This window comes from Diadema antillarum, unplaced genomic scaffold (assembly GCF_040938485.1).
Source record: "Diadema antillarum isolate AM-2024a unplaced genomic scaffold, OU_Dant_1.0 scf00000164, whole genome shotgun sequence".
Classification (NCBI taxonomy): domain Eukaryota; kingdom Metazoa; phylum Echinodermata; class Echinoidea; order Diadematoida; family Diadematidae; genus Diadema; species Diadema antillarum.
Genome location: NW_027271053.1, coordinates 411,035 through 555,213, shown reverse-complemented (window position 1 = coordinate 555,213; position 144,179 = coordinate 411,035). Strand labels below are relative to the sequence as shown.

General features: G+C 38.2%; 2 protein-coding genes across 2 annotated transcripts; one reads left to right on the top strand and one right to left on the bottom strand.

Annotated features, from left to right (window-relative positions):
- Positions 1-67,378: 67,378 nt before the first annotated feature.
- On the bottom strand, positions 67,379-86,249 carry LOC139722365 (FGGY carbohydrate kinase domain-containing protein-like). The gene is made up of 13 exons (XM_071633672.1): positions 86,109-86,249; positions 85,008-85,116; positions 84,166-84,317; positions 83,336-83,424; positions 82,015-82,142; positions 81,085-81,213; positions 78,274-78,377; positions 76,746-76,915; positions 75,827-75,983; positions 74,368-74,442; positions 73,348-73,468; positions 68,927-69,018; positions 67,379-67,531 (listed from the first exon to the last, which is right to left on the bottom strand). Exons 1-13 carry the CDS (start codon positions 86,232-86,234, stop codon positions 67,379-67,381), a joined length of 1,605 nt encoding a protein of 534 aa, XP_071489773.1. The 5' UTR covers positions 86,235-86,249.
- Positions 86,250-88,519: 2,270 nt separating this feature from the next.
- On the top strand, positions 88,520-138,078 carry LOC139722384 (ankyrin repeat domain-containing protein 13C-B-like). Its single transcript, XM_071633692.1, has 11 exons — positions 88,520-88,762; positions 90,546-90,587; positions 91,791-91,895; positions 115,047-115,178; positions 131,060-131,271; positions 132,131-132,330; positions 132,996-133,086; positions 134,097-134,176; positions 135,536-135,608; positions 136,770-136,899; positions 137,932-138,078. The coding sequence occupies exons 1-11, from the start codon at positions 88,648-88,650 to the stop codon at positions 138,063-138,065; spliced, it is 1,314 nt and encodes a 437-aa protein (XP_071489793.1). The 5' UTR covers positions 88,520-88,647; the 3' UTR covers positions 138,066-138,078.
- Positions 138,079-144,179: the final 6,101 nt, after the last annotated feature.

The window sequence follows — 144,179 nt, the reverse complement described above, 5'->3', positions numbered from 1 at the left end:
AACTAAACACTGATCGATGGGCTCGCCCTCGAGAACCGGATGGTTGGAAGACCATGACATCGGCAGTCACGATTTTCGTGCGAGATAATCATATTTCACCACCATTAGTACATTATCCAAACTAACGTGAATATGGGGAGAGAGAGAGAGAGAGAGGGAGAGGGAGCGCGCTGGGGAAGCAACCTGCCTGTCGCGATAGCTGACCCATTTATTTCTGAACCCTATCAGCCAGCGTAGATTACTAGTTACGGCTCGCGATCCAAGTTCAAGCTCGCGGACTGTTTGTAGCTTACTGTTGACACAGTGAAGCATTGGTGCGTTTATTAATAGCACTTTTTATATACTCTCTTTTCTCTCACCTCGTTACGAAGCTCTGAAATGTGAAACTACAACGTATTTGTTTGTTTGTTTGTTTTTCATCAATCTTATATGCATCTATAATAATTGGTATATGAAGAGTTTGTTCGCAAAAACCATTTTTGAAGATTTTGAAGTACGGTCTCTGTCATAAAGTACAAAATAATACCTTTTAAAGGATATATTGGTCACTACATAGGAACATTTTTGAAGTTATGGTCAAAAGAAGCCAATAATTTTCTTATTATTCTCTTTATTTTTCTAGACCTTTAATCGCAAATATCTCCATTTAGCAAATATGGACTTATCGGTTTTTGCGAACAAACTCTTCATATACACATTTAGGAATATGATTTTAAAGTGATCAACGCATCTATGAATTCTTACATAGAATCATGCACCGGATGCTGAAATATCACATTACATGGATAAAACTGTGGAATTTCCCACTTATAGGTGAATATGTGCAGGGGATCAACTTCCTGATATGTTTGACAATAGAAACATTGATATTTCAAGCAGCCGAAGCCATCAGGATGTACAGGGATGATAATTGAATGAAGGTTCAAAAATGTTCTATCTTTAGCATTCTTAAGCCCCAAATGCCATTAGAAATAGAATCGTTGCAAATATTTCTTTTTTTTAATTATATGTTTTATTTCAAAATCACATAAAATCACAATATTTACAAATAATCATCAATCAGCAAAAACGAGGAAAAAAAAGAAGAAGGAAAAAAGTGACAAGAGCAATTGACTTTGAGTTTCACTCATTGTACAAATCTAAATGGTGCGACGAACATATAAAAAATGTCCCTTTCGCTGCAATGTTTTGTTTATGCATAAAAATTATATTGACTGATGATTTCAGATAAGGACCCCCCCCCCCAAAAAAAAAAAAAAAATGCGAAGGAAACAGGACATTGCTGTGATGGCAGAGAATATTATTTTTGTTTACAACCCCCAAATCTGCGAAACGCAAGAGAGATACCAAAGCAAGCCCATTGCGGCGAAGCTCGGATCACCGCCTTTTGAATAAGCATGAGGTTGCGAAACGAATCGCTCTGCCTTGGTCATGAATAAACATGAGGTTACGTGTCCCCATGTCCTTTTTGTTATGACGGGTCCTCGTGATCCATTATGTCAATAAGATTGGCTCTCCGCCAACGCACAGACACGCTCCCCTTATTGTAGTCTACACGCACCCCAAGATCTTTGTTGATAAAGGACGGTGCATGCCCCATAGCCCACCGGAAACCAAATAGTGAAGGATCGATACTTTCACCTCGTACGTGAATCCCGTTCAACCTCTGTACGTTCAGGGAGGTGGAAAGGTACGTTTAAAAATGGTTGTAACACGGGCCTTGGTTTGTGGAAGCTGTGTAAAAGCAGGGAGGTGGGGACGTAAAAGGTTTGACCTTTATTTCAATGAAGAGAATGAGCTGCAACATGGCAAGAGAGAAAAAGATAGATTGAGACAAGCACATACAATGTCATACAATGGAGCTACTCTCATGTTGTAAAAAGAAAAACAGAATGATTTCATGAACGATATCTGAAGCAGTGAGAGAGAGAGATGGAAGAAACCACTGAATTGTACAAGTATATACTAGATACACCATGCAAACAGTAATAACAAGCGCTGAAGGTAGAAATAGTGTATATTTCTGGTAGAATAGGCGGGGTATGGTGGGGCATATGACAGACCCATCAAACAGGTAGAAACTAGAGGTATATGCCCTTTACTTTTCTCATGCCTGTATGACTAGTGCATGTTACTAGCATAAATGCCATCATGCATCACTAAATCACTTGTATGTTGATTTCAGAACTTGTGAAGATATTGACCTTATATAAAGCAAGAAATGGAAACATAGAAACACACCTCTCCACGCGTACACATACGCACACACACACACACACACACACATAATATTCATATGTGTATATTTTTCACTTTGTATTTTGTATATGCAACATATAATTCTAGACATGACACGACCGATTAATGGAGATGATCTCATCGTGTTGGCCTAAAATACAGACCAACGGGATTTAATGAAATATCGACGTTACCTTACACCATTTCCACACGTTATTGAAAGAAAAAAAAAAAACCAAATAGGTGTTTACATTGAACTTGAAGAAATTGCCTAAGAGTGTCCAGTGGCGAGACTATCCTTTGGTTCAATGCCAAGTCGACACACGCACTCTCTTCGGTATATTTTCGGCAGCCGGTGTACAGTAAAGGGAGAGTGCATTCGAGATGACGTCACAAACGAATTTCTCGCGATCGCCTTCCGTCATAACACTGGCGTGTCCGTACGGCGGATGACGACATCGCAGCGTCTTGTGACTTGCATTCGTAGAAAATGCCAGATACATAAATCACGTGAGCTACAGTCGTTTTGTGTTGACTTGTTGTATGATGACAATGCGTGTGTCGTTACATAATCCAAACAATGTAGTGTGGCGATGTTTAATATTATGGTTTCAGGAAAATATACTCACGGGCGCGACTGTGGAACGATTGGTCATATGCGAAAAATATCTTCTTGTTTCTTTTCTACACCCTAGTAGAATGTGGTTTGTATTTGACTTCAATTTCCCTTGACATTTATTTTATTTCTTGATATAGGAAAAACAAGAATATCTGAAATAGATGACAGAAAAGAAAACATCTAACATGAAAGAGCGGTCGTACAATCGGGGAAAAAAAAAAGCATATCCGAAAAATGCTGGAACGTGTAAATCCCTAACTTCTTGGCATCTGGTATAATGTGGATGCAACCAACACGTAGTACGCATTGCTAATTACCGTTGGAAGGTTTTTATTTCAGTGGACAATGGAAAGGCTGACAGCTCTGAAAATCTATATATATATTTATCTATCCTTTCTGTCTATCTGTACGTCTGTCTATCACTGTACAGTATGGATGGATTTATTACATGTATAGGATTTATTATGCCATGTATGTATATCTTATATCTTTTATTGATAGTGGTCTTATTCAAACGCTGATAACGTACCGTTGGCTTTTGTCATCTTTTGTACTACTACTAGTTGATGAATGATGACAAAGGGTTTACAAGGAGGCCAGATTTCTTTAGATATACCATACCTTTCGACATGTTTATCTGTACAAACAGATGGATTTCTTTATCATTTCATTAGCACATGTTTGCACGGACAAATAAAGCTATCTATACATATGAAGAAAATATCAAAGCCACTATTTACCATTTGCAGCTGAAAAAAACAGCTTTATAAATAGGGCTTGAAAATAGTTCTAAAATGTGAGTTAGGAATAGAAACAACAATGTAAAAATGTTATCAGTACAATCAAAATTAAGTATTGTTAAATATATAAAATGTGAACAATAGTTTTATTAAAATCATTTCTAGAATAAACCGCCTACAGTTATGGTTTAATTTAGAAAATTAGCGATATCTCCTTATATTTGTGGCTTGCGAATTCTTTATGGCAGGTAGGATGTTTTGTGATACAAATAATTATGCATTAAAAAAAAAATTCATCACCACTCCCAATGGTAGCCCTACATGGTGACATTATTAAATGTCGAAAGATCATCGAAAAATCTGACCTATACTGCGACACCCGTTATCACCATTTATCACACACACAGCACACACACACACACACACACAAACACACAAACACACACACACGCATCTGTCTATACTCTGTACAAAGATAATACTCAGAGAATGATTATATACATGATCGTTACTTTATTTCTTTATTTTGTTTGAATGCACAATGCAAGTACGTACAGTGCACCAGAAGGTGGACTGTACTTCACAACAAGAAAGGGAGGGGCTACTACTGAGTATATAACTTTTAACATAGGTGGAATCGCATTGTGCAGGAAAACAATCGCCAATGAAACGAGATACGCTTTGCTATTTTACTCTTGACTGAACATGGTCCATTAAGGTTTTTCCTGTGGCTTTGTTCTCTGATTGGATTAGATTAGCGCAGATGTCTAGCAGCTGATTGTCGATGAAAAGAGATTGCTATTGTGTCACTAAAGTCTGGTTTCGCCGACTGGGTTACTATTGCTGCATCCAAGATTGTCTCCAAACTTTATAACTAGCTCAAGTTTGCGTGGATTACTGAACTGAAGAAAAAGCTTGCCGGGGCGTTAACCCTATAAACGACACGCCTGCGAGGAAGCTCACTGTAAGACAACGGAAAGGGGTGGACGAGCCAAAATAAAAGGGCATTATAATGATATTGTAAGAGGATGAATTCAATCATGGTATCGATTCGCGCCATTTTGGAGGCAACGACTTATTCAAGCGAATTCAAGGGAGTCCCTATTGTATGATGACATTCGGGGCTTCTTGACATGATCGAGACAAAACTAAACCCAGTCCAGGCTCGCCTTTTATCTCTCTGGTCCAGTGAATCAGGGGTACAGTGTTGCATAAGAGGCGAATGGCTGCCCTCTTGCATAACGACGACATTGAACGAGAAGTCGGAGAGTTCTCTCCAGTTAAATTGTCCATTGATCTTGATTACCGCCAAGCTTTCTCTTTTGAAGAAGAATGCGTGCATGCAGTGGTCTTTGAAATTTACAATTATCTCTTATAGATCACTATGGTAAGCAATAATAAACCCAGCGTTTCGCTTGAAGGAATTCTTCTTCACTTATCATTAAAGGGATTGGTTGACGTGTGGATTCAGTTTTTAGCTTTTTTGCAAAATACTTAGAAACCACTGTATGAAACGTTAAAGAGCATACAATTCTAAGAGGAATTCAAAGTTTATTTGATACAAATCGGTTTCGAAACGGATGATATCCAAAAACAGAGTAAAACAAAGAGATCTTAATAAAAGGACGATCCAAACCATTATCATAGGATTATTTTTTGTATGTCAGCTATTTCAAAACCAATTTTCATCAAATAAACTCTGCATTCCTCTTTGAACTATCCTCTTCTCTATTTCATTAGAAGTTTCTCATTATCTTGAAAAAATCATCACCAGAAAGGTTGGAAACCTGAATCCCCATCTCAACCGAAACTCTACCATTCCCTAAGCATTTTCGTAACTTGCAAACTACGTTTCGAGGCGATAAGGATCTCTTCTGTTCAAGCAGACATTTTGTGTGTGTTTTCCTCTTCTTCTTCTCCTCCTCCTCGAATGCATAACGGAAGTAACATGCGATCATAACAGCAGGAGAAGTTGGCGCTCAGATTGAATGGAGTCCACGCAGGGGACGAGTGATTATCGATTTTTGTCTCGATAATACCTGTGACAACGCCTACCACCGTCAGGTCAGACTAAAGAATTGATGCTAATTATAGCCCAACGTTATGCTCTCGGACTATGTTCCGTCAATTTTGTGATGGCGTCCATTCGTGTTTGCGCGCCTTTTTACACAGCAACACCCTGATTGCGTGACCAGCAGTATTTACACTATTTAAACATTTCGTGAGAGCTACAGGCCGTCATCACTATTAAACATATTTCCACTTCTTCTTATCTTTTTTTTTTTCATGGTGAGAATGTCTAATCGCCTCATTCATAAACCATGTTACTAATAACTTTCTGCATACCTTTAGTACAATGGTTGTCCCTGACAATTTGCAGCATGTCTGAGACTTGGCCCAAGAAAGCAGCATCCAACGAATGTAAATTTGCTTCTAGTTCTAAAGGCCCTATCACACCTCGCGGTCACACTGGCAAAAGATCTAGAAGTTTGGAGGGGGTGGGGAAAAAATCCCTGCTTGATGTGGGAGGTTTTGTGACAAGTTTCGAGGGAAGTTTCGCGGGAAGTTTGCGGTCACACTGGCAAAACCTCGGGATCTTAAAGATCGCGATCTCGTAAAGTTTTGGTTGAGACCTAATTTCAGGTTTCTAACATTTTTTGGTGAGATAATGAGAAACCTCTCGTAAAATAAGAAAGAGCATGTAGTTCTATGAGGAATTCAACGTTTATTTGATGAAAATTGGTTTTGAAATGGCTGAGATATCAAAAAAGAATGATTCTAATAAAGTGTGGGACCCACACTTTATTACGATTGCTTTGTTTTACTTCGTTTTTGGATGTTTTAGTCATTCCAAACCCAATTTTCATCAAATAAACTTTGAATTCCTCTTAAAATGGTATGCGCTGTACTATATCATGCGTGGTTTTTCTTGGTATCTCACAAAAAGTTAAAAGCCCAATTCTCATCTCCACCGATACTGTACCATTCCTTTAAACTTCTCGATACTTTTGCCAGTCTGATCGCGCCTAAGGAGTATTTTGGAGTATGTTTCTACCTAGTACCAAGTGCCAACACAATGAATTATGATACAGAAAGAACAGGGACTCAAACAGGCGCGGTCAGACTGGCAAAATATCGAGAAGTTCGAGAACTCGAAGTTTTGCCAGTGTGACCGTAAACTTCCTACGAAACTTCCAGCGAAACTTCTCGCGAAACTTCCCACTCGCAAAAACCCTCGCAACCCCGCCAAACTTTTCAATCTTTTGCCGGCCAGTCTGGTCTGACCGATCTTCGGTTGAACAATGGGAAGACAAGCAGACAACAAAGAGAAACGGTGCAGTTGTTTTGGCTTGATAAAGTCCACAGGGCTGGATTGGATGAAAGCTCAACCATAATATTGCTAAAGGTTAGAAACCGTGTATAACCTCCTCTATGAATATCATGTGTAATGATCCACAGAGACACTTAAAAGCGCTGACTGTTGGCTAGATTTCTGAGGACGTAGCGTGAACTTCATTCTGATCTGCAGAGTCCTGACTGCGTTAATGAGTCTTTCTTCCTCTTTTCGCCATGCTTGGAATGTAACATAATTTTGACAAAACATATCATAGACAGCATGAATGTACATTGTACTTCTGACCCTCCTAAAGGTCATCAAACTTTGGCATGAAGCAGCACGAAAATGATACCCTTACCGCCCTGCCACAAATCCCATTTGAATCCCTGTTCACACAGTTCATTCATCTGCATTTTCTAACTACTGCAATTAGCATTCATTAACAAAAATATCCAAATAGATTATAGCGATTAAGTTACAGATCATGTTGCCATTTGATCGCATTTCGCTGAGAGGGATATTTCACATTTTAAAGGGATTCCTAACACTGAAAATACAGTATTTCTATTGACAGATGCGGAGAATAATTGAAGGTTTCATGTAGTAATATTATTCAATTTATTCCAAAATTCTTCCCAAAATATACATAAATACATACCCTCTGACTGTCTGAACAGGGATGTGACTTCCCACCCCTCCCTGCGCTTACTGAAAATTTGCAATGTGCAGCAAATTAAGTCTTCGTCTGATGTTTTAGGTTATGTTCTTGTTCTTTTAATCGAAATTTCCCTTCATTTTTTTTACCAATGTCATAGTGGGAGAGAGGAGTTATAATAGACAGCGCTTCTTTGTAAAGAACCTTCGATCTCCCCTCTCCGCAAGTAAACTGGTCCACGGGGTTTGAAGCACGGGAAGTGAGTCAAGGAGCGAAGCCTTCCTGGGCCTCTGTCATCAGACGCTGAATCGACCAATCAGAGCTCTTCTCCTTGCCCTGACCCCCACACACCCTCGACACACCTCTTCTTGTAGCCATCAAGGGAACACTGGTCCATCGGTTTCTTTGGGTGCCGCTGACCTATGAAAAGCATTCTATTCAAATGCGCCCATTGTTATGTTGTGCAACCCACTTGTTTGCCGAAATGTAGCCAATCCGTCTCGAAGAAGAGAAGAATAGGGGATGGTTGTCAGATGGTGTGATACCCGATAGCCTCGGATGTAGGGAACTGTACAGACTTGTGGGTTATAATATTTTCACCCATTTGCGATCTGCAATAAAAAAATAATAAGATAACTGCTCTCGTTTGCTGCAAATCAGATACGATAATATTATCAACACATGAATAAAACAGTCTCAAAGTAAGTGTCAAAACCTCGTCTTCAAGTAGTGGGATCGAGTTATATTTGGTTATAAGTGTGCATTGGGATGTTGAGTGAAGAACTGGCAGGTCAATAAGCCAGTTTACTGAAATATTCAACATGTATGTAGGCCTATGTTTTTAACACACAGGCTCATCCTGAATACCAGAAAGTTTGCCCGAGGCATACCTGAGACTTACCAGGCATAGCGACTATCAGTGCATGCAAAGTTCTTGTATACTGAGGTTTTTAGAAGAAAAACGTGTATACATTTGAAAACACAAGTAACTTTACTACTGTACTTTTTTACTGTACAGGATGAGGGGTATGGATGGGCAAAATACTTTTTTTGTTCTTTCTTTTTCGTGAGCTGGCTCTCAACTCGTCGCCTGCGCATTATCTTTGGTTGCATAACCATTACCCATTACCACCGTGGAAGGTACGTTATATGCAAATATCCTCCCCCCCCCCCCCCCCCCCCCCCTCCAATAGGCTCCATGGACTTTATGCGGTGCTCAGCGCGGAATTTTGTCTAGCGTTTAATCAGAAGTCCCTGGCAAAAAAAAAAAAAAAAAAAAGAATGACATGAGCTTTTGGATTTGAATAAACCTTTCATACATAACACACCCGTCAGTGATACATTTACCGCAGATTTATCACATGTTTCACATTCAAACACATATATGTACTTTTATCGGCGTCATCCAGTCTCCCCTCAGCGATGTAATCAAGTTTCTTTTGCTTTCTGAATATGTTTTAAGACATGTTTAACAATAGGACAATGAAGGGGTTACATTATGATCAATAAGAGGCATTTTGTTAATGTATGTATTATGTATTATGTATGTATGTATGTATGTATGTATGTATGTATTTATTTATTTATTTATTCATTTATTTATCTATTTATTCATTTATCTATTAATCTGTTTATCCATCTATCTGTTTATCTATCTATCTATCTATCTTTCTATCTATTTATCTATCTATCTATCTATCTATCTATCTATCTATTTATTTTTTGGTAAACGAGTAAATATTACAGAGGAAAACCTGTTAGTTCTTTCCCGCAAAAAAAAATATAACCACACTACAACTTGTGAAACGATAAAGGCCTACTAATGCTTTTAACAAACGCAACCAAGATTTTTGTTTGTTTGTTTGTTTGTTTGTTTGGCTGGCTGGCTGGCTGGGAGCAATCATTTAGTGCATATTATTCTCCACGATTCACTCGCATAAAAGCAGTTTCTCTCAACAAGAACCATGCACTGAGAACAAAAAGCATCTGGAATATTTGTATCATTTTTTTTTTTGTTGCAATCTGATTATTGTACGGACGTGAGAAAGGGTCGAGGGCTGTCTTGATTTCCGTTTGTTTGTTTTGGATTGTCTGTTACTTGGCGAGTCTTTATTACATATGAATATTTCTGTTTTTGCCTTCGAAATCGGAAAGTGCACACAGTTGAAGGTATATGTTCTTTGTTTCACTGTATAAACCAACAATTTTACTGCGTGAGGCCTGCGTGAACAGTCGTATATTATTGTCTGAATGACTGAGAAATGATAATTTACATTCATACATATTTACACAAACACTCACAACACACACACGCACACACTCCCACACACACTCCCTCTGTATAATTGTCTTCCTATATACATGCAGTAGTTCTAAGTTAGGCCTATAGCTATCAACACTGCTTTACAAACTATCACATCATCAATTATGATCTGTGTAACGATTATGGAGATTATGTACTCAGGTATATGCCTATATATCGTAAACTCTATCTAGCCCTGACTGGGCAATCAAACGGACCAAAACTGACTTGTGTGGGAATATCACATTCCATTGCAGGGTCTCTTTTTTATGACAAAGGGCAAAATAACTGTGTCGGTTTAAATCCACGTTGCCAAATTCTGGGAACGAATCTGACAATAGCCGCACAATGGTAAAGAACCAGTAAAATCCGGATTGCTGCGAGTCCACTCTTCCGAGTTCCTAATATAGGCTGTGAGTGTGATCGATACTGTCGTATCGTTATACCGAAAGTCTATTGTAAACAAGGTAGTCCAACATAGTATGATGTGTGTCGGGTTAAAGGATTGGTATAGTATTGGTGGAGGTGAGGATTTAACGTTTTGCGAGATATTCAAAAACCACTCTATGAGATGTCAAAGAGCATGCAATTGTAAGAGGTATCAAAAGTTTATTTGACCAAAATTGGTTTTGAAATGGCTGAGGTATCCTAAAACAAAGTGAAACAAAGAGATCCTAAATAAGGCGTGGCCTGTCGCCCTTCATCAATATCACTTTTTTATATCTCAGCCACTTGAAAAACAATTTTCATCAAATAAACGTTGAATCCTTCTTAAAATTACATGCTCTTTCATATTTCATATGAAGTTTCTCATTATCTTACTTGGGAATATTTTCAACCTGAAACCCCAGCTCAACCAGTACTGTACAGTCCCTTTAGTACTCTCTAAAAAAATCGAGTGAAAATTTTCACTCTAAAAAGAGTGAATACAAAAAAGAGTGAATTTCGAGTGAAATTGGAGTGAATTTTGAGTGAAAATGCTCATTTTCACTCATTTTGGAGTGACGTCAGGGATCACTCGAAGATTTTGGAGTGATCCCTGACGTCACTCCAAAATGAGTGAAAATGGGCATTTTCACTCAAAATTCACTCCAATTTCACTCGAAATTCACTCTTTTTTGTATTCACTCTTTTTAGAGTGAAAATTTTCACTCGATTTTTTTTTAGAGAGTAACCGCTGGCGCTTCGTTGCGACATAGACCGTCAGAACTATGTACAGCTGTAGGGCCTACATTTTATTTTTGGACATGACAGTTTCCTCGGTCAATATACATGTTCCTCCAATGTAACGTAGAGGGATTCTCGGTGGCGTGGATAGAGTAGCAGTGATATCAGCCTGGGGTGTTTCACAAAGAATTTAAGTCAAACTTAAAAATCAAGATTGACTTCAGATTATATATCGTCGCTGGTTTCTCTTTTCAGTTTTAACTAAAGTTTTGAGAATCGTCTTCAAATTATTATCAAAATTGAGAGAAAAAAAAACCTTTGCACCCTATTTTGTTAATTAATGCCTGTATGAAAAAGTCTACAAAATTTTCATTCTTACATGAATGATAATTATTGAAGTCATACACAGCCTACCATAATATCAAATTGAACTTAAAATTTACGTTCGACGTAAATTCTTCGTAAAACAACCCTTAGAGATATTCAGGAGAAATATGGTGTGGAGAGAATTTTAAAAAAAGAAAAGAAAATAGGCTCCTTTCATTTTCAGAATTGCTAGTTATTTCCTTTGTAATATTATGTTGCTGTTCTTTAAGATTTTTGAATCCGTGAAAAGAAGATGCAAGTACATACAACAAAGAACATGCAGAAAACTTTCATCAGTTGGGAAGATCATACAATACTGGAGATTCAGGCTTCTACCAACCTTTAGTGATTTTCTGGCCATCTTTCGTCCTCTCCTATGGACTTCTTCGGGCCAAGTGATTGCACAGTTTCTCTAACATGGGTGATGTAAAAATATTAGCGTTTGAGAGGAATTTTTGGCTAAGAAATGTGAAAGAATCTATCTGAATAAAAAGAAACAAACGAAGAGTTTGTTCGCAAAAACCGATAAGTCCATTTTTGAAGATTTTGAAGTACGGTCTCTGTCATAAAGTACAAAATGATACTTTTTAAATGACATATTTGTCACTACATATCAAGATACATTTTTGAAGTTATGGTCAAAAGAAGCAAATATTTTCTTATTATTCTCTTTATTTTGCTTGACCTTTAATCGCAAATATCTCCATATGGCAAATATGGACTTATCGGTTTTTGCGAACAAACTCTTCAAACTCACTATCACAAATCTTCGGTCCAATATAAAAAAAAACAAGCAGGATAAACGGTCCAATCACTTGGCCCGAAGAAGTCCACAGGAGGGGACAAAATATATAGCCATGCAAATCACGAAAAGGTTCATATTGGAGCCTGAATCTCCTATTGAACAAACAATCTGTTGTAAGATTTAATGTAAGTTGCTCTGCATATAGCATATAGCAATGGTGTATTGGAGGAAACAGCTGAGTTATATCATCAACCAAATGCATGGTTTTCAGGAAGTCTGTGTAAAAATCAAAAGTAGAATCATGAGTTAATGACATTCCCACAGCCGCAGTAAATAATGTGGCTACTACAGATGCTGCGATTCTGCGAAAACATGGTGAAACTTTGTCATTCTTCATCTGTTTGACTTCATGCTTAAAACAATAGCATCTTGTTAATATTTTCTCGTCTTACCTTTCCTTTTCTTTTTCCATTTGTTCAAAAATATTCCTCTTTGCACACGATATTATCTGATTTTCTAATAAATGGAGCACTTTAGTTAGGAAAAAGACACGATGATGACTACCCATTTTCTTTGCTCAATTTTCCACTGTATTTGCTGTATACAGAACCTAGCATCAAACTTTTTTTTTGTGGTCATGTTTCTTCTTTTGTGTTTTTTTTTTGTCTTTTTTGATCTCTGACTACTATTGCAGAATTTCTCAAAGTGGATAATGAGAATGTTTTCATTAAGTATTCTTTTTTTATGTTTTGTGGATACAGGGTATTATAATAGTGTTGGAAATGTGGGACCTGTGAAAGTTTATTGTACAATGTATTTTGCAATGTGACCGAATAGGCAACCTCCCGTTATGTATTTTTCTTGCAGACTTTGGATCTGAATAGGAAATACTAGTAATTAACAACAGCATATCAAAAACAATCAATCAAACAAGAAAGAAACAAGCAAGCAAGCAAACAAACAAACAAACAAACAAACAAAAAACAAAAAACAAACAAACAAACAAAGCCAAACAGCTTCCTTTGAACTACGAGGCCATGTCCCTGAAACAGACACGGGAAATTGCGCTGTCGGCTGCATCAGGGAGGTGAGACACCTCCCTGGCTGCATGTAGTGCCGGGCGCAAAGCGAGCGGACGGGTAACCAATACCGAACATACAATCGATATTGATCACATGTCCTTCGGCGTGGTGCCTGGCGTTGCCAGCGCCGTTCGCAGTTCGGTTGACCCGATTTCGATGACCTTAAAGATGTTGGTGCCGGCTTGGTAGCTTTTATCCCCGGTTTCATTTTCCCAATTGCAACGTAAAATACTACCATTGCCATGGCAACGAGTTGGTAACAGCTAATTTACAGTTTTTGACTAGGATATCGATGAGACGGATGAAATTATTGTTGCGTGTCACCCCTTCTGGTTCATAGACTAGTCCAGGTGCCGTGTGCAAAATGGGGCGTGGCTAAACTACTGCTCACATGGCCTTCGGCATGGACCCTGGTATAAAGCAAAGGACGAACATACCTGCAGTTCGATCCCACAATCGAGCTGTAATAATCCAACCCTATGGATCCCACCAAGGATCTCCTGCTGCGAATAGCGTACCGGTATAATAGTCGTGTACTAAGTTTTTTCCGCGGCGTACCCAGATGTTGTTATCCTTTTGATTTTCATTGATGTGTCATTTTCAAATGGTATTAGTTTTGGGCCCTGCTATTCCGAATGATTCACTTGGATCCTACACTCCATGCCTCAAAGTCAAACTCGCTTACTGATGTGTGTCAAAATGTCTTGCTGAGAAGGATCATGCGCGTATCGTCATGATAAACATCTCACATGAAATGCAGAAATGGCAATAAATATAAACTAGTTGCATCTTTTCGACTAATTCCGTATTTGTAATTCACTTCAAGATGACAATATGACATAGTGAAAAGGACTGCGGTAATATTATGTTCAAGCTCTAAGTTCCATGGCTAGTACTGTATACGCCATAATTGTATAAAGATAACATGCATACTGGATAAACTGTGCATGTCTTTAGGTCCTATAGTCACCACGACAAATTTAATATATCTGAAGGTGACTATAGACATGTATTACTCCGCTCAATTTGAGTACCACTTAGTTCTATATGAACGAAGCGCAACAAAAATATGCCTATTAAAATCTCATAATAAGTATATTTTTCAATACAGGATAGGCTGCTAAATTTGAATTTGAGTTTGTGCAATGAAACAAAGCTCTTTTTATCATAAGGTTACAGAATAATAATTGTACGACAAAGGTTTCAGTTTTTAATTCCTGGTATTTACACACTTAGGTATCACTTTGCTATCATTCGTGAAGTGAAACCTCCTCGATGTCTGATCTTCATAAATAGTCTCCCTTTCCTTTCTTCCTGCAATCCTTGCCCTTTTGTATTCGTGTTAATTTCCCTCCTCTCTCTCCTCCTCCCTTCATTTCTCTATCCATACCAATTACCTTCCCCTTTCCATGGGTCATTCTCATGATTCCGGGATCATTGGGAAAACAACAGCGATAACAACAGCAACAGCAACAACAACAATAACACCATCAACAGCAGCAACAATAACAGCAGCAACAGCAACAACAACAAAAACAACATACAGCGGAAGAAGAAGGCTTTTTTTCTATGGCTGCCTGATATACATTTGCCAAACCGACAGAACCGTTTTCTCAAAATGGTCGCCAGTTTGTTTCTTTTTTTTTTTTTTTTTTTTTCTCTTCTTCTTCTTCTTCTTCTTCTTCTTCTTCTTCTTCTTCTTCTTCTTCTTCTTTTCTTTCTGGGTCCCCAACATGGAAAAGTTAATGATGGAGACTAGAATATGTCATGCGATCTTTCTAAATTCATAAATGAAATCTTTTTCTCAGAAAAAAAAAAGAAACATTTTTGGAACATGACAGCAATTTGTTTTGTTTCGTTTCTTATAGTTAAAAAAGCAGGTGACCTTAAAAATAGGAAGCGGGAGGAACGATAAACATTTATTATCACTATTACTCTTTTTTTACTTCGCCTTACTACCAGCAGGTCGCTCGTGGATTGCCGGTACGATGCAGTGTACGGCCAAATCAGTATAAGGTATCATATTAGGCTGCAATGCTGTAATAAATTATACTATACTCCATACAATAAAACATGATACCGTATGACAAGATCTTCATAAACACTAATAGTCTTGTGTGTGTGTGATTTTCCCTCAGGGCTTCGTGAAAACCCCATCTCTGTCGGGAGAAATAGAACTCCCGCAGAAATATTTAGTATTGTAATGCACCTATAGTTAAGGAGATGACATTACTCTCATCTGAAAACAATATGATTCGAAGGAAAAACTTCATACAACGTTCATGTATTTATTTCTGCAGTAAGACACCAAGTTTGCCTGATGCTTGACAGGCATTGCCGTATGAAATGCGACCGAACAGGTTCAGAAAGCAAGTGCTACCCTTAAAACAAAAATTGGAAGATCACGAAATAAGGGGGTCAAAGTTAAGTTTCGGAGGTCATGATGAAATTCTAAATTGATTTCATGTTTTGTTGTGTTTTAAATGAAAACAGACCATGCCTCCTTGATTCGATATGTTGGCAAGTGTTCCTAACGTCAGACATTTTTCGTTCAGCTTTCAGAAAGTAAGTGCAAGTTGGTGCGATCCTCCAAACAAAGTTTAGAAGTTCAAGAAAAGGGGACTGAAAACTACGTTTCGGGGTCACGAAAAAGGGGTCTCTGAATAGGACTTCAGTGAGCAACAGTTGATGTTTGCAAAATGTTCCCAACGTCAGGTGTTTATCTCTGGCATACAACCCCCTCCTCCTTCTCTCTCTCCCCCCCCCCCCCCCCCCCCCCCCCCCAAACCCGGCACCCAGGTACCCGGGAATAGTCCTGTGTTGTTAGCAATCTATTCTTTCCTGTTGGACATGTACTGCAAACATTCTGCGGATCTGAGCAGACGCGTCGAAGTGGGCGTGGCAGAGGCGTACTAATTCTTTGCGTTCTTCTATTATCTAACATGGACAATGATGGAGGATCCCTGTATCTGGGCTACTGTCTCCTATTGTTTGGTAGTAGGATTAGAGTTTCTCTATGTTGTTTTTCATCATGTTTTGGCGTATCTTGTCTCTTCGGGGAGGATAAGAGCTCCATGGTAAGATGGATGAGAAACGCTCGAACGGTTGGAATGTGTGAATGAATGGAAAGAGGTATTTGCGGAGGTTCCAGTTTACTTGATTCAGCTATTACTGCAGAGGTCTCTTTCGTGAAGTATACATAACTCCATTAATTTCATGAAATGGGGAGGGTGAGGTAGAAAGGGGTTAGGTTGGGGGTTGAGAATATTCGATCCAACTCGGAACTCTTTACAACACAGTCATAATCTCATAGAGTCAGTAGCTTCCATGACAGGAATACATATAGATGAAATGTTTATAAACGTTTAAATGTAGATTACTGTGTTCTCTATCTAAACTCATGAAGAAAATTGATAAATGAAAGCACTTATACAAACTTGATGTAAGTTTGATATGAAGAGTTTGTTTGTAAAAACCGATAAGTCCATATTTGCCAAAGGGAGATATTTGCGATTAAAGGTCAAGAAAAATAAAGAGAATAATAAGAACATTTTTGCTTCTTTTGACCATAACTTCAAAAATGTACTTTTATATGTAGTGAACAAAATATCATTTAAAAGGTATTATTTTGTACTTTATTACAGAAACCATACTTCAAAATCTTCAAAAATGGACTTATCAGTTTTTGCAAACAAACTCTTCATATAATAAGTACTAGTAATACAGAAAGATGTTACACTAGATATTCCATTTGGGTCATACCATTAGAATGTGTTCCCTGTTGTTTGTATTTATCAATACAGTGTATAGTTTATACATCAAGCAATAAGTACAATGGTAACACTCAGATTTGGTATTAAAGGGACTGTACAGTACTGGTTGAGGTGAGGGATTCGTGTTTTGAACATTCCTAAGTGAGATAATGAGAAACCTCTTATTAAATATGAAAGAGCATGTAATCTTAAGAATTATTCAACTTTTCTTTGACGAAAATTGTTTTTCAAATATCTGAGACATCCAAAAAAGTGATAATAATAAAAGGCGACAGGCCACAACTTTATCATGATCTCTTTGTTTCACCTTGCATTTGGATATCTCAGCCATTTCAAAACCGATTTTCATCCAATAAACTTTTAATACCCCTTAACTAGAATTGCATGCTCTTTGACATCTCATAGAGTGATTTCTGAATATCTTGCAAAACATTAAAAGCTGTTAATCCTTGAGTGAACCAGAACTGTACAACCCTTTAAAAATACGCATATCAACCTATGACCTTCTGTAACTATCACATAAACAAAAATATTATGAACTAGAGAGGGGCCGTCAAAGGCGGCAGACCCACGCCTAAGTACAAAGTCGGGGTAAACATAATGTGCATTCGGTCATCTACCAGAATTCGGCCACTTAATTGCCAGTGTGCTTTATCACCAGCCAGTGAGTTCTACAAAAGATCGTACACTGAAGTGTACGATCTTTGGTTCTACAGTCACATCACACGCAAATCACATCATTACACATACGGTATTAACACTCATTCACGTACAGGAAAGTCCTTAAGTCTCCTCCAAAAATCCATCGAAAATCCCAAATTCCACCGTCAAAAGTGCAGAATCGGAACTTTTCCAAGCGCGCGCGAATTAAGTCCAGTTTTAAGAGTATTGTCTACACGACGGGTCGCGGAAAAAGCGCTAAAAATCGAGAAATACGCCGTTTTCTTACGGGATATTTTGATTATAGCAAGCCGAGAGTGTGATGATATCAAAGGTCGTATGAGTGTACGATCTTTGATGGTATCCACAAAAGCAAAAAAGAAAAACAAAATTTACGTACCCCCTAGGCAATTACCCCTATGATTAGTGTCTACGGGAATTATTCAATGCAAGGGTTGAATGCAAATGTCTACTGCACCAGTATTCGGCCACCAACGAGCGCCGCAACGTCCCCGGTGCAATTTTGCACCAACAGTGTAGAGCGCGATGCATTTTCAGCGGCCTTGCACACGCATTGACATTGAGCACGCATATCGTGCAGTGTGACTGCGACCGAGCAAAATGCTCCTCTAACGAAAAAAACAATCAATGTTAATTTGAAAAATCATCAAATATCAAAGGTAGTATGAGTGTACGATCTTTGATGGTATCCACAAAAGCAAAAAAGAAAAACAAAATTTACGTACCCCCTAGGCAATTACCCCTATGAAATAGTGTCTACGGGAATTATTCAATGCAAGGGTTGAATGCAAATGTCTACTGCACCAGTATTCGGCCACCAACGAGCGCCGCAACGTCCCCGGTGCAATTTTGCACCAACAGTGTAGAGCGCGATGCATTTTCAGCGGCCTTGCACACGCATTGACATTGAGCACGCATATCGTGCAGTGTGACTGCGACCGAGCAAAATGCTCCTCCAACGAAAAAAACAATCAATGTTAATTTGAAAAATCATCAAATATCAAAGGTCGTATGAGTGTACGATCTTTGATGGTATCCACAAAAGCAAAAAAGAAAAACAAAATTTACGTACCCCCTAGGCAATTACCCCTATGATTAGTGTCTACGGGAATTATTCAATGCAAGGGTTGAATGCAAATGTCTACTGCACCAGTATTCGGCTACCAACGAGCGCCGCAACGTCCCCGGTGCAATTTTGCACCAACAGTGTAGAGCGCGATGCATTTTCAGCGGCCTTGCACACGCATTGACATTGAGCACGCATATCGTGCAGTGTGACTGCGACCGAGCAAAATGCTCCTCTAACGAAAAAAACAATCAATGTTAATTTGAAAAATCATCAAAATACGGGCCAGTTTGTGATGACGGAGAACGAACTTTCATAAATCTAGAAGGACATAGTCCCTCAAATAGGCCTAAACGTAAATTTCGGAATTCTTACGAACATTTGAGCAGCGAAGTCGGATCGTTAGGGAGTTTATGTGTTCGTATGGTAGCGGAAAATCGCAAAGTGAGAAACGGGAAATTTTCGGAATGGTCACTATACCATGGGGTCAAAACTTCAAGGTCACACAGAATTTGCAAGGGTCAACCGATTATCACCAAAATCTAATCGATTCTTTCCTGTCATTATCCAAACATTCCCTGAACATTTCGTGCAAATCCGTTTACCCGTTCTCTTGTTATCTTGTACACAAACAAACAAACAAACAAACAAACAAACAAACAAACATACAAACAAACAAACAAACAAACAAACAAACAAAAAAAAACAAAAAAACAAACAAACAAACAAACAAACAAACAAACATACGGAACCCTTTACATAACCCCCTGCCGATTTTCATCGGCGTGGGTAACAAAACAACATGAGAACAAAACAATCTGTATGGTCCAGCGATTTTCTATAGGAGCAACCCACCATGTGATATGGGCCAAGGATCAAGGAGTTCAACGAAATCACTGATGTAAGTAGAAAAAGAAGAGGAGGGCACAGCACACAGCCACTGCCAAAACAATCACACACTACATGTATATACACAATACCTGCACCCCATTAACTCTCTTAGGACACATTTCTAATGTCTTCTAGTTCTTAACCAAGCCTTGCTGGCTGTGCGATGAATGGGACAAAAAACAGGAAGTAAACCATTGGAGTAACAACAATGAAGAGATTATCAGATTAAACTGAAATTGAGCATGCCTCATTAACACATTCTGTCAATAATCAATGCCAACTTTCAAAGCAGTAGCATTATCTGTTCAAAAGTTATTTGGGTTGAAAGTGAAGAGTGTGTACAAGCTTTTTCAAAAATGAAAAGGGAACTCCTAATCACACTATTTTACACCTAATCACACCTAATCACACTATTTTACCAAAAATGTTCGAGATAAACTGCAAAAGAAACACACTTTCCTGCCCGTTTCATGATCACAAATTTTAGTATAATGTAAAAGAAGACTTGCTCTTCCAGAAAATATGAAAAAGTCAAGAATGGCTGGGTTGACCCATTTCACCTATTTTCATTCCTCGTGCAAAATCAGTGTGTGCGACTTTTTGTTCGTTTTGTGATGCACGGTCACATATAATATATACAGTATGTTGCCCATAGAACTATATGAAGTTGAATAGAAAACTTAGGACCTCTGTAAGGAATCCAGTGGATTTTTTTTTTTTTTTTTTTTTGGGGGGGGGAGGTAATGGAACACATAAAAACAGTTGTGAATTATAAGGTTATAGAGAGTGAGGCAAATTGGCAACTCTCTGTGATCTAGGTGTTGAGCACCTCTCTATTTGTTTTGTGCACCCTTTGTGCACAAAATTTCACTTGTATTAGTCTTTCTCAAATATTTTAGTTCAATCTGCAGGACTCATCCGATGAGGAATGACAAGTAAATATGTATGGCTCTTAGGCCAAGTACAAGTCTAAAAATTGCTTTTTTTTTCTCTCTCTCTCTGTGGAGAGAAATGGAAATTGGTGATTTTTTGTCTGCAAACCAACGAGGTGCTCAACACCTAGAATAGCTAGATCAGAGTTACTATAATTTTGTCTTACTGGCATAACTTTAACAGTGTATGTGTGCGTGTGTGTGTGTGTCTGATTTTTCCTGTAAATTTTCACTGATCTACCCCTCTGTTTTTCTGTTTACATACAACTCAACATATTACAGGATGAAATATCCCTTTAATGACATCCTGTTGTGAATTTTATGCACAGAGTAATTATGGCTGCTGATGTGTACGCCAAGGTGAAGGTCAAAATTTATGATACGGCAACACCCACTGTCAACCCCTTTTTAACTCTGCAACAGAAAGGAACCTGGAAAAGAACTGTATCGAAATCTGCCAGTGCAGCAAAAACAACAACAAAACAACAACAACAACAACAACAACAACAACAACAACAACAACAACAACGAACAAAAAAAAAGGGGGAAAAGTAAAATGTCAATGATATACAGATTTGCATGATTGGCATGGCAACAAACAAATATTGACATCATTATGCAGCATTGAGGTAGGCAGTGTAAGAATGTCTGATTTATTGCATGATTTCTGGCATTACATATATTTTTTTCCTTACAAAGCTCTGAAAGAATTGATCAGTAATTATCCATTTTATAAAGATGGTAATTTATTTTAACAAATGCACAGTATGTTACAAAGTCCCATTGAATCATCATAAGTATGCAATTTCTTCTTCACTGGGTTACAAGAGCAGATGAATCAGCCTTAACAAGTTCAAACACTGTTAGTCATGACTTCACATTACCTGACAAATGTGTTCTGATCTACCAATTACGGAAGTACATTAGTATTCTGTCCTACATAGCTGTGGTTCTCTGTTCAGTCTAATCACTGCAACTGATTGACAAATTGCCCTACATCGACGTAAATCACTGTTAAACTTGGCATGTAAACCAATGAACCAAACAGAAAATTGCTCAATGGCAGAAATATTCATTATCATGTTTGAGGTTGGCAACCTGTATGCTCTATTTAATCAATGTGTTGGGGACTCATCATGTTCTGTATTTTATTTGGTTTGGTTTCATTTTTCTACACTCCACATTTTGCAAGAATATCACAGACATATCAAAAATAAAATGTGCAAATTGTCAAAATTCCACAAAATGTTGAATTTTCATTCTCACACAAAATCAAACTCATGGTCTGCATGACCAACGTTGATAGCAAATGTGATACCGCACTGATACTTGCTGTACACTACAATAGATGGATATCCTTTGGCTGGAAAGCTTTTGTACCGACAGACTGGTGTCTACATGATACACAATAAATCAACAAATATTGGTGTTAAGAGTTGAAACAAATCAATCATATTATACACATGAAGCAAAGATGAAATGGCAAGCTAACATTCTTCCTTTCATATTAAAGAAGTAGGTGGGTTTGATAGTACATGTACAATGTATACTCAATCTATACATACTTTCTTTTCATACCATTTCTTCATTGTCATTAATAACAACCAAACAAACATATGTAAAATACCACAAATAATTGGCAAATATATAATGAAATCAACTGCCCATAGAATCTTACAATGATAAACATATAAATATCTTTTTACTGTCAAGACTTGGTCACAGCAATTTAGTTCATCCCTTCCTATAAAATATATTTCAGTTTGTGAAATCTCACTTAAGGCCCGGTCACACTACAGCGAATGCCCAACGTATGTCCAATAAATTTGAAAATTTGAAGATATGTTAACATCCATTAGTAATACTAGAAAAGTTCGCATCATGCTTGGCGTTCTTTGTATTCATTAGCTATTCGTCGGGATTCGCAGAGATACGCTGGAGCAGATTTAATTTTTTAAACATGTCCAAAATCTCCAGCGTATCTCTGCGAATCCCTATGAATAGTTAATGAATTCAAAGAACGTCAGACATGCAGACTGTCTTCACATTTTCGAATTTGTTGGGCTTTCGCTTGGCATTCGTTGGGCATTCGCTGTAGTGTGACGGGGCCTTTACACACATTAGATGTTGCCACCTGGGACAAAAACCATTTGCAAGCTTCTGGACAAGTAGGAATAGCTCTCAATTAAAACACTTTTAGAGCTTACACTGTACTGACACTGATTAGGCACTTGCGCAACACAGTGGACTCCCATTATAATGAAGTCCTCGGGACCAGCAGTTTTCCTTTGTTATATCGAAATTTAATTATAATCAGACAAGTAAACAATAAAAAACACAAAGCAGATAATGTTGGGGCCTGAAATTTTACTTCGTTGTGACTGCAATTTTCGTTATATAAGAGTGCACTGTAAATAATTTGCTTGATGAATTAATTACTGTCCTGCTTGCAACAACAAACTCTGGTGTCCACGCAGTCCCCTGTTCCTGAGTATAAAATCATGGAAGACACCAAGAGAAATCCAGGCAGTAATAGAATGCTGGGACGGTGACAGCACCCAGAGAATTATAACATGTTACTAAACTTCATTAATAATCATTAAAACACACATATCACTTTATAAATCATACTCCGACAAATTCTGATTCTGAACTCATTAATCGCTCAGCTTGCTTCAGTCAATATCTACCTGCTATCTGTATTCATAAGACAGCCATATCTATCTGGACCTGTAAAGTATGTCCCCAAAAAATTACAATCAGATTTTCGCATTGATAACACCCAATGTGATTAACTGTCTAAATGCTACTTCAGGGTCTTAAAATATAACATCGTAGCTCTATTTTGCAGAAAACCCCATTCAATTTGGTTAAGCGATCACAGAGAAATGAGGATTGCTGTAAAGCATGTCATGAGTCGGATTCTTCCAAGTTTAGCACTTGGGAGCTCTTGTGTGTGAACACAATACACAGAACTTGGAGGGAAGAGATTTCTGACATGCTCTACAAAATTCCTTGTTTCTCTTTGACCACTGAAGCAAATCGAATGGGGTTTTCTGTAAGATGTGGACAATGAGTTATAGTTTCGTACCTTGAAATTGTATTTGGATTGATTCCCCATTTTCAAAGTTATCACTGCGGAGGGTTCCGTTGTAATTTTTTTGTGGGGGGACACACGGTACTTAACAATGTGGGTATTTCCTTCTGTGAGTGAACATCATACAGACACACGGTATTGCCTTTCTGGAGGTGTAGTATAACACTTGAAATCCCACATGGGAGTTATGTTTTCCCTCGGCACTGCACACTTCAGGAATATAATAGTTACGTTCAGACGGCAGGCCCTAACCTCGAGGTTAGGAAACCTCGAGGTTTAGCTCTTGCCCCCTAACTACGACGTGTGTCCACACGACGAATCTTAACCTCGAGGTTAAGCTTCTGCCCCCCGTAACTATGAGTGGGTCCCACTCGATGTTAAAATCACAAAACCGGAAGTTTCAGCCCACACTGCTAACAAGGCGTCTATTTATTCTTTAGTCCAACCCTGTCGGACTCGCTTACAGGTACTCTTTTTCTCTGTCATGGTATGCAGAGATAGCACTGCACTGATGACTTTATGCCTTTATGAAGATATTCGTCAAAAATGTTTTTTAGCGTCGGAGAAGAATATAGAATACAGTAGCGAGTTCGACGTGTTCAGTTTCAGAGATCAAGCGCATGGGAAGAAAAGATGTTGTTGTGTCGTGCGTCATAGGTTTTTCACGTGTAGCGTATTTGTGGCGTACGTTTGGGAGGTTGACCCGGAAGCAGAGGGAAATTGTGGGGGCTGGAGTTTACGGCGAGGTCACTCTTAACTTCGAGTTCGTTGTTTTTTGTGTCCACACGGTGCTTAACTACGAGTGGGGACCCCCCGCAGCTCGTGGTTAGAGCGCTAACCATAAGATTTCTCGTGGCTCGAAACATCGAGCAAACCTCGAGGTTTGCTAACTACGAGTGCGTCTTCACGGTCCCTAACTACAAGCTCTAACCTCGAAGTTTCCTAACTTCGAGGTTAAGGGCTCCCGTCTGAACGTAACTAATGTTTTTGAGGGGAAAATATAATTTCCCTGGGGACTTTAAAGGGTGTGTAGAGTTCTGGTTGAGGTGAGGATTTAGCTTTTAACGTTTTGCAAGATATTCAGAAACCACTCTATGAGATGTCAAAGAGCATGCACTTGAGCAAGTCCAAGCTATTTTGCACCAGTAACGCGTGGGACATCACAAGAAGATTTAGCCCTATATTGCACTGTTAAGATTGAAACTTCATATGTTGGGCTGCTTTTGATAGCTAGTAGGTATCTTCGTTCAAAACAATAGAAATAATGAGAATCACGTGTTCAGTATTTAATTTATGCAAATTTATTCTCCAGTAACGCGTGGGACCAGAAAGATTGTCCTTTTTTTCTTCTTTTACTTTTTATCTCAATTATTGTGAAAATACTTGGTTTAATATGAAATCATTACAAACATCTTTTTCTACAACAATAACTGCACCTGATACAAAATATTTCAGAAAAAATCATGAAACTGTTTTCTCTCAAGGTCAATTATAGAAAGATAGGTTTAGTAACGCGTGGGACAAGTAACGCGTGGGACATTTTTGTCACGATGAATATTGCGATGTGAATTGCACATTTACTCAGAGAAACTTTAATATGTGGTATCAATTATTTAAATAGATGTATATCTAATAAATTCTTGCAAATTTCAATGATTTAGACCCACCAGAACAATAGATATAATAAAAAATATGAAATGCCAGTGTTATCCTTTATTTTTTGACATTTGACTTTGAATGTGACCTTGAAAATAGCATGTAATGATCTTTTGTGAATTATTTATCCAAAGTGGAACTTTTCACCAAATTTCAAGTCAGAATTCAGAAAATTACAAAAAATCCCTCAATAATGTACACATTTCCCATAGACGACTAAGATTTAGTACACTTCCACCGACTTGTACACAAATCGTCCCACGCGTTACTGAAATGTCCCAAGCGTTACTAAATTTAATTAAAAATTGCAAGTATGAGATTTATCAGACTAACTTTTCATCTCTTGGATATGATTAGGTCCATTGTGAATTTGGTCTTTTGAAAGTTTCAAGTCAATTAAATCATTAACTTTCATGCAAATGAGAAATAGTGACCTAAAAAAGTAACGTGTGGGACATGCTAATTTTGGCCCATCCCTCATTTGCATATTTAATCAGTTGAGAAACTGAAAATCACAGTCATGATAACTTGTTATTCAGACTTAAGGTCACTATACTTATTTTCATAAAAACTTGTAAAAATTAAAAGATATATTTTAAAATGCAGAATTTTTTAATGTCCCACGCGTTACTCTAAATTTTAATTTATGCAGATTAATTAATTTATTGCTGGTTATGCAGAAGGATTCTTACTTTTTCTTTTAGAAATTCATGTCTTTTAACTTCTTAGCTTTAAAATGATACCAAGTTTTATGTAGATTGACCCATTTTGAATTTTCAGTCTTGTGTGATCAAATAGCTTGGACTTGCCCAATTCTAAGGGGTATCAAAAGTTTATTTGATGAAAATCGGTTTGGAAATGGCTGAAATATCCAAAAACAAGGTGAAATAAAAAGATCCTAATAAAAGGCGTGGCCTGTCGCCTTTTATTTTTATCACTTTTTGGATATCTCAGCCATTTGAAAACCAATTTTCATCAAATAAACGTCGAATAATTCTTTAAATGACATGCTCTTTCATATTTTATAAGAGGTTTCTCATTATCTCACTTAGGAATGTTCAAAACATGAGTCCCCATCTCAACCAGTACTGTACAGTCCCTTTAAGTGTTATATCACTCAACAAAAGACAAGCCAGAAGTTGTTATACTAATAGTCTAATTGGATACACATCATATCATTCTAGTCCTATTGGCAGACATTCAAATTCTTGAATTATATAACTGGGTACCCTATTGTGATATCACTGCTTGCAATACAACAATTTTGATTCATGCTGCATTAGTCACAAGACTGCACTATGACCAATCAACAACCAGTATATGTAGACCATATAATATTACTTTATATTGCCTGTCTATGCATCTGTTTGTTTATTCAATTGCACCGCAATATTAAAGCAATGTTTTTACATTGCAAACATTTAATGAATTATGCGAAAAAACAAACAAAAAACAACAACAAACAAACAAACAAATCCTCATTTGCATGAAAAAGATAATATCAAATGTTAATCTAATGTATTACTGCTACATAATGGTCAAATTTTATCACTAGTATTTCAGTGCATATGGATAAACTCATTCTCGATTCTAATAAAAGACTCTGATAAAATGCAGATTGTAGATAATTGTAGATGAATCATAAGCCAATATGCAACAGTATATTGGTAACAGGTACAAATAATCTTCACTTACTATGAAATCCAGTTCAATGATTTTTTTTTTATCATGGCTACCACTAAAACACTGATCAATTCAATGCTTATTTATGTCGATGTAGGGCAATTTGTCAATCAGTTGCAATGAAATCCAGTTGTTATTCGTCTGTTGAGAATGAAAAGGGCGTTAAGTGGTCTTGAACACTATGGGTTTTGTGGCAACTTAAGGCCCTTATCATTCTCAACCGACGTATTGTTGTTTGGGGCAGGGGAGGGGTTGTGGATTTCCTTTTTACATTTCCCTTTCCTTTACCTAGGTATGAGGCTAACCACATAGAACAGCATCACACAAAAGAAAACAAAAATGTTTTTCAATTTCTATCAAACCCTTTCAATCATCATGCAAGAGAGAAAGAGAGAGAGAGAGAGAGAGAGAGAGAGAGAGAGAGAGAGAGAGAGAGAGGGAGTAGGTCAGAAGTTCATTGAATATTTTAACAACAAAAATCATATATCCAGACACATATCTTTCTATGATATTCTCGTTGGCAGCGCGGTATGAAAGATGCAGCTGCTGATCTCATTGAGAGGCACAAAGGGTGTGATTAACGTCATATCCTATTATATGTTGCGATTGACTGATGTTGACAGGAAACATGAATCCAACTTCAAAGTACTGTAACTTATGGCAGCCATAACTGGGGGCCTTCCAAAGGAGATGAAAAAAAGCACTTTCGATGGGTTATGCAATGAGCCAAGTGCGCTGCTATTCTTTTGTTAGGCATTCATGAAACCCCAACAGGTACAAATTACCATAAAAAAACAGAACCCAAACTCAATGGCCCAAATTCACGAAGGTGGTACAAATGAAACCATGGTTTAAACCATGGACAAAAACCATGGAGCGCCAAGTGTCGCACGGAATATTTCGCTTCGAAATTGGTTATTGCGTTGATGAAAAATGATTATTTTGTAACGAACTGACAACATTTTGTAACTAAATGAACATTTCATCCACAAAATGATAATTTCGTTAACGAAACGGTCATTTCGTCAACGAAATTACCAATTTCGTAACAAAATATTCCGTGCGACACTTGGCGCTCCATGGTTTTTGTCCATGGTTTAAACCATGGTTTCATTTGTACCACCTTTGTGAATTCAGGCCAATTGGTCTATTGCCAATGCTCGCAATGCTGCACTGATGAATGCATAAATTTGCATATAATTGGTACATATCTTGGTATCTTCTCTTGCCATAGATCCTTTATCACATGTTGTGAGCAGCAATGATCTGTCCACCTTGAAAAGCCTGTGAGGAGAAAAAACAGCACAAGAGAGAATAGAAAAAATATGTGTGAAAACAAGTATGTAAATACATATCACTAGAAGACACAACTCTTGCATACAATGAAGAAATGGGATTTCACAATTGAAGATTAATAAACTAATCGAGACACTAGATGCAACAAAAGACCTTGTATGCATTGATGGTAACTCTTCTACACACACACACACACACACACACATACAAAATGACACCGTGTCAGGAAAGACAAAGGGTGTGTTTACCAACTCACTTCTCATGTAGAATTAAGGCTTTCAAGGGACTTTCAGGAAGATTATGATACATGCAAAGTTGTTTCGATGATCAGGTTGGGAAATGCTTTTCTCCAATACCAATTAAGTGTGATCTGAAACGCATTGCAACAAGAATGCATTTCTGAAGAGATGATAAATGCAAAGTTGTTTGAAATGTGTTAATAGCTCAGACCTACCCACACCAACTACACGATTTCTGTTCCTTGGGTCAAACAGCGCAATGGAGCTGTCCTCTCGACCCGCGATAGAAATGATATACTACAACTCGAGAAATGCAATCTGAAAGGCCCTTGTAAAAGCGTTTTGATATTGGGTATTAAAAGATGTTTCAAACACGGGAAAGATGATAAACTCACCCAAAGTGAGACAAAAGTAAAAAGAAATAAAACCAGACAGACACAAACTAGAATGTTTCAGTTCTGCTTAACTTTACTTTGTTTTACATTTACTCAAGGCAAAGTAAAACTATAACCCTGTGTCACCTAACATTCTTAAGGTTTGACACGAAATGAATGTTTTTCTCATGATCCTGAAATAAAACTGCCCCTGAAATACACAAACAAACAGACAAAAGAATTGTGTTTGCAACCATGTGACCTGGGTTAATGTTACCACAATTGTAACACAGTCAAGCAAGTCAGATCAGACCTTGCTTCAGGATTATTCGGGATAAAAACAAAGGAAATGGAATACACTGTCTATACCGCAAAACAAACAAACAAACAAAAAACTGTGAGGTTTTCTGAGCACCCAGACTTATCCTATGTATACTCTGAGAGCTATGACAGACTTTACCTGAAACCAAATTAATTGCTGAATATCAACAATCAACCATGACTTCAATAATGTTCACCCTCAAGCAGCATTAGCACTGCAAATATCAACTCCTTGCCATGCTTAGTTTTTTAAAGGCTTCTGGCTAATGGTGAAGGGGGGGGGGGGAGGGAGGGGAGAGGGTGTAGGAAGGTGGAAGAGTTTGAACAATGAATGCTTCTACACCATCTCAAGTAAAGGCCAGCGACTTGCTGCAAGATGTCAGTGAGATGGAAGTCTGTCATGTCATTTGCGCATTGCACTCTGCGATTATTTCACAACAATTGCAACGCACGACAATTGCAATGCTTATGGGCTATATGTCTTTGACATCACTACTTCTATTGAGATACTTTTGCAGAAGTGTGGATCCACGCAAACTAAACATACCGGTAGGTTTCATAAGTATGCGCTGGCACTGCCTAATGAAACCCACAGACATCAAAAACAGAGGTTGTCAGGGCCAACATGGGGGTGTGCAGCTCATAAAGTCCCATTGTTCATTCAGATTCTACATGTTTCATCTAACACTGAGGGTTTGGGTCTATTAACTTCTGCCAGCGCATTGGAATCTTCGGCAAACTGATGGAGCCATTTAACATCCGTGCGACACGCCGACACCAGGAAGTTTCACGCAGTAAGACGATATGTGACCCTGCACCTCAAAACAAACAAAAAGTCGCCAGACATAAACTTTTAGTTAAGACCATATTCTGAAAGAGCAGACTTTAAGCTTTAAAATGATGTATGACTCAATTCAAATGGACTCTTCTAACCTATCTAAATATTGGAAAGAAAGCACAAACTCAGGAAAAGTGTAAACTGAGAAAAGAGGCTCTGAAGTACAGTGTCTATTCAAGCGCTTAATCTTTACCAAACCGTGCTGGCTGTGCGATGAATGGGACAAAAAACAGGAAGTAAACCACCAGAGTAACAACAATGAAGGGATTATCAAATTAAACTGAAATTAAGCATGCCTCATTAACACATTCCGTCCATAATTAATGCCAACTTTCAAAGCAGTAGCACTATCCTTTCAAAAGTTATTAGAGTTGAAAGTGAAGAGTGTGTACAAGGTTTTTCAGAAATGAAAAAGGGATTCTAAAGACACACCTAATCACACTATTCTACCAAAAATGTCCGAGATAAACTGCTAAAAAAACACACTTTCCTGCCCGTTTTATGATACCAAATTTTAGCATAATGTAAAAGAAGACCCGCTCTTTCAGAAAATATGAAAAAGTCAAGTTTGGCGCGGTTGACCCATTTCACTTATTTTGAGTCCTTACGCAAAATCAGTGTGTGCGACTTTATGTTCGTTTTGAGGTGCACGGTCACATATACAACCATTCACAGTATCTATAAAGTCTAATTGTTAGACCCCCTGGTTGGCACGCACATGTACACTTTTGTCAGTGGGCGTATTGACTCTCTCTCATGGGAGTTTGTGTAAAACAGGAAAACAGGCTGAGCAGACACACCATCTACATGGCAACAACAATATCACTAAACTTCATGCTTAGCTTCTTGAATAAGACTATAAACTGCAACTGGATGCAAAGTTTCCACTTTACTCAACCGTGACGACAACAACAACAACAACAGCAACAACAACAACAGCAGCAGCAACAAAGACGACGACGACGATGGCGACGACGACAAAAACAACAACAACAACAACAACAACAACAACAACAACCAATAGACAACACTTTGAAGTACAGGAATCACTGAAATGTTGCTTTAATCAGACCCAGAGTGTGTGACTTGATCTTACCATGTTCTCCTCCACACACATCCTTGCCTGCATTTTGTTGCTTTTATTCCAACCTAAAATTGTTCTCAGCCAGAGTTTGTGGTCTTTTTTACTTCCGACATTCACATTCAGATTCAGAGTCTTTCACAGTCCATCATGCAGAAATATTATTCAGTTTCAACCGCTTTAAATGGAATGCAACATATTACAGCATGATGAATACGCTGAAAACAAAGACACACAAAAAAAGCCGCAAGGACAAGTATAAAAGATGGTGATGTTATGACAATAACATGCATGTTTCCACATCATTGTGTCATACCATTTGTTGATTGTTGGACAAAAATTAAAAACTCAGGTGTGCGGCTGTTGGCAAGAAATGCAGTGATGCATGTTTTCAGGGCGGATCCAGGAACTCTGTAAAGGGGAGGCACCTTTGCAAAATTAAGAGGGGTGCACGCACTCCCCTCTCTCCCCATTTTTTCTTTTCATTTCTTTTATTTTAACAAAAAATAAAGAGGAGGACCATGCCAAGTGTGCCCCCCTCTGGATCCACCACAGTGTTTTAAAGGCTGAAAAGTTGTCTGTCATGCTGGAACCCACAAATCACATTTCAAGTGTGGCCATGGCAAGTACCAGCACCAACAATGGACCTGCATGGACATACAATGGACCTTGCCATCAATAATCTAGTATCAGGACCAAATCATAAGACAAACTTTACTTCGAGACGTACAAGTACAGTTGAACCTCTCTTATCCGGCCTCCCTTTATCCGGATCTCTCTATTATACGGACGCAATCTCGCCATGATTTTTTTAAAAATAATTACGGGAGGAAAGGGGGATTCCCAACTCCTTGACAACTCCTACCCAAACACACATGATTAACATACATTACATCAAATTTCCTTCCAAATTGCTTACCTTCAGACATTTCAACATCCCCAAACATCCCCAAATGTAACAATGAAAAGGTTGCAGTATACACATTACTACATGTGGTAATACAATGGGCTACATCAGTACATGTGTATATGTACATGTATAAAGCATTGAGTCTCCCGTATCCAGCCAAATCCCTTATCCGGATGAGCCCCGGTCCCGACTTGTCCGGATACGAGAGGTTCAACTGTAACTGGTTTCGTACAGGAACCTGGTGGCCTGCGTACTAAGTCTATGGCCATTTCATAATTCAGTATGGGACAGCCTATGAAGCTTTTACAATGAGGATTCTCACTGCAAACTACTCTGACAATTCATGCTGTTGAATTTAACGAGATAAAAATAAAATGGCAACTCTGCGTGACATAGTTGTTAAGCAGCCCTCCCTTCAGTTTGCACAAAGAAATTCTCCAATTTCATTTTCTCACAGACAAGACTTATCCCTTGATAAGGACACTCAAAGACATATTACTCTCATTATTATATACCAAGGACAGGTCTGATGAAAAACTTTCTAGGGACAAAAATGAAAACTGGTGAATTTTTGTGGTTACAGCTTGTTATTCTGAAGGCTCTTCAGTCCGAAGATTTGTTATTCCGAAGGTTCGTTATTCTGAATTTCATTTTCGGATTAACAAATCTTCGGAATAACGAACCTTTGACATAACGCCACAAATGTTCGCATTAACGAACCTCTAGGTAAAGGGAAATTGTGTGTTTCAGAATAACGAACCTTCGACATAACGCCACAAGTGTTCGGATTAACGAACCCGTTTTCATTTTCGGATTAACGAACCTCTAGGTATAGGGAATTTGTGTGTTTCGGATTAACGAACCTTCGGAATAACGAACAGCACCCATTTTTGTGTATAAACAAATTGGAGGGCTGCACACTTCAGCATTACACTGAGTTGCCAATTTCCCTTACTCTCTAAACTTGAACAACTCATAACTTTCTTTGTGCATCTCATTCCCCCCCCCCCATGATTTTACTTATCTATTTTCTGATGTTTTTCTGCTTTCATTCAAAGCAACAGAGTATCACAATGGAATTTCCCTTTAAGAGTTGACTTTTCTGTGATGTGATTCAGCAAACAGGGCATTTTACTTTATGACCTTCAAAACATGTGGCACATTGAGCTTCCTGCCAAATATTTGACATTGACATTTTGTTTACTGAGATTTTCCTTTTCAGTGATAAATAGCAAAACAGGTCAGTGATAAATAGCATAACAGGTTGACAGCGCCATTCTGACAGCATGCTCTACTGCCATGTTGGATTGTGAGCCAAGGGGTTCAACATTGATGCTACTCACCAGTGAAATATCTAGATTAACCCTTTAGCAACTGAAGGTTCTGTATGTAACAGCCTATTTCACAACACTTTCAAGTAGAGGTTGATAAACAGAGTAAAATCTGACAAACACGTTGCTAGAAATGCAATCCAAATTAGACATAACAGTTAAAAATATGAAATTCCTTTTTTTTTAAAACATTCTTTCATACTCCAGGTCGGACCATGATGCATCCACTCCTACTGCGTTTGAGTTTTTGCTCTGTTTATAAGAGATAACATGAACATGGTATGATATGGCTTCTTGAATTTGTTATTTTCATTCAAGCAGCAGTTTCTACCATGATCACAACAGGTGCGGAGCCAGGAATTCCGTAAAGAGGGGACGCCTTTAAAAAATTAAAGGGGGGGGGGCGCATGAACCCTTCCCCCAATTTTCTTTTTTGTCTATCTATTTCATTTGTTTCAGCAGAGAAAATAGAGGGGGGCGCATGCCTGGTGCGCTCCCCCCTGGATCTGCCACTGCACAATGTCATGGCTCCCCGCAGCGAACGAACACCCACGAAGGAATGATCTGCCTGTTTATTCACTACTAGGTACAATTATGTATATTTTTTACGGGCTGGGGGCAGCCCCACCTCATAGTGCACCAACAGGCTGGGGGCAGTCCCCGACAATTTACAATGTGTGTGAATGAAAAGATGTTCCAGCGATATGAGCTTTATTGTTAGTGAACTACAAAAAACATTTTTTTTTTTTTTTAGATAATCAAGGGGTGTATTTCCCTTCCTAATCCAAATATTCTGAATCTTTACAGGCAAAATGTCTTCCCTAGTATGAAACATGCCACTCTAGATATCATATGAGTTACCAGTATTTCTCACTGAACTCATGGCTCAATAGTTTGAACGATTCATCAGCTGCCTGAAAAAAAAAGTTGGGGACATTTATCAACCATTTCTTGGTATAAAAGAGTGCATGCTGCAAAGATGCTGATTTCTAAATTGCACAAATTCATGAAATCGTATTCTAAATTGTATTTGATTACGGTGCTTTGTTCCCCGATTGGCATGGGGAGTGCCTTCTTCACCGTATCAGGGCAATCCCCCCCCCCCCCCCCCCCCCCGCTAATTACTGGTTAGTGTTAAGGTTAGAGTAAAGATTAGGGTTAGGGCTAGGTTTAGGGTTTGGAGTTTGGATCACGGTTAGGATTAGGTTCCGAATTAGGATTAGAGTTAGGGTCAGGGGAAGGGTCCAGGGTAACTGCCCAAGGGGTAAATGCCCTAGACCCTTCTTCAAAGACTGGCCCACATGTCTGCCACCTTATTAGTTACGTTCAGACGGCAAGCCGTAACCACGAGGTTAGGAAACCTTGAGGTTAGAGCTTGTAGTTAGGGACCGTGAAGACACACTTGTAGTTAGCTAACCTCGCAGTTTGCTCTATGTTAAGAGCCACAAGAAATCTTATGGTTAGCGCTCTAACCACGAGCTGCGGGGGGGGTCCCCACTCGTAGTTAAGCACCGTGTGAGCTTGTAGTTAGGACCGTGAAGACACACTTGTAGTTAGCTAACCTCGCAGTTTGCTCTATGTTAAGAGCCACAAGAAATCTTATGGTTAGCGCTCTAACCACGAGCTGCGGGGGGGGGGGGGGGGGGGGGGGGGAGGGGGGAGGGGGGAGGGGGGTCCCCACTCGTAGTTAAGCACCGTGTGGACACAAAAATCAACGCACTCAAAGGAGCGGGAATTTGACCTCGAGGTTAAGATTCGTCGTGTGGACACACGTCGTAGTTAGAGGGCAAGAGCTTAACCTCGAGGTTAGAGTTTGTCGTCTGAACATAACTATTGTCAATGAATAGAGATTAATTGAGATTACGTAATCCCTATAGTGTCACCATGGTCTTCCTGTTGGCAGGAGGCTCATTCTACACCTGAGTGAGCTTTTGCTTACATAAAAACAAGACAGGTGACTGAATGCTGATAAAAAGAGCTTTGTGGTTTAGCTAAAATGTCTGGATGTATGAAAGTGTAAACAATTCCTTCAAATTCTATACTAGTTACGTTCAGACGACAAGCCTTAACCTCGAGGTTAGAGCTTGTAATTAGGGACTGTGAAGACGCACTCCTAGTTTAGCTAACCTCGAGGATAGCCCGATGTTAAGAGCCACGAGAAATCTTATGGTTAGCGATCTAACCACGAGCCGCAGGGGGTCCCCACTCGTAGTTAAGCACCGTGTGGACACAAAAATCAACGCTCTCAAAGGGGCAGGAATTTAACCTTGAGGTTTCGTAACCTCGAGGTTAAGATTCGTTGTGTGGACACACGTCGTGGGGGGCAAGAGCTTAACCTCGAGGTTTCCTAACCTCGAGGTTAAGGCCTGTCGTCTGAACATAACTACTGAAAGAAAAAATGTATGGATATCCCTAATTCTGGGTTGTTGTTTTTTTTTTTGTAGGTAGCCAACATATTTCAAGTGGTGGTAGTGTCGCTGCCCGGAAAGCAGCAGATGACAGGTTCGAGTCCCACTGGTTCCTTTTTTCCGACATGTTTGTTAATTTACAGATCAGCAGTTGCGATCTTAACAAATTTTCATTTGTAGAGGGAGACAAACCGAAGAAACTCAAACCTGATATTTCAAGTTGTATGTAAACTCAAGTATACTTTATCACTCCCTACAAACTGTGAGTCAGGTAATGTCCAAAGTGAATCAAATGTTATGCAGAACCGTCACAACATGCCCGACACTTCAGAGCAATGTGTGAGCATGACAGATGTATATTCTGCATTCAAATGGGATTATTCTAGACAAGCTGTGTGTATTTTCCATCTCACAACATATATGTATTCACAACCATAAGGGGAACAAAATTGTGGTTGCATACACAATGGGTCACATTGAACAAACAGTAAAGCTTTGATTAGTCGAGGGAGAATACAGTGTATATTGCTATTACCCTGTGGGCCATATTTATATGTCATGTAATTCATTAATTGTGACTTCAAAAATAATTTCACAAGTGGTTGAATTCATGAGTCAGAACTGCAATGGTAACAGAGTGAGAAATAAGTACTACACCCTTTCACTAGTCTCAGTGGAAACTAGAATATCACTTAAGGTGATTAATACTCCCGCCCCGTGACGACAGTCTTACCCAAGGAATGATCTTTCCTTGATCTTCTGCCATTTAAATGCCGTTACCATGGTAACGCAGCTTCCGACACGTCCGAAAAATATGTCTTGCACATCTTCCCACCAAGACTATTGTGTGTGCCACATTTCATAAGCTTTTGTCAAAAACTGAGGAAGTAGTTCAATCCACAAGATCTTTCCTTGATCTTCCGCCATTAATATGCCGTTACCATGGCAACGCAGCTTCCGACACGTCCAAAAAATATGTCTTGCACATCTTCATACCAAGACCAATGTGTGTGCCACATTTCATGTGCTTCAGTCGAATACAGAGGAAGTAGTTCAATCTGCAAGATCTTTCCTTGATCTTCTGCCATTTATATGCCGTTACCATGGCAACGCAGCTTCCGACACATCCGAAAAATATGTCTTGCACATCTTCCCACCAAGATCAAGGTGTGTGCCACATTTCATAAGCTTTGGTCAAACAAGAGACCCGCGGGTCTAGCGCTCACCTGAGTATCGCAAGTTCACCTTTCACGCAGTCACTAATCTAAATTATTCACAGCTCTACCAAAATTTGACGAGGCATTCTCAAGTGGAAGATGAAAATGTACAATAAGGGCCCAATTTTTTCAAGATTCCTTAATTTGGGGGAATTGGGGCCCCCTGGGGCCCTCTGGGTGGGGCATGGTGCCCAGTTTGATAAATTGAGATCCTGACCACCTAGGGATGCTACCTGCCAAGTTTGACAAAAATCCATCATGAGGTTTTCAGGAAGAAGATGAAAATGTACAATTCAGGCCTCCATTTGGACCCTTCCAACCACCCCCCCCCCCCCCCCCCACCCCCAAGAGGGGCACCCCTGGATCTCCTATGAACAAACTTGAAACTACAGTCATTACTGTACTCACTCATAGTATTATCTCAGCTCTATAACTTCTGATTCTAGAGAAGATTTTTAAAGATTCCTTCATTTGGGGGGTTTGGGCCCCCTGGGGGCCCCCTGGGCGGGGCATGGTGCCCATTTTAACAAATTGAGATCCTAACCCCCTAGGGATGCTACCTGCCAAGTTTGGTGAAAATGGGTCATGGGGTTCTCAAGAAGAAGATAAAAATGTACAATTTAGGCCCCATTAGGACCCCTCCTCACCCCCCCCCCCCCCCCCCCCCCCCCCCCCCGGGTCCAAAGGGGGGCACCCCTGATTCTGCCATGAACAAACTTGAAACTACAGTCATCAATGTGCTAACTCATAGTATTAACCTAGCTCTATCACTTCTGGTTCTAGAGAAGAAGATTTTTGCGGATTCCTTAATTTTGGGGGGTTTGGGCCCCCTGGGGGCCCCCTGGGTGGGTCATGGTGCCCATTTTAACAAATGGAGTTCCTAACCCCCTAGGGATGCTACTTGCCAAGTTTGGTGAAAATGGGTCATGGAGTTCTCAAGAAGAAGATGAAAATGTACAATTTAGGCCCCATTAGAACCCTTCCCCACCCCCCTCCCCTGGGTCCCAAGGGGGGCACCCCTGACTCTGCCATGAACAAACTTGAAACTACAGTCATCAATGTGCTAACTCATATTATTAACCTAGCTCTATCACTTCTGGTTCTAGAGAAGAAGATTTTTACAGATTCCTTAATTTTGGGGGTTTGGGCCCCCCTGGGGGCCCCCTGGGTGGGGCATGGTGCCCATTTTAACAAATTGAGTTCCTAACCCCCTAGGGATGCTACCTGCCAAGTTTGATGAAAATCGGTCTTGGGGTTTTCAAGAAGAAGATGAAAATGTAAAAAGTTTACGCACGACGCACGACGGACGACGCACGACGGACGACGGACGACGGACGACGGACGACGCACGACGCACGACGCACGACGCACGACGGACGCCGGACGAAGGGCGATCGCAATAGCTCACTTGAGCCTTTGGCTCAGGTGAGCTAAAAACTGAGGAAGTAGTTCAATCCGCAAGATCTTTCCTTGATCTTCTGCCATTAATATGCCGTTACCATGGCAACGTACTTTCGGGTACTGTAAAAAAATGCGTCTTGCACATCTACAACCAAAGGCACACATCTGTACCAAGTTTCATGGAAATTGGGCAAAAACTGAGGAAGTAGTTTGCAACACAAAATTTTCCATCATTTTGGCCCATAATATGTGAGCTGTTACCATGGCAACATACTTTTTGTCACTGTAAAGAAATGTGTCATGCTGACCTATATCCTAAGACAAACATTCAATATGAATTCCATGAGAATTGGAAGAACACTGATGAAGCAGTTTTGCCATGAAGCATTTTGCCCTATAATTTACCAATAACATGCCGTTACCATGGCAACACACTTTTTGCCACTGCGGAAATATGTGTCTTGCACATTAACATATTCAGATGAACATCTGTACCTAATTTCATAAAAATTGATCAAAAACTGTGGGAGGAGTTCGCGACGCAAGATTTGTACCCATTTTTGCCCATAATATGCCGTTACCATGGCAACGTACTTTTGGGTACTGTCAAAAAATACGTCTTGCACATCTACAACCCAAGGCACACATCTGTGCCAAGTTTTATGGGAATCGGTTGAAAACTGAGGAAGTAGTTCGCGACGCAAGATTTGCAACGGACCGACCGCCCGACCGACCGCCCGACCGCCCGACCGCCCGACCGACCGTCCGCTGATTCCTATATACCCCCTTCAAACTTCGTTTGGCGGGGGTATAAAAAATACTGATATCCAACCTTGGAGATGATATATAGGCACAGTCGTGCAACAGGAGGCAATATTTTTGTGAGCTGCTTATTTCTTAAACAGCAGTAGACTCCTATAATGTGGAAAAACTGTGAAATACACTATGTATACACTAAACATAATTGTCCTGTGCGCATGATCTACAACATTCTTATATAATCATAATGTAAAAAAAAAATGTTATATCCTCGGCAGACTGAATTGAAGTTTTGGGCATTATACTGTACAAGCTGAAATTTTTGCGTACAGATATTTTCGCGAATTGCTACTTAGATATTTTCGCGAATTGCTACTTGGAAGACATTTTCGCGTGTTGTTAATTTTGCGGTTGCAAGGGTCTAACTGAACTTAGTTATTCGAGCATTGTTATTTTTGCGTGTTGTTATTTTCGCGGTTCAAAGGCGATTCGCAAAATTCGCGAAAATAAAACCACCACGAAAATTTCAGCTCGTCCAGTTCTTGTATCTTTTTCAGCAATTCATGGGTTACTAATTTCAATTAGTTATGTATTTCATGCTTCTGTCATTTGGGCATGCTGCGTAATGTCAGGAAATCCATAAAATATATGACAATGCCCTACTTTCATTCAAGTAATGTGAATGCATTATGCATATACCAGTGTCTTAATATGAAACATACACATAAACTGCCACAAGGGATTGTTATATATACATATATGCACAATGTATACCCACACCTATACCCGTACCGGTTATGTCAATATATTTGATGAATTTCCTTTGGATTGCTATGGTTGTTGTTATTGAAATTTACTTCTTTGCTTCTCAATCATAATTTTGATGTGGCAGTTAATACTTACTACCTCATTAAAATTTAATGCAAATTTGAGGCGGATCCCTCTAGGAAATCGGGATGCTACACAAGGTCTTCATGAGCTTCTTGCCTTGGGGTGCATAGGGATATGTTCTTTGTCATTCTAAAGGACAAAGTCACAAAAATATATGCATGGAATGAGTGAATGCCACAATATTAGTAGAACACATCAGTGAAAGTTTGAGGAAACTTGTACAATCCATTAAAAAATTATGAATTTTTAAATCTTCAGTGCCGCCATCGCTGGGTGAAAAGACTACAACATATTGTGACGTCACATCAATGATATAAAGAAAATAAACTGTATGAACAGAATTCAACATATTTACTATTGTATTGGAAATGCGTTTAAGGGTTACTGAGTGATAACTATGTCTATTGGCTTGACGGAGTCACAGTGTATTCTATACATTCACACTGTGTTACATGCAAATACAGTGAATAAACATTAGTGTAGAAAAGGGATCCATTTTCACAGAAGTTTGGCAGAAGTGATTTGCCGAACATTTTATGCTGAGTACACTGTACAGTGTTTGTGGTCAATTTAAATGACAAGAAGGATGTTTTGCATTATTGAAAAACATTTTGAAGTCAGACACGCATTAATGACAAAACAGCGTATGATTTTCAAAACATCTCAATGCAATTTATTTGATGTAGTCTCTATAGGCAAGCATGTCATTGCATCACTGGAACATTTCAATGTGAAACTGAACATCTTGTATTCTGCGCATCTTTTGTACGCTTTCACAAACCAGGCCATTGTATGAGTGAAACCTACTTTCGAATCTGCAACACCATGCCATTGAACTTGGTATCATTGCATTGAAGGCAGCTATATAACTACCACGATCTGGATCGCTCTGAGATCGAAATACCTCCGGCATACCTTTGTAGGTAATATTTGACATTTTCTGAGAAAACCATTGTATATGTATAGTTTCTCAATACGTATGCTGTGATGATCATGAGTGATCAGGTGTAAGGTCACTTTTTGTGCGCAATCCCATTAAGCCCTGCCCAGTTTTACCGTTCCATGGTCGCCATACATTCAGATGCATAATGGACATGATGGAATGCTAATTCGTTATTGAGTTGTAGTTCAAAACGATGCTCTGACCATCATTTCGTTATACATCGTTTCGTTAGTCAGTGTTCAGACGTATTTATTCATCTTATATAGCTATACCATTATACCATTCTAGTATAATTTTTTTTTTCATCTAAACACCCTGTATGTTACTCAAGCCCACTGCCCATTGACCTTAACAGACCAATAGGAAGCTGGCAACCTGAGAAGTGCTAGCTGGTCGTGTCAGGTTGGTGGTTAATTTTATGTTATATATCAAGCTATCTTCATCATTAATTGTGAAAGACATCACATGCTCAGCTAATGTACACATGTGAATGCATGAAGTACCTAACAAATGTTGGTGATTGTCTTACCACAAAAATAAAAGAATGCAGATATGCTGTTTCTCTTTTAGTTTCATATACTCATGAACAATCATTTGGTGTCCTTGAAAATACAGCTTATCATATAATTAAATGTACAAAACAGTGTTTGTAGGTTTTAGTTTCATCTCCATAATTGTGAAAATGATTTGGCTGTCCATACAAAAGGCTTACCCGTATCATAGAAATAAAAGAGTGCAAAACATATGTTATGAAAGTATGTAAATGGATCGATAGATAAAGGCCGAGATACAGTGTATATGCAATTTTATTATAATAATCCTATCTGGCCCCAAAAGATGTACACGCAACCATGCACATGTTCACGCAACTGCTACGTGTAAGCAGACAGTTGTCCGCCATGGACTTCACTGCACTTCATGAATCCAGGAATTCCCATACTCCTGTCCCTTCAACCCCCTTCTACCCCCCCCCCCCCCCACTTCCTCCCTTCCATCTCTCCCAAATCATAATGTAACCATGGCTTCAGATGTGCTGATAAGCTACCCTGGCTTATAATAAAAGGTTGCAGCTCTGTCCAGCCCATGGGCCAAGGACTCAACCTTGAGTGTGGAGATGATCAAACTTCAATTCTATTATTCAAGTAAATAGCTATTTTGGACGTATAGTTTGTCTTTATTAAAGGACAAGTTCACCTTCATAAACATAAGGATTGAGAAAATGCAACAATATTAGTAGAACACATCAGTGAAAGTTTGAGGAAAATTGGACTATCGATGCAAAAGTTATGAATTTTTGAAGTTTTTGTGCAGTACCCGCTGGATGAGAAGACTACTGCAGTGTATGAATAACTTAGATGTCACATGCGTACAACAATATAAGGAAAACATAAAGAGAATTTCACAAAATTCCATCTTTTGAAAAAAGGACACACTCCCCCGACTCGTTACCGACAAATGTTATGGGTAATATTATTCCCCCTACCTTTAGAAAGAGGCAAGTCAAGTGCTCTTTTATTATGCGAAAAAAGTGAAAATATGTTGAAATTTCTTTTACATTTTCTTTATACTGTTGTACGCATATGACTCACAAGCTGTAGTAGTCTCCTCACCCAGCGGTTCCAACACAAAAATTTAAAAAATTCATAACTTTTGCATCGATTGTCCAATTTTCCTCAAACTTTCACTGATGTGTTCTACTAATATTGTTGCATTTTCTCAATCCTTATGTTTATGAAGGTGAACTTGTCCTTTAACCCATTGAGGATGGGCTGATTTTGCTACAACACACATTTTCCCATAGACACCTGCCCGAGTATATACTCAGGACTCATCCTCAACGGGTTAAAGCAGCCCTATCATAAATAATAGCCCTTATGTTGCCAATTTGTGGTGATCATGGAAGGTTTCAAGGCCTTGTGGTAGTAGAATGATTAAAGTGCTGGTATTACAAGTACCTCTGTCATGTATACACTTGCACAAGAGCAAGTCCCATCACAGTGTCCTTCATATATAACTGTCAGTCTCATCCATAGGGATTCATTATGGACACCAGCTCATGACCAGCTTGTCATTTTGCTGATGGTATTTGCTTATGAAATCGATTTGTACATTATATTACTATATTGGTCTTTATTATGAGAGGAGAGATTATTAGTAGAAGGCTTTCAGTTTGGTGGGTAACTGATATCTCGCTACCTATGACCATTTTTTTTTTTTAAGCAATCCTGGCACTTGTACAAATTTGACTTTTGCACTGCCCCTGCATTATGGTGTGCCAGTGCATGCTATTTAGTGGCACATAGTCTTTTTGGTCATGGCAAATTTATGAATAGTTTACCAAATGCATAATCTTCAGGACACACATCGTTAAAAAAGGATATGTCAGTAAACCCACATAAAGATTGGCTCTCTGGCTTGCCAGACATTTTGCCGTGGCCATAATTTTCAATGAGTGCTGTAAAATTCCACATTACACAAAATGCAAAGTCATGAACTCAATAGACATTATGAGAAGAATACTTGAAGTTAACTCAGCTTGGAAGATACAATCCATAGTACTCAATGAGTAATGATGGTAATGAAAATGCTAGCTACTTTTGTACATGTTCTTCATGGCATGACATGGTGCTAAAAGCACTTCAACCACGGTGATATTCAACACCACGCTCATGTCAGTTTTTTAATCATTTTTTTTTTTTAAATATAAAAAGCAAACAATCAGAATGAAGACTTGGTTGAATCATTGAAATTGGACATGAAATCAGACATTTATGCAATGTTAACATTTAAGGGTAAAAAAAAAGAATGGTTGCATTGGAGTGGCAGGTTAATGAAAAGTAGGGTAGGTAGGTTGTTTTTGTTTTTTTTGGGGGGGGGGGGGGGAGAGGGGGTTGTTTTTAATAGAACATGCATGCACTACTGTAAAGCAAGATAACCAGAGAAAGTCAGGTAACTAGAGAAAAACAAGAACTTTTTAATTTTCGAAATTTTGGCTCGCGCAAAATTAAACTGCATGAAACCTTTCAGGTTTTACAGTACTCATGGCTTTCATTATGCAGCAATATGGGCGTGAACATCACCCCAAAAAGTGGGATTGGGTGCGCTCACAAAAAGACAAAGGTAAACTGTCACCAACACAACTCAAAGCAGATTTCTTTCTTTTTTTTTATAGCAGGGAAACAGCTTCTCCCTCTGCAACACTCCCATGTTTTCTGTAAAGCAACTCTGATTGCTACAGCAGCATGATTACACGCACACGCATTTTCACGACAGGAGTAAAAACAAAACAACCAACGGTCCAGGATATGTTATATCAATATTTTGTTGTTGTTGTTGTTGTTGTTGTTGTTGTTGTTTTGTTGTTGGGAAGGGGGGGGGGCTCATGGCACACACAAGCTACAGCAAATGTTACACTTCAATATTCTGTTTCCTCCCAGGTACCCATTCACATCCGGGCAGAACGCAGCTGTGTGGAAAAAGTGTCAAGATCACGGACAAGAAGGGTGGTGAGGTGGCTCATCATGATAAGTCGGGAGGTTATCTGGATTTCAATCAAGAGGCACAAGTTCGGGCATGGGTTTGAACCAAGTGAGCCATACTCAGCAATGTTGTGTGCTATCATGCCTTCCCCTTTGTGGAGACAAAACACTCTGCGCCTCAGCTAGGACAGAAAATGGAACTCCTGTGTGTGAGAGAGTCACACTCCATACAGGTAAAAGTAGGCATACTCACAACTTAACCCAACCGAAGGTCACCTAGTGCAGCTCAATAAGAGTTACCCAGCCATCTAGACTAGATGGAAAATGAAAACAAACAAACAAACAAATATGGATCATGGCTTAAACCCTGGATCCTCTCTTTAAAAGTGCAGCATGCAGTCCACTGTCTAGACCATAACATATGGCGCATCACAAATGCCTACATGCAATCATAACATATCTCCCTCCTATTGCAGCCAACTTTCTCACAACACATGCTATTTCAACCCATCACTCTTGCATCAACAGCCAACACAAGTTCTGCGAGGTTTCATGCAACATGACGCCTGACAGATGATGTATCACTCTTCACACATCTTCCTGAGACATGAGAGTGAGTGATGACGGAGTACAACAGGAAATGGGAGACAGCAGGCACCAGGGCAATGCATCATGGTCTATCTTTAGCTGCCTGATCACTCTTCACATAACACTCACCTCCACAATACTGTCATGAACAGCCAAAGCTTTCATAATTTCAATTGAAAAAGGAATACTGTATATGCCAAATATTTCGCAAGGGTTTTATTTTTCGCAAATTTTGCAAGTCAGGTGCTAATCGCGAAATTAAAGACACCCAAAAATAATGACTTTGATCCCAATATGAGCAGGAGGCACACATGTATACATTTCTCCGTTCAGTACAGTACTCCATTATCGCGAATTTCACCACTAGCGAAATCGTCGGGAGTCCCGATTCGCAAAAATTTAGACTCGCTAATTATATGGCGTATAAAGTACCTCCCTACCAGATTCTAATAAAAGTCGCTCCTGTCGTAAACAGTAAAGTGCTACGATAACTGATGGTTTCTTGATTTCATGTCATCTCTAAGCTAACTTACAAAATTTTATGCTGACTTAGCACTGTATAAATGAGTCAAGAAATGACGAAACTCTGGCTGTATTTATTGTATTTACACACAGGATTTATCAGTTTCGGCATTGCACTAGATGAAAAAAAAATCCATTCTATTTGCCATCATTCACAAACAGCAAAAAAACACAATCACTCAGGTGCAAATGAAGCATTTTGAATCTCCGGACTACACATGCCTATAAACAGCATGAGATCAAGTGTGGCGAGTTCCACTATGGCATTATATTTAACTGACAATCTTTGTGCCCCATTCACACATGCCACACAGGGCAAATAGTTGCAAGAGTTTCCAAAAGAATCTCAAGCTAGTTGTAGCGTGATTTTTACATCACAGTGCATATCATGAGGGTTAAAATATTTTTGTGTGTATCCATACACGAGAATTGACAGTTTTCACGATATCACACGGCAAAGATTGATTAAAAAAAAACTACAACTGCTGATTTTAGGTGGGTGGGTGTGAACGGGTCTAATATCAGACTCCACAACATACAGACTTCTTTACCCCCCCCCCCCCCCCCACAGCACACACTGTGTATGGTACATGTATGCACTCCTGCACAATGTATGTGTAGTTGCTCAGTTTAAGAGGTGTCCACAATACAATAACAAGACACACATACATACAAAATACACCAATTTGTCATGATGATCAATGAAATTAATTGGGTTTTTCTTCACGAACTCTGCAAATCGAAATGCATGTGATCTCTTGTGAATGCATGAAATGCACAAAAGACAACGAAAAAAGGCAAAAACAAAACAGAATTAAAAACTTGACAATCAACTCGCCTGTACTTCCTGGTTTATGCTGAGTATTAAAGTGATGTGGACTTCACAATAACCAAAGAACAAAGGGAAATCTTTTCTATAGATCTGTCAATTGATGCTGTTTATTGTTGACATATCTCAGTATTTCATATCACTGCTGAGTTGAATGATATTTTTCTTCTTCTTTCAGGAGGTTAGATGCACTTTGTCTGCATAGCCACCTTTGACAACTTTCAATCTACTTCTGATTTTTATCGTCTGCATTCAACTTGGGGGTGTGAGAGTGTTCATCAACTACTATCAAAACATTTTAGGTATTTGCTCTATAGGGATGAAATATCACGCCTCCTACTTAAAACTGGCTTAAATACCAGCTTTGGCCTTGAATGATCCATTACATTATTCTATTATATGAGAACATAGCGTCAACAGAACCTTTCGCTGTACTTTTGTAAGAAGACACTTTACACGGCCAGCAGGAAGAAAGATGACATAGAATTGACCTGGGAATACGTTTAAAGGTCCTATCTACCTTTGGGAGCAGTGATTTAAGAAATGTTCAAGATATCACATTTGACGCATATATATACACTAGGTCAGCTGTATAGCAAAACATCCTACCATATAAAATTTTCGCAATAAAGCCTAAAATTCAAGGAGATATCACTATTTTTTCTTGATAAACCATAACTGTATACGCTTTAGTCTGGAAACATTGTTATTATAACTATTGTTCTCATTTTGTATATTCAACAATATTCAACATCGATTATACTGGTTCAAAATTTTACATTGGTTGTTTCTATCTCTAACTCACATTTTAGAACTATTTTGAAGCACTAACACTGGGTTTTTGTTTCATCTGCAAATGGTAAATTATGCCTTTAAGAGGCATTTCCCTCTAATCATAACAATATTTATTTCAAAATATCAAGATTCTCATCACAACATTTCAGTGATTCTCTCTCTCAAACATTCCTGCATGACTCTACTTCCAGAAACAACCCAACATGAAGTCTTTTGTTCATCATCACATGCATTGTTACTCCAAACACCCAAAATAATACATGGATGGGGGATTAAATGTGCTTCTTTTTTTTCAGTCACAGGATCAAAACTTTGGTATAAACAACCTATTCAATTCCATCAACTTTTATTAAAGGCATAATTTACCATTTGCAGATGAAACAAAAACCCGTCATTAGTGCTTTAAAATAGGTCTAAAATGTGAGCTAGGGATAGAAACAATCACTGTAAAATTTGAATCCGTATAATCGATGTTAAGGATTGTTAAATACACAAAATGTGAACAATAGTTATAATAAGAATGCTTCCAGATTAAACCGTATACAGTTATGGTTTATTGAGAAAAATACTCATATCTCCATATATTTTAGGCTTCACTGCGAAAATTTTATATGGTAGGATGTTTTGTGATACAACAGATAAACACATATGCATCAAATGTGATATCTTGAACATTTTTAAAATCACTGCTCCCAAAGGTAAACTAGACCGTTAACAGAAACATTCATACCCAAACTAAGAACTTATTATGTTCCTCTCACTTGGAGGATTACATAGCTGAAATCTATTGTGTCTTTGAGAATAACGTGTTTCTCACAAGGTATGTGCTTAATAGTTTATTATTTTATTCCCTTTCTCATGTTTTGTACATGTTTTCATTTTTTTGAAGTGCCATGAGCAGGAAAAGGTGGACTTTTGTGCTATGCTAGCAGTCACTGTTATTATTTCTATCGTGATTTCTTTAAAGGGAAAGGCTAGTAACTGATCAGTGGGAATCAGTGCGAATGCTGGAGGATGATTGTTCCAATTCATGTGGGATTCATTTAAGAGTACATTATATATCTATTGTTGTGTGAAAATTATTTGCTTCAGAACGGTCTCATATTCAAGTAATGTGCAGCTTAATGCCCCGTCATTGACCAGGCATGCTAACCTGGAAACATTAAACTGCACATTACTTGAATATGAGACCATTCTGAAGCAAATAATTTTCACACAACAATAGATATATAACGTACTCTTGAATGAATCCCGTAAGGATAGGAACAATCACCTCCCAGCATTTCCACTGATTCCCACTGATCAGTTACTAGCCTTCCCCTTTAATACACCATCAAGTATGGGAAACAACATTACAAAGACAGGTGTACTCAGCAATAGTAGCACATGCAGTAAATAAAGCATAGGACTAAGATGAGTATCATCTCGATGAAAACCTGATAAAAAGCAGTACACATACACAATTGAGAATTCATGTACAACTTACATGTACATGCATTCATATAATTGTTCAGGTTATATCAGGGGGGCATTTCATGAAGCGTTTTGTCAGATATTTCGCCTGACAAACTGTTAAAAGCTACAGAAATCCTTACATTTGATTGGCTGATGACAAATTTGTCCGACAAAGTTGTCGGACAAAATGCTTTGTGAAATGCCTCTCCCCAAGGTCCTATGATAAGCATATCAATACATGCCAAAGTATGCAAGTTTAGAAAGGAAAGGAAGTATCAGTGTAACATAAAAAGAACAAAGACATTTGATGAGGTGGAAGAGACAGCAACGCTTCGGTGATTTCTTTTTTTCTGTGTTCATGCTCTGTGATCTTATCAGGCTCATGTGCAAATAGGTCAGAATTATAATGTTTGCTGTGTACACATGTCTGCCCACTGCCTGTAGTCTGAACAATGTGATTCTACACAGCCGAGACAATGGGAGAGAACCAGAATACACAGATTCAATGACTCAGTGGTCATAAAATGTCTGCCAGATTAGAGTTTAACACCATCAAAAGTCTACTTTATGACTTCTAACACACACTAGCTACCGGTATGCCTTTCAGTGCAGAAAAATATGACCCTAACCTGACATGAGTTCAAGTCATGTCTCTATTATCTATCAAATAGTGTATAACACCTGAGGAGATTCTTGCTACCTGATTGGTCAACTGCTAATCACATGATACTCGCTCAAAAGTACCATTGTATTCACATAGAACACAAGAATGTCATTGGACAGTGCTTGACAATGTTACCAACCACATACCGTACATTACTCCTATAGAGGCTCTCTAACAAACATGCATTTTTGCCATTCACCTTGCCCTACAATGATTACTGTCATATTCAGGCCTTGGCATGGACTATAGGCCTAACTGTTAAGTAGAAAATATTATATAAAACAGATAATGAATAGTCTTTTATGCATGCAAAAACACAAGATTTTGCATTGGATGAAAAAAATGAGATGCTTTGGTCAGCTCTGCATTGCTGCTTTGAATTAAAAGGAAGCAGTCCTGAGATTTTCACTGTACTGATAATTAAGAAGAGTAAAAAATATAACCTTTCACCAATTTATACGCGTGGACATCAAAAATTGTCTCCGTACGCTATTTTAAAAAAATAATTCCTGCAAGCGATCGTGTAAGAGCCTGCCAAAAGGTGCAACGTCATTGATGCCCTACTCTCAAGTTGACAGCCGTGCCTCAGAAAACCAATTTAAATGTTCAAAATGATATCTGATTTTTTCATAAAATGTGACAATATGTGGTTTTATTATTTCAAACAAAATATTTCAAGCTTATTTATATATACAATTAATATAAAAATAAATAGTAAACATGTATTTATAAATAACTAGGGATGACGAGTAGAACACCGCTGGAAAGAGTTGTGCATTGATGACGTATGACTCTCCGCCAAGTCTTGCTCATTTGCAGAGTCACATTTTTTTAACCGAAATGTACGAGCTTATTTGGTGATTTGAAAGTTTGTTTTTGATGAAAGTAGTTCATGGGAGGTACCAACAACAACATATTTTTTTAAATTTCGTGAGGACTGCATCCCTTTAATCATCTCATCTTTTCCCTCAGGTAAAGCTTTGTATAAGACCATCGCACAAGACTATTCACTATTTGCATGGCAGTTATCTAGTTAAGTGCCTATTGTTTCTCAGTGTCCTTCAGTCTGCGTTAAGGTGCCATATAGGAGCAACACTAGATGACCTTTGATATAGCTGGAAAAGCTGACAGTTCTTATAAATAGGTGAAAAAAGCAAAAAGGGCCAATCAAATATGTTTAATGCTCTCTAAAGACCCCCTCCCCCTCTAAAAAACAGAATAATTTGTAGGTGGTTCACTCATGACAGGACAGGAAAAAAAGAAATCTGTAAAGTGTATAATTGAGTCAATGTTTTTCATGACTGTTTATATCTTAGAAATTAAGATTTTTCTCTTTAAATCTTGCTATTATCATTATTACAATTATTTGAGATTTTTTTTTTTTTTTTGGGGGGGGGGGGGTGTGGGGTGTGGGGTGGGGGGGGGGGGTGTGGGAGGGGTGGTTCTGATTGAACTTCACCTAGAGGACCTTCAAAGGAAGACTATAGTTTTTACCACTTACTAACTGCACCTCTTTTGCATATCAAATTTTATACACACATAAAGTGCCTCCAAGCTCAAAATGAAAAAAAAAAGAAAGAAAAAGAAAGAAAGAAAGAAGAAGCTTATCAAGCCTCCGAAAAAAGTGCATGAAGGAATTCACCCATGTCAACCAGATATGATGGGCCCCCGTCAGTCTGGCATATTCCATTGTCTTTATCAAAGTTGTTTGCCATTAATTTCATTTCAGTGTCTCTGGAATGGCAAGTTGGCAAATCAGCGGGGCTTGGAAAAGTCAATATTAACTTTACCCGGTGTGAGGGTTGACAGAAAATGGTACAACTCATGACAGAAGAAAGAGCACATATCTTTTGTTTGAACCACCTCATTCTTTGGCATTTTACCACTTAAGTTAATAATCGAATCATCCTCAAAGGGGAAATCCACCCACAAAATAAATAAACTCTAAAAGAAAGAGGAAAATTCCCTACAGAACATTTCAAAAATCAACCCCCCCCCCAAAAAAAAAAATGGATAGGAAATAAGGAGGACATGACATTTTGAAATTTCAAATTTCTGTGAAAAACATTTTTTGACCAGTCCTTATGACTATTCAAATAAGTGAGTTGATGATGTCATGCTCTCACAATTTTTCATGCATTTTATATATGAAATTTTGAAAATTGTTACTTTCATTTATTACAGGTAAAAACATATATTCCCATACCAAAATATATTAAATCCTGTAATATTTGGGTTTTTATTTCTATTTTGGGTGGTTTTAAGGAAAGTTTATATTTATACAGCAGAAATATAAGATTTTGTGGGGGGTCATTTCGGTATAAGAAATGAATAAGAAATTGTGAGAGCACGACATCATCAATTTGCTGATTTGAATATTCATAATGACTGGTCAAGAAGTGTTTTCTGAAAAACTTCGAAATTTCAAAGTGTCACAACTTCCTTATTTCTCATCCAATTTTGATCATTTTTGCGCTATTCAGAGAATTCTTTTCTCTCTCTTATAGAATTTTGGAGTGGATTTCTTCTTTAAATTTGCAACTCTGAATCATACGGTACAAACTTGTATCTCCTGTGCTGGGGAAGCTTGATTAGATGAAAGTGGTAAAATTTATGAAATCTGCACAAAATTAGAACACAAAATTGCAACAATTTGCCACTATTCTGTACCACTTAAAGGGTTGGTATAGTTTTGGTTGAGATGGGGTTTCAGGTTTCCGTTGTCCTTTTTCTTTATGATAAATTTTTGAGGTAATAAGAATCGTCATATGAAATATGGAAAAGCATATAATTCTGAGAGGAATTAAAAGGAAAACAAAGCGATCCTACTAAAAGGTAGGACCCACTTTTTATTAGGATCATTTTCTTTTTATGGGGGGGGGGGGGGGGACACCTCAGCCAAACTTTGAATTTCTCATAGAATTGTATGCTCTTAAATATTTCATAAAGTTTTCAAATATTTTGCACAAACGTTAAAAGCTGATTCCTCATCTCAACCAATACTTTACCATCCCTTTAATCTTATAAAATTTGTGTCAAGTTCAGGGATTAGAAATGAATTGGAACAGAGATTGTAGAGGTCTTTGATAATTCCGCAAATGAAATAAACTGTGGCATAACAGCATTCCATGCAATGGCTGAGTTGGCCATTTCATGGCCTGCCAATCATCCGTACATGATTTAGGACACAGTAAACTCAAGCTAGAACTCAGTTTCACCTCTTCACACACAACTGAGATGTAAGGCTGTTCAGACGGCATATGTCCTCCAAAAGTTGTATAAAACTCAAGTAGGAAAATACACAGGAGGACCGGCCATAAAGTCATAGGTCAAACATGATTTTTGCAACATGATTACAGAACAAGGATTCTAGTTTGCTTTCAGATGAACAGTATTCCTTGATTGGCAGAAAACCTGTTGCTAAACACATTAACAATCATAAGACAATCTGCCATTTAAAAGAGCATATTGCTGAGAACAGTAACATCTCACTCATAGAAAGTGGGAAGCTGGGTCAGTGGGCAGTGTATGAGCCTCTTGCTCAAGAGGTTCCTGGTTCAAGCCCCAGTGAGGCCAACTGTTTCAGTGTTGTGTGAAGGCATGCCCTCACCTCCGATAAGAGGCAATATCTGCAGTTCCCCACACAGAATACAAAATGGAGGTTGTGTGCGTAGAGGAGTCCAAGTCCACGCTTGATAGAGCCCCCCGCCCCTCCATCCCTCCCCCCTCCCTAATCTGTTACTTGCAAAAGCGAGCAAAGGCAGGGTGGAACTCTGGTTGAGTGGTTCATTTCATGCACCTTTTGAGAGACGCATAATGACCTCGACCCCTCGTTACTTACTCCAGTAATAGCTAAGTATTCATAAAGTGACACCAACCATGAACATGAACTGTCATTCCAGAAATACAGTGTAGTTCTTCTGAGAGTTAACAACGTACTACGTTAAAAGCTTGGAGAAATCGGTAAAGCTGGTCACCGTTCATGACATATGTCAGCCCTGACAAGTTGTCAATCTCTGAAAATTCCAGTAAAATCCTTGAGAAGCTCTGGTCAAGGACTGTTACCATGGTGATTGCCAGAGACTGACATGAAATGGTGATCAGGTCAGAGAGAATATAGGGCTTTTTACACTTGTGTTTCTTAACCCCGGACTTTCTCTGACCCAGGACTATCGTTAGTCCCGTACCAATTTTTTCAGCTTTTTACACTCGCCAATTAGTCCCGTACTATCTCTTGTCCGGGGCTAAGGAGAAAACTGACCTTTTTACACTCGTATTTCTTAGCCCCGGACTTTCCAAACCACATGAATATTCATAATTACGCTGTGTACTGTACACGTACACGCACGCACCGGCAGCACTTGATTACCTCGTTTCTGATTGGTCAGTGAGGGTCGGACTTCGTCTCCGTCTCTTAGCCCAGGATTATTTTTTCGTTCTGTTTACACTCACTTGCTTGGCACCGCAATTGCGGTGCTAACCCCTGCTATTTTGCAGGGCCAGATAGTACCGTACTATCGGTGGGGCTAGCCCACTTTGGCAAAAACGAGTGTAAACAGAAAGTGGGCTAAGGATAGTCCCGTACCAATGGTGGGGCTAAGGCCCCCCCTTAGCCCCACCGTTGGTCCGGGGCTAAGCAAAAATTTACAAGTGTAAAAAGCCCTCAAATAGCCCTTTTTACACTTGTGTTTCTTAACCCCGGACTTTCTCTGACCCAGGACTATCGTTAGTCCCGTAACAATTTTTTCAGCTTTTTACACTCGCCAATTAGTCCCGTACTATCTCTTGTCTGGGGCTAAGGAGAAAACTGACCTTTTTACACTCGTATTTCTTAGCCTCGGACTTTCCAAACCACATGAATATTTATGATTACGCTGTGTACTGTACACGTATACGCACGCACCGGCAGCACTTGATTACCTCGTTTCTGATTGGTCAGTGAGGGTCGGACTTTGTCTCCGTCGCTTAGCCCAAGATTATTTTTTCGTTCTGTTTACACTCACTTGCTTGGCACCGCAATTGCGGTGCTAACCCTGCTATTTTGCAGGGCCAGATAGTATGGGATTATCGGTGGGGCTAGCCCACTTTGGCAAAAACGAGTGTAAACAGAAAGTGGGCTAAGGATAGTCCCGTACCAATGGTGGGGCTAAGGCCCCCCCTTAGCCCCACCGTTGGTACGGGACTAAGCAAAAATTTACAAGTGCAAAAAGTCCTTATGAGTACATGATATATAACCAGACAAACTTCAAATTTTCATGATACTGTACTAAAATCTCAATTGCCCAGCCTTTTCCTATCAGATAAACAAAGATAAAAGAAAATCAGTTGATTTGGGGGAAGATACCTCATGAAAGTGTAAACCAGCAATGAACATAATGTAATGTCGTGTTAACGTCGTGTTAATGATTATCATATATGTCATGTGAGAACAAATATTTCTAAGAATACAGTCTTTTACATAGGTCCATTAATATGGACCGAAATACCATTTGATTTGAAAATGAGACTGTCTTTGAATAGTTTTGAAAGGAATTATAAATTTTTACTCCTGAATTCATATTCTCATTTAGAATGATTATTTTAATTGCACTTATATATATGTCTTTTGATTTGTACTTCTGTCCTGTCCTTTTCTTTTCCTCTTTAGTTTCTTTTCTATACTCCCAATATATTTTACTAAGTATTTATGTTTTCTAAGGGTCAGCGATTTACAAGGCTTATTGCTCTTCTCTGCTGACCCCCCATTCACATGAATTTACGCATCGGCTTTTGTTCTTGTTGTTGTTTTGTGTATGTGTGTGTATTTCTTTTGAAATTCATATGTTTGTATCTATGTGTTTTCATTGTATGAATTGTTTGATGATTTTATGTCGAACAGAAATAAACTTGAACTTGAACTTGAATGATAGAGAGAAGATGGACAATGGATAACCAATGACTAACCCTGCCTTTAAACTCAGATATATTTGCAAGCAATCAACCATGGACCTGACCAACTCAAGCCGTGACACTATGGATTGGTTATGGCAGCTTTGTAAAACAGTGCAGCAGCAGTACCTTTTAAACAAATAGAAGATCTACCAGGTGCATAACATACAAATATACGTACCAGGCCAGGTCTCATTTTATCAAAAGATATAATCGATTATAAATTTCCTTACCACACAGGCTGCCATAGACTTGTGATAGAAATCAACTATATAATCAATTTTAACCTTTCATAAAATAGGGCCTCGATGAGAGGTTAAAACTATGTGCATGAGGTGACTTCAATAGAACTTATTTTCTGAAGGGCACAGCCCCCCCCCCCCCCCCCCAAAAAAAAGAGGTGCTGCCAAAGTCACCCAAGGCACTTACCGGGTAGTTTTTAATTGGTGCATTGAACAATAGCCTGGCATATTTGTTTTATATCCCTCACAAATTATTTCAAGAGCTAGTAGGATTTGCTCGCTGTTTACAGTTTGCGGTTGACTGACCATCCAAGTAAATTTCCTCTGCGCACAAAATTAGGCATATAAGGATATGCACGGTCTGTGGTGCATGATACTCATTCATTTGTATCTGAAAACCTAACCTGTCTTCTTGTGTAGTAAAGACGCAATGTAGGTGGAAAAAGCGTACTGTATTAGTGTATTTGTGTCTATGCAATGAGTGGGATGCGATATCATCTTATACACTAAGATACCCTGTTTTGATATACTGGTGGTATGTTTAGCAAATCGCCAGTGGGTATTTTTTTTTTCTTAACCATTTCCCTATGGAAATAGTTGGACTCTGATGGGATGAAGATTTTCATAGTATTATCGTCTGTTGAGAATGAGAAGGGCTTTAAGTCTTCTCGAACACTATGGGTTTTGTGGTCACTTAACGCCCTTATCATTCTCAACCGACGATATGTTTTGTCATTTCCACTGTCCTTGACCAATCACATAACAAGTAATAATCATGAGGGATAAAATATTTGTTATTGATGCAAGTAGTTCTACCAAAGGGCTTTTTACACTTGTGTTTCTTAACCCCGGACTTTCTCTGACCCAGGACTATCGTTAGTCCCGTACCAATTTTTTCAGCTTTTTACACTGGCCAATTAGTCCCGTACTATCTCTTGTCCGGGGCTAAGGTGAAAACTGACCTTTTTACACTCGTATTTCTTAGCCCCGGACTTTCCAAACCACATGAATATTCATAATTACGCTGTGTACTGTACATGTACACGCACGCACCGGCAGCACTTGATTACCTCGTTTCTGATTGGTCAGTGAGGGTCGGACTTCGTCTCCGTCGCTTAGCCCAGGATTATTTTTTCGTTCTGTTTACACTCACTTGCTTGGCACCGCAATTGCGGTGCTAACCCCTGCTATTTTGCAGGGCCAGATAGTACCGTACTATCGGTGGGGCTAGCCCACTTTGGCAAAAACGAGTGTAAACAGAAAGTGGGCTAAGGATAGTCCCGTACCAACGGTGGGGCTAAGGCCCCCCCTTAGCCCCACCGTTGGTCCGGGGCTAAGCAAAATTTTACAAGTGTAAAAAGCCCTTAACTGTATGCTTGAATACACTTTCTATTTGATTTTTCAGAAAAGAAAAGTTTAGTTGAAAACATTCCTTGGAAGAACTACAATGCACAGTCAAACACTCAATCTGTGTTTTGCTAACAGTGAGCCAAGACATGCAGTAATCAAAAAGAGAAATTGATTAATTGAACAAAGATGGAAATAAAGAGATAAAGAGGACTAAAGGAAGCCAAAACTCAAAGAGAAATGTAGATTGAGTGAAAGAGCAACATTAGTAGGACACATCAGTGAAAGTTTGAGGAAAACCGCACAATAGATGCAAAAGGTATGAATTTTTACAGTGTTTTTGTTGGAATCGCTGGATAAGGAGACTACTAGAGGCTATGATGTCATATGTAGATAACAATATAACGAAAATATAAAGGGAATGCCACAAAAGATTAACTTCTCATGAAAGTTACACATTTCATCAACTTGATACTAACATCCATTAAGGGTAGTAACTATTCCCCCTGCTATTTGAAAGCAGTTAGTGAAGTGCTCTTTCATTATGCTAAAAAAGTGAAAGCAGGATAAATCTTCTTTATATTTTTGTTATAACTGTTGTCCACACATGACGTCATTACCTCAAGTAGTGTTCTCATTCAGCTGTTTGAACACAAAACTTTAGAATCTCCTGACTTTTGCATCAATTGTCTGATTTTCCTTAAACTTTCATTAATGTTTTTTACTAATGTTGCTGCTTTCACTCAATCAACACATCTCTTTGAATTGGGTTTGGGTTTCCTTGAACAATGCGAACATCAGAACAATGCTGAGGAAATTCAATATGACCACTTTAATCATAGACCTCCACAATAGGGAAGTTGGTGAGGAAGATTATCTCTCATAACTGGACTATGGAGATTGGCTGTCATTCAGGAAACCCATCGCTAGATTAAACCCATCTATTGCTAGTGATAGGCATTCACCTGTTCAAGGCCTGGACTTCGTGAGGTCAATGAACGTGCAAATCAAAGACAATTGGGCTTTATAATCTCCTCAAGTGGCCACTTTTTGAGCAGCATGTGACCAACATATCAAGGCCCTTCCCATGGTTAACTCATCTTTTTTGTATTGTTTGTTCTAAACAGATTTACCACTTCAATGCAATGGTGGTGAGACATGGTCAGAAACAGTGACAAAACTGAAAACATGCACAATTGTGCGTATACAAACAGTGCATGTCTACAGAAATCCAGCGTGACTGACATCATTGTTAACCCTTTAGCCACTAAGATTCTGTAATAAAATAATGGCCTATGGCTCACTGAAAGGTACAGCGATACTGCTCTCATTTTGACAAAATTCTATTATGATATGAAGTACGTAGCTCACTACATGTTCATTTTTGTCAATTTTGTAAGTTATGCTTATTCGAAAGCCGAAGACTTAACGAAGAAAAAGGTGTGTCACAGAACTAGGTAATTCTGACAAACATTTTTGACCTTTGACCTTTTCCAAATTACACAATCATAATTATAATCTATATGAAAACAAAATATTGTAAAGCATCAAATTATCTGAGAAATAAACTCGAAAGGGTGGTTTCGACATTTTTAGGGAGTAATAGAATGCATAGTTTTGGGCATTTCAGTGACTATTGGGTTGAAGAAGTGGAGGTGCAGAGGGAAGTACAGCTGTACGTGATACTTTTATTCTGGGGCATGTTTTGTATTGAAATTTTAGTGTAATAATCTGATTCTCTACAAAAGACAAACAACCACCAATTGTTAGGACAATAAGGCATTCAAATGGAAGTGTAGGTGTCACAATTTACCAACAAACATCCGCACGTGTTTTGTAATCTCGTGTTTGCTTGCCACTGCTGTCACGTGATTCTTTCCACTTGCATATTTTCCTTCCTGGCAGCAGCTTATTCGAGAATTGAAATCCCTGAACCGCCAATGTCACTGCGGTGAGTGGTATTGTCTATGCAATTGTGATAAGAATCGCACTTGTCTTCAGTAATCACTATACCATGCCAAAGGAAGACACAGTGTACATGCACTGATGAGCAGTGAATTGATTGAAACAGTTGCTTTGTTTGAGTTCAATTGGCATGGCATACATCTGGGCTTGTAGCTGTCCCATGTTCATCTTCCTCCATACAGAAATGGCATACTGGGTGATTTCGAGTCAAGTTGACAATGGAGACGACAGTCACATCTCATACAAATTACTGTAAAACATGATATATTCGCGGCATGAAATTTTCGCGAATTGGAGCTGACAGCCTTTTTCGTGGCATGAAATTTTCGCGAATTGCTACTGGCATTCAATGCATGTAATGTAGACAAAAGCTTTCGCGTGCATTTTAATTTCGTGAATTTTGGCGCTCGCGAAATTCGCGAAATTAAAGTGCACACGAAAATTCCTGGTTTTACAGTATGCTGAAATTAGCCTTCACACTGGATCCCTTTTCCAAATGAGACCAGCTAGAGTCTTCTGCTTCTTCTTCTTCTTCTGAATGATTATTTACGATAATAGCAACGTAGTAAGGATTGCATATGGCTACCAGAGCAAAGAAATGCAAAATTCAGAAAAGATCATGCATGCTAGTTATAAACTCGGCAGAGATATGGATGGTAGAAGTATAGAATGACAACAATAATATGGTCTTATTAATCCCGGGTAATCTCTTTTGTGTTGTTTCTGTTCAACCAGAGGGCCCTATCATTATCCCCCCCCCCCCTCCCCAGCATTGCAAGGTACCCAGTCATACACCTGGGTTGAGAGGGACATAATTTGTGGGTTAAGACATCTTGTCCAAGGACAAAGGCACTTGACGGGATTCACACTTGGCACATATGTGTATGTGATTGAAAGTCAAGAGTCTTATCCATTATGCCACAGTGCGCAACAAAATGAGTATGAGTATGCTCTTGATTTGTTATTACTAAGAAAGGGAAAAAAAAAGAAGAATTTGACGTACATGTAAAATTAGAAAACTGCTTCCACTGAGAGCTGTTCTTGCAAAAGCTTCACTCAGATAAACACTATTCTCGGTGATTCTCGGAGAAAAATGAAGTACTTGGTACTAAGACATTCAATATACACTGTAGGTGGGTTTTTTCCCCCTGCAAAATTTGTGGTACGGTACACAGAGCTAATATGCAACATGCATCTTGAGCATGTGGCAAGTGATCATGACATGCCATCATTGCTTCTGGCATAACCAAATATATCCTGTGATGATTTTGCTACAGAAATCATCACGATCACACACTCATCAAAAACTTTGTCTCTGCACCTTCAACATACTACTGCTCAGAAGTTCACTGATGCATGGTACTGATTTCTTGGCTAATGCTCAAATCATCTTTTTCTTTCTTTCTTTCTTTTTTTGCGGGGATCACTTCCTCTTCAGACATACATGTATTTTGTATTTTCAGGATTACAAAAGTGACTATCAGACTAAGGAGGCAACAAATGTTTTTGTTTTGCTTTCTACTCTTCCTAAACCAATATCTAAATTTGTTGTTGTTGTTGTTGTTGTTACCCTTGTTGTTATCCAAGCTTTACCACACATGATTACAATGTTTCACATTGACTTCCACTGTGCAATTCTTTCAAACACACACATGCAAACATGCACATTTTCATAAGATGCTTTATTCAAATTGGCAACTCTGAATTTTACTGCGTATCTTAATATTGGAGAAAGGTCAGATGGGATTGGTTAATTTCACTAAATTGACACAAATTCAGAAGAAAAAAAATCTTAGTACTTTGAAACAAAACATCTACTAAATTCTTCCAAAATTTGTTGCCAGTTTAAGGATGAATTATGAATATTGCAACTAGGAGCATTAAAAACAAAAGAGTACCACCTCCACCCCCCGTGGGCCCCCTCCCCGGGCCAATAATATGAAAATAACTAAAGAGAACATGAGCATTCTACAAAAAGTGTGTGGGGATGGAATTTCCAAAATCTTGGTGTAGCATGATTTTCCCGAAGCATACCTGAGCAGGAGGTGTGAAGGAAATATATGTCCTGCCAGAAAATTTGAAGTTGATGACAGTTCACGCCCAGAACTGTTGAGATGTGCCAGCAAAGAAACATCAAAATCATGTGATCAAATTTATTCCCTCAATGCAGATGACCCATGGCATTTGATTTATTTCACTGTGTTCATACGAGGTAAATCTGTCTGAAAAATATTCTCTTTAATCACCTTTTTGAACTTCGTCTCTGCACCTTCAACATACTACTGCTCAGAAGTTCACTGATGCACGGTACTGAATTCTTGGCTAATGTTCAAATCATCTTTTCTTTCTCTTTTTCTTTTTTTTGTGGTGATCACTTCCTCTTCAGACATATTTTGTATTTTCAGGATTACGAAAGTGACTATCGGAAACCATTCGAGGTGTAGAGATTCAATATCAACAGTAATAATGATAACAATAACAATAACATTTATTCTGCATAAGTGCAAATTAGCTCAGAAAGTCTCTGAAATGTCATAAGTCCTTTTGAAGGATAGAATTACACAAGTGGCCCCTAGCTGAACTCAATCGTGGGCGACGCTGTTTTCACATCGAAAGCGACAACAAACAACCTTTAATTAGTGGGCAGTAATTCAATGACAGAAGGAGATGTCGGCAACGAGGTGTCCTCGAAGCACTCAGCTAGTAACGGCATTGCTTCGAGAGGTCAATATTGTCTTTCTCAATGCCTTGTCAATGGTGTGGAATGCCATCTTCATTTCTCACTTCTCATTTCTATTTCCAGGGTAGTCTGCCGCCATTCCAGTATGACAGCGAGTGATGCGTCTATGTTCTCCTCAAGGTCATTCCAAGGTGCCCTCGCCGCCGCTCATTCTGTGCTTTATGCGAGCCAGAGTAATGCCATTTGGCAGCAAACGCTAACTGTTTGTTTTGAAACTATTCAATGACAGCTAGGGTTCATATGCACTATCATCGTCAGATCAGCTTCAAGGTCTTTGCATGACAATCAGCTCTTAATGCATTATGAACATGAACATTATGGCCAAACCTTAAAACGTGCATGTCGTACAGAGCAAATATGAATATTGTAGGGATGCCAACCTTGAGAACAGCACTGCAATATTTTGAGGGTTTAAAACAAGCATTTTCAGTTAAAAAAACAACATATTTCTTCCTCTCCTGCAATATGCATAAATATGTGTGTGCATGTGTACATATAAAATTTTGGAAAACAACATTTTCAATCATGCTTGTAGTATTTCTGACAAAAGATGGTATAAACTATTACAAAAAATAATAGTTGGCATCTTGGATACAAATCTGTTCATGTGTACGTATCAAATTTGGGAAAAACAACATTTTCAATCATGCTTGTAGTATTTCTGACAAAAGATGGTACAAAATATTATAAAAAATAATAGTTGGCATCTTGGATACAAATCTGTTCATGTGTACATATCAAATTTTGGAAAAACAACATTTTCAATCATGCTTGTAGTATTTCTGACAAAAGATGGTATAAACTATTATAAAAAATAATAGTTGGCATCTTGGAAACAAATCTGTTCATGTGTACATCAGAGACTCCAACCCAAAGCACCTTCTGATCTGGAGATTCTCCCGCCTGAAACCCCTAGCAAAAGGTAGACTCCAAATTCATGTGTGCGAAGCGCGAAGTTCCTAGGGTTCTACAATGCTCTCTGGTGCTATCTAAGGCTTATTTTTTTCAACATACGATAGAAATAAGCAAGAAATCCTTTCCAACGGGAGACAAAGAGCCAGGGCGGGAGAAATTAAATCTCAAACGGGAGAACGGGAGATTTTGCAAAAATGGGTTTTCGGCGGGAGAAGTTAAATCTCAAACGGGAGAACGGGAGATTTTGCAAAAATGGGTTTTTGGCGGGAGATCTCCCGTCGAAAAAGGGAAAGTTGGAGTCTCTGGTACATATCAAATTTTGGAAAAACAACATTTTCAATCATGCTTGTAGTATTTCTGACAAAAGATGGTACAAAATATTATGAAAAATAATAGTTGGCATCTTGGATACAAATCTGTTCTAAGGATAGCTCATTCTTCTTTCATTTCCCTTCTGCATAATCATGTACCTGGAAGTCCAAAATGGACTGTATAAAAATGTGTGGAAAAGGGAAAAGTAATTGTAAAATCATGTAACATAACAAAAGTGACAAAAGTGCACAAGGAAGACTTTTTTTGGGGAAAAAAAGTTTGCATAAAATTAAAATCAAGCAATCACTGAAAAGTGTATGAGAAGGAGATGACCCTCATCTAAGAATAATTTGACAGAAATACAGTTTAACCCATTGAGGATGGGCTGATTTTGCTACAACACACATTTTCCATAGACACTTGCCCGAGTACACACGGGACTAGTCCTCAACAGGTTAATTAGCTATATTGAAGGATGACATAACCATATCTTTCATTGGCATGCACACATTACGCATACATGATGAACACACATTGTGATAGCATTGTCGTATGCATCTTTTTATGCAATAGTCACATTCACACAGCTGTTATGTATATATATCGGTTTCTGCATCAAGATACAAAAATCGATCGATTACACACAAAAGCAAGCCCTTTAAAAAAAATCAATCAGGGTCAATTTTCACATTGTGATACATATCGCAAGATTTTACATTTGTGTGTGGGTGTGTTTGTGTGTGTGTGCACACAAGAATGAATGATTTCCGCATTGTGTTGCAAAGATTCATTTTCAGAACCACTAATTTTGGGTGTGTTTGTGAACAGGCAATGGCATACATTGTACCTGTTGTGTTCTATTCATTGAAGTGAAGAAGCAAAGCAAAGGTTCTACTCCTACAGTCCCACATTGATTGACTCTTATAGGCCCAAATTCACAAAGATGGTATAATTGAAACCATGGTCTAAACCATGGACAATATGTATGGAGCGCCAAGTGTCGCATGGCTAATTTTGTTACAAAATCAGTCATTTCATCGACGAAATGACTGATTTCGTAATGAAATAGGCCATGTGACACTAGGAGATCCATACAAATTGTCCGCGGTTTAAACCATGTTTTCAGAATTCCGGCCTTTGTAATCTAAATTTCACCCTGAACTTCTCATTCTTTTTATGTACAATGAACATGTGGATGTACAAAATCAGAATGCGTTAGTTTCAGGCCTCTCAAACGTTATAGATCAGACAACAGATCTCAGATTTCAACAGATCGTGAAAGGACAACATGGAATAACATATCATTGAGTCAGCTCTAAGAATGGAACGCCTAGACCTTGGAAAACATGCTGCCGACAGCACAAAGTACCGGTAGACATTACAAAATAGAGTCAAGGTTTGTTTACTGTCATTGCGTGCACAGTACGACATATTGTTTACACCCATTCTGCCTGAGTTTGTCTCAAACTTACAAAAAAACAAATTCCACTCATAGCAAAGGAAATGATGCGAGTAGATGAAATAAAGACTTAACCACTAAGCGAGACTGAAGGTGGAAGAACAGCAACAAGTCCATTCAAAACGCAACACATAAATGCTTCATTTGGAAAAAGAAAAGTGATACCTCGCATTTTAAAACACGTCCATATTTTGAAATTCTGTAAGGAATTAGCTCAGATATCAAACTTTCAACTTTTGAGCAAATGTCAGATTTCTTTTTTTTTCAGCCAAATCACCCAGTTTGCTGTTTCAGGGGTTTGCAATTCACTTTAGGAGCCCTGCAAAATTTACTTATGCAAAAATATCCATTTTTGCAATATATTATATATAAGAAGCTGAGTACTACTGTTGTTAACAGAATTTTGACCATCATGGTAATTGGTCAGTATTATGACAGCAAATTCACCCAATCAATTTTTAAAAATGCAAACAATAAGTGAAATATTCCATGCGAAAGTGGCACACATTCATCAATAAGTTTTGGTAGGATTGCACATTTGAGCAAAATATGCAAACCTGGGAAGCCGTTGACTGAGTTGGGTGCGCAAACCTGGCACATTAAGAGTTTAAAGGGTGTGTACTGTTCTGGTCGAGGTGGGGATTTAGCTTTTAACGTTTTTTGCGAGCTATTCAGAAACCACTCTATGAGATGTCAAAGAGCATGCAATTCTAAGGGGTATCAAAAGTTTATTTGATGAAAATCGGTATTGAAATGGCCGAGATATCCAAAAACAAGGTGAAACAAAGATATTGTAATAAAAGGCGTTGCCTGTCGCCTTTTATTATTGCCACTTTTTTGGATTTCTCGGCCATTTGAAAACCAATTTTCATCAAATACAGTGTAATTGTTGATTCATTCTTAAAATTACATGCTTTTTCATATTTCATAAGAGGTTTCTCATTATCTCACTTAGGAATGTTCAAAACATGAATCCCCACCTCAACCAGTACTGTACAGTCCCTTTAAGAATGCCACATATTCTTTTCAATATCCTCAACAATAATGTTGAAGCAAAAATTCGGTTTCATAATTATTTCTTATGTATTTTATTGTTTACATAATCGGGCTAAAATAAATCATTATCAGCCATTGAAAGTAAAAATATTTATTTTTATATGTATCAATTGCAAAAACTCAATTTACATTGGACTTGTACACAAAATCATGTTTTTGAGCAATTTTTGGGTCGACAAATTTTTTTTCAAAAGGGCGTAGTTTCAAAACGTTATGCCCGGGAGTTACAAATTTGGTCTCAAAAGTTGCGCGATACTTGAAAGAAAAAAAGTCATAAAATGTCGTGGTGAGAGCATCACGCGTTGCAGAATAATCATGCAAAACGTTGAGGGGGGGGGGGGCCAAAATGCCCCCCCATAGGGTTAATAGTTGCTACAAAAGATAAGCAGGAGACATCTGCTTAGATTCCAGCCATCTTCTCAAGGTCTGCAGACACAACAAATCACCATGCCTGGATGACTTTTGAACGCATGCTGCAACAGGTGACAGACACATGGCAAAACACGCCACATTCACATAACCCATTCAAGGTTGCCACTTTGAGGATACCATGCATATCTCACACTGCATAAGCTGCTATTTTCATGTACAGGTATTCTTAATAACAAACAAGGAGGTCGCAGAAATTTTTGCGAGCTGTAGTTTTCACAATTTTGATATCCAGGCATAAGTGCACCAATGGCTATCTGATTGAGACATTTTTGCATGCTGTTAAAGTCACGGTCCAAGAGTGATTTGCGAAATTTGCAAAAATTAAACCTTCATGGAAATAACAGCTTTTTCAGTATTGCTTAGTTTCCAGTGAGTGTGACAGAGTTTATACAATGTTTGAAGAGATATTTACATCATTCTAGGAAGTATGTGGCTGGAAGATTTCTCTCCTCTTTGCGAATATTCACTGACATCTGATGTACCAGTATCAGATTCAAAAAGAAACCTAGAATAGCACTCTGAGAGTGCAGACCTCCGCCAAGTAGCTCATTTCAACCAACTGATCTTGTTCTTCCAAAGAGATCTTCCACTCATACACGTATCGATGCATGCTGAAAATCTCCCGGTTTCCTGATACTCAGAGCATTTTGTTTTGTCATCAACTTCCAGCTGCGTGGCATCTCACCCGAGCAGAGCACACACATTAGTACACAAAGGCAAACCTCAAATACACGCAGCTTGAACCCCCACCTTCACTGACCCTTCCTGAAGAAATATTTAAAAAATCCTTCAAATTATATGAAAATTCCCCGATCACTTTAAAAATTGAATCATCTGTTCCTTGCATCATCATCAACCTTTCCTGTACGTTTCATCCAAATCCATTCACAACTTTTTGAGCTATTTTGCCCACCGACAGACAGACAGACAGACAGACAGACAGACAGACAGACAGACAGACAAACAAACAAACACTGGCAAAAACATAACCTCCTTGGCGGAGGTAATAATGAATCCCGAAATATACAAGATCTGGGGCCCGTTGCATAAAAGTTACACTTATGGTAACTTTGCCATCCAATGGTAACTTCCATGGAATTCTTGATTTTGATTGGCTGTTGAGTATTGTTACTATGGTAGTTACCATTGGACGGCAAAGTTACCATAATTGTAACTTTTATGCAACGGGCCCCTGTGTGTCAAATATTTCGAGGACTCACTGCTAGTAAATAAAATCCCTTTTGTATCTCTATGATTGGAGTATATCACAAATGACATTCAGGGTCATAAACAGTTCTCTGAAAAGGTTGTTGCCATAAACTGCTGGCAATGAAAAACCTCTAAGGGAAAGAGGGAGAAAGGAACCAAAAAAAAAATTAAATCAAAATTGAAAATGTAACTAAACCTCACAAAGTCACATTGTATTCAGCTATTGTGCTGGGGGACAAATTCCTTCTTTCTTTGCATATTAGTATGAGGGATGGCAGCTTTTACGATCAGAAACAATGAAAATGGCGTCTTGCTTGGGTAGCCACATGCAAAGCATACAACAAAGCACACAGCTCACCTGGGTGGTTCCAAGGGGGGCTGAGTGTTTTTTTTTAATTCTGCTCAGGCTGTTACTGGCTCTTCCATGATCCGCCGATACTCCCTCTGATGGTCCACCAGCTTCGAGAACACGGCATGCTTTCTGCTGTAGTATGGCCTCTGCTGCTCGTCGGGTTGGACAACCCTGCCAACGCATCCCATGCGGCGCATTGCACCCTACAAGAGCCAAAAATATTGGCATTGAAGAGAGCGACTACAAATGCAACAGGTTTTGAGGTGCATTCTGATTTATACACTCATATCATTTTAGTGAAATGAATACAAATATGTATCTCAGCATAGTGCATCATTCTGCCAAACAACCACAAATATGGAACATTTGTGGCAAGCTCTTGCATACAATTTTACAATCTTGTTGTTTTTTTCATGCAAGATGGCCTAGCTTTTCCATTCATCAATGACCCATCATTCCTGAATACGTTTTAATAAGTTGAGGCAGTTAACACAGGGCCTGTCTTCAAATTTATTCTGTCCTTCTACAAATCCATACACTAATAAAGGTGAGAAACCAATCTTGATGTATGTACATACAGTGTAAAAGATCAATCAAATGACTATATCAAAAGCAGAAGCTGTAATACTTTTCGTATACATATTTTGCTGGTTTAATGCATTAAAACAAATAACAATAATACACACACATATGGAGAGAAAAGGCAGCCCTTCATCAAGTTCTGAACAATGTTATCTTGAATCTATAGACTCTATTCCCACATCCAAATGGCCACTAGTGCACACTATTAATGGAGTCTCAGCCAAAACCTAAAAAATCCACCGGGCATATGTAACATAAATCTACTGTGTGTGCATGATTGTGCTTATCTACTGTTGTATCTGTCTATCTTTGTATGTACATTGTATATGTGTATCTACCTATCTATCTATCTATCTATCTATCTATCTATCTATCTTTGTACTTATGTATGTGTGTATGTATCTATCTTTCTATTTATTGATCTACTGCATCTACCTATCTATCTGTCTATCTATCTATCTATCTATCGATCTACATGTGTATCTACCTATCTATCTATCTATCTATCTTTGTACTTACCACGTGTGTATGTATCTATCTTTCTATTTATAGATCTACTGCATCTACCTATCTATCTGTCTATCTATCTATCTACATGTATCTATCGATCTACATGTGTATCTAATGTATCTGTCTGTCTGTCTATCTATCTATCTTTGTACTTATGTATGTATGTGTGTATGTATCTATCTTTCTATTTATTTATCTACTGCACCTACCTACATGTATCAATCTATCTGTCTATCTACATGTATCTATCTATCTATCTATCTATCTATCTATCTATCTATCTATCTATCTATCTATTTGTCTATCTATCTACAGGATACTATATAAGCATGATGGATGCAAACAACGAAGCAATGAACAGGACACAAAAATGCTTTGAAACCATGTTGTGCAGTTTTTCTTGAGGAAAATCCACGAGAATCGTCGATTCCAAGCTTCGTTGAGAGCCACTGCCTGCACTCATTATAATTACTAACTCGCTGTGACTGGGAAGTTGCTATTCTTACCTGAAGGTCGAACTTGCCAGAGGCACAAGCCCCCAAAATGGCTGCTCCTATCAGCACCGACTCTGGCTCTTTTGGCAGGACTATAGGCAAACCTGAAATGATCATGGACAGCACAGATTGATATGATAATGGCAGATTATAACAGGACAGCATTGTCATATAGGAACAGTTAGAGCGAAAACAACAACAATAGCAACAGGCATAATGATGATGATTAACCTGCCGAGGACAGTGTGATTTTGCTACAACATGGATTTCCCACAGACATCCACCCAAGTATACTCGGAACTTGTCTTCAACGGATTAAAAAAAAAAGAAACCAATACAGTAGATTGCTTCTCATGTTATGAAGGTTTTTCCACAACATTATCACTTCAGTATTGATCGAAAGACAGCACTTAGCAAATTCTATAATATTTATATTATAAACTATGCATAAATTAGTTCTAACATGATTTACACATGAACTTCTCTTAAATCAATTGATAAGGATACACATACACACAGGGATATTACCATTCTACAGTGTAATTGTATTCAGAAGACATGTTCTCTACTCATTAGAGGACACAACGGCTATAAGCCTAAATTGAGAATGCTGGGACCAAATACTCTGTGAGTATTTAAGCAGCTGATCTGTTGAAAAAACAAGCAAACAAACAAACAAACAAACAAACAAACAAAAACACAAACAAACAAATCTCTGACCATCAACAGGAATGATTGTTCAAACAGTGTTCTGTCCTGCTCTTATATGAAAAAAGGAAAGAACAACAACAATCGCAACAGCCACTCCCACCAGGCACTGAACTGCAGCTTACACAAGAGTCCTGCCTTGCATAACACATGAGGGCGCTATTGCACACAGGCCTACAAGCCTTGCCATCATAGAGTTGCAGCTTCATGGCGACTCATTTTGCTACACCATTCGTACCAATGCCTTGCAAAGTAAAACAGATTTCTCCATATGTCTGAATAGCTCAGAATATCAGATGAATGGTGCATTTATATTCCCAACCCAGTCATCTGACAATGGCTCAATTCTCTAGCCTTTATTTTTTTTCTTCTCTTTGTTTTTTCTCACCACCACGTAACAGTCACTATTCAAGTGGCTAAAGTGCTTGGTGTATCAGGGCAATTACCCCCCCCCCCCCCCCCCCCCCACCTAAATACTGGTGAGTGATAAGGCTAGAGAGTAAAGATTAGGATTAGGTTTTTGGTTAGAGTTTGGGTTAGGGTTAGGATTTGGTTCAGGATTAGGATTATGGTTAGGGTCAGCTAGGGACGGGTACTGGGGTAAGGGGGTAATTGCCCTCGACATGTGCCTGGAGCTATGTTGGATTGAAATTCAAGTCCACCTAGCATCCCCAGTATAATGGAAATACATCTGTCTTTTCATCTGTTATGCAACTCTAGTGAATGAGTTCAAGGTACACTAACTTCCTTCAAGGCATATATCGTAAATTGTCGAAAGTCCTTCTTTTAAGGAACCACTTAGTGCTTCCAGTTTGGAAAATCTGAGCGCTACAGTCATACATATTACCCCAAGTCTCTGTTATGTAAATATGATGCTATGAAAAATCTAGGGTTTGAAACAAACTCCAGATGCTTAAAAAAAAAGAAGAAATCTGTGAGATACCTGATTTACAATCCTGTATGAGCTGAAATGTTTGCAGTGATCTTATTTTTGTGCATTTAACAAATCTCCTTTGAACTACGGAAAAAAAAAGTAACAATGTGCTGATACAAAAAACATGTGAAAGCAACAATGCACGAAAATACCATTAAAAAAAAGGAAAATTACAAAATCAAGCCATATATCAGCACTTATTTGCACGCAACTAGCGACCAATGTAGGTCACACATGCTGTGTTGGCCATAACATAGCAATCACATCTGCTAGGGTATAACAACATGCTAGTGCACAGTACCTTGAATGCAGAACACATTACTTGTTTATGTAGTGGAAATCACAGAGTAAAGATAATCAGTATTATAGTGTTAATACATGTTACTCACTCTTATCTATTTTGTGAAAGGTAAAAAGACCCTCATAACCACGAAATTAACAGCTCCTGAAAATGTCTGACAAGTAGCAATTCATGAAAATATCTGTTCACGAAAATTTCGGCTCGTACAGTATTTCCTTATTTCCCAGAGTCATTAGTGTTAAAGTATTAACCCATTGAGGATGAGCTGATTTTGCTACAACACGCATTTCCCATATACATCAGCAAGACTATACTTGGGACTACTCTTCAACAGGTTTAGTGACTGGTTAATTAGCATGGTGATATTTGTTCATATATTTCTTGATAGGGACAGCATGGTTCTCTAAATTTTTAGATGCTGTATTGTTTTTTTTTTCAAATATTTAACTATGACCATGCAGCTCAGTCAGCAATGTTTGACAATTTCTGAAATTGGACTATCACTATGTTGAACAGTCCCTTGAAGCATTTAACTTATGCCAACTTCCGGCACAACCACATGACAAAATCTATTGAAATACCATCTGCTAAGACCCCTGTTGTTTTCTTTAGCTGAACTCTCACAATGTTTTACCACATGTCAAACACCTCTGCCAGGTGTTGGGAAATCAATGACCTCCCATGTTCCTGATCATAAGCCCACGCTGAAAAAAAAAAATGTTGAGTTTGACAGTTTTCGAATCTCAACAAAAACAACCAACACCTCTAGGACATTTCACTCATTACAAAAAGGTGACATTGACCAAAAAAACCAAAAAAAAAAAAAAAGAAACCCCAAACAAAAACAAATTCAAAAGAGTAACAAAATGTTTGCAATATAATGTAAGTTAACCCTATTCTAACTGGGGGGGTCAAATCGACCCCCCCCTCGACGTTTCAGGCCACGATTTCGCAACAGGCAAAGATTTTGCCACGTCGTTTCACGTCTTTTTTAATTGAAGTCTCCCGCATATTTTGAGACCAAATTTGCGACGTCCGGGTACACCATTTTGAAGTTACGTAATGTTTTGCATATACATGTCAACCAAAAAACAGCTCAAATTCATGATATCGTGTGCAAATCCAATGTAAATAATGTTTTTCGGTTAAATTGATATAAATTAGATTATTTCAAGTTTTAGCCATTGAAATTAATCAATTCTAGTGTAGATAAGCCTGAAAAAGTGCCTGCAACAAATTTTGGCAAAAAAAAAGAAAACAAAAGGTCCAAACAACAATAAAATAAATAAGAAATTAACAAAACAATAAAAAACAAAAGAAATTGATTTCGATTGTGCTATTTTTTTACACGAAAATTGTTTGATGTATCATGAGGAATTCTGACACAAAAATTTAGCAATCCTCCAGTCTTTTTAATGGAGTTATAGGTGAAAATATGATTTCATGCACAAATTTGCATAATTCATTTATTAAAAATAGAAAAGCAATACTTTTCAAATGTATGACCATATAATCTTGTCGTTGACATCCAGCTCTATCTTCAGGCAAAATTTTGCGGTGATTGCGCTATTGTTGGCCAAGATCTGAAGGGGGGGGGGGGGGGGGGGTCAGTAAAATCTTGGTCTCAAATAGCCCAGTTAGAATAGGGTTAAGGGAACTAAGGAATGCAAATACATGCTGATTTGTATTGATTCATGATACCAATAACATCATATATGTGGCCAAAAGAATATGTAAATATGTGTCATATATTTTATAATGTTTCTATTTTGATTCAAATTACTAGGATACAGCATATGATAAGATATTGGAATGCACCTTCCCCTAAACCAAGCATAACTTGTATGATTCCCTACAATGTCTTTTGTTAATCATATTAATGTCACGGAAACATGGAAATTATGTATGCTCAGCCAAGGGAAGGCATATTCCAATGTCTTTCGTTAATCATATGATGTCGCTGTCAAAATCTTGGTTTGGAAGTTGTTGTTTTTTTTTTTGTGGGCTTATCCAAGTAATCTGAAGAAAAATATGAGAAAGCCAGCAACTCATTTCCACCCATACACACATGCAATTTCCAAATATAGAAACGTTTTGCTTACATCATCAGCTTCCAGCTGCGCAGAGCCTTGCCCGAGCAGAGCACATGCTTTAGTGCCCGTATATAAACCTCAAATACGTGCAGCGAGAACTCCTAAGCTCATTGACCTTATATGCCAAAAGTTTTTAAATCCTTCAAAAAATCATAAAAATTCCCCGATCACAACCAAAATTCAGTCATCTGTTCCTTGAGTCATTATCAACTTTTCATGCAAGTTTCATTCGAATCCACTTACAACTATTTTGAGCTATTTTGCAAACAGACAAACCAATGCTGATGATCACTTGTAACCTCCTTGGTGATGGTAAAAATCATTCTATCAACCCCCACAGCTTTCCTTCCCCATGGTTTTGTCTTTGGAGTAAATGCTCGTCAACTGGAAGACTTACCTGTGATGTCTGCATGTGTCTGAAGAAAGATGTCACTCTTGCACAGACCCCCACAGGCAAACAGAATGGATATGTTATAACCGCATGACTCCATTTGTTGGATGATCGATTTAGTTCCATGCTGTCAAAAGAAAAAAAAAATCAGTATGATACACTTCACTTTGAGCTCCAATTTTGTTTCAAATTATCATGGTGGATCAAATGGATCATATCAAAATGATGAATCCATTAAACAGGTAATTCCAAAGGCCATACGGCAAGAATATAACTGTTTTACAAACTACTGAAACCTGATTTATATCATCTCCTTATAAAACAATCTTTGATTTGTTTTGTATTGTTTTAAAATGCATGTAAGAGATGATGTTGAAGCAATAATCTGAAAATAAAGAAATACATGACAAATGAGAAGAAAATGACTGATTGAAGGCTAAACTGATGTAGTGACATTGATAAATAGGGTGGATACACTACATGCACATATTGTTCCTTTGATATATATTTTGTCCTGATACGATCCTAAGTCGAGATAAAACTCTCTCTAAATCATGAGGGAGGTTAAAACTGCTGTAATCGCATTTTGTGATTCAATTTAATCCTTGCATTATAATGTAGGAGATGCTGAAACATAAAAAGTAAACGATAGGCCTATACAGGTGTACTGCTTAATTTTTCAAATTCATGAAATTCTTCCATCGAGATGTTTTCATTGCAACTGATTGACAAATTGCCCTACATCATCGTAAATTATTGAGCAGTACCCGCTGCATGCTACAAGGATTAGAACCAACACTTGCCATCGGGCGAAAGCTCGGTGGTCTAGTGGAGATGATGCCTGGAGTGTCCGGAGATCAGGAGGTCATAGGTGCAAATCCTGCTCGAGTATGTACGCTAATTATTTTTTTATCATGGCTACTACTAAAACACAGATCAATTCAGTGCTTATTTACGCCGATGTAGGGCAATTTGTCGATCAGTTGCAATTTAACATTCACTCAGCTAAAAAGATCAAACTCTTACAGCCAATGCCTGAAGAGTTGCTAAATACAGCAGTGCCAAGTCATTGAGTGAAGATGAAAGAGTCAGTCCACAGATCTATTAAACCAGAAGAAAGAAACAAAGGGCAAGATCATAATATGAAATCACTATTCCTTCCATCAACATTAGGACCCTATAGTCTCGGGAACACACTTCAGGCATTCAAGATCCTCCTACAACACACTCTGAATATTGTACATGTACTAATCACTGAGTTCATATAAAGGAATGGACCCTTGTGAAAGAGACTTGAAAAGATAAAAAATGATATAATTTACAAGACAGTAACATGAATATAAATTGGTGGGACTACAAGTTGCTGAGTGTCATTTTTTTTTTTCAAATCTAGTTCCGTCTCATTTTAGGATTTTAGTTCAGTAGGAAAATATTTCAGCAGGTTTTCCAGTTGTTAAGCACTGTTTTTTTAAAACTTTGCCTTTATTTACGCATACAGTCGTAATATCTTGTTTCCTTGTAGACAACTGTGAAAAAAAAAAGAGGCACAATGTTATGCTCAGGCTATTACAAGGTCAGTCACTTGGCTGTCAATACTGACTAATGTTTTTGTATTTAGAGCTTGTGCTGTAGTGGTCAATACAGGTACAATTGTGTACTTGTTGGTACTGAAGGTAAATGTTTACAATTACTATACTAATCAAGCATTAACCCTATTCCCACCGGGGGGCATTTTGGCCCCCCCTCCCTCGATGTTTTGCGTGATTATTCCGCAACGCGTGATGCTCTTGTCACGACATTTTATGACTTTTTTTTCAATTATCGCGCAACTTTTGAGACCAAATTTGTCACTCCCGGGCATACCATTTTGAAGCCACGCCCCTTTGAAAAAAGTTCGTCGACCGAAAAATTGTTCAAAAACATGATTTTGTGTACAAATCCAATGTAAATTGTGTCTTTGCAATTAATTCATATAAAAATAAACATTTTTGCTTTCAATGGCTGATAATGATTTATTTTAACCTGATTATGCTTTAAATTAAAAAGTTTCTGTGACAAATTTTGACGAAAAAAACAAAGAAATACATAAGAAATTCAATAAACAATACAATACATAAGAAATGATTATGAAGCCGAATTTTTGCTTCAACATTATTGTTAAGGATATTGAAAAGAATATGTTCACCAAAAAATAGAAGTCTTGGAGCTTTATTTTTTTATTTATAGGCAAAATTTTTTTTTTGCATAAATTAGCATAAATCAGTTAATACAAAATACATAAATTAAAATGTGAAAAATCTAACTATACAGTCTTGTAGATTACATTGGCCTCTACCTTAGTGCAAATTTTCACGAGGATCTCGCGATCCACGACCGAGATCAGAAGGGGGGGCCAAAAAGCCCCCCCCGGTGGTTTCAAGTCCCTCAAAAAACCCGGTGGGATTAGGGTTAAACATCAAAATGTAAAAAGTTTATTGCAACTGACCATGCCTTTTAGCGAGGGATCCGCCAGAGGTGACCGGTTGCCATAAAAATAGGGGCAGACATGCAAGTCCTTGGTCAGTGTGGCTGGAGATGAGAGCCCACTCTCTCTGGCCATGGTCAGCAAATGGTCATCTAACCAGGAATAGGTAGTACAGCCCCTGACCAAACAATATGAGAGAAAATTGAAGCTGGACATGACAGAACAATCAAGATGAGTACTGTATATATGCTGTATATTTAGCGAGTATAATACTTTGCAAATCGGGACTTCCCAGATGATTTTGTGATTGGTTGAATTCACAATTAAGAACTGCAGTGATGGAATGAGAGATAAGTAAAACTGTTTGGAGGAGAAAATATTGTGATTTACCATTCTGGATGTAATGCACAGCACATTTGCATTACCTGATGCAACAGAATACCAAAGTGATGATGTCACAGTCTTTTTGTTAAAGCTTAGGCTTCAACCAGGTGAATACATAAACACTTGGAGCCAAGTAAGGTTGTTCATAAACAGTTTCCATGGCAACGAAAGGCTATGATGTCACACATTGGTACTCTATACTGTTTGCGACTTTGCTACTGAATAGCAGTTGATCTGCAAAATTTGTAGTAATGTATACTATGCTAACGTGATGACAATAAATGGGTATATGACAATTACCCCCTGGGCAATTACCCCGGACCCTTCCCCTGGCCCTAATCCTAATCCTAATCCTGAACCTAATCCTAACCCTAACCCAACTCCTAAGCCTAAACCTTAGCCTAACCCTAATTGCTAGTCTATTCTTAATAGCAGTATTTAGCCAGCAGAGGGGGGGGGGGGGGGAATTGCCCTGATACGACAATAAACAAGGAAAGGGATGTCATAGAAACAAAGAAACATGCATATCAAACGATGATTAATGTAGAAATGTTACTTTTTTTCACTCAGCTGCTGCAGTTCCTTGTAGGCTGGATGGGTCCTGATGATGTGGTCGATGAGTTTTCCCGTGCAGCTCTCTCCTCCTTCGTTCCCCCACAGCCCTGGCACCATGGCACTGTAGTATGGACCCCAGACTCCAGGCACAAAAGTTGCCTTCTCACTAAGCTAAATGTGGTAGAAATAATACATGAAGGATCTAATTTCTGAATGAGGCAGTACCCTTACTGTACACACTGTATTTGTCACAATGTTTTCTTTTATAATATTCTATATATAATTAAATATATATCTTTTATAATACACATATTATACAGTCAAAGCTGTTTATAGCGGCCGCCCAAGGGAGACAAAAAGAGTGGCTGGTATTAAAGACACTCAGTCGTGGCGAGTGGTTTGTGCGGCACGGAGACGAACGCAACACGCTGCCTCCCCCATTCTGTATCAAATGTAGTGACCCCCGAATGAGAATAGCGCTGGCTCAGTGGGTCAGCGAAAATACGGTAGGCTACAAGAGAGCTCCCTGTGCTTATCTCCTAACCCAAAATGGCTGTCCCAGCGAGCCACGAGAGCTTCCGAATGGACGCACACTCTCAGTGCGCATGCACATGAAGAGAGGCCGAAAGAGCCACGCGTCTTCTGGCCTCTCTCCTCCAATCACCGCAGCTCGCGGTGACAATATTTGTGTATGATGCGTACACACACACGCACACACACAAACACACACACACACACGCCGCAGCGTCTTCTGGCCTCTCTCCTCCAATCACCACAGCTCGCGGTGACAATGTTTGTGTATGATGCGTACACACACGCACACACACACACACACACTTGTCTCAGTGGTAGCATTGCGCAATTGCATGCACAAACTTCGGTCGTTCGGAGTTTACGTACCATTAGGGATGGCGATCGGCTGCCTTTAAGACAGGTGGCTGCTATAGACAGGTTCTTTATAACATGCTTTTTCTCTTGGAGGAAATTGTTTTTAGCAGGTGGCCACTATGCAATGACAGGTGGTCGCTAATACAGGTTTGACTGTACACACAAACATGCATGAACAGGGACAGACCGACAAACATACACACATACACACATAAAAGTCTGCTGGACACATATTGTGCACACGAGCAGCATCCAGAATAAGATTTCAAAGAAACGTTGCCTTCTTTTTTTTTTCCTTTACAAATTACACGGGGGACCCTCCATTATAGAAAGTCCAAGGGACCTGCAGTTTTCTTTCATTATATCGAAATTTCATTATAACCAAAGAGAATTTGTACCATACACTTCAAAGATAATAATTTCAGGACCTGGGGGGCATTTCATGAAGCAGTTTGGTCAGATATTTTTCTGACAAACTGTTACAAACTACAGAAATCCTTGCATCTGATTGGCAGAGAGCAAATTTGTCCGACAACTTGTCGGACAAAATGCTTAATGAAATGCCCCCCTGAATTTCATTATAACTGTGATCTCTGTAACAGCCTTTATATCACATTTCATGGGAGGATACGTTGTCTTACACTCATATGGCAGGTGGAAGTTCCACAGATGAGGGCGAGTCTGGAGGTCAAAGGTTGACTCTCGGAGGGCAGGTCAAAGCCTGACAGGTCAGCCCCAAGCAGTCCTATTAGACGCATCATTTAGGTCAAGAGTAAAGATAGGCAAAACATCAAGGCAGAAATAAATCACACAAATATACTATCACTTTGAGCATTTAGAATGAGGTGTATAGACTTAACACAGACTTAACACAGGCTCACAGACTGGCATGCATGCTGGTGTGCTTCTCTTTGGGTGCGTTCGAGCGCTCTCCTAAAGCGAACCGTACCGTACCGTACCGTACCCGCGCCAGAGGAGCGCTCGGATGCTCTTAAAGTGTACCATACCGTACTGTACCGAGCCAAAAGTGGACCACTTCCCAATGTACTCCAATAGCGTACCTAAAGCGTACCAAAAGTTCGCTGTAAAGCATGCGCGTAACATGCGCATACGTCACAATGCAGACATCATTCTCTTTGTTCAGGACAGCTGTAAGCAGTTCAAGCATGCAAGGTGAATGACCCTTTTGCTACAAAATGCTTTACCGCTTCTAAAAATAGCTCATGAGGTACGCTTTCTCAACAGAGCGCTTGAACGCTCCAAAACTGGCACAGTACGGCACGGTACGCCTTAGTTCAGTTCAGTACGGTTTGCTTTAGAGTGCTCGAACGCACCCTTTGCCAGTTGTCACAGATGTCCAGAAAAGAACTGTCAATGAATAGATATTAAACTCATCCCCTTAATCCCAATTGTGTCAGCATGGCCTCCATGTTGGACTAGGGCACAGCGATATACCGGAGTAGGCTTGATAACTTCACAACTAAATGTATATCAACTTTAGAGGGTTACTGCACTAAATGCTGACGGAAAACCTTGGAAAGTTAAAGGACAAGTTCACCTTCATAGACATGTGGGTTGAGTGAATGCAGCAATATTAGAAGAACACATCAGTGAGAGTTTGATGAATATCGGACAATCCCTTCAAAAGTCATGAATTTTTTAAGTTTCTGCTCAGTCGCGGCTGGATGAAAAGACTACTATATCTTGTGATGTCACATGTGTACAACGATATAAAGAAAGAATAAAGAAAATTCAACATATTTCCATTTTTCTTGCATAACAAAAGAACACTCGACTTCTCTCTTTCAGAAGGCAGGGGGAATAATATTACCCTTAACATACGTCAGTAACAAGTCGAAGAAATATGCAGTTTATTCGAAAAGTAAAGTTTTGTGAAATTCTCTTTTTATTTTCCTTATATGGTTGTATGCATGTGACATCATACACTGTAGTAGTCTTCTCATCCAGCAGTGACTGCGCAGATACTTCAAAAATTCATAACTTTTGAACGGATTGTCCGATTTTCCTCAAACTTTCACTGATGTGTTCTACTAATATTGCTGCATTCACTCAATCCACACGTACATGAAGGTGAACTTGTCCTTTAAGCTAAGTGCCTGGACACACATAAAGGTTAGTAGGAACTGGGCTTCTTTCAGAAAACTGAACTCTGTGTCTAAACATTCCTTCTGAAATGAAGGACAGCAAAATATGAGGAAGTATGGTGAGTGGACAGCTGCTACTAACAGTATAAGGGCACTGTAGGAATAGACTATGATGCTTAACATACAATATATTGATATGAGCCCTCACCCAAGATGAACTTATATAGAAAAAGATATGTGATATGTTTATCAACATTAAATCAGAATTCTGATCTGAAAATTACTATTCAAGGTAGAGATATTGAGGAGAGTGCCTCTTTAACCCATTAAGGACGGGCTGATATTGCTACAACACGTATTTCCACAGACACTTGCCCGAGTATACTTGGGACTCATCCTCAGTGGGTTAAGTTTATTACATATCTTTCATTCAATAAAAATAAAAATAAAAATAAACTATCACATTTTTTATTAGCACCTTCTTACACATCAATGCTTCAACCTACAAACCTATAGCTGCTTGGTGAGCAAAAATTAAATTCCTTTTTCATTCAGAGTTTTTATTTTAAGTTCAGAATAAAATAAGCAGTGAAAAAAAACCTGGTGATTCACATAGTATAACACAATGCCTCTGTCCCGACATCTGCAATTATGAAACCACAGTTTAATAACTTCTTCGGCTTTGTGCTGTGCTCAATATTGAGTTTATGCCCCAATAAACTGAACTGTTCTTATGTAAAATAATCAACATGTGGACTATTACTGGAAGGATTTTTCTGACCATCTCAAATACTGTAGAATTACAGTCTCTCTCATCTTGTGTCATTCTGGGTGTTTTATCATCTTTAAATATGTGTTTCATTTTGAAATATGTGCTCTATGTATGTGTATTTATGTATGCCACTGGATTCATGAAGAGTTTCCATTTAATGGACAATGAATAAATGAAATTAAATGAATTTGTCCCACTCCCCTATACATGTAGTTGTTTCTGGCATGTCTGGGTCCCTTTCTTTTGGATGTTCTTTCCTTGTCCTTATTCACTGCAAATCTGGTTTTTTTTTCAATGTGATTTGCGATCAATGATATAATGACGTATAGCTTCAACATTGTAAACCTGTTTCGATGGGATCAGCCTCGAAAGGCCAGTGGCCTATTGTTGATTTCCACCACCATTACTCAAATTGTTATGTCAATCTCCATCACACACTTTTTAATTATATGACTATGTACTTACCAGAGATAATCTTGGTTTGTATATATGTATATTTTGATTTTGCCTTTCTATTATATGTTTTTTTTTCAAATGAATTTGTGGAAAAAAACTTGAATTATAAATGAAATTACCTATTCCACCAGCATAGGCATCAATGATTCCAGTCCCTACAGGCAGACCCTCTGAGAGACCAAGTTCCCTCGCCGCCTCAGCCGTTAGACCACTCCCAACAGGCTCTCCAGGGTACTGGATGCGGTTGCCTAGAGACAAGTACAGGGGGGAAAATGCCTCCCTGTCAACATATATAAAATAGCCTATGGCTTAAAGAATTAAGGTTTCATCTTGCAATTATAATGCAATGGATTTATTTCACTGAATGCTTGAACCTAAATCCAATACGTGTTGTGTAGAAACTGGTAAAAAAAAAATATTGACTTGATCTATTATTAATTGTGATTTCTGTTATGCTACCCAATTGAGTCCCGAGGAAAAATACAAGGCGCTCCTGTTACTCTGAACATGACTAAATTATTTCATTACACCAACAGAAAAATTTAGGTCCCAAGATTATCATCATTAAATCTATGGTGCAAAATAGTATGCATGTACACTGTAGTGCAGTAAACAGGGGCGGATCCAGGAATTCTGTAAAGGGGGGGGGGGGGGGTTACAACTAATATTTCTGGTGCCACTTCCGGGTTTCATTTCTTTTGTTTTTAACGAAAAATAAAGGGAGGGCATGCGCCGAGTGCGCCCCCCTCTGGATCTGCCACTGGTAAAGTAGTAAATGTGTATCAAATTTCCAGCATGGAAAATGTTGACACAATTTTTTATTTTCATGTGAGAATTGGTAGAAAATATATGTGTAGCCAATTGTGCAGCACAAATTTAAGAGCCTGTAAATATTTGAGCCACTCATTGCAAAAATTTCAGCATGCAAAAGTAGTCATGACTTTTTCAGTAGTGACAATGCCCACTTCTGCTAACAATCATTCCAGCAACAGCAAATCGAACAGGACAAGACTTTCATGTGCAGGGATTCTGAAGACGATTGAGCTTACCTATCTTTTGACAATCTTCCTCTAAGAGCTCCTCCAAGCCAAAGGCAGTGAAGAAGGACTTCTCCCACTCTCTCATGCCATCCTCGTTAGCTTGGAACAGCCACTTACACACCAAAGTACAGAGTGACCTGGAAAGAGTTGCAATACTGTAAAGCAAGATAATCGGAGCCTACTGCCTTTTTCACAGCGTGAAATTTTCGCAAATTGCCACTGGTATTCAATGCATGTTGTGTAGACAAGAACTTTTGTGTGCATTTCAATTTCACAAATTTTGGCTCTGGCGAAATTTGTGAAATTAAAATGCATGTGAAAAGGTACGTTTCTACAGTAATTGAGAAGTCATTTGCATCACATGATAATACCACTGAGCACAGAAGTGATCAATGCATTTGGTAGAATTGTATGAACAACGAAGGCCTCTGGAAGGTAAATAAAGCATGGTGGTGCATTTCCAGGGTTCAGTTTCAGGACAATACAGATGGATGACATGTAGAGGAAAGAAAATGCCAGCAGATTCACAAACACGTCATATGATTTTGACCTAAGAGCTCAGCTCAAATAATTGCAGTTTTCTTTGGTATAAAGTGTGAAAACCTAACATTCCAACAGGGTGGAGTGTTAAAAAGTCTTACTGTCAGAATTATCGAAAAGCTTCACAGACATCACCCAACATATTTTTTTAGTATGTCCAGAGACCAAACGTAAACAATCATCCCAGCTGCAGTGTATAAGAGCAGCTTGATTTCTTTTCTTCTCTTTTTTTCTATCACGTTGCAGGTTTTTGATACTGACAAACTGTAAATTTTGTGTTGTAGAACCTCTATTGACTCCCTGCATCACCTAAAAATCCTAATAAAAAATAATCAGTCTTCAAGGCAGGGGAAGTGATCAACCTGATCATCAAGCTACCATCAAGAGACTTTGATGTGCCATTTATTACAATTGCATGAATTATCTCATGTCATAACAACAGTATTTCAAAGAAGACTTACATGCATCAGCTCAGGTGCTATGGTGCACTACATTTGTGCTATGTCCACAGCATCTAAGGGGAGGACTAGCTTTCTTGAAATTTCCAACTATTCCATGGTCTCTACACTGTATATGTGGTATAATCTGTACTTATTTATGTACATAAAGGAGTATGGGATATTCATAAGGGTAAACACTGCACTGTAGAACTGTTGGTGCTATCCATTCGATGCTGTAACAAGCTCGAAAGGCAGCACTTCAGCACACGGCGCCAATTTGTGCAATCATGTAGTGGACTGGCAAATTATACAACATCACAGTTCAAGCATTTTAGACTAAATTCCTGTACCTTGACTTGGATCCTGTTGCCCGCCAGGTCAAAAAGTCTGCCAGATCAAGAAAGGATCCAGCCTTCTCCCAGCATGCCTCTTTAAGGTTCTGCATCAGGGTTGGGGGGGGGGGGAGACAAAGTGGCATGGGTGGAAGAGAAACATTATGAATGACACATGAGCTAGTAACAGCTGTCAAAAACAAAACAAAAACAAATCAAACAAAAACATGGTTGTGCCTGGTTTTAGTGCTCCATATTAATGGCCGGGCATGGTGATAGCTGCATTGTTGCCCAAAACTGAGAATTAACAAAGACTACATGTTGTATCTGCTAGGGTGAATCTGACATTGAAGGTAAACATACATAAAGTTCAAATGCACACCTATAAAATGTGACATATACTTGGTGACTGCCAAAAAAAAAAGCAAATATTTTTTTCTTTTTCACTGCACTGCTCAAGGAAAAGTCTTTTCCTTCTTTGAACATCAGAAACTCAAACTTAGTCTAACAATTCTGCAGGCATCTATTTCTGCAATCCAATTCTGCAATCTGTCAATCAGTGGCAACAATTCTGCAGGCAGTGTACTATATTGCTAAAGCTTCACCCTTTGTAATCTCATATACCACATTTTTTTTTTTAATGTCATTTATTCAACTGTGCTGTCATATGCCTGGTATATGACATTTACTGTCACTGTAAAGCAAGCGAGCAAATGTCAAAATCAGCTCAAAAAGACAACCATAGGTGAAACTGACTTGCCTCTTAACATCTTGTGGATTTCAAAAAACAACAACAACAACAAATGACAGCCTTCTGTTCTGTCATGCTCGCTGCATGGTGTACAAACCTCTTTCAGCCAAAGTAACTTTGGTGGTTCCATCTCCAGCGAGATCTCTCCACCTGTAAACCTTAGAGACTGGTGCCCCTTCTCATTTATCCGTCTTGCCTGACATGCAGCGCGGTGGTCCATCCACATGATAACATTCCTTTCGCATTCTCCTGGATGATTAATATTACACCAAAGAGAACACAAACCATGGAGGATTGAGAGGAAGGCAGAGGGAGAGAGGAGCAGGGGAGAAACATACAAAAATGACATTCAGGGTGCATTAAGTCTGGATTATGCCAATCGTGACTAAGGGGTATGAACTAAACTTTCAGAACAAGGTTTATCTGTCAGGTTCAACATTTGTTAACTTGGGGTAAAATTTACTGAGAAACCTCCCTCATTACAATATTATATCTTGCTTTTTATGACATAAATTTGGAATGGTCTCAGTCACAAAATGAATTGCTGACGAATAAAATGGCATACACAATAGGACAGCACAGTTAGCATTACACTTTAATTCTATTGTGATCATATGATTGTATCACACATTGAAAAAAAAAACCACACACACAAATATGCTCACAGAACATTTTGAATATTTGTGTTACTGACAACACATTCCTTGTACTTTCCTGTTTCACTTGATGTCAAAATGAATCCATAGTATGAAAGCATTTATGCCAGAAATACTAGTCTGTAACAATCAGATTAATCTGCAAGCACTTGAAAACATGTATTTTCTACATCATGTACACAGAATAGCAAAATGTCTTCATATTCAATACTCAATTTAAAAATCAAAGCATAAAATTTCTTGTTGTTGTTGTTGTGTCTCTTCAAATTCTTGTCACTGCTACCTGATTGGCTGACTGACAGTGGTTGGTTGGCTTTGTCGAGTACAACAAGGGAGCATGTGGCATCAAAACCAATCCCCTTCACCAGGTCCTTGTGTTTAGATGTTACAGCCTGATAGTGAAAAGAAGCACAATAGAATTGTCATTTCTGTGACAAAAGCATCAACCCGAGGATAGATAGTCATTTCCCCCAAAAATCCTATTCATATACTGTACATATCGCTTAGTTTTATAGTCATCAGAGATATGAGGGTAGGGCAGATGTAGTCAGACATACCTGTCTCACTCTGTATGGTCTTTGATGAAATAATTCAATTGACCTACATAGTCGGATCAATAATTAAAGAGGGATTAATGTACCACTTCGCACTTGGGCTGCGGTAAAGTGCTAAAGAGGTGGAGGAGGTCTAACTGTGTCTAGTTTCTATTGTAGATACCAGTGGGCAGTACACCATTTGCATCATTGCCAAAGGCAAAGCAGCATATACATATTTGATTTATCAAATCATGAAATAATATTAATATTTGCCGGTTGCATGTCTAACATCAGTTAGTTATTAATATGATTACTTTATTCCATAGTCATCATGGTTATAGATTTTTAGATGGCACTGTTCATGCACCACACAAGACCTGCCAAACAGTATGAAAATTAAGGGGCTTCATAAAAATACACCAGTGCCAGCTGGTGGACTGTCCTATAAGAAAAAGAAAGAAGAAATTTACAGCAGCACGTACACTTGAAGAGTTTGTTTGCAAAAAACCGATAAGTCCATATTTGCCAAATGGAGATATTTGCGATTTAAGGTCAAAAAAATAAAGAGAATAATAAGAAAATTTTTGCTTCTTTTGATCATAATAACTTCAAAAATGTACCTTTATATGTAGCGACCAATATATCATTTAAAAAGTATTTTTTTGTACTTTATGACAGAGACCGTACTTCAAAATCTTCAAAAATGGACTTAAATTTTATCTGTTTTTGCGAACAAGTTCTTCACTTGTACTATTGTAGCACAATTGATATCATGATTTGATATTAGAACTGTTGTAAATGTTCATAAATTCATTCCAGCATTCCGGCTGAGCAGAGTTTTGGCATACCCTGACTGTAGTGCAGCATGCTTTCCAGATATCTTGAGATGACTGTTCGTAGAATCCAGACGAAGGATTCCATATCTGAATCGGCTCAACAGCCACGCTCACTACATCACCTTGGTCGCTCACCATCGCGGCTCGGACGCTCGATGTGCCCACATCTACCCCGACGAAGTACGATGAGTTTTCGCTGCTACTGGCACTGGCACTGTCTGAATCCATTATGATGGCGCTGGATTTCTCACGCAACGTGATAGTTTGTGATATTTTGAGACAGCTTATAATCAGCTATGGTCTGTGAAGAAACGTAAAAAATGATGAATCGAAATGAAAAGATGGCATTAACGCACATTCAAGTACCGCGGTCTTGGTCGTTCTTTTCAGTTCGCGTTGTGTTGCTCCATGTGCTGTATGTGTTTGTGAATTGTATACGCCCACAATAATATTGCGCCCTCTAGAGATGAGTAGCTGTATAGTAGTGGTGGTGTTGGTGGTAGTGGTGATGATAGTGATGATAATATCAACACAACTTTGGAAAATGTCTCTCTCTGCAAACATATTTATTTTCAGATCCTTTTCACCTTACTCTCTCTCATCACTGACGTTCTCATCTTATCTATTTCCACGTCCACCTCTACCTCATCCTCTCATTCTTTCTTCTGCTTTCCCATATCAGCAAAGATCCTAGTAGGATCTTTGATATCAGTTTATCCACTACATACAGTAGTCCTACCCCTGTGATCCCTCCGCTCTTCATCTGCTTCTTGTCTTTCTTTTTATTCGCTTCTTCCGTCTTCTATTCTTGTGCTCTCTCTCCCTCTCTCCCCCCTCTCTCTCTTAATTTCATCAACATCGAATCACGCCTGTTGTCACAACATAGGGTATTAGCAGATTGCTTGTGTATACAAATTGGGTTGTATTAATTTTATTAAGTGAGTAATATTTTTTCTATCAGAATATCTTATCTTCATTAAAAAAAATCATTTCATAAATTCATCATAGAATAGGATGTCAAAGGTATTTCTAGATTTAACGATCTCATTTTCAAGCAAAGAATTCTGACTATTTACAGAAGAGTAGGTGATACAATCAGATATGGTGAGATATGATTCTTTTTGCATAATATATCAGTCTGACCCACAATGTCTCACTGGGTGGTAAAATAGGTACCTGGTGATCCAGGGTAACTATACTAGCAGGACTCTCTAGAAGGGCAGGGTTAACACTGATAAATCCTTGCAAATGAGAACATTTTAAGGGCTTAAATTCTTCAAACAGATATATACATTTCTATTAATTTGAGATATTGAGATTAGATCCGCAAAATAAAACAAAGAAGACAATTAAAATACATATGATAATTCTAATAGTATTTTCAAAATTAGTTCTTGTTGAATGATTGAAAAAAAATGATTATGAGAGCGGCATTTTTGAAAAGAATTTATTTTTCTCTAATTCGATGATGACCTTACTTTGGTAAAAAACTTTGAAAATGCCATTCATCTTTTTTTTTGCATTCAAACTCTTTATCATTATCTTTATTGTTATCATTATCATTACTACTGTTACTTCTACTATTATCATGTATCATCCATGATAATTTGGTATTGTTCCCACATGACATGTGGGTAGAGCTGATTTTGATGGGCCTTACAGGTATATACATGACATTCAAACATTGCAACACGGTCTTATTGATTGATATTTTTTCTTTTGTGTATCATACAAAAACAGGATTTTTAGATGTGTAATTATAACACCTAACATTCCTGCTGGAGTTATGTTTTTCCCGACAGATAACATTTTCCCGAGGCCTGCAGCGAGGGAAGATACTGATATTGAGGAGGGGAAAATAAATCCCAAAAGACTGTCAACTGATACGATTATTACGACTGAAGAGACAATATTTGTTATGTCATTATGGTCTACATAATACACATCAATTCAATCTAGCCCTGTCTGCAGCTAGTCAAATTCTAGAATCATATTGCCCTCACATGACGTCACTGAAGGTAATATAACGATTACTTTAATAGAAAGCTCCCGCCTGGATATCAATCTTCTAAAAGGTAATTAAGAGTATCCTAAAAGCACATCCCTGAAGCCTTGATTGACTAACGTAAACTTGTATGGAAAGGTTGCCTTGTCTACCGAATTAAGCCAGGAAGACAAAAATTTTCAGTGGCTTTTTTTAAATTCCATTGATATTTATATTGATGAGAGGTGATCTTGTCAGTGCGTGTTGTGGGATTTTCCCTAAAACGGGTTTAAAGGTCTGGAGTTCAATGCACTTTTAAGTTTACGCGCAGGCGCGGTGCAAATGTAAATATGATATTGGCAATACACACTCAGGTACTGCACTGTACGTATACAGTACAGCGAAATGCTATGGTTAGAATCCGATGCATGAACGGCAGCAACACAGGGGTTGTCGTAATAAGGTTTCGTGTTGTGAGAGATTTTTCCCTCAAGTAAATGGATGTAGATATCGACTGAAATATTTATCAACGTCTTCAAGGAATAGTATGATCGTATTCCGTCTACCATGACCACCAACACCTCGTTCCCGCTCCACAAATGCGTCTTTCACGATGACTTGAAGCAACTTTCCGCTGTGCTCCGGTCTCACAAATACGATATCGCACAGAAAGACGTCCACGGTAAGTGAACCGTGGGTATTCCATTGCACTGTACGGCTCTCGACTGGACTGGCTGTAGATTCAGAGCGAGTGAAGGCTTGTGTGTGTGTGCATGAGGTAACGGGGAAATTTCAGCAGCACCGCTGAACTCTAACGGGATGCCCCAATTCAACTACAGCTCGCTCACTGTAATGTGGCTAGCTTATGTTTCACAATTGCAATTTTGTAATCCCAATCAGCTGATTAGGCTTTATTACAAATACAAAGTCTAAAGACTAGACCTGCTATGTTAGTCTTCAGAAGTTCTGTAATCCCTGGCCTGATTATTCCACAACTCACCGGAGAGATAACTTTCCACTCCAATTTCAAACATGACAGTAAATTTAATATCTAACGCTACTGTATACGCTGTTATTTTCGCGTACAGATATTTTCACAAATGACGAGGTCATAGATATTTTCGTGAGATGTTGTTTTCGCGAATCGACGCCGATGCTTACGTTAATGCACTATTATTATTAACAAAGCGAATTGAGACATTTTCGCATGTTGTTAAATTCGCGATCCAAATGTGATTTGCGAAATTCATGAAAATTAAACCCTCGCAAAAATAACAGCTTATACAAACATCACTGATCAGACCATGGAATTTGCTGTCATTGGTCAAAGCATTGATGAACTGGCATGTGATGAGCACTTATTCAAGATCTGCATTTCAAAGCAAATCCTAAATGTGTAAATGATGTAGAACTCTACTGTCATTTTGATAATTCAATTTCATGCAGTTAGTGTAAGAGTATACTTGGAAAGACTGAGAGATTTTGACTGAGCATTGAAAGGATCTACCTCCAAACTTAAAAGAATCTGTCTGCATGCTGTGGGATGATGACTACACATAGAAACTGTCCAAATGATATGAAATGATGATGGAAGAAATTCAAATTAAAAGTTATTAAAACAAGCAGCCCATAATTGTACCAGAACCCTGCCCAAAATTCTACCACCAGCTACATGTAGAAACCTATGCTTTTGCGCGTGGTAAAATGTTGGCATGGAGGTCTAACCTTGGTGCGGGATTTAGGTAGAAACAAGGGAATCATCGACACAACTGAGGCTACCAAAGCCAACGAAAACCATAAAAATCTCTTGACACTAAATCGAAATCAAAGTAACATTTAAAACCAAGACAAAATTCAACATCAGAAATCAATTTTTAGAGTATCAATGATGCCGGTTATGAACAAAGAGACTGCTACATGTAGGCCTACATGTATAACACTCCACAGTGATGGATTATGCTGTATTTATAATCATGTGCATGAGTATTAGAATGATAGAGAATTCTATTGCTAATGCTATTTTTCTTCTTCTTTGGCTAAACGTAACCATCCTTGCCATAGAAATTGAAAAATTGATTCAAATGACCACCAATCGATTGATGAACAGGCCGAGCCCTACTAGCATCGATGGATTAAAGTAAAGTAAAGTAAAGTTTACGAGACCTACTTCTAAGTGAAGATATTTCCGGACATTTTGCAAAAAATAGAAAGAGAGAGAGAAAAAAAAGGAGATGTGTCCTGTCTTCAATATGAAAAATTTGATTGTGTGAATATTTGTTAAAAATCAAGTTACGGTATGCTTTTTGTGTCTGTATGAATTAATGTAGAAGGAGGAAGATGTACGTAGTAGTCAAAGGTGCACTTGCGGCGAAATTGTGCCCGTGTTGGATATTTTGACCGCGGTTGAGAAACCTTCCGCAAAAACAAACTGAGGTTGTGTTTAAAATGTTCTCTTTTATGTGCAGGAAATACTCCACTTCATCTTGCTGTTATACTTGGACATAAGGGTAAGTGAGAAAACACATACTTGCACTCACAGTACACTCTGTTTTGAAATTAAATTGATGTGTTAATATGACTATATTGAATCTATATCCTGACAAACTACAGTATTACAACACCTACAGTGTACATGTATTTGTACATGCTTAATGTACAAAAATACAGATATTGGCCCCTCAATCTTCTTGGTCACATCCCAGATTTTTAAGCCATTGAAGACGAGTCCGGAGAACACTCAGGCAGGTGTCAATGGGAAAATGCATGTTATAGCAAAATGAGTATGTCCTGTAGGGGTTAAAAAGGAGGTTGATAGATCTATGATAACTTTATGTTGCAAGCGCTCTAATGTAGGTACTACGTTTGAAATATGCAGTTTGTTACTTGTGTTTTCTGAGAAAGGAGATTTTGATTAACACACCGGTGAAAATAATCCCTGATTTCCCTGGGGATTTAAATTCTACAGCAGCGTGAACTGTATTTTCCTAGACTGTAACCCTTAATATTCTGATCAGTGACAAATATGTGCAAGAGGGACTGCATATAATTTGGAATGAATATCTGAATGTCTGTGCTAGTTATTACATTGTACATAAAAATATGCAATTTATGGCAGCAGATCTTAGCTGAAAATGAGACAGAGGTGTGATAGTCATGAAAATTTGTTTGCATGACTTAATCTAAGTATATTATTGACTATCCTTTCTTATTTTGTCACAGTACTGCACAGCCCTCCACAGGGCTAGACATTAGGGGTGGCCCAGTTGCCCGGGGCCACTAAAAATTAATGTCGGGCCACCACATATCATATATCTTTTTTTTTTCTTAAATGTTGAAGTCATACATTGTACATTACTATTACTGTCAACAGCTTTAATAGTGTTTAAAAATGGCTCTTACCGCTAAGTAGGATTCATATTCACAGTGAATTGATTTGTTTTAATCAATTTAAAACACAGTTGCAACTGCTTATTTCACCTGATATATAAGTTAATGCATTTTTTTTGTTGTTGTTGTCCAATTAGCAATATTACTATCATTATTCTTAGTAAAATATTATGATTATGATGATGATGATATGATAATGATGATGATGACATATCATTATTCTTGTTTTTATTGATCAGTCATACCTGAAACAAATACTGCTACTACATTTCCTGTTAATGTCATTAATGCTCTTATCGTTATTACTTTTCTTTTGAAATCAGAATGTATGCACCTACTGCTAGCCCATGGGGCACCTGTCAAGTCGAAAAATGTGCACGGATGGAACCCCCTGGCTGAAGCCATCAGCTATGGAGACAGACAAACAAGTAAGAGCATGAAATGAGAGCATGGATTTGGTATTCGATATAATAGGCATTTGTTGTTGCTGAGACTGTACAGAGTCTTGTAGAATTCAGTTTTTTCTGGCAGGTTCCAGTCGAAGCAATGCTGTTGCTGTTAAGGATACAGTTCGTCCGTAATCCACCATTTTATAGACCTAGGTTTTCCTTCACTTGCAGAGGAGATGTACAATATTGTTTGTGGGGTTTTTTTTGAAGTCTTTATGTAACATACTGTATTGCAAAATGGGCTGTAGAATCTCTGCAGTCTGATTGGTCAATTATCATGCATTGATTTTTACTGATCCACATGAGCCATGCATCTCGTAAAATCCGAACGCATGACTCGAGCCTTGTACAGTATTGTAGGTGTACCAGATCCATGGTGGGGACAAAGGTTGAATTTCACGAATTTACGGGCCCATTTTATAAAACTAATGATGCACATTTCGTGGATCAGTGAAAATCCAATTCTCACCGATCCACTCTATCCTGTGCATCATTTGTATCATTTAATGGTCAGCTGCGGAATGAAGATTTCTCAGACTTAGAGTTCATAACTTGTCTCTGTTGTGAGCTGGAGTGGTCATTTCTGTCTGTGTCACAGTCAAAATGGAATGATGCAAAGTTGATATCTTCCCTGTGATGTGATGTTTCACTGCTGTATGTGACATGGTAGAATTTTCTGGACTTTTGTGTGGCATTTTTTTTTTCAATGTTGTGCTTGTTTACGGTAATAATTATGACACAGGGGTATAGTACTCAAAATATGAAATGGATACAACTGTCACAGTTATTGCATTGAGCAATCGCTTGTAATGCAGACTCACCAAAGATATATGTGTTCCTGTGTGAGCACTGTAGATTTGCTTTTGTTTTGTTTTATTTTATCTTAATTTAATTTTTTTCTTGGAGAAATATAGCACGGTACACATATTTGATACCTTGGTACATACGGGAAAGCTTCAAGTGATGAGACCAGTAAGCTTTATTATGTTCTGAGCTTTCAAGATGTGGGCCCCGAATCATAAAACTTGTTATCAGTGACAAGTTGCGATAGTTGTTACAAGCTACTGAAATCCTTGCGTCTGATTGGCTGAGAGCAAATTTGTCACAAAAATGTGGCAGTTGTCGCTGATATTAAGTAGTATGAAATGGGATCATCGTCATTGATTATCTGACCATTGCATTGTGCCAACATATTTGATGTTACCTCTAGAGGCTTTGTGTGATCAACTTCTGCACTATGATGCAATGCATGATTTGGCATGTCTTGTCTCGTTTGCTGATACTGTGCCAAGTTTCCCATCCACCAACAAAAACTAAAGCTCTGTGTGTCTCATAGTGCCCGATGTCCCAGGATATGCACTTGCCTTTGTGGAAGGAAACCAGTATCCCACATGTCGTATACAAGTTTAAGATAATCTATTAATGATTTATTGTAGATTTGAGCAAACTTTGGCAAGGAGTATTAAAGATGGTTACAGCTTTCTAAAAATTCAGCATCACTAGAGTACAGAAGTGACATTTGTAAGAAATTCTGGCGCAGCTTTATTTTGTTCGTTTAATGTCTTTTCTTACCATATTTTTCCAGTGATTTTGATGCAGCGTGCAGAATGCAAACACTATTTGAACTCTCATTGTTATTGAGGTTGGAATATGAAAACAAGTGAATCATCAAAGGTAACTGACATGTGATGGTAACACAGCTGTTATTTAGAAAGAGAGATGCCCAAATATAGTAGCCAGTTTGATCATATCTGTCAAGTGATTGCTTTGTTATAATAAGACTGTTGCTTCCGTATTCTGTTATGAGTAAATATTTATTGATTCGTTTAAACATTATTTATAGACAATACCACTTAAAACACTGACTTGCAAGCAGTCCATATTCTATGTGCTTTCATTTGTACTTGTAGAGTTTTAATAGTGAATAGTGGCAGAGGTATAAGTCTTTCATGATTTACATGCTGCAGATTACCTAATCAGATGCACATCCAGTGTATATCGTGGTGGCAAAAAATCACCATAATTCTTAATTGCCAAATTGTTGGGATTTTCTTTTGTGTATAATAGCATTAGCTAAATGACCAAATGCAATGAGATTTGATACTGTGGTAGTTCCCAACAGAATGGACCTTCTACATTATTTGTATGCCCACAAAGTGGGTTACGAAGTATACTGGCTTTGTATTGAATTTCATGCATGAAGAAGGGTAGTGAAAAGTTTAAATCCGAGAGTACTGTTGTTGATACTGTAAAAGTGAAAATTTTCGCACATTTCGCGCAACCCAAAACAAGCGCGAAAATAAAAGCACGCGAATATTTTTGTTTGCCATATGTTCCAGCAGTTGATGACTCGATTCTGTGGAATTAAAAACACGCGAAACTCTTCTTACCCCGCTGAGCGCGAAAAATTAGTCGCACGAAAATATCCACTTTTGCAGTACCACAGCATTCATTTGTGCACAAAATCAATTGCCTTCGAATGAGATTATGAAATCTGAATACAGGAGACTATATCCCAGGTATTGAAAGTGTATTGACCATTTGTTGTGACAGTACTCTCTCATATTACCGAGACAACGGAAGAAATATCAGACAGGAACAGAAATGCTAGTTTCCAGTTCCTACCATCCCGCTCAAATGTCAAGCTGGCAGTTTCTCTGCGAGAAGAGATTTATCACCCATAATGCATCAGGACAAGTCCTTTTTTCTATCCTTTTTTTTATCCTTAGCTCGTAATGCCCGGGTTTATGGGGCGGCGACATGAGCGGTAGGATGCATAAATCCCGGAGGTGATGTGCAACCGCTGTTGTCGTAGATTTTCCGGAAAGTCCCCATCCCACGAACTCATCAAATTGATTATTGTCTTGTTTATGTGTACCGCTAATGAAGGGGGGAGAGAAAGAGAGAGAGAAGGGGACATGGTGAATGATGGATTTGGTGGGGGGGGGGGGGGGCGGATTTGGTTTTCTGCCTGCAACTGCTGACATTTGTCTGCAACATTTGATGGAGAAGTTTATCGCGGAAGCATCCCGGCTTTACAGCAACAATCAAAGAGAAATGTGGGAGACAGACCAGGTAGTGATAGCCAGAATCAGGCTGTATATGAAAGAGAAAGAAGGGCAGTGGAGAGGTTTGAAAAATGATGGAATATAAACCTAGGAAGGGATGATACAGATACTGATAGATTGGTGGATGAAACAATGTATTGATATTTAATTGATATATATTGGAAAGTGGCTCCATAGCTATATGAATAATAACACATGAGTGATTGCTTTAGTTAGAATTACCCACACAAGATACAATATCTTTGGAGCAGTCTATATGCCTGAGGCAGAAGCCAAGGGTGTTTGGACTGTTTCAAAGGTACCAAATGTGGGTAATTATACTATTAAATGCCTGAACAAAGTGATCCATGTTTGTTTAATAAAATGATGAAGAAGATCCTTTTCATTTGACATGTCACCCTCATCACTCGTGATTAAGATTATATCTTACCTGGTCACCATCACAACATAAAAAAATCCCAATGACCGGTCATTATACTTTGTTAATGACTGGTCATAAGCAAAATTATGTGTTAGGCAATATAAATGCCTGGTCACACATACGCTGTCAACCAGTAATTTGATCAGGATGTGCTTTACCAGTATAAAAGTTTTGAGTTTGTAGATTTTTGTCTCCATGAAAAGGAATAACATTCGACAAATAAAGCTCTCCATTTTTGGCCATACCAATAGCCTGTGTGTGATGAGGACCTACATGTACGTACAACATAATCTAGACAGTAGTGGATTACCTTTGTCCATATCAGAGTTAACTGTATACAGTTCAGTATTTTTTCAGGTCTGTGTTACACATGTATGTATACCTGTCTCTCTTTTATAAGAACCCCTTACCAATGCCACTTGTCTGTAGTGGATATGTCACATTTACATTGTGAATGCCCTGCATTCATTCATTCATTCATTCATTTATTTCATTTCCACACGGTCACTTGTTTCAGCCACAGGCTGTTCTTCCACAAGTCCATGCATCATAAAAAAAATTTAAACTAGAGATTGTAATTTGTCATCACTGACAAATTAAGGTGATCCGATTTATTTAAATCAATGATTCGAGTCCTGATCGCAATAGGCATGACCATACAAGTTTCATCTGTGTTTAGAGACATTGGCCGTGTGATGTTTGGATTCTCATTTACAAAAGGGAGTCATATCTGCCATCTTTGGTACCAAATTCTGTATACACTGAATAACGAAGATACAGCAACAAATACATATGACCTTTGACCCACCTTTACACTCCCAAGATGGCATCTGAGGAAAAAGTGGTTATTTTGTGAAATGATTGTTCCGATATCGCCTACAAGTGTGCAAAATATGGGAAAGATAGGACAGGTATTCACCAAGCTACAGGATGCAACATTTATGACCTTTAACCCTAATTTACATACCCAAGATGGTGTCCGATCAAGTAGTTGTTATTTTATGAAATAATGTACGTGACATGAACCAAAAGATGTGCAAAATATGGGGGTGATAGGGGCTGTTTTTCTTGAGTTATTGCAAAGAAAGTTGCAGAAAGAAAGAAATATCTCAATACATCGAAGATAAGCTTAAATTTCAACCAAGTTTTTTGACGTGATCCCGACACCATATAAAAAAACGAAGGGCTTTAAGCGATAGCGCAAAGTCTAAGCTACAACATATTAAAATCTGGGCGAAATTCACCGAAGGGTAAGTGAGCTAGTGCTCGATGAAGACAGTCATGTCAATTTTCACATTAAAAAAAATTCCTTCCCATAGAGATAACACGTCATAACGAAGATACAGAAAGAAGTACATATGATCTTTGACCCCAATTTGCACAGACAAGATGGCATCTGAGCAAAAAGTGATTATTTTGTGAAATGATGCATGTAAGATGGTTTTTGCGTGTGAAAAATATGGAAAAGATAGGACATGTATTCACAAAGATACAGGATGAAACATTTATGACCTTTGACCCTAATTTACATACCCAAGATGGTGTCCGATCAAGTAGTTGTTATTTTATGAAATAATGTACATGACATGAACTAAACATGTGCAAAATATGGGGGTGATAGAGGCTGTTTTTCTTGAGTTATTGCAAAGAAAGTTGCAGAAAGAAAGAAATATCTCAATACATCGAAGATTAGCTTTAATTTCAACCAAGTTTTTCGACGTAATTCCGACATCGTATGAAGAAATGAAGGGCACACTTACGATAGCAAAAAGTCTCAGCTACAATATACTTAAATCTGGGAGAAATTCACCGAAGCATAAGTGAGCTAGTGCTCGATAAAGATAGTCATGTCAATTTTCATTTCCAGAAAAACTGCACTCCCATAGAGATAACACGTAAACTGGTCAAATTTGACAAGATTACATTTAATCCCTTTTTACGAGGTGAAACCGTCATCCAATCAAAATTGTGTTAAATATTTCTGAAAAAGCATTAAATAAGCTACAAAATACTGAAATCTGGGTGAAAATTGGCAAAGGATTAGTGAGATGCGCTCGAATGAACTTGAAATTTGATGACGTCATTTTGAAAATTTACATTTTTTATTTTATTAAGAAATTTGATATCTTTTAATCATTTTGCCAGCATCGCCAACCCATGAAACGACATGTACAACTCATCAGCTTTCAAAATATGTAAAGAAAATGGGGGGTCACCGTCCATCCTGACGAGTAAAATCGGATTTGAAATTAGCGTTTTTTTGGTATAGTTGCACTGTATATCGCCATTGACGCGCGCGCGGAATTTCAACTTTGACGGGCCCGTATGACGTCATATTGAGTCGGATTGACTTGAAACTTGGTAGAAATATTCCTTGACATGTTAGACATCCGATCCGTGTAAAAAAACGGGATATTTTCATCGCATATGAGCTTTGCGTGCGTATATGCGCGCGCGCGTACGCGTCCGTCGATTTTTTCTGAAATACTCCAAATGACCTGAAACGTGTGCAAAACAATTTTGAGCTCGATTGGAGCATATCAAAATTTCAACGCGCGCGTACGCGCTCGTTTACCAGGGTCGCGATGAAATTTTATTAAATATATCGATAGAACTTGACTTGAACTATATAATATGTACATTTCATTGAGAAATTCCATTTCATTAATGAGATACGAATGGGAACGTGATTTCAGATAATGACGTCATAGTGACGTCATGGTTGACTGATCACAATGATACATTAGATCTGTCGTTCTTATGACGTGATACATATATGGTATAAGTTTAAAAGTCATAGGTGAATGACTTTTTGAGTTAATCGCTGCACAACATTTGAGGAGAAAGAAATAAAGAAGAAAGATTCAGTACAGATACAATAGGTGATCCGAGAGGATACTCGGATCACCTAAAAATGCATCCAACAATATGTTCATAATTGTATGAAAATGGCAAGAAGGGTTTAGAATTTCTTGAAAAAAAGTAATTATCTAGTCTGTAAAAATAACTAACACAATGACTGCTTCATAAAGGTATCTAGGCTGTTTTTCCTTTATAGATGAATGTTTACATTATCCACACATTGATTCCCACCGTCGGTGCACTGTTGCAGTATGCAAGCACAATACATAAAATTCAACTTCCTGTAGTTTGTCAATCAAAACTATTCCTGGATCCCTCGAGAGAAACTCCAAAAGTACTCGCTGGAAATGAAGAGTCCGGTTCTCTACATCATTCTGACAACATGTTCATCGTCAGCAGCTCCCATAATAAAGCAGGCTGGCAAATTGACAACAATGGACGGCTGAAATGAAACTGGAAGTACAACACAAAAGACAAACTCTCCAGTCTCTATATAAGTACCATGGCCTTGTGGATAGGAAGGAATTGCAGGTTCTGCACAGCATTAATATAGAAGATGACACTACCCTGACATAAGGACTACAAGTTACATGTTAAATATTTCCGGTCTCTTTTCAAATAAATCATCAATTCTCTGGGGAATTTTGCTGCAGAAATTCTCATCTCAGTCATGAAATTGGCAACGCTGAATATCACTGCATGTCTTGTATGGGAGAAAGATCTGGTGAAACTGGTTGAATTCATTAATCTGCAGAGAGAAACAGGAACTTTAATCTTGTCAAATGTGTTGCCAATTTAAGAATTATTAAAATATAATTAGACATTAAGAGGCTTTTAAAAATTCTGTAACCAAACAATTATATCATCACTGGGGCGAGAAGACCTCGTATCTACAAAATGTCAAATGTTCAGGAGAGCCAAAAAACGTGGCAGCCATTTGAAGCACTATCAGATCGAATGGGAAAGCCATTCCTTTGACATGCCATGGTGGCTTCATTTTTGGAGTAAGACATTTGGGATTTGGACAGGACATCACTTAACCCATTATTTGACCATTGATCCAAAAAAGTCATTTTAACCAAAATTTCAGATACAAGGTCTTGTCACTCCAGCGACGATATGAACAACAAATATTCAAATCGAAGAGAATATACTAGATGTATTTTAGTCTATCTCATGAGACACAATATGAACAGTAGAAAGTATGAATTTAAAGATACGGTACCAAACTTAGACCTCTTAGACTTAAAGAGGTCAAGATAATTGTAGAAGGTGATTCAAGATAACGGCAGGGTCATACTGAGCTGGCTAATACAATGTAGTCTCATATTACCATATATATATATATATATGCCATATGTTTCACATGGTTTTTACTATCATGAATTTTGCAAGTCACATGCTATTCATGACTTTCACAGCATTCAAAATTCTGTTCCTTAACTAGCATAAATTTGCCGTACATGTGTACATTCCACAATTCATTGCTGTACTCCATGTATGCAAATTTAACCACTCGTAAACTTGTAGGGAAGTCCTGATTAACTTAAAATTAGACTGGCTATTTAAGAAGTATGGCGTATCGATACAGAGTATGGCATATCACAGTTTACTTTTCCAGGTACTGTAGTATGGTACTTTAACTAAAAACAACAACACTGTTTTTGATATTTCTTGTGTGCTTTGTTCTTTTAAAGGTTTAGACATTGCAAAGGGGCACTGGAATTTGCCTGATTGGTACTGGTCCAATTAGAATTCAAGAATGCCTGCTGCTACACTGCAATTAAGCCTGGTAATCATTGTAGCTAGAGCTATGATGCTATGCTATCAAGTTTAGCTCAGAGATTTTAAGCCAGGTTTCCCAGACCTCTTCAATTCTTCTTCAGTGGGAGCATGTGATCTACTTTCATTCATTTTATTTTCTTTTGCAAGTCAACCCACATATAATACAATCTTTTCCTAGGACTAAAGAGGCCTCTTCTGAACAATCCTACTACAGTCTCTATTGTCTAATTGAGACTCAGGTGAATGGAAACAATGCATACTGTAAAACGAGGAATGTTCGCGTGCATTTTAATTTCGCGAATTTTGCGAGCGCCAAGATTCGTGAAATTAAAATGCACGCGAAAGTTCTTGTCTACACTGTATGCATTGAATGCCAGTGGCAGTTCGCGAAAATTTCATGTGGCGAAAAAGGCCGTCGGCTCCAATTTGCGAAAAATTCATGCCGCGAATATATGTTTTAAAGTAGTTTATAAGGAGGGCAAAATTATGGAAACATTTCCAAGGCACATTATTGTGGATTGAATTGAATTGATGTGGTTTATTGACCAAAAGTAGCAGCCCAGAGGTTACCTTGAAGCATGTGTTTAGTCTGTGATGATACAGTGTATTAGAATGAAGGCTCTATGGTAATGTACTATGTATTAATTAAAGTTTAGTCCACATCAAACACACACAAAAAAGCAAACATGCAAACACTCTTTCAAGAACTATTTTGATTGCCAGAATTTGCTCTTAAGTGTGGAGTGGTTTCTTGAATAAATGATTTTTGGCAGAAGTTTTTATCGACTTATAATGTATGGAACAATGACTTCAAAATTTTCCTGTTTACACCTCCTCTCTACAGATAATCTACAAAATGTGTATTATTGAAAGGTGAATTATATGCCATATTATGCAATGAGGTTTTGGATGTAGGCATCTTATCTTGTATGCATAGTGCTGTACATATGGTAGTGAATCACATTTTGCTGCTATACAACTACAAGGGCATCTAGTACACTACACCATATTTGTCATGAAATTTGGGCAACATTCCATATCATTACTCAGTATGCATACCTACTATGGGCAGTGTTTCAATTTCGCCACTTAACCAGTGACTCACGCAGTGCTGTTTTCAAATATTATTTCTGGAAGCGCCACAAATGTGTCACAAGTCTGCGACGTCATTTGTTATACGATACCACTGCCATACTGCCGGCTGGAAGCATTACGAGCAAATTGCGCGTATTGGTGCCGACATTGTGTCTAAAACAATGAACACCTTAAGCCAGTGTCAGACAGAGAATGTGAAAGCTCGCTCGCCCTGTACCATTGAGGGGAAGGTACTGGTAATACAGAATGCTGACAGCACATTGAAACCAACCATCACACTGGTCCATGCACTGCATCATTGCACATTCCCATAAATTTGGTTTTAAATGTCTTTTATTCTCTCTTTTGTAGCAGACAGTTGGAGAGAGAAAAAAAAGTCAGTTTAATGTTCCAAAATGAAGCTGGTAGAGTTGACATGTGAAGGACTATGGGAGGGAGTGATGTGTATAATGCATGTTGTACAGTGTAGTTCATGGAATTATCTGTAATGTAAAATTCTTTCTGTATAATGCTGCACTTATCTTACACAATCAGGGGAAATGTACCAAGGTGGAAATCAGATTATGTCCTGAACTGAACCACAATACTGCACACCAACCATGAATTCAATCCTTGCTTTTGTAACACAGTGGCAGGGGGAAAAAAAGAAAGGTAGAAGAAAATATGGTATCTTGGTGATTGGAATTATTTTGCAGCAGCTGGTAGGTAAAAGAGTCTGTCTTAGTTGCAAATGCGAAACAGTTCATAGGTTCCATCTTTACACAGAATAGCAAGGGTTGAGTATGCAACGACATCTAGAAGTACACATAGCCAATACAAACATTAACTGTTTGGCTCTCAGACACAAAGACTGTTCTGGACATGATTTCTCCTTGCCTTTTGAAAGAATTTAAAGGCATTATACCATTTGCAGATGAAACAAAAACCCAGCTTTAGTGCTTCAAAATAGTTCTAAAATGTGAGCTAGGGATAGAAACAACCAATGTAAACATGCTGATCAGTATAATCAAAGTTATAAAGTATTGTTAAATATACAAAATATGAACAATACTTATAATATAATTGTTTATAGAATAAACTGTTAATACAGTTATGGTTTATTGAGAAATATAGTGATATCTCCTTATTAATATTTTAAGCTTTATTTCATTTTCTTCTGTTAATATGGTAGGATGTTTTGTGATACAACTACATACACATATCCATCAAATATGATAACTCAAACATTTTTTTAATTCACTGCTCCCAATGGTAATGAGTACCTTTCAGTCAAAATATGTTATGTACAATTTGGCATGTTAGAATTAATGAATGGTGAATAATGATACTGAGGTACATGTACTGTAAAAGTGGATATTTTCGCGCCACTAACTTTTCGCGCTTGGCCGGGTAAGAAGAGTTTCGCGTGTTTTTAATTCCGCGGAATCAAGACATCAAGCACAGGAACATATGGCAAGCAAAAATATTTGCGTGCTTTTATTTTCGCGCTAGTTTCTGGTTGCGTGAAATGCGCGAAAATTTCCACTTTTACAGTATTTCAGTGTCTTCAAATTGGCCTCATTTGACCAACTCCTGGTTCATCTCATAAATTCATCAAATCCCAACGCCTCAGGTAGAAAATCATCCTGACTCCAAAACTGAACCATTTTGAAGGAAAGTCTAAGTCGATATATGCATATGACCTCGTTTAGAATCGTATGAGCAAGTGTGGCATTCTTTCGGTGGCAAGGACATCTTCTGATCGGAATGACAATTTGAAGAATCAGTATTGTCCATCAAAGAAAGAATACTTTCTGAAACCTACAAAAAAGACCAGAAATTTAAAAACAAAACAAAACATATAGTATTGTAAGGACAAAAACCCCATCATCTTCAAAGCTCTCATGCTACATGACAAGATATCTGCACAAAGCAAAAAAGCACATCACAGTATGCATGCTCCATGCAGTATCACGCTTCTTGCCTCGGGTTCCAACATGAATTTAATTTACCGCGTCGGCTCGTGGTGTAAGCCCTTCAATTTGCATTCAGAGGCTATGAAGCGTCCGCTTTGTGAGCTTTAACACGCTACATCTAATCGCTCATGCGCAGCTTATTCTAGATGTATGGCTGCCTGTTCCCTCAGCTAAATCCCTCTATAGCTTTTCAGGGCTCGCTTTGTTCAGTCGAGCATTGGCAGTCTTTACTGTTCAAACCAGTTGAACTTGAAACAAGCATGTCCCCTCTGTCAAAATTTTCACAATTACAAAGTCAACAATCGTGGGTTTTTCAAAGACACATTGTCCTAGGCATTTAAGATGCACTGCATCGGTTGAAATATCAAACCCCCCCCCCAAAAAAAAAAAAGAAAAGAAAAGAAAAAGAGATGATAGATTAAGTGAATTATTCAAGCATTCATATACAGAAAGTGTCTAGACTTCGAAACAATATACTGGATACAGATCTGTTCTTTATTGTAAAGGTAAATATGTACATCTTGTAGTATCCAACTAATCAAAATGCAATTAAGAATTCACTAAGCTATTTGTACAGTGTCTACTATTCTATTTAAGGTTGTAAAACATCATGATGTTATACTTTTATGCACATTTTGTCATTTTTCTTTCAGAAAGGCCATGATGATATTATATGCACAGATTTTACCCAAACAAACCAAAATGTATTTTCAGTCCAGAGCGAGATGCATTTGATCAAACTTTCTTTTTTTTTTATGGATGTACATGCTTTTGATTTCTGCAAAATTTAATCAGCAGTAGGTCAAGGATGATCATTATTTTTTTAATGCACAAAGTATATCCATTTATAAGATTTAAATGTGAATGAAATTCCTTTTGTTTTGTTGTGGAGCAAGCACAACTCAAAATGTTTTTGTTTTTGTTTTCATTTTCTTTTTCTTTCTGTATTGGCAATCTTTTTTTTTATTATTATTATTATTTTTTTAGGACCACAATGTCAGAATTTATTAATATAAACTTTTAGATTGTGACTTATGTGACTTGCTTGCCAATATCACCCTAGTCGTATTTTGGCACCACAGGGAAGCTACAGTACAGTTGTATGGTACTGTGTACACACCACACCAAATGAAATTCAGAAATGATAAAAGATATTCACTCTTGTCGTCCTTCAAGTACTCTCATGAGCAGCATTGAATCAATTTGATATGTTTATTTTGGAAATCTCAAAGAATGATCATTACTTGGCTATTCATACAGTACATTGTATGTGCAATTTAAAAAAAAGTGAAATTATGTTTTTTCATCAAAATGATTCTCTATGGGACATTTTGTGATCTGTAACCACATTTCTGAAACCTCTATCAAAAAGCCCGAAATTATCTCTTCAGTTTTTATGAGAGAGACTAAATTATCCACAGAAACCGTACCTCAGAAAATGGCATTGTTTACCATTTGGAGATGAAACAAAAACCAAGCTGAAGTGTTTCAAAATAGCTCTAAAATGTGAGTTAGGGATAGAAACAACCAATGTAAAAATGGTACTCAGTATAATCAGTGTTAAGTATTGTTGAATATACAAAATGTAAACAATAGTTAAAATAGAATTGTTTCTAGAAGAAACTGTCTACAGTTATGGTTTATTGAGAAAAACAGTGATATCTCCATATATTTTAGGCTTTATTGCAAAAATTCTATAGTATATATGTAGGATGTTTTGTGATACAACTGACCTACACGTATGCATCAAATGTGATATCTCTATAAACATTTCTTTAATCCACTGCTCCCAAAGGTAAACGGTACCTTTAACCTAATGCTGCAGAGGTCTTCAAGTGTGGAGCTTTTCTTCTCAGCAGCACCGACAAGTCATCAGATTACCCCAGGGACGTTCTTCCCTTTATGCTCATCTTAGAGATTGTTTTGACAATTTGATGCACGGCGGTAACTGTGAAATATGGAAATGCAAGGAGCAAATACATTAAAGCCTCAAGGTGTAGTCTTGGGTTATGAAAGTGTGTTATCTTTTTGTTTGAGCTATTGTATCTGTGAAATGTGAGAATGTTGTAATGTGAGTTAAGAGTCAATTTACTAATTTTTAAAGAGTTGAACAGATGCTTACTTCATCTTATTATATACCAGGGGTGTGTGCTCATAAATAATGATATGGATGTACACTGTGTAATGATGTGAGTCGAGCTGTTCAAATGATATTTCCCATCCAATGCATAAGTGTTAGGAGAAGACTTTAAAATTCCAAGGAGAGTGTTATTTTGAGAGTTCAGAGAGCGATGCCCCTGGGAGACCTTGAGATGATTAAAACTGAATCATCAACATCAGACAATTATGCCCATATTCCATGCTGCTTATCCGAAAATTTCTCATAATATTCACTCATTGTTTACTGGCTATTATTAGAGTCTTCTCCAGTGCATCTCCTGTGAACTACTTTCCCTTTTGGGTTAATTCTTCTTTCAAAAAGCTAGTAAAGCACAATAGTTTAGAATAAAACATGTGACTGAAGTCTAACATACCCGCTGAGGACAAGTCCTGAGTTTACCAGGGCAGGTGGCTATGGGAAATACGTGTTGTAGCAAAATCAGTCTGTCCTCAGCAGGTTAAGAGAACACTATATGGCACGACATTTTTTTTTTTCGTGTTTGATTGCCATATAATACAGCTGTACAGTATGTCATATACATGTATTTATCCCAAATTATAGTTTTAAAAAACGATTCAGGACTCACTATACTGTACATAAGGATAATAGTAAAATGCACGCACGTACAACATGTACAATATGAGATGGAAGCATTAAAAACAACTTTAAATGAATAGACTTAAATGCTGCTGTACACCTGGGTCCCATTTCGGAAAACTTGTTATCAGTAACAACTGCCACATTTCTATGACAAATTTACTCTCAGCCAATCAGATGCAAGGATTTCAGTAGCTTATTTCATTTCATTTCATTTCATTCATTTTATTTTACCACGGATAAAAAGCCCAATCAGCAAATACAGCCATGTATGCTGTTTTTCAATGGGGCCGTGAATCAGTGTACAAAAATCATATTAACATGATAAATGATTTAAGTAAAAACAAACAAAAACGTCAACATTTGTTGCACGTCATCCACAAAAGTAAGGTTTAACATGATAACTTTCATAACACAAATCTACACAATAATCACAGAATTAACATAAATATAACAAACTAGGTATCACCGTCCCACCCTCCCAAATGATATATATACCCCCCAGACATCCAAAACATTTACCATTTATACCTAAACATCCATTAAGATATCAATATGGAATTATATTCAATACTTCAAAAAAATATATGTATGACTTATCTGTCATGCCATTCTAAACAATTTCTTATTTTTTTCTTAAAAATAGATATGAATCTTATACTTTTGAGATCAGTAGTTAGATTATTCCAGGCCACTGCCCCCCTGTATCCTAATCGTCTTTTCCCATAGTTTGTTTTGACTCGAGGAACACAGATGCTGTATTCTGACTTCCGTGTAATATAATGAGGATTTTGAAAAATAAATCTGCGACTTATATAGTCAGGGACCACCCCGTATAAGATTTTATGCATAAATAATAACATTCTTTGATTAGTCCTCTCTGTAACTCTATTAATCTTAAGTTGGTTGAAAAGTTGTTCCGTTGAGTATCTTTTATTCACCATAAGCACAATCTTTAATAAGTGCTCGTTTTTGTAGTAGGTTTAACTGTTCAATGTACCCCTTTCCAGTGTTTCCCCAAACTACATCACAATAATCCAAATGACATTGTATCAAAGTTTTATACAGTATCAGCGCTTCATTCTGAGATATACACGGTCGAATCCTCTTTTAAAAAGGTATACACATTTAACAATCTTGGACTTCATGTGTTTGACCTGTGTTTAACATGTGCTTATAACAACTAGTAACTTGTTATAGATAACAAGTTTTATGAAATGGGCCCTGGTGTGATGAACCTCACCATTATCTAATTCTGCATTTAATATCATCATCACCATCATTCTCATCATCATCAGCCACCATCATCATCTTCATCATTTTCATTATAATCAGTTATCGTCCTCATCATTTCCATTATCTTCATTATTATCATACATGTCAAAGTAGGATGATACTGTAAAACATGATATATTCGCGGCATGAATTTTTCGCAATTTGGAGCCAACAGCCTTTTTAACGGCATGAAATTTTCGCGAACTGCCACTGGCATTCAATGCATATAGTGTAGAAATGAACTTTCGCATGCATTTTAATTTCGTGAATCTTCGCGCTTGCGAAATTCGCGAAATTAAAATGCACACGAACATTCCTTGTTTTACAGTATATATCACTTTAAGCATCAGCAGCATGTAAAAATATGTGCATGCTTTGAAAGCTCGTATGTCTGGATGGAGGTGTATCTATGTAGTTAGTCATTCAGGGCAAAAGTTTGTGGATTGTTGCCCTCACAAGTGCACTTGAGGAGCTAATGGGGACTTTTTCGATTTTACCTCCTGGATGTGGATGTTGAGGTAGTGAGGTCGTTTTAAGGAACTGCGCATGCTCCCGGTTCTCCAGCATGTCCAACGGCAAAATTGTGAATGCGTCTTCCAAGGATTTCACGTCCCCATAGATTCAGGACGTGAGTGACGTCATCGCTTGGCACACCAATTGCCAGCCCATCGTCATTACAATACGTTGTGAACGGTGTTCACTGAAAATCGAAATGGGTGACATCACCGCGGATGTAATAAATGGACTGCAGCAATTCGGAACCGCTCTTGTGTGAAAAAGGCGTCCACATCCACACAACCGAAAAGTCCCTAATATGCTTCACTGAATAGACCACAGACTACCAATCACAAGGTCTCTGGTTCAAGTCCCCTGGTAGCAGCTCTTGTCCCCCTAGGCATGGCACTTTACTCTTGTTGCCTCTATCCTTCAGAATGAAGTAAAAAGCTGTCCGTCCATGGCGGCTTCTTCCAAGCATCCATTGCTTCCTTAGCAGCCACATAAATCAAATTAAAAGATTTTACTTCACGATATGTTACCGAAAGTATGCGTGGGCTCTAGTGATGATTGAAGGTGTCACTGTCCACCTCAATGTGTCATCCACACACCGCAGAAGGTTCACAGTTGTATTGCAGTGCATGGCTCTGAGCGTACAGAATATTCTTGGACCGCAAGATGGCTTATGAATTATTGGACGAAAGCAATTTTATATCAGGCTGGACACGATGAGCCTGTCAATAAAGGAGAGATATAGGTAGAATGTGAAATGACCTTTTGCATGAAGTTGGTTCACTTGTGTGATAACCCCACATTCTGATTGTCGGTTACATCTTCCAGTGACTGTTAGGAAAACACATTCCTTCTCAACTTTCCCATGCTGACAATATTCTCGGTTTTAAAGCGATGGTACAGTATTGGTGGAGGTGAGGATTGGGCTTTTTACTTTTTGCAAGATACCAAGAAACCACTTATGAAATTATACAGAGCATACCATTCTAAGAGGAATTCAAAGTTTATTAGATGAAAATCGGCAGTGGAATGGCTGAGACATCCAAAAACAAAGTAAAACAAAGCGATCCTAATAAAAGGTGGGTCCCATCTTTTATTAGGGTTGCTCTGTTGTGGATATTTCAGCCATTTCAAAACCAATTTTCTTAACGAATAAACGTTGAATCCCTCTTGAAATTACATGCTGTATCACATTTCATGAGATGTTTTTCATTCTCTCACCAAAAAATGTTAGAAACCTAAAGTTAGGTCTCAACCAAAACTATACGATCCCTTTAACATCCTCCTGGTCTTATAAACTATCTGGGGTTCATCGATTATAGACTCGTGTGTTGGAGCTCTAACGAGAAAATCAGTGTTTACAATCATCAAGCTCCTCCTCCAAAATTTTCCAAAAGGATGCGTTCACACAGATGATAATTGATCACGATCCTGCTGAATGATGAGGTACGGGATCAGGGAATGTTTAAAGGCTGCATCTCCTCATAAATGCCTCCATGATTCATGAGGTTACCCCAGACCCTTCCAGGCATGCTCCAGCTGATCATCAATCATTACATTAGGAGTAATTGTTCGGAGATGAGCGGGGTGTGTTCATACCCATTTCAGATTGTTGGCGACCGGCAACTAATAATCGTATTTCGAGGGACTCGAAGATACGTTCACACAGAGAAGAAAAGCATGAAGCACCTCGAAAAGTTGATGTAATTGTAAACACGGTAATTTTGGATTTATGACAGTGACTACAGTTGGTATATATACATCTGTACAAATTAGTTTGCGGTTGATGAATTTAATGTAAGTTGATGGAATATTTGTAGCATGTAAACACAATTCACACTGACTAAACAAAAAGGGAATGGAGGGCCATACATGTATTTACATGTACTTTAGGGAGATAAAAACAGCCAATATTGACATTTTTTCTTCTTTTGTAGGCCTGCTCGCTACATACATGTACCTCCTACATGCTATACAAGCATGAGAACTGTGCATTAAAATCAACATACACGTTTGTACCTGTTGTGTAAACAGGCCATTGCTACATGTATTAACTGATGTGTGGATGAGTTGAGTTTAACATTATGTGAAAAGAGCAACTGACAAAGAAATTGGTAGAAAGACAGGGAGGGACAGAGTGAATTAGAAATGAAAATGAGAGAGAAAAAAATTGTATCTTTGGGTAACAAAAGATCAGTGATGGGAAAGATATTACAAGTAGATGATAAATACGTTGTAGGTACATACATAATAATATTATTGTACTGTTAGAATGGTAAGAGTAAATGGGGAGGGGTGGTGACTACAGGCTTTGGATCAGTATGCATTTGTACATATGGAGGATGATTGAACTGCTGTCAGATAAAAGTGGTACTACAGCAGTGTTGCCTTGTTTTCACTGGCGTATACATATGCAAAGGCAATACAAAGTGTGTTTTCTCTCTGCCAGGTCCTGCTTGGGTATTCAATGTGACAATACTGGTTGGCGTTCGTTTAAAGGGTGGAGTCAGCGGTGCATTGGTTCAGACTTTAAAACGGGAGACAAATGGCAATAATTTTCTTTCTACAATTGAAATTGGTTTGAAAGCATACCTTAATGAAAGTCAACCTACAATGGATCCGTATATAGCAAGGTGCTGCAAACCACCCAGCTGCTGCCTTGTCAGGTCGATGGGACGCTGGCTTATTTGCCCACGTGCTTAATTTGCTGTCTTGCCCACAGTGCTTTCCTAGAATGGAAGGCAGGAATATTCTTGCATTGTTTTGTAATGCCATGCACTACATTATGTAGTTCTGTTCGCCATGTAACAACAAAAACCATGTTCCTATTTTGGTGCAAGTTGGTTGTGTAATACATTTAATACATGATTTTGATCTCACAGCCAGTAGGGCATTAATGCTGTATCAAGCCTTTCAAGATTAAAGGTAAAACATACATGTAGCTTCCATACAATTGCAGAAACTGTTAATTTTGCTCTAAAATGGAGACAAATACATGAGAAATGTGTGAAAAAATATAGCGATAACACAATAGCTGGGTAACAATGAAAATCTAAAATACTACCCACTAGTTATGCCGGAAGTAATGCAATCTCGGAGCATACATGATCGTTGTTGCGATGTGATGTATATTTGATTACATCGATTACAATATATCAGGCCATAGCAGTATCAATCGCTTGAGAGTGAATTCCATGCAGCTTGTATAATAGCACAGTGCTGCATGTGATTCAATGCTACTGCTAGAGAGCACGATTCAATCACCACGGACTAGAAGCGTTCTACAACTTGTACTTATCCACTACTGAACAGCGAGGGTGCATCAGGAATAAAAGTTGGGTATATCAACTCTTATTTTTATTTCACACTTTTGATCTCAAAATATTCAGAAACAACTTATCATCCTGGCAAATCACGTCAGTCTGTGACAAGTTTCATGGTATAGTCTTCAGATATATTGCAAGCAAATTCCAAATGGTGGAAAATGAATTTTGAGTGCTTCTCAGAGCTAACTTTCGGCTTTAACAGCACAACAGTATTAAGCTGAATTGGTGACAAAAGTTATATTGTGCCAAGTATTCAGAAAACAAATCTTGACAGGGAATAATATTCCTTCTCGAAATTGATTAGCAATTTTTGTCGATGGACATACATTTTCAACAAAATACACGTCTGTGTAATGAAACTGCTATGCAAATTACATTTTGTATAGCAGTCATACCAAAATGCATAGCAAATTGCTATGCGATACCAGGAAAATTATTCCCTGCTTGATATCCATAAAAAAGGGACAACATGATTCTTCAAATGTAAAGATCTTTTTAAGATACGATATATTCCCAGTTCTAACTGACTCACTTGTATCACAGTGAAAGTATGGTGCGCGTAATTTTATCTGCTGATTTCAAAGAAAATATAAGTTTTGTTTGTAGGACTGTCTGTGCACCTGCTGTGAAACATTGAGAAACTGAAGCAGGTTACAAACATATGTGTGATGTATTAAAATAATGTTGATAATATTCCTGGTTTTGCCTGTAATAGCTTATAGTTTTCCTGTATTATGTTTCAAATGAAATGTGAAGTTGAATAATTGTAGGAGTTTATGGTTTCTGTAATATTTAGTTTCATTCTTTATGAAATTTTGCTGGATACCTTTTTTGTGTCCCGTTTGTGTGAAATGAGTGTGGAAAAAAAAATCATGGTTTCACTGCTACTGTATCTGCAGTGTTTTGTGTTTATGATATTGTGAAATGATTTAGCCTCAGAGGTTTTTTTAGCCACCCTTTCACACTCCCCTATTTATTCTGGGACACCTGAGGCTACCTGCAGTTGTTTGAAAATCTCTCAAAGCTTGATTCCATCAGGTACATGTACATGCAAGAGATGCAATATAGAGAACAGAGAGAAACCTAAGGCCTAGATACCGGTACTTGTCGTGTGCAAACACAAGGGCACTCGTCTTGTGCGGGTAGTGGCCGTTGTGTTGTGTGCTGATTGTACAGACCACTGAGAGTGATTTCAGCCTGCATCATTTGAAAAAAAAAAATGAATAAAAGAGGACAGTGGTGGTATTCATAGTCAAGTTTATGTATAAATGCATGATGAATGTTTGTTCGTAGTCAAGTTTATATACTGATGAATGTTTGTTCGTAGTCAAGTTTATATAATGCATGATGAATGTTTGTTTGTCTGTGAGCATGGGGGAAATTTTGTTTGCATATTTGGGAATTTATTTGTGTGTGATATGCTGTGCATATATGCATCCTCAGGGGTTGAGTCATACCAAAATAATCTGGCCATCCATTCAAAATGTTCAGATGTTGGATTAAATTCAAGTGGAGTCACCATTCTGGATAAGAAGGTTACAACAATTTCTGGTATTATAGTAGTGGAATGGTAAAAAACAATTCCACAGAAATTAGAGTTCAATCAAAAATGAAAAGTACAGATTTCCTGGACTTATTATTTATATACAAAGGGTTATATTAATCCCCCTGCTCTCCAGAGAAAGCCAGTCAAGTGCTTTTTCATAATGCTATAAATATGTTGAATTTTCTGTGCATTTTCTTTATGTTGTTCCGTTACTATGACTACTATCACAAACTGTTGTAGGCTTCTTTATATCCACAGATGGTTGCACCAAAATCTAAAAAATCTGTAACTACTGAACAGATCATCCAGTGTACGTCAAACTTGTCTGATCTGTTCTACTATTAATGGCACTTTCATTGAATCCGCATGCAGGTGGCATAAATTTCCCTTTAATGCCATACTATTTTCCATGGCTTCTATAGAAATAGGTCGAGTGCTTTTATGATGTCACAGAAAAGGGAATTTGTGTATTGTTTCTTTCGCAATCACTCTACTACTGGGACACCACAAAGTATTATACAGTAGATCTAGAGAGAAAGGTACATACATGGAATTAATCGAACTTTAAGTACTCTTTTTAATATCTTTATCAAGTTTTACTGAGATCTTTCTGCATTTGCTGAGTCCGCATACTGTACATCATGTTTAGGGAACCGTTCCCTTTTATGTGGAGGAACATCAAGGCTTTTGAAGGCACAGTGCATAATGTAAGTGCACACTGGAAACATGATATACTCGTAAATTTATTTCCTGTGTGTTTAAAAAAAAAAGGCAATTCAAAAGAAAAAGGGAATCTTCTGATGGATTACCTGGCTCAATAGAATCTTAAACAGACAATTATCGGGCCAAATCATTTGTATTCCACAGATTTTGCATGATATATTTGCAGTGTTTTGTACCTATAACGATGCATTATTAATGTGGATAATAACACTTATGTTAGTGCTCCCTCTATGTTATATAGTTTCTCTATGTGTGTTGTTACAGCAGGAATGAATTTTTTAGATATACTCGGCAAAGAGCAGTCATAACTCAATACTTTCAATCGCCAAGGAGATCAGCTTCACCACTGTGTTTACACTGCAGTATCTATTAAAGCAGACATAATGGCCCATACTCACGAAGGTGATTTAAATTGGTCCGTGGTTTTATGCAAATTTCTTCTGCGTAAATGCGTGTGAGAGATTGGCAACGTCAACAGACATCCAATGATAACCATGCGTTGATACGCGTACACGCATGTGAAAAGTTCGCTTATTTCATGCTTATTTTGCCTCATGGACTAGATTTAAACCATGGTTGTAATTTATAAAATCACCTTCGTGAAAGCGAGCGGATGTCAAGAGACAACTATGAGATTTGCATGTTCATGCAATATAGAGTAAGCCATGGTTGAAAGATAAAGAACACAGTATGAAAGTTTAAAACAAGTATGACACATGCTATACTTATATTGACTGCCTCTATAGAGGCCATGGTTAAAATGACTCAAGAGAATGATATTTCATTACAGACCTATTTTTAGAAGGGCAGGACCCAACAATATTTTCGAAACACGAGTCATCGAAGGTCTGTACAATGTATATTGTCAAGTGCCTTTAAATCTGTTGGGGATCACAATATTTCAAGTCTGTTGACATCTAATGCACTGTAGTTTGCAGTTTTATTAGTGAAAGCAGGGCACCTCCCTGGTAAAAAAGTCATTCAAACAAAACTGTACAGTAGGTTTACTATGTGCATAAGATGAATAGAAACATATACCCTGAAACAAGTGTTCCTCAGTAAAGCAATTGTTCTGCATACCTATTATTATACAAATGCACGTGTCTGTTTGCGTCAGTCGGAATTGTTTGCATAAGGCACCTTGGAATTGTTCAACCCATAAGGCACAGCTGAGTGGGTTTGACTAGATTCCATAGTTACCGCATGCATGCTATCCCTTCTGTTGCATGAAAAGATATGTGCATCATTTGTTTTATAACATGGTGGACAAATTTTTGCTAGAAATCCATTGTTTTAATAGTTTTTTTCCAACAATTACCAACACACAGCAAATTTACAGGATACATTTTCTTTTGGCTTGCCATAGATGCAAACTGTGTAACAGCATACAAATGATGCACAGGATGGATTGGTGAAAATTGGATGCGCATGTTTAACTGTGGAACTGTTTAAACCCATGTGGGTTTTGGACTGTTCCAAAGTTAAGCAAGAGCTTCCAATTTTCACGGATCCACAAAATAGGCCTGTGCATCATTGTGTTATAAAATGGGCCCATAGATTAATGAAATACAACCTTTTTTCTATCATGCATCCGTTTCACCTACAACACTATACAAGACTTGAGCCATGCGTTCAGATTTTAGCGGATGCACAGCTCGGTGTGGATCAGTAAAAATCAATGCATGACAATTGACCAATCAGATAACAGAGATTCTAAAGCCCATTTTATAATATTTACTCGATATACATCATGTATGTATGAAAAGTTTTTTATGTGTACCTGTATCACCTCAATCTCATCTCCTGCAGTATCTCTGTTGCTACGGAAACTGAAGCAGCAGTCACGGGATCTCCTGGAGGAGAGGAGGCCTCAGCTCCTACAACTCTTGCAGGATCTAGGGGACTTCTACATGGAGGTACACTGGGACTTCCAGAGCTGGGGTAAGAGGAGAGACGAGACCAGCAAAACCTGTAGAGTTTACCGGTAGTCAATGTGTGTATAGAACCTCTCCTAATATTTTTATGTGTATGTTACTTTTGTTTTGTCAATCATTCCAGAGTGATACAAAGTTTAATGTGATATGTGGTAATGGTGATGATGACAACTATAACACTGCTATACTTCTACCACCCATACTCCCACTACTACAATTGTACTCCTACTTCTGCCATTGCTGATAATGATAATGATGATAAAAAGATAATCATGGTGCTCTAAACTCATTTGCCCCTTTGCCCTGGGCAACTCAAGCTCACTATTTATTTAGGGAAGTAAGATAATCACCTTCTTGCCTGTTAAAGGTATTGGGCCCTTTCATACCTTGTTGGGCAAGTGAGAATATTGCCCATTTAATGCCCAGCTAGGAATGTTTAAAATGACAATGATGATGATGATAAAAGTAGAATGATAGCAGTAATATTGATAATTATGATGATAAACATGATACATAGCAATGATTGGTCAAACTCAGACTCGTGCATAAAAGTACAAAGTATTCGGCAAATATTAACATACATGTACTTCTACACACGGGTGGTGCTTTCAGACACATTTAGTTATATATATATATATATTTTTTTTTTTTTTTGGGGGGGGGGGGGGGGGAAAGGGGCAGCGGAATACTACCTCAACTGTTCGTTTCATTTTATTTATTTGACCGTGACAAAAATACATAGAAAATTAGCTTCTACTGGCTAAAAATAAGTGAATTACAATATAGAACATACCTGAAATATATGCAATAATAAGGCAAATAAAAGAAGAGAAACTGTACATGTGCTACATGATGAACATTCAAACTCAAGAAAATTGTCGAGACAAAAGGTTAACTCTGAGATGCATGCATAGCAATCAAGTGAAAAATAAGATTAGAAATAAGATTATGTTGCATTTTAATCAATGCATGCACACAGTAGGTATCAGCATCATGCATTTCTAGACACCCTTGTGAAGTTCAGGATTGGCGTGTTGCATTATGAATGGCATGCCCTCCAAAAATCTGCAGCTTGTGCACAAAGTCTGAATCTAGAATCTCATCTAAAAACGAAGATGGCTTTTATTTTTGTTGGCATCATGGACACCTCTGCAGCAGAAAGTGTCACATCTTATGTGACATTTTCAGCAGACCTCACGTGTGAGATTTGTGTCAAATAGCATTTGAGTTGCTGTTTGTTCATTTTGACACCTTTTTGCAAAGACTGATCACTTTATAGTCACTCCTCATGTATAAATAATAGATCCTGTAAATGTCAAATGGACCATATTAGATATCTTGTAGTCAGTAGAGTGCTGCCAAGCTGGTTTCTTCATTTTATACAGCAAATTTATACCACACTTCATGTCACCTGTGTGTTTGCAGATCTATAGCAAATGTCTGGTAACTCATAAAGAGATGCTGCGAAATGCCGCTTGATGTTTAAGTTTACTGTCTGTATAATTATGTTAAAAACCTGTGGACAAAATTGAAGGGTACACGCATGTACGCGTGTAGCACTGTTATGAAATATTACTCCCTAGAATTTGTTGACTTTCTTCTAAAAGTCTGATTTTTATTATTGTTTTATGATTTTGTATTCTATGTACAAGGCTTGGCATTAGAGGTGGCCCGATGGCCTGGGGCTACCAGAATAGATGTTGGGCCTCCATTCTCTTTTGAAGAGAAAAGTCCAGAAAAGGGGAGACTAACTCGCGGCTCAATGCTTGATTTTACCCATGTTAAAATACACACATTTCAGCTAACTGCCTTGCTAATCTTATATTTGTATTTGTATTTATTCAAACACAGGGGGAAAAAAAAACCTGGTTTTAAAGAACATATGGCATATGAAAGGTTTACACAGTACTGGTAAATACAAAAATATAGACATTGTGAAAAGGGAAATAACAACATAAAATGGACTAACCTTGAGGGAGATACATGATTTATTTCCTGAGGTAGAATTGCATTCTTTTACCAATGCTGATTCTAAAGAGGGTAGTGATGTTGTATCCTATAAGTAACTCGTCTATATCATTGTTATTATCCATATTAGTAATACAAATGAGTAAAATATATTAACTGATCAGTCGCTGGCAGTCGCGCAAATATCTCTCCCAGTGAGATAGGTCCTTCAGTTTGTATTCTTCACAATAGGCCAAATATTTCAGAACTATTAGTAGTTTCAAACATTACTCCCACCTGTCTAAATAGGCTCCCCCCCCCAAAAAAAAGAGAGATAAAATACAAAGAATACACGATAGATAGTTGAGATAGAACTGTCACCTTTTTTTGATTTGTATTTCTTGTGTTCTTTCGGTAAATCTATAGCCGTATGATGACTTTAAAAGAAATACATGCAGGTTTTTTTTTTTCATATACGTGTACTTGCCAGTAATGGCCGATGACAGAGCCTTGTGAAATGGATACCTAGTATTTTGGGTGCTTGTCCCGCAAATATCTTTCCAAAGTATCAGATCTCTGCGTAGGTGCGACAAAATACTGATGTCACCGCACGGATAACATGCCTCGAATTTCATCCCAGCCAACCGGCATTCGAGATCACATTTCGGGCGATTGCGCTCCATGGACGCTCTCATTAACTCTCGGGTGCAGAAATCAATTTTCGGCGCAACTAGGCCGCCGTGTCAAGAGCAGAAGGTCGGGTACGGCCTAGTTGTTGGCGGGGAATATATACGGGCATTGGGTGGAAGCGAAAATTACACAAACACAATCATGTGCCCTCTTTCTGAAATGAGCTTTTGATTGCATGTATCTCTTTCTTTCTTTCTTTTAATTTGGCTCACCTTTTCACTGCAACATGTAAAAATGTAGTGGCTCTTGTGTATTTCTGCAACTTCTACGGCGTATTCATGTTGGTTTTTGCCATGGCTGTCAAAAAAACAGGAAAAAAAGACCTGAACTCAGAGCCTATCTTTGTATAAAACCAAATAATGCTTCTACTTCTGATTACTTATTGCAGTCGTTGAAGCTATTGCTGTTCATCGTGTAATAAACCCATAAAGCATTATCTTATTAATCAGGCCTGATTAAGAAAAAAAGAATGTAAGGAATGTTTGGTGTGTTTTCTGTATGGAAATATACTGTTTCAAGTATTGCATATTTTTTCAGCACACAGTGCCCCGTACAGGAGGGAAGGATATTTCCCAAGAGCAATGTTTCTAGATGAGGCTATGAAATCAAAGAAGAAAAGATTGGTAGAAATTGTGGAAAGGCAAGCAAATGGAGACAAAAAAAAATCACAGAGCCCTGCTTGAATGCCATAATATTGATTCCCCCTTGACTGCAGCAATGCCTTGTACATGTATCTATACTCTGTAATACATTGTGCTATAGACTGTGGCCTTCTCACTTTTTGATTTTTCTTCATATATCTCCCTCTCCACCTCCCTCTCTCTCTTTTGCTGTATATCTCTCTAAAGTGGTTCATGAACAACATTCCTTTTCGACCATGTTTGAATTTCACATTCTCTCGACGCGCATATTCCATTCATTATCACTCCTGCACAAACATAGCAGCTTTGCAACAGCAAAGCTCAAACAGCTCATTTTATTCTATTTCATTTCATCTCATCTCATCTCATTTCATTTCATTTCTCAGCGGGAGGGATTCGTGGCAGACATTGATCGCATTTCGGCGATCTCGCTGATATCTTGTTGATATCAAGTCGGGGCAGAGCGGGAAGTGATGTTCTTGCTAAAGCGTGGGATGTAATCATTTTTTGCATGGTCTCTATGCGAGCGGGCAGATGTGGAAAGTTTATTCCATTGGCGAATGCACTTTACTGATAACATTTCATTTCTACTTCATGCTGTACACACGAACTTGCTTAGAGATAAGGTTGAGACAAAATTTGTGGTTGGGAGCATGGTATAAAAGTATGAACCCTTCAAAAAGAAAACTTTATAATATAACTACCATTCTGTGCAAATCTTGGTATTAAGTGATTTTGCTAGAGAAAACTTGAGATGAAGGCACAGATAAAATGAATAAAAAGATGAATAGATAATCTATAATAGAAATTAATCTATAGATTGATAACGAGATGAATAAATAAAAGCTGTGTTGCACACTTTCTTTGTTGTTTTGAGACTCATGTGTTTATGCACATGGCTGTATAGTTTAAATCCTCATTTTATATGTTCACAGACAAAATTATATGCTATTTAAAGGCATTCATGTGACAGTCATGTATTACTTGTGTAACTGTCCTCTATTGTGAAAAAAAAAAGAATCACTGAAGGAAATAGAGTCTATCCAAAGAAAGTCTATCATCCATGATGGCATTCTTTTTCTCATCATCACAGCATGTCACCACCTTTCTTTCTTTAGCAGAATTGTGGAGATGCTGAAGAGACCACTAACAAATAAAAGAGGTCTCCCGCCCTGCATTCTGACCTTGAAATCGACTGAGCTTATTTCTTGACACACATCCGTTGACAAGTGACCAATGCATCTATTGAGACGTTTTAATAGCAGAGCATTCCAAGAGTTCATTTCACCGTAACAAGAGACTGAAGATTCAGACATCATATGTGGCAGATACACATAAGGCGTGTCTTCATCAGCCCGAAGTTCAAACTAGCGGGACATTTTGCGGTCTTAGAAAATAGCCCGATACAGCGAATGTGCGTCTTCATCAGCTCGAACAGCCTGTTTCGGGAAATTAGTCCGAAAATTGACGCATGCGCACTTTACAATATTACTCTGCCTGGCTCGCGCTTCGAAAGTGGATTTCCCGCTCAAAATCTCCTATATCACCGTTCTACAACCAGGGAGGTGAGCAGTACGGCAAATTCTCTCCAAAGGGATGTTAATAACGCTACTCTTTCTTCTGTCCAGTGAGGCATCTTATATGAAATTAACGAACTGCAATGTTTAAACAAATCCAAAATGCACACAATCTGCAAGAATCTTTAGCTAAGGTAGAGTGGACCAGAAGAAGAAGTTTACAAAAAAAAAAAAAAAAAAAAAAACAGCTAGCATGCACGGCACTGAGTTTTAATAGGGAGGTGAGAGAAATCACCTCCCTGGTTTTAAAGATGACAACAACAGTAGGCCTATAGTACACACATGTGATCCTTGAATACACCGTGCGTGTAATGTACTATACACAATCACTAGCTGCTTGTACATGCGCTTTCCATTGCCAGCTGGCTAACCAGAAGCGTGGAGGGATCGAGAAAATTTCGGGCTGATGGAGACGCACCCAAGATAGCGCGCTATTTCACGAATTAGCGCTCTAGTTGACGAACTAGACCAAGATTTTGGGGGAAATTTTCCCGATCAAATAGCGCGCTATCTGCGTCTTCACTACACAGATAGCGCGCTATTTTGACATCGGACTAGTTTGGTAACCGCAAGATAGCGCGCTATTTTGAAACTTCGGGCTGATGAAGACACGCCTATAGTGCCTTGCTTAAAGGGATGATATAGTTTTGGTTGAGATGGGATTCAGACGTTCCATTTTTGCGAGATGATTAGAAACCATTTATATGAAATATTAAAGAGCATACAATTCTAAGAGGAATTGAAATTTTATTTGATCAAAATTGGTTTTGAAATGGCTGAGATATCCCAAAATAAAGTAAAACAAAGTGGTCCTTTTAAAAGGTGGGTTCCACCTTTTATTAGGGCCTCTTTGTTCTTGGATATATCAGCCATTTCAAAACCAATTTTCATCAAATCAACTTTGAATTCCTCTTAGAATTGTATGCTCTAATATTTCATAGGAGTGGTTTCTAAGTATCTTGCAAAAATTTAAAATCTGAATCTCCATCTCAACCAAAATCATACCATCCCTTTAAAGAGTCTTTGTGCCTCTTTTGCACCCCCCCCCCCCCCCCCCCCCCCCCCCGAATAAGATTCCTTTTCTTAGCTGGTACATTTGTACATTGTAGAGGTAGGTAATCCTCATAATGATACAACTGGAAACTTCTTTAAAAGGTGGGACTCACCTTTTATTAGGACCACTTCATTTTGCTTTGTTTTTGGATATCTCAGCTGTTTCAAAACCAAATTTCATCAGATACACTCAGTAATTCGTTTTAGCATTGTATATGCTCTTTAATATTTTCTTTAAAGTGGTTTCTAATTATCTTGCAAAGAGTCAAAACTGTAATCCCCATCTCAACCAAAACTATACCCTCCCCTTAATCTTGTTTTGAATCCTGCATAGACCTTAATCCCTTATTCCCTTTCCTCACTGTAATCTCGCATCCTAATCCTAATCCTAACTGCTCCTAAGTCCCTTGAAGTGGGATGAGACAGAATTGGAAGGAGTCCAAGGAGGCGCAACACAAACTGAAAAGATCTCTAGCTCTCCCTAGTATTAAAAGCTGGCATTGACCTTTCAAGTCTATTGTCACGCCACTGTCATTTATGTCTTAAACTGCATGACCAGTGACACATGGGGGGGGGGGGGCATCCATGGTAAATGGCATATTATCTGCTCTGGAATGGGAGTTAGACTTGGTGTCCCAGTTCATGCCAGGTTCAATGACAGCTAGAATAGAAATAATCTCTTGGAGGGGGCTTGCACTCCCGCTTAGCTTCATGGACCAGATGGACTGCGTGGAAGCTCTACTGCCCGATTGATGAACTCAAATTCATCAACTGAACCAACCCCCACCCCTATTCACCACTTCTACCACCTCTGTCATTCCAAGCACTCAACTCTATAAACATCTCTTATTAAATTGTTGGTGAGCGCAGAGTGCTTCGATTGCATTATGTTGTGAGATGGTGTGGTGTAGACCAACCATACACTGAGCGATAAATGAATGATTTGAAAAATATAAAGGTATGATGCACAACTACAACTGCTCTAAGGGAGGGAATGCAACTTTGCAGTTAGTCTGAAACTCACAAGTTAAAAGCCAGCATATTTTAAAACTCTAATTTGAGGAAGGATGACTCTATAAACAGACATGCAGCAATGTGATGTGCTATATCTCCTTTATGAGCTGACAGCATTGAGTCCTGTAGTATCACCATACACAATAACACTATGACTTTCTCCTAAATGTTCACTTTATGCTTTGTTTTGTTGTCTGTCCATAACCTTTGCTAAGTGCTCATTTATGAGTTACTAATAGGCAATCTTAAGTGCATTATGCACATTAGGCAAAGTACCAAGAAATGCCTTACAATATGTCAACTTTTTTGTTAGCCAACCACGTCATTAGGCTGTATGTCATGAGTTTAGAATGCCAGGTAGGAGCTGACATACAGAGTGTATAACATCATCAGTTGGCTGCCAAAAGGTCATTAATGCAAAAAAAAGAAGTACATTAAAATGAGACTGAGCCAATTTCTACCAAAATTAATTTTCTCTGCCAGGCCATATACAACTGTATGATGGCATGTGTAAGCTTAAACAGAGCTGTGATAACTCTTCACATGGTGATAATGTTTGGTATATTTTTGGAGCTATTATGATGTGCCGATACATCATCCTACTGTATTCCAGAGCCGAGTCTGTCGGTACTTTCATTAACGAAAGAGAAAAGCCGTCTTCTGCGTTGACAGTTTACGCGCAGTGAATGTAATCATCTATCATTTTTGAACATCTATTCTTGTCACTGAGATGTAGCTGTAAAGGTCAGAGTCATTTGCAGCGTTAAAAAGAGACTGAATTTGTCATTTTAGGGTACTTGTAATTGACTGTCACTAACAGTGCCAGACTTTGTACTTCAATTAAGTAACAGGTGCACCCGAGCAGACCAAGTAATTACTCTGGGCTTTAATTTCATCAGATGATACCCATTTTTAGGAAGAAAACAGATTCACCTCTAATTACCTTGTAGAGCAAATTTATATATTTTGTACTATACTGGATGCTTATTAAGATCATGAAAATAGTGACAACCCCCCCCCAAAAAAAAAAAAAAATCTACTTTCTACTTCCAGAAATGGCTCATGAATCCACGAGGCAATACCTGAACATACTCACACTCTGATGCTACTGTACTTTCATTGTACATACTTCAGCAAAAACAAACCATCTTTGTGTATAATACCAGTAGATTTTTTGATGTAAGCACACAATGATGTCATGATACAAGCAGTTACAATATATACTTCATGTGTGTCTGTGGTTTCTTACCCTTTGATTTGATTCCACTCTGTTGAATGTTTATATGTGTGTGTGTGTACACTGTACACCTTGTTTAAAATGCCCTGTTCTCTTTCACTTTCGTTCACTCTCTAATTTCCTTCTCTACTGGCATCTGTCTCTGTTGCTGAGTTCAATGTGAAGAGAACATTCATTGCATTGCATAAACCCCTAGATTGATTGTACTTCTTATATATTTTTTTCTATATACTGTTACACACACACACACACACACACACACAACATACTGTAAAAATGAGAAGTGTTCGCAGCATTTTACTCTTGCAAATTTAAAATGCAAGCCAAAGCTCTTGTCTACACTATGTGTATTGAATGCCAGTGACAATTCACAAAATAATTCCTCCCGTGAAAAAGGCCATTGGCTCTAATTGGCGAAAATTTCATGCCACCAAAATACAGTCAAACCTGCCATAGCGACCACCTGTCTATAGTGGCCACCTGCCATATATTCAGTTTCAGTTTCAGTTTCAGTTTATTTCCACAACTTCAGGTAAAAACATATAAATATACAATCAATCAGTTCTAACACATACATATACAAACCAAAAATTATTTTGGATAAGTACATAATCACAGTTAAAAGTTAAAAAGTGTGTGTTCAAGATTGACATAACAATTAAAATAAATGGTGGAGGAAATCAGCAGTAGGCCATTGGCCTTTCGAGGCTGATCCCATGAGCAAATATACAATATTAAAACTGTATGTCGTTATACACTGTTACATAAATCATGAGTCGCATAAAAAAGAACTGGATTTGCAATAAATAGGGACAAGAAGAAAAAAAAAAACACATCCAAAAGGAAGGAACCATGACATACCAAAAACAACCATATGACCACTAAACTCAATTCCCCCAATACCCTGTCCATATCGGCCACCTGTCTACAACGGTCACTTTTCCGTCCCCCTTGGGTGGCCGCTGTAGACAAGCTTGACTGTACATGTATCTTCCTTTACAGTACATGTTGTACATGATATGTGCATGCCATGATCCATGTAATTATTGATGAGTTATACAACATGTAGGTACATTATGTGGTATACATATTTGCAGATATTGGAAAGTTGATATTAAAGTAGGTAGAAAGATAGATGTACTATATGAGATAGATCCATGGATTAAATGTCTGTATATTTGGATTTGTGTTCATTCCATAATTGTGTCATGCTATCCCTTCACAGTACCTTCAAGCTAACCCAAATCCCTCACCCTGACCCCAGCTCTAACCCCTATCAAATAATTTAACATTCAAAAGCAGTCCTCCCAACATCATCCTCGTAAATCCTGGTTGAGCTGGTTAAATGGCAAATTGTGCAAATGAAATGAGAAGACCACTATACCATGAAAGATTCATCAGTAAAGACCATTGACATTCCAGTGCAACATTAACGAGTCACATTCGACATATCCCATGACAAATGACCCATCCTCAGCTTTCAACCAGTTTATAAACAGACTCATAAAATTATTTCATGTATTTTTTGTAGTAGATTAAATGTTTGAAGGTTGTAATATGTCATATATCTTATAAATACAGCACTAATTCTGAGACAATTTTCTTCCAATCTAGAGGCACTGTACCAGTAAAATGTTTTTAAAAAGGACCCATTTAGGTGCACATTTCGTCTTCTTTCTTTTTAAAAAAATGCCCATGTATGGTATGTCATTTGATGTTATTTACAACACGTATTTTGGTGATAGGGGACCGATTAAGTACAATAACACATCGATCCCCGTGCGCCTCGTAGCAGACTCCTTTTTGCTGTGGCTGACAATTGGCACCAAGGACGTTTTCACTCGCACCAATCTCATTTAATAGGACGAGTCGAATTCATCGTGAAATATCGAGCCGTTGTTTTCACTGGGAGCAATTATGCAAATGACTCCCACTGTGTCGCTTTAGTTGCAAATTAAAGTATCATTTAACTGAGTTATGCATTTCGCCGGCCCGCCCAGACGGGTGGAACGATTGACGGAATCAAAGCTTCGCCCGCACACGATGGCTGCAAGGCTGAAGCAATCAGGGAGCATTTTGCAGGCACCTATCAAATACCTCCACTTAATTTGATCGTAAACAAGGTGATTTTGATCAAATAAAAGGGCACACTACATCATACTTGCTGTATTATGAACTAAGTGAGCTTAGCCTTTGTACTAATCGAAATGTTTAGGGACTCATTGTACGTTGCTCGTTTTGTAAAATCATTCCAATATAAATCAGAATATTATGGCAGTGTGCATGAAGGGAGTGAAGGGAAAATGAAGGGGGAAAAGAATATGCAGTGGTAGTGTTACACCATGGGCCCATTCACACAGCCACCAACAGTCATAATTATGAAGGTCAAAATTTGAATTGCGTAAAAAAAAAACACTTTTTGTCAAAATGTGTGTGGACATACAGATGTAATAATTGTGACTTTTTTATTAATGAGATTCAAATCATGATCTGTGCACTACTAGAAGTGCAATGTTTCTGAAATGATTGCACTTTTTCCGGAATAGTCAAATTTTTTTGCTGTGCTAAGTGTGAATGAAAGCTGTATGAAATCACGGCAGTTTTTTGTATCCCATAATGCAAGGCGCTCGGGACACTCTAGTCAAAGTTGGGTCAAACTCCAAGAGTTACACATGCTTAGGTTGGCCCCGCTCAAACCACTGATTTGAGTCACAATTTATCTTCATGAACTGATGCAATGTGGATTGCGAACTTTTCATGTCTGTGTATGTGTAAACCAGAGAAAACAAAACAAAAAACAAATGCTGTTGTAATCGCAGCTCAATTAGCATTTTTTTAATGTGTGTGAATGGGCCTTGTGAAGGTCATCTGACCACTACTTTAAGGTGTTGGATAAGAAGTGGTAGTCCCATCTTAATGGTCTCAGTGAACCCACAAAGTAAGTTTCCGTAGTATGTTCAAATACAAGTATAAAGAGTCTAGGATAGAATGTCTTTTGAATTCATGTTCACATATAATACCCCCATTCCACAGAGATTTTCTCTCGTCGATCACTCATCGGAAGCAAAGTTTATCGCTTCCGGACACCAAGCGAAGCCTATGGGATTGCAGTTCCATGAATCCGACTTGTGCTGGTCCACTATCAGTTAAGTGTCAGACATGTCGGACGGTGATCTGATGAGGCAAGAGATTGTCCGATGAGGATCATGTGCACCATGTCTGACACTCACCTGATAGTCGACCTACCGAGTCGGATTCATCAGACTGCGGTCCGATATACTTCGGTGGGTAGCCGGAACCAACAAACTTTGCTTCCGATGAGTGACCGATGAGAAAAAATTTCTGTGGAATGGGGGTATGAAACAGCAGAGTACTGCCTAAATTAAATGAGATAAGATCAGAATAGAGCAAAAATGATGTGAGAATCTTTATGGGGGCAAAGTGCACAGAAAAAAAAACCCGTCTAGAGCTGTGTGTTAGACAGTGTTGCAGATGACTGGCATCATTGTCATACAATCTGATAATCACTGTTCTGTATTATTCTATGACTTGATATGATCACCCAATGCTATTAGTGGATCATTACCCCCTCCCAAGGAGGGTTACAGTATGTTTTAGCTGGCATTAGTTTGTCTGTCTGTTTGCAAAAGAACTAAAAAAGTAGTAGATGGATTTGGATGAAATTTTCAGGAAAAGTCGATAATGACATAAGGAACAGATGATTAAATTTTGGTAGTGATCCTGATCACAATCTGGATCCAGGATTTGTAAAAAAACAAAAACAACCCCCCCCCCCCCAAAAAAAAAAAAAAAACCTCACAAACAAACAAAATTAAAGAATTCTTTTAATATCATTGACTAATAGGGCCAAACAAACTAGCGAATTCAAGTTGTGTGTATTTGAAGTGTGCATATTCGCACTGATTGCATTCGAGGTGCAGTAGCAGGGAGCCAAGGTCCAGACGCAAGAAAGGATTCTCCATCATTGGGATATAGGGCCATCTTTAGCATAATTATGTGTATATGGGTAGAAATGAGCTGTTTGGTGGAGGTCTGTGATCTCTCAAATGCTTTGCTAGCTTTGCTAGTTCATGAATACATATATATATACAAAATACTTTAACTTCAGGATTTAAAATGTTATTTCACAGAGGTCAGAGGTCCATATTAACTTTATTTTGTGACTGCTGAATCCCAATGTATGACAGTAATTCAAGCCCTTCTAGAGGTTCATCTCATTTATTCCATACACTCCAGTTATACCATATGAACATTAATGTTCTCTATCAATCTTGCCATCAATCTTGCTCTTGTGTTGAATGGTGAAAGCAAGGGATTATTAAGCCGTTGAAGACGAGTCCCGAGTATACTTGGGTTAATGCAGAGGGGGGAATATGTGCTGTGACAGATTGTTATCAAATGTTACCCTATACCATGTCACCCACGTTACACTATCACAATCTGTTTCAGCACAATGATGATGGTATTTGTAAATAGCATTAGTAATAATAGTGATACTTTACTGTAGAGGCATTGTTAGTGTATTTTCCAAAAATTATACTCATTTGTGTAAATAGCACCTCTTTATCAGGTCATGACACACACAGAAAACAAACAAGAAAAACAAAATTAGTAGTGCATTCCTAGCCAATGCAAACCTTTAACACTGTATTGCCTATCAAACGGTTCAGAAGACACTGGGGCAGATCCTACACAATGCTATCAGTATATCAGACTTCAAGATCATTATTTCTTTTCTTTTGTTTTTTTTTTAAACCGAACAGTGTTTGTACATTATATCATCCATTGTGCAAATTTGCACTAAAGGACTCATTATGGCTATCTTTGTTATCATCCTTCTATTTCTGGTGCACTTCAAGTATTTGTAAACGCTGTGTCGCCTAATTAGCCTCTGTGAGTAAACAATGCCCGCTGTCTGTAAACAGCTCACTATAGACACAAGAGATATTGATAAGCCTGTCCAACCACCAGCTGTATGAGTGAGTTGTTTTTGGTTTTTGCTAAGTTGTATTTTAAGGTCTTGTTTTATTCCAATTGTGTTCTCCTAGCTTGGACAGGTGGTAGAAGAAAGACAAAGTTAACCACTGTGAAGCCAGGTGATCCTTGGCAAGATATCATGCATGTATTCCCACACATAGTTGTACCATGCTCTGCTGATTAAGGGAGCAAATACAGTCAACCTTACTTAAGTCAACCTCACATAAGTCAAATAATCGCCTAAGTCGAAGGTCTTTTCAAGTCTCTCCTCTTTATATGCTATTGAATCTAATCCCTCATATGTCGAATTTCATCTAAAGTCGAAGCTATTTCTTCAGTCCAAATAGATTCGACTTGTGCGAGGTTGACTGTAGCATATCTACAAAGTGTGCTAAAATGGAAGATGTGACCCACTGCACCCAAAATTTATGATTTATGGACATACATGCTAAGAAAAAAAAGTGACAGAGATGACAGAGTTTTTTTTTCGTTGATTATTATCTTGTTTTAAATTTATGGGGTACAGAGGAGTCAGTTTCTGTCATAATATTTCTTGTGATTATATATCTCTTTATTCCTTGAAAATGGGTGTTTTTTCCTTGTAGGACCCTGATGCTGTTTTTCAGCTACCATAGAAATATTTGCCCATCTTTAGCTTTGTTTTACCTTAATATAAACCATCATTTCAAGGCACAGTTTGTTGTTTTTGTTCACCGTCTTACCCCACCAAGAGGTTGTTGTTCCCTCTTTGTTTTTTGTTTTCACACAAACCTGTGGGCACCTTTGAGGAGAATACAGAAGTGCTATTACATCTCTTTCTCGCACTGGCATTCCATTCAAATTCAGTTCATTAATTTAGCCAAGTGCCATAAGTGTAGGACAAAGTCTAAACACAACAGGTGGAATACAATGTATTGTTTAGACAACAATGACCATGGTTTGAGGCAACTCTGGAGGTGAACTAAAATGAAAGTGGGTCATATTTATTCTTTTTTTTTCAGATAAATTAAGTATGTTTGTGAGAGATTGCATTTCATTTCATTCCAGCAGTTGACAAGACCTACTACCTGCTGGTTTTATAAAGCCATAAATACTTATAAATGTGGTTTTTAGATGAAAATTAATTGTTTTTCCTCCGTGTACTTTGAAGTGATCACAAGCACTTATAGCACACAAGATCAAACTTTCGGATATGATCCTATTTCTCATATTAGATGCAACTGGGGTCTGCCTGGAATTTGGCAAGCATGATTTTCATGGAAAAGATCATCAAAAGATGGGTTTTTTCCCCCCATGGAGAGTAATTGTGAGCATTTCATATGGTTTTTATAAGGCCGAGTTTCTCCGTTTTTGATAGATGGGATAGTGATGATGAATGGGAGTCAGGGGATATCTGACTTACTGGGTCAAACTGTCCCATAGAATAGATTTAAAGGGAGCATCTGTTCAAGCATAGAAGTTCAGCGTTATTGTTTTATTCAGCCTTATTCAATATCTTACCATGAAGAGCACAATGTAAAAAGTAGAAATTTTTGTGGTGTTGAAATTTTCAGCCGTTTCATGTGACCAAAAACCTGCGCGAAAACAAAAGCATGCAAATATCTTTGCTTGCCATATGTTCCAGTAGGTGAGATCTTGATTCTGTGCAATAAAAAACCCACGAAATTCATCTTTCCTGGCCGAGCACGAAAAATTGCTCACATGAGAATATTTTACAGTAACTACTGGAATTGATTACATTCTCATCTCGATGTGGACTTGGCAAGAGAGTGGTCAAGTTAGTGGTCAAATATTTCAAACATGCAGTTGTTACTTTGTTCTCTTGATGTACTTTATCAATAATGCGCTTGCTGTGTGATTTTCCATGATGTGTAATAGCATCGTGATAAAATTCAATAGCCATCCAGCTTTTCCATCCTTTGTATTACAACAATAACAGGGAAGTATTCAACCAAATCCTTAGAATTGTGATAATTTTTTTTGTTTTTTTTGGGAGGGGGGGGGGGTGGGTGGAGAAGTAGAGGGATGTGGGTGACGGAAGACTGAAAGGGAGGTTAGTCCAAAGGGCATTGCAATAGATATTCCTCTTGCACAAATGTGTATTAGTGCAAGAACTCTCTAACTTTTGTTTTTATAGGCAAGTGCCCTTTCAATATACTAGCCCAACGAGAGAGCATTAGTAGCCAGTAGCCAGTGGGCATGTTGGCGTCTAGTACCCTGATCCAGAAAGACGACCCTCATGTGGTAAAAGATCACTTTAATAGTAAACTCCCTTAACTCTTTTGTTGCCATTGACTTTAGACAATGTGTACAATGCTATAGGGTTTTCTGTGCTAATCAGCATTCAAAGCACACAAATGGTTAACCCTTTCTGTGCCAGGGACTTTAGACAGTGTCTACAATGCTTTGGGGTAATAAGTGTAAGGGTAAGTGAGGGTTAAGCATTTCCTGTGTGATATGGATGAGAAACCAGTGTCCATGGAGACTACGCACTCCGGTAGGTTGGTACGGGTGGATGAGTTCCTTAATGTGCGTAGGTGATGTACCGTGAAGAGATTGATGTAATGGATCCCACCCGCAACCTCAAGTTGTTGGCTACAGATAAGTTGACATAGGCCTCAAAGAAAGAAAAAGGAAAAAAAATGAATAAGCTTTTGCTGTGCTTGATACAACCAAATGAAAAACTATTAAAAAATGTACTCTATCTTCCTCCTTCTCCACCATGCCACAGTCCCCCTGGTATCCCGCATCCTGCCCTCCGACACCTGCCGGATATACAAGAAAGGGGCGCAGATCCGGGTGGACACCACCCTGGTGGACTTCTCGGAGATGAAGTGGCAGAAGGGGGACCTGACGTTCCTCTTTGACGGCACCGTCACCCCAGAGAGGTCCCTGGTGTTCCTCGACAACGAGAACAAAATCTACCAAAGATTATCGTACGAGGTGAGCCGCAAACGACTCGCTTTCAGGCATTATCGTTTTGTGGAGTTATCCCCCAATGCCAAACTCTTTCATCTTGTCCCATGAAAGTTTCTCCCTAGCTCACAGTGTGGTCACCTACAAAGCACGATAGAGATCAAGCCCCTATAGCAAGATCTATGAGCATCTAACATTAAGTCTTTTAAATATTGCCACAAACTTTGTAGCCCCCAAGATACATTACTTCTGCACACCTCATCATACAAAACAAAGAGAATATGGGGCAAAGGGCATTTGCATGTGTAGTGCCAAAATGGGGATTTAAGTTACCTTTACCAATGAGAAATTCAATGCCATTTTAATAAACACTTTCCTAATATCAGAATTACAAACATACAATGTATTTGTTCGATAAATTATTTGCACCTTATAATACCAGGTACATCAAGTGCTAATGCTGCCCAGTAAAAGTATGATTTATTAGTGGAAAATTGAGCAAAGAAGATGGGATTCCATCAGGAATAAATTATATTCATTTCTGGTCAGTTTTCTTCTGTTTGCGTTTGTTACAGTAAAAATATGAATACATTTGTATGTTTGGCTTTACCATTAGAATTGATGAAAATAATGGTATTAATTATGATAATAACCATGATGATGGTGATGATAATGATAATGGTTATAATAATGACAATGATATTCTTATAATTGTTAACATTATTATCATTACGACTACTATTATCATAATCGTTATCATTATGGTGTTAGGAGTTGAAGGGGATGCTTATGAAAATTTAGGACAGTTTGATAACCTATTATAGACAGTTGCTTTCTTCTTTTTTTAAAAGTATTGTTGCTGCTTCCTCCCACAAACCTCATCCAGCAATCCGAGGCTGAGCTGGAGGAGGAGGTCGACATCCTCATGAGCAGCGACGTCGTCACCGTCAACATCTCCACCAAGCCCATCACCTTCAACCGCTCCCAGAGTGGTTGGCTCTTCCGGGAGGACAAGCGGGAGCTCGTCGGCAGCTTCTTCGCGGACTTCTACGACGTCAGTGGGGTCGCCATCGAGTCAAGAAAGAGGTAAGTGCTATGAGTTAATTATCCAAAAATAAAATGCTTAAGGGCAAAATCGTGAACCACTGTGCCTGTGTAACATTAAAAGCCACACAGTGGGACTGAATTCACAAGTATAGCAGGAAAGCTGCCATAATATTAGTACAGGCAGGCGGTGGTGGGGCCTATTTCACAAGTATGCCTTCACATGAATTTTTGATACTTGCATTATTGGAGTCCTCCGTTCATGCAATCGTATGGAGTCTGTGCGAGTTCCTACTCTTTCTCTCCCCTATTCTCTTAGGAGAGAATATTTATCAAGTGGAAATGAGCACAAGACGGAATGATATATTGGATAATTCCCAAGTCTTGTAATTACAGCTGTGAATATATATATAATTATGTATACAATGAGATACTGTAAAAGTGGATATTTTTGTGCGACTAATTTTTTGCGCTTGGCAGGGCAAGAAGAGTTTCGCGTGTTTTTAATTCTGCAGAATCAAGACATCAACTACTGGAACATAATGCAAGCAAAAAACATTCACTTGCTTTTTTTTTTTGCGCTGGTTTCTGGTTTGCGCAAAATGTGTGAAAATTTCCACTTTTACAGTAATCCTTTTGTCTTGCATCTACTCTACAATTGTGAATATTATATTTTTGCATTTTATCTTTCTCCCCTGGTCTGGCAGGAGAGAGCATTTATCAGATGAAGATGTACAGAGGAACAAGGCAGCTGTTGAGAGTATAAGCAAAGGATCCCCAGTGGAGGACACCTTTCAGGTATCGGACATCTGTCACTAATATCTGGACAAAGATTTCTGGAGGATTGTGTGAAACTGGATCATGTGGACTCTGGGTCTTTCAGTGCAAAACTTCCCCCATGTTTTGACATATAAATGTATGACATTATAGGCCCCTTTTGACTCCACATTATATTTGTTATCAAAATGAAAATGTTGATGATAAGATTTAGAAAGCAAATGCAAAGTCCTGTTACACATGTTTATGTATCAATAATACTCTTCCTAGAGGTTAAGATTATAAAATTTGAAGATACTTTACACACACACATACACACACACACACACACACACACACACACACACACACACACACACACACACACACACACACACACACACATACACTCAAAAATACTTACCCGTATACCCCATCTTATACACATCATTTAGAGCACTCCAGGAAAGCTCCAGAATCCCTGTGAACTCTGTATAAACAGACAATCAGGCCCTGGAGCGCTCTAAAGTTATGCCCCTCTTGAGGCTAGGCTCAGGAGCACTGTGGAAGTGTTCTTAACTCTGTATAAACGGTCACCAATGTCTAGAGCGTTCTGTAAGTGAAATGTGGTGCTTACTGTGCGTACAGTCTGTATGTAAGAAGTTCCTGTCCATTCTAATGTCATCATGACAGTTACGCCCTTCTTGGCCACTTCATGTTTGGTCTCAGCGAGCGTTGATTCTCTTTAAAGAACAGACTCAGAAGGGCATAAGTTGAACCACTTCAGAAGCACTCCTGGACCCAACTTGTGTAAAAATGGGGTATTACATGTATACATGTATGAAATCATCTATTCAAATTAATTAACGAGTTGTGCTGCTCTGTAATTTTTTTATTTTTTTTTAGTGTACATTTCACTACTTAGTAATAAGTACTAGTAATACTTGGGAAGAATAAAATGTGTTTGGATGTGTATCAGCATATGATGTCATCATTATTATCTTTGTCATAATGCAATCTTCATCTCTCCCATTCTCTCCTCATAATGACAGACACAAAGAAGACCATCCTTACCTCCGCCTCCCGAGTCTCAGATGACATGGGAGGAGTATGTCACAGCTGAGAGGGGGAGGTGAGATTTTTAGTTTGTCCTCAGAAGTTGATGTCAAAGCATTGGAGTTTACTCATAGGTAGCATTTAGATATCAGTCAGTCTTTTCCCGGTAGCTGATATCAAGGCATTAGTGTGTACTCATAGGAAGCATTTAGATATAAATTGGGCTGTCCTCAGAAGTTGATGTCTATTAGAGCATTAGTGGGTCCTCATCGGAAGCATTTAGGTATCAATCAGTCTGTCCTCTGAAGTTGATGTTTATAAAGCATTAGTGTGTCCTCATAATTATCGTTTATATATCGGTCAGTTTGTCCCCAGAATTTGATGTCAGATCATTAGTGTGTCCTTTTGGGTAGCATTTAGATATCAGTCCATCTGTTCTCAGTTAAGTTGATGTCTAAGCATTAATTGTGTACTCATTGGTAACATTTATATATCAGTCAAGTTTGTCCTCAGAAGTTGATGTCAAAGTATTAGTGACTTCTCAGACAAAATGTAGGTAGCATGTATATATCAGTTAGGCTGTCCTCAGAAGTTGATGTCAAAGTATTGGTGGGTCCTTGTAGGTAAGATTTAGATACAATGTGCTGTATAAAAGTTAGTCTGTCCTCAGAAGTCGATATCTATAAAGCGTTATTGGGTCCTTGAATGCAGTTTGTAGGTAGCATGGAACACAGAAGAATTATCAATGTAGAGTGAATGATTGCTTGTCAGTAGATTTTTTAATTAAATTTAGTGATTGTTACATTTGGATTAGTTTGTTAATACTGCTGCAAGTCCTTATGGGATAGCACTCATCAAGGAAATATTCCCTCAAATGAGGACAGGATTTCTCACTAACGTCAATCAAATCAAAGAAATGGCTCAGAGGTGGAGCAAGATTGCACAAGCGTCATGAAAGAAAGTTACAGTGATATGAATATCACTTTATCATCTATTGAGGCATTCTATAGAGACCTTGAAACATCGGCTTTGGAAAGTGACTGTGATGTCAGTGCTCATTAAAAAAAGAAACCTGTAATTAGATCACCAAAGTCAGAAATGCCATTGTGAAAGTGAATATGTAAGAGCACATTGCCTCCCTTTATTTCGAAAGGTTAGAAATAGTATGGGTTTATTGCTGTGGCCGGAATAAGATCATAAAAGATGCCCATATGATTCACGTCTTTCATATCATCCATTATTACTGTTGTCAAACACGTCAAGGTAACATGCAATTCTTGAAAACATGTTACTGAAAGTGAAATGCTAATAGTCATGAATACGATTGATCCCCATACATTCATTATGGGATTCCCTGATTTAGAGGAAATCTGTGAGAAATATTGATCCATAAACCACTGTGTACATTGTACATTGTCATCTCATCTAATTTCAGAGCCTTAACGCTACTGGGAAGACCGCGAGTGAGTAAGGAGATGAGGAAGATGTTTAAAGCAACGGTTGCCATGGTGAGTGTAACTATGGAAACTAATCTGATGGCTCATCCTACATTGCACAATTGTAGTCAGTAATGTGACGCAGATGTTTAGAAGTCGTGCCAAGAATTTGTGTGACACCATCACTGCAGTCATAAAAGTTAGCTAGAACATTAAAACATTCTTATTTCTAGTTTCAATTACATCATCCCATGTGAAAAGGAAGAATATTGCTTCATGATATTATTGTAGCACAAAATCAAAAAGGTGCCACGGACAGTTACTGATGCCAGCTAAGAAAGAAAATTGTAGAGTTTAAGTGTTATCTCTGTAGTGACAGTGGTGATACCAGAGTGAGTTTGGTATGACTTAAGACAAGGGTGGTACATGTAAGTTAGCTCAGTTGGTAGCGTGTCTGCCAAAGGACCCAGGTTTAATTCCCGAGTCCCACTGAGCAATGTTCTGTGTCATCATACCGTCCCCTACAGTAAGAGGCAAAGTACTTTGTCCCTCGGATAGGACATAAAATGGAGGTCCTGTGTGTGAGAGTGTCACAACTCATGCACGCTAAAAGATCCCGCTTCATTCGCTCATCGCAAAGAGCAGGGTGTTTAACCCGGTGAAGTGGTCCTGCCTGACATCCAACTGGACCCCATGGAAGACCAGCTGTTGCAGCTGAATATGGGCTGCCCATCCATCTTCTCAGATGGATATGAAACAAACGAAAATAAATGTTTACTATTTATAAAGGGTCTAAAGAGTGGGGAGACTATGTAATGGAAAGGTCAGCCCAAATGGATTGAGCTTCATTTGCTACCCACCGGGTTATTTAAGAAACTAGCACAGGCCTGCTAGAATAGAATTTCCTGTCAGGAATATATGCACTGATGCGTATGCTCATTGGTTACTTTCACAGGGGAGGATCCAGGAATTCCATAAACGGGGGGGGGGGGGGGGGGGGGGGGGGGGGGGGGGGGGGGGAGGTGCCTTTACAAAATTAAGGGGTAACCCCCTCCATTTTTTCCTTTTTATTTCTTTTGTGTTAACAAAATTAAAGGGGGGGCATCGAGATGGGCCAACCTTCACAATACGCAGTGAGTCTCCTCATGCTCCAGTCCCTTATGAAGACATTTGTTTCAGTAACTAGATATTCTGATGACTTTTAAATGCCTGATGCTGATCTTTGTATCACAGAGTGAAGATTTCCCCATGGAAGTGACAGACCTCCTCAACATGTTAGAAGTACTGACCTCCATGAAGCACTTCAGCAAGTTAAGAGAATTCGTCGAGCTGAAGCTCCCACCAGGATTTCCAATTAAAATCGGTGAGTTTATAAAGGAAGTCAATGCCCAATACTAATCCAGAGCTATCAGTGCTAAATTTTTTTTTTTAAGATTCAAATGCTATTATTTCTTTTTACATGCTGTACATGTACATACAATATGTTTATACTTCTTCATTCTTTGGGGACAATAAAAGAAACTTGTGATTTTTTTTTATTGTGTCTGGAAAGGAAAATAATTGTCTTTGTAAATTTGCAATCTAGTGTAGATATCTAAACTTGAGCAGATGTAGTGGAAAAGTGGAATTTTTTCGCGATGTGGAAATGTTTGCGCATTTACGTGACATGAAAAAGCTTGCAAATTTTTGCTTGCTATGTACACGTATGTATTATACCACTTTGGATTTTTCATTCTGCAGAATTCAAACCGCGCAAAATGAATCTTACCAGGCCGAGTGCAAATAATTACGCTAAAATGTCCACTTTTACAGTAGCATAATGATGTTTGATTCATTACAGAAGACGTCATACATGTGTGAAGTATGGAATGTCAGTCCATTGTATCCTTAGCCACAGAAGAGGGACTTTGAGGTTGAAGGATGCAGATTTTATGATCTGTGAATAGTGATGTTATCTCGGTCATAAAAAGTTCATGCTGGTGTAGTACAAGTAGTTTGTCGCCATAATACTAGCTGTGATGGCCACACACTGCTTGCTACTGGCTCGTTCTAGCTATTTCAACAAGGTTTATACATTTATGTGCAATGATGTAAAGTTATAGCGTGTAAAAGGTGCACATCAAGTTGGACATTCCCTGTTTCATCTCAACACCAAATCATCTCGAATATACTTGAGGTCGCGAGATTGAGGCACTTATGTGACTCTTGGCTAGATTAACATGCACTACGTCTCAATGTTGATTAACCTGTTGAGGACGGACTGATTTTGCTACAACACACATTTCCCATAGACACATGCCCGAGTATACTCAGGACTTGTCCTCAACGGGTTAAGATTATGTTAGTTGCAAGAATCAAAAGCTCACTATTGTCCCTTCCCTCCTTCCCCCCGCAGACGTTCCCGTCCTTCCGACCATCACGGCTCGCGTCACGTTCCAGGCGTTCCAGTACCGCGACAACCTCAGCCCCACCCTCTTCACCATTCCCTCGGACTATCGCCAGAACTCCAGCAGATTTCGCGACCTTTAGCGCCGTCATCATCGAAAACGACCTCCTGAATTTCCTGGCTTGCTGACGAGGACGCGGTATAGGGCAGGCCAACACTCACGGAAGTCAACTGAGTCTTTCTCCAAAGTTGCAGTTATGTCATTATTTTGTGCTTTTGTTAACAAGCCAGTCCAGTTTTATTTCTCCGCGAAGTTTTAGTCTTTATGAAAGCTCATGTACTGTTGAGCCATTTGAGTGTGACTTCTCCTTTTAATACGTCTCTTCTTCCTTGTTTTGTGCTCATGTGTGTTGGACAGATAAATCGTAATGATGACTTCGTAGTGTCAGAATACAGTTGGTACTCGAACAGTACTTTGTGAGTATGTGGACGTACACAAGATCATGGAAAGTAAAATTGTTAGAAATCTTTCTGCATTGAACACTACACCTTCAGTTGCTTCCTTCTAAGAATGGACATTTGGCAAAAAACATTGTGAGAGTCCTTACTGATAGAGAAGGAGAAGGATGGGGATTCTGTATAAAGACTAGTAAAGTACAAGGTCTCTCAGTTTATAAACAGGTAAGATAAGTGTCACTGAATTCATATGCTGATATTGGCTGTAAAGGCTGCATATGACTGGTGGAAATTCATTAAGACAGGAGTTTTTTTTCCAAGGACACTCAATATATCTGGTGTTTAAAGGTGTTCAACAGCTTTTGCAAGTCCTCCAAAATTTTCATGCAGTTGGACTCCATTTTGTTTTGAGAGAGATTCTAATTCAAATCACTGTCTGCACGATACATTTGACAACATAGATCATGGCCAAGAGGGAAATTTCTGACTCTGTTTCTTGAAAAGTGTAAAACATATATTTTCATTCCATTGCCATGATTTTTCAGTCGCAAATTAATCACTATAGAAAAGTCTTGACTCAATATTGAGATGTGATGTGAAGTGTACAGTGCCCATATGATAGTCTGCTTGAGATAGACCTCAAATCAAGCACAAGACAGTCATCTTCGGCAGTGAAGGACAGCCGTACATACACATACAGTGGACTCCCGTTAAAACAAAGTCCTCGGGACCGGCAGTTTTCCTTTGTTGTATCGAAATTTCGTTATAACCGAACAGAAAAACAATAAAACACATAGAGCGGATTGTGTTACGGCCTGAATGTTTACTTCGTTGTAACCGGAATTTTGTTATAACCGTGTTCGTTATAACAGGAGTGCACTGTATAGCGTACCCTGTTGTGATATGACTCGCGATCAAATATTTTCAGCGTCTTTTGTTTTTTGCTCTTTTTTTTCCATCATGTGGTTTGTTTTTGTCACCTGAAGTATTTCCTTATAAGTTCATGTTAGATTTGTCTTTTTTAGCAGCATACCGAGCAGTGATGTGTACCTTCCTCTTTTTGCCTAATGAGACTGCGTTATGAGCTAGGGTAGACCTATTCTTGGATTCCCCTTCAGTGCTATGCAAAGGTGAGGACACTCTCCTCGAATCAGACAATCGATCATCTTCAGGACTTCAGGACAGCGAAAAACCGTCTGCTGCAAGACAAAGAGGCTTGATGGTTGGGATTCCACGAGGGAAGAGGTTGGAAGTCTTCCCTTACCGTATTGATGATTTCATTTTGTTACTCCTCTTACTGTGAAATCCTAGATTTTGAAAGAGAGCTCGAAGCAAACAGTAATGCATAAACATCATTCTATTGTGCAGGCAGAATGCTACAGGTTTTGTTTATCCCTTTTTTTTCCCCAAGAGGAGCCATCTTCTTCCTTCTCAAAATACTTCAGAGCTTTGATGCTTAGTATTCAGAAGTTTGTGTTCAACAATGTTCAAGGACTGATGTAAGGTCATTAATTTGGTTCATAGGGTGGTAGAGTCAAACTTTGCTGAATGACAGCCTCCCTTCAAGGCTCATCAGGTTTGGTTTGACGTGGTAGTCGTAAACTAGCTCTGATAAGGCTTAAAGCAGATTTGTCAGATGGCTCTAAACAACAAATAAAGACGCTGCTCTATGAAATAAAACTGAAAGAGGGCTGCATTAGGTAGACTTCGATAGTCTGACTTCCAAGTTGCGCATGCTTTTCTGCTGATTTTGAAGGAAAGAAGATATGTTATATTTCTACGATTAGAAGGGACTATCAAGTAGATAGTCACTTATAACAAGAATGAAATGGAGGATGCACATGTGTGTAGAAAAGTCATTCAGCCTTGAAGGCAGGCTAAGAACCATCTTTTAAAATGCTGCATTGTGGTTGATGCATAGCTGCTTATTGTTGTATTGTGCTCTTAACTGAAGTGTGTGGGGTCATTGTGTTGTCTGTCGTCCCTGTTACTTTCACTTCTGTGTGTCTGGAAGACGTTCAAGACTAGAACGAGACACTAGAGTGAAAGTCGAGTAAGGACCATATGATCTTACCACTGGTGTTGAGGAGATGTACATTTGTATCACATCTCTCAGGTACTTAAACTCCAAGTTATGGACTCTCTTTGTGGCAGACGTGACTGCGAGAATATAAAAATCATGTCTAGCCGGCGCTACGCCTTGACACTTTCTTATACGAGATTTGCGAGGAAATTTGTGGTGGTGGTGGTGGTGTATTTTCCGCCCCAATATGTAAGCCTCTGAACAAGATGCAATTGAAAAGCCAACATCATTTGTCAATCATGTTTTTTTTTTTTCTTCTTCCACAATTGGGATGAGAGATGAACTGCTTTGATATCTGCTTTCTTTGTAATGTAAATGATGCCTAAAAATAATGAAATACAATTGGACACTTCTGCTTCCGCTACTAGTAGTACTTATTGTAACCTTTATTTCCTATTTTATATGGATCACTGGTAGTTAAATGAGGGCTTGTGAACATGTTTACCATATGTGTTTGTGTGTATCTGTGTGTGAAAGAGAGACCCAGAGAGAGAGAGAGAGAGAGAGAGAGAGAGAGAGAGAGAGAGAGAGAGAAAGAAGAGAGAGGGAGAGAGAGAGAAGTAACTCACAGTTGTTTAATAGCGTGCTGTTTGTTCAACATTTCAGTGTGCTGTTGTCACTTTTGTTTCAGGCACCCCAGCTGGTATATTGTACAGCTTTTATGTCCAACTTGGACTGAACTGCAATTTATGAGGCACCAAGTTTACAAAGCACAAACCTGTTCCCATGATAAAAATCTGTGGACAACACTATGATCAATCATTACCATACATGTACCAGGTATTTTGCATTTGTTGGTGTGTATGTGTGTGCTCTTTGCTTTTTCTTGGCTCAATTAGCTTCCAGTCTATGTTATTTGTATATGTTTTCTTCTCAAGTGAATATTGTTGTGCCAGATTATTGGATAATAATTTTGAAATACTGTAAAAGTGGAAATTTTTTGCGCGAGTAATTTTTCGTGCTCGGCCAGGTAAGATAAATTTCACTTGTTTTTAATTTTGCAAAATCGAAACATTGGATAGTATTTCATACAACAAGCAAAAATATTGGTGTGCTTGTGTTTTCACATTAGTTTCTGGTCCTGCAAAATGCACATTAACATCCACACCATGAAAATATCCTCTTTTCCAGTAGTATATGTATGTAGTTGCGATCTTTTAGGACTGGTAAGAAGAACCCACCCTGGCATGTTATTTTCTTGAATATTAGGTTCTTTGACTATTAAAAGAGTTTGTGATGAGTATAAGTTGCAGTGGGTGTGTACAAAGTACCTTGTACTGATTGGCCAGCTGTGGAAAGCATGGATGTAGCACTCTGTTTTGATTGGTTAGTTTTTGAGGGGTGTGTATGCAGTACTTGCTGTTAATTGATTAAAAACTTCCTGGTTACGTAAAAAGCTGTAATCATAGCTTGGATGTCTCCCCCTAGAGACTAAAATCTGTGCCTACGGAGCAAATGTTTCATCTTTCTCAGAATGAGACAAAAGTGTGACAAATTTGACAAGATAAGTTACTAATGATCTAAAATGTTGTCTTGGTTTGTCTCTTAACTCTAGTGATTAAAGAAAAAAAAAATCTGCTATCCCCTGAATGTAAATGCTATGTCACTGTTCTAATACTCTGCTTTATATGATAATATACAAGTGTGTATAATGTTCATGGCCATTTATAGTAGCAAAAATTCATCCTGTGCAACATGCTAATATGCTATCATCAGAGTAGTCAGTATGTGCAGATTTGCTTTGTACTTCTACTTCTTTTTTTTTAATGTTGTTGCTTGTTTGGTGCTATTTTGATATTCAACTTTTGGTTTGCTAATTTTTCATTTGTTTGACACTCTCTGCACTGTTCAGTTTACAAAGGAGAAACAGAGAATAGTTTGCAGCAATGAAAGTGATGAAACTTGTCCTTACCATGGTTGTTCAACAGGCCTGGAAATAATGCTATGGCTTTTGTACATGTGTCTATGTGGATGTGACACATTTCAGATGAATTTTGCTCTCAGACCTAACTCAGTTTCTTCATTTATTTTATGCACTGTCAACCTTGCTTAAGTCGACCTTGCGCAAGTCAAAAAATTGTCTATTACTCCGATGGATATAAACGTCCGTATGTTCTATTGTGTACTTTGGTAAGTCAAAGCTTATGTAAGTCAAAGGATTTTCTCTGCTCATGTTGGATTCGACTTTGGTAAGGGTGACTGTATATATTTTTCTTTTTATGTTCGTTCAGTGTGTATGCAGTGAATTCTGACAGAAACTGGTTCTCGTCGACACGTTTTTATTTGGCTTCCATAAAACATTACATACCGTTCCATTCAGATTTCCAGCAGTTATGATAACACAGCATAACAGTAGGGTTTTTTTTTTCCTTTTTTTTTTCATGTATGTTTATACTCTTCCCCATTTATGGTTTGTGTTCTGTTTACAGGAGTGTCTGTAGTGCATTATGGGTACATTGTTCAACTACACTGTACATGTAGCTATGGAGCCCCAGACAGGGGTGTTGTCTGGGCAAAAAAAAGAAGAAAAAAGGAGCCAATATTACCAAAATACCTCATATTTATAATGTTGTAGATAGTGGAAACAAAGAGCCAACGGATCAAAAGAGGCATTTGTCGCTGAAGGAGAGAAGTGTCAGTCACATTTTCTCGCAAAACATGAATATTTCATGTGAACTGAAGGTATTTTTTATTTTCTTCTGAGGAATATGTGTGTGATGGGGTTGTGAGGGGTTGTTTATTTATTTTTTCTCTCATTTTCTTGTTTAACAATGATTAATACCTGGTTTGCTGTATATCGTCTAACTCATTCACATAATCTGTGCACAATATGCTAGTCCGTTGCTGACAATACTTCAAGTCCTATGCTGAGCACTTGAGAGTTCAAAATGGTTCTTGTTTAAAAAAAATAATGATAATAATTATCATTTGGAAATTTTGACTCAGAAGTGTATGACTTGTTACTTTGAAAGTAGAATATGCCTGATGACATGTATTAGTCACAGATAGTCATGTGACATGATTTCTGCAGCTTGATAAAGAGAATGAAAATATCCAATCACATTGTGTTCCCCCAAAAAGGGAAATATACCTGCCTCATTGGGAGATGTGTCTGTATCATGTATCACTGTAGAACAATAAGTGATCAAATTTTAAAGATGTGACATATGACGCGCTGGCTCTCACGATGACAGTTTACCCTTATTATGTTCTCCAATTTTGAATCGCATATCATGTCAGTAAATATACTTGCATTACGATTTACAGTTGGATTTGTATACCATTTATAATATTAGCCACAAAACTTGCAATGTACACCTTTTGTGATGATGTAACTTGCAGTGTAGTCAAATGATAAGTATGTGCACATTCTCATCTGTTGTCTGATACTAAGACATCTTTTTTATTTCATAAAATCTTATATCATACTTTATACCAAACAGCGCAACACTCAAGGCAGTTTACAACACCATATTGCCCTGGTTAGTATTGATATCATTTCCTGGTTGTAGGTGCTAGCAGCTCACTCAGCCAGTGTATACTGTGAAACGAGGAATGTTCGCTTGAATTTTAAGTTCGCGAATTTCGCGAAAGCCAAGATTCGCTAAATTAAAATGCATGTGAAAGTTCGTGTCTACACTATACGCAAGAAATGTTAGAAGCAACTTGCGAAAATTTCATGCCGCGAGAAAAGGCCGGCGGCTCCAATTCACGAAAA

Bases quoted from the DNA above. Each gene is read 5' to 3' on its own strand.
- LOC139722365 (XM_071633672.1), bottom strand. From the start codon at position 86,234: ATGGTGAGCGACCAAGGTGATGTAGTGAGCGTGGCTGTTGAGCCGATT. The intron at 83,425-84,165 runs GTTTGTACACCA...ACCCTGATGCAG, and splicing joins AGTTACTTTGGCTGAAAGAG to AACCTTAAAGAGGCATGCTG. The intron at 78,378-81,084 runs GTAATTTCATTT...TGCGTCTAATAG, and splicing joins TGCCTATGCTGGTGGAATAG to GACTGCTTGGGGCTGACCTG.
- LOC139722384 (XM_071633692.1), top strand. From the start codon at position 88,648: ATGACCACCAACACCTCGTTCCCGCTCCACAAATGCGTCTTTCACGAT. The intron at 90,588-91,790 runs GTAAGTGAGAAA...TTTTGAAATCAG, and splicing joins TGTTATACTTGGACATAAGG to AATGTATGCACCTACTGCTA. The intron at 133,087-134,096 runs GTATCGGACATC...TCATAATGACAG, and splicing joins CAGTGGAGGACACCTTTCAG to ACACAAAGAAGACCATCCTT.